The 105,444-nt window shown below is 47.7% G+C and overlaps 3 protein-coding genes across 4 annotated transcripts; 1 reads left to right on the top strand and 2 right to left on the bottom strand.

Moving 5' to 3' along the window:
• Positions 1 to 3,785: 3,785 nt before the first annotated feature.
• RP1L1 (RP1 like 1) lies at positions 3,786 to 50,156 on the bottom strand. Of its 2 annotated transcripts, none has more exons than XM_065587465.1 (4): positions 50,004 to 50,156; positions 34,578 to 35,232; positions 15,067 to 15,232; positions 3,786 to 12,755 (listed from the first exon to the last, which is right to left on the bottom strand). In XM_065587465.1, exons 2-4 carry the CDS (start codon positions 35,211 to 35,213, stop codon positions 6,919 to 6,921), a joined length of 6,639 nt encoding a protein of 2,212 aa, XP_065443537.1. In that variant the 5' UTR covers positions 35,214 to 35,232; positions 50,004 to 50,156; the 3' UTR covers positions 3,786 to 6,918. The 2 variants fall into 2 exon arrangements, with proteins under 2 accessions (XP_065443537.1, XP_065443536.1); XM_065587464.1 differs by having other exon boundaries at positions 15,055 to 15,232; positions 50,004 to 50,155.
• Positions 50,157 to 73,247: 23,091 nt separating this feature from the next.
• On the top strand, positions 73,248 to 102,952 carry C3H8orf74 (chromosome 3 C8orf74 homolog). Its single transcript, XM_065587288.1, has 5 exons — positions 73,248 to 73,295; positions 74,466 to 74,658; positions 74,936 to 75,024; positions 93,088 to 93,516; positions 102,457 to 102,952. Exons 1-5 carry the CDS (start codon positions 73,248 to 73,250, stop codon positions 102,676 to 102,678), a joined length of 981 nt encoding a protein of 326 aa, XP_065443360.1. The 3' UTR covers positions 102,679 to 102,952.
• On the bottom strand, positions 86,347 to 88,341 carry LOC135982143 (uncharacterized). The gene is made up of 2 exons (XM_065587466.1): positions 87,562 to 88,341; positions 86,347 to 86,965 (listed from the first exon to the last, which is right to left on the bottom strand). The coding sequence occupies exons 1-2, from the start codon at positions 88,097 to 88,099 to the stop codon at positions 86,463 to 86,465; spliced, it is 1,041 nt and encodes a 346-aa protein (XP_065443538.1). The 5' UTR covers positions 88,100 to 88,341; the 3' UTR covers positions 86,347 to 86,462.
• Positions 102,953 to 105,444: the final 2,492 nt, after the last annotated feature.

Consider the following 105,444-nt stretch of genomic DNA (forward strand, 5'->3'; position numbering starts at 1 on the left):
TAGGGATTTTCAGCTCCAGAAGCATGTAAGTGATTTAGGAGCATGACTCCCAATCGCTTCCGCTGAGACTTGTGCGCCCCTCTCAGATCCCTGAGCTCTGCTGTCCATTTCCCTGGTGAAAATCCAGCCTGACTCTGCTGGAGTGACTCCAGTTGTATGGCCATGCAACTGAGAGCAGGGTTTGACTTGCCCAGAGCACATCAGAAGGCTGTGAGACGCCAGAGACTTGAACACAAGTCTCCCATAGCCCCCAGGCGAACACCTCAGCCACCAGCTTGTCCTTCCAGTCAGACATAGCTAAAGAGGCAGCAAAGCTGTATCCTTGCTAACGGTTGTTGCTCAGTTGCACATGAGTATGGCCTTTGGAGCCACATAGTCAGTGAGCCGCCTACAGCAGGCCTGCCCCCCACCCAAAACATTTTGTGTGCGGCGTGTTGGGGAGACCCTGTGCAGCAGAGCTCCCCTGAGTCCTTGGGGCAGAAACCCCAGCTCCGACCCATCCCTCTGTTTTCTGCAGCCGCACTGCACCACTGTAGGTGGGCGTCCGGGACAGAACCTGCAGACGATGGGCAAGAATTGGTCCTTTGCATTTTAAACAGGGATTTAAAAAAAAAACACACAACCAAAATAAATTGAGTTCCACTTCAATGTAATGGTTGCTTTAAAAAAAAGCCCTCTCTCAAAGAGTAGAGTTGAATTCCTGCTGCCTCCTTTTCTTCAATGAAAGCTTCCTATCATCAGCCTGGTAGTGGCTTTGCAACAGGCCACAGCCTGCAATTAGAATGGGGCAGGTTGCACTTAGGAACCGGTTTCTGAAGGACTGCGGCAGCTAATACGTTGCAAGAGCCCTTTATGCAAGAATCAAGCGCCTGGAATTAGAAAGATCAGTCCGAGCACTTCCTGGCTGGGCTACAGCAATCCCTGACATTGCATTAAGGTTCAGTGGGTAGGCGGTTAAAATTAGAGACGGCTGGAGGCTGACAAAGGTCAATCTTGAATAAATGATTCAAGCGAACATATAAAGGCAGGACAGCTGCTAGTGTAAATCAATGCAGTGCCATTGAAGTCAGTGGACAGATACCGATTTCCACTAGCTGAGGGTCTGGCCCATAAGTCCCGGAACACTATTTGCTTGTTTAGAGGGCTGGCCTAACAATGGACTGATGGATTCACGCATCATTAATTTGAATACAAATTCCACCTACCCTCTTCCCAATGAAGCACTCCACCAGGTCTAGTTAAACCACTGAACTGGCAGCTTTGTGGCTGATCCCCACCTCTGCCCCCAAACAACGTCTGTTGTAATGAGGCCTATAATAAACCCGATGCTGTTCACTGGGGCTCTGCTGAGAGCGCCACTGGAAAAGCATCTGTGGAATTTCAGATCGAGTCTTTTTGTCTGTCTTTGATTACAGTAACCAGAGCAGATCGTATTCCTCACCACCAGCTCCACCTCTGCCAAAGATCACTTTGTCTCAAGATCCATGTTTGATGCAGGTGACTGGAAGCAACTGAGGCATTGCCAGATGATGGGTCAGTAGGTGAACTACTTGGAGTAGGGAGGAATTTTGAAGGGGCACCAGGAGCGAAGAACCTCCCCCTGGAGTGCATGACACTGCAGTTGCATCTCGCCATCACTAAAATGTTAGGTTGAGCAGCTGTGCTTTGCATTGCATCTTAAAGGTCACCAAATATGGGCCTTTTGAAACCATGAAGACCTGGCACCTGCAGATAAACGTAGACGCTCCCAGCTGATTGATGTAGTATAGGGGACAGGGAATCTCAGAGACAGTCTGTTGTTAGATTAACCCAGTTAGAGCTACAGAGAGTTCTTTAACTACAAGAATGAAGCACTGGTTGCACAGCAATGACTTCAGTATCCTTGCCTTGGACTCTTGCCCTCAGCTAGAGCCGGGCCTACTTGACTCAGCTAACCACAATGCCCGATGAACACTTTGACTGCTCACCTGTGCTAAGTACAGTGAAAACCTGATCCTTGTCTGTGACAGCAGTATGGCCCCATCTCCTCTCCACCTCCCTCTGAGCATTACTGCTCCTGTCTATGGCACTTATAAGTAGAGCCCTGTGTCTGTTTGCAAATGCAAAATAAAATGAAAAACTCACCCACCACCATGGATCCTATGGTTCCTGTCCCACAGGGCTGGGCCCAACTCCCTGCCCTGGGCATTGCAACCTGTACACAGGGGTCACAGCACTGCTTGGGTTTGGAGGCCCCCACCACCTCCATCCTGCCCGGGGACACTGCAGGTCCAATTTTGACTAAATGGCATCCACGCACTCAAATTCATGACCAGGGGGCAGCCAGGGCAAACCTAAGCTGTGACCCCATGTGCCAGGTTGCAACATCCGGCGCAGGGAGTTGGAACAGAAACTACGTCTGCAACCTGCCCCAGGGCCTTCCACCACCTCTCCCCCCGGGCAAGACCCAACCCCCTCCAGAGGGAAGGACCCAACTCCCCTAGGGCCTCCCTTCTCCCCCTTGGCGACCCGATCTCTCTCCCAGCTGGGCCTGCCATCCCCATCCTCCCCAATCCCAGGGCAGGATGTGACCTTGCTTCCCCCAACACCTCCTCCCCCACCCCCAGTCTGGCTAAAATGGATAAAATAAAATAACACACAATCCCTGAAAAATAAAACAAAACTGTATACAAGATAAAGACGGCCACCAGGCACTACTTATAAGCTCACATCACTGGAGTAGCTAAGTACCTCACAGCCTTGCATGGATTTATTGTCAGAAACCTTCATAATTTATCATTATACAGATGTGGAAGTGAGACACCCCCAAGCCCAAGCTCGTACGGGAATTCTATGACAGAACAGGGACTCCTACTCAGGTGGGCCACGTCCCAAATGACGGCCCCAGCCATGGGACCATCCTTCCTCCCAGCTATCAGGGATGCCCCTTGGCAGGAGTGATACGGCCTTGTCAGAGGCACTGAGTGGCAGACGCAGTGAGCTCACTGCCATTGGTGTCACTGTTGGGAAAAGCAGCAGTATTGTACTTTTGGGGAGTGACACTGAAGGAAATATCATCTCCAGGTACCTGGTATACAGTGTGCCCTGGAGAGCTGGGTAGTGTGGGGATACCTCTGGGCAACAAGGAAGGTGTGTTATCCCATTACCTGCACCTCCCTAACCTCAGGGTAGTTAGAGGGCTTTACAACATCTGCCATCAAGCCATTTTGTGTACAGCCAGTGCAGTGATACTCAGGCCTCAGTGGTGCAGGAGCCAAATTAGCGACCAACATTACCCAAAAGAGTGGTTAATTCAATACCATGTGCTGCAAAGAACCGCAGGAGACACATTAAAGAGCCACTTGTGGCTCCCGAGCCTCAGTCTGAGTCTCACTGATCCAGTGACTATTTAACTCAAGAAAAGTTTAAGAAGTTGTGCAGCGTGCAGAACCATAAGACTATAAGAACGGCCATACTGGGTCAGATCAATGGTCCATCTAGCCCTGTATCTTGTCTCCCAATAGTGGCCAATGCCAAGTGCTTCAGAGGGAATGACCAGAACAGGTAATCATCCAGTGATTCATCCCATCACCCATTCCCAGCTTCTGCAGAATCCCATTGGCTAACTCTGAGGTCCTGTAATAACAACGGGACCCTCCCTTCCTGCAAGGCAGCTGGGATTGTAAAGGACCAAAGCTGCACAGAGCACGGTGTGAGAAAGGAACCACCGGGCAAGTGAAATCGTGAGACTGGTTTGCACCGGGCGCACATCTGGAGAAGACTCTGAGAGTTAGAAAGCAGTTTTGTTTTATTTCAGTGGTTTGCAATCTTGTTTTCCATCACACGCTTCATCACCTTTCATTTAACCTATCACTACATAGTCTTTAAAAACAACAACCCAAACAACGTTCAAAGACAATTTGTCCTGCTTGCAAAGAAAACCACCCAACTATATACAGCCAGACACATTTTATACAACTGTGGAAATGCCATATTGTTCATAATCCCTCAGCCTCAACTCCCTACTGAAAGAGAGCAGCTATAATCCCCCCTGGGCTGCTGACACGCGTTATCTTCCCAGCCAGCAAAAATGTGAGGGCTTTTTGTCTGCCATTAGCATGCGTCCCTGTGGCAAAAGGAGAGGGCAGTTGCAAGATTTGACAGGCAAGTGATTCATATCAGCCAAAGGGAAACGTAAACTTTTGTAGCAGAGCAGGGGTGAGAAACATAATCACAATGTATCCTTTTTCAGTGGTACACTCCATTCACAAAAACTCCGGGCTCTTGAGGGAGAGAAGACAGGAGTGGGAATCAGTGAAAAAGATATAGTTCAACAACATAAGTCTCTGGGTCCAATCCTGGAACACTTACTCATGGAAATAGCCCCACTGAAGTTGACAGAGTTGTTTGTGTGATTTGGACATAACAGGATTGCGCTCTTACATGGGTGGATGTGCACGCTTTAGGCATTACGATGATACACAGAAGGGGTAGAATTCAAATATTCGCACAGGTTTTCTGTTTCATAGGAACGCGGTTGACTTCAGTGTAAATACAAGTTAAAAATCATTTTGTCACCCCATGTCCCCCTGCCAATGTTTGTGGTTTTACGGTTACATTTTTAAAAATACACCTCTAATAGGATGTTCTCCCAGCTGTCTCTAATGTAGGATGTTCTCCCAGTTGTGTCTAATGTAGGATGTTCTCCTGATGTCTGCTTTTGTCTACTTAGTTGCAAGGGATTAATTCACAATCATAAAATTGGTGTGTCATAGGACACCACCGTAGTAATAAAAATGACCGATGAGATGTGCTGTTTGTCTCTGAACCAGAAAGCAAGTACCAGAGTGCTTGCTGGCTCCAGCTGTGCAAGGCACTTAAACACATGCCTAACTTTAAGCATGTGAGTAGTTAATGGGACTAGTCATGTGCTTGAAGTTAAGCACATGCTTAAGTGCCTTGCTGGATCAAGATCATTGGCAGCAGACTGAAGGATCTGGAAAGGGGAAGTAGGAGCTCTGGAAGGAATAGCTAAACATTGCTCATGTCTGTCTGTTTGTGCTTCTTTAACCTGCTTGTAGAAGTGAGAGTGTACAGGCTAAGCCTTCTCTATTTGTCTTAAATTCTCTTGCTCAGCCTGAGACTTGAAACTCTGGGTCCGAGCCAGCAAACATGCCTGTGAATGACTGATGTGATAGTCCCACTTACTACAAAGAGATGACCTTGGTGAATAAAGTTAGTGCGGTGTTCTTCAGCTCTCAGCAGAAATGGGGACCGTGCAGTCTTGGACTCTGGAAGATCCATACATTGGATTTCATCACCTTTGCAGTCACAACATAGTTCCAACATTCCGGTGTTTTCTGCTGGTGACATGTAACCACAAACTTGACTTCAGACTGTGTGGCAGTGAATCAATATTCATGTAGGGTGCAAGTCACCTCTGTGCAGAGGCCCAGCATGACGTATATGCACCACTTCATTCATACTTGGGCCCTCTAAATAGGGCTTAAGTGGGACTTCTGTCATGCACAGACCCTTGCACAGGAGTGTAATTTACCCCTATAGACCAAGGCACATATTCACTTGAGATGTAAGAACTGAGACCATCTGGTGTAACACTGGGTTCTTATAAAATGCAAGTATGTTTTTGGGACAGGGAGGGTCAGGTTATCTGATTTTTCTACATTTTAAGCCCAGATTCAGCAAAGCATTTACGCACAAGCTCAGCTTTAAGCATGTGCTGAAGTCAATTAATTGTATCTGATTTAGAAAATAATCTTGAAAGTGATGCTTTGAGGCCTTATTTGAATGTGGTTTGCAGATAGCTGCACAAAATTGCCCACACACATTTTAGCCATTTTGTTTAAGGCATTTTCACACTTTACCAATTTTTCTTTTTTCTGTGAATTTTGGTAAAATGGCTTTGCGTATCCCAAAGACGTGTAAAAAATTATATTTTCATATGCTTCTGAGGCAGTGTCACCTCCTCTTGGAAATGGTTCTGTTTCTATTCAGAAAAGAAGTATGAAATTTAGCTATGTTTTCCCCCAAACAGGACCTTGGGTCAAGCTTGTTTTGAAAAGTTCCAGCTTCTGTTGTGCCTATTTCATACTCCTCTAGTTGGTACTTTTAGTGGCACTGGGCAAATCTCCTACACTTTAAAGTTGAATTTGGTCAGTTATACTGGGGAAATAAATTATAGGACAAATACTGAGAGGTACTAAGCAATTGCAACTGCTTTTGATTTCAGAAGCACGGTGCCTCTTAGAATATTGTATGAGGGACCTTAGATCAGGGTAAAATGCTTAAATACGAGGACAATGAGCGCAGTAGAAATAGATGGCCGGGTAGAGCTTGGCTCTACTAAACTGATCCTGCAAGGCATTGAGTGCTTCATTGAAAGGTCAATGGGAACTAAGCTCACTCCACATCTCACAGCATCATGCCCTATACTGGAGAACATCTTAGTAGGGATAAGGAATGGACATTTATGCAGGCTCTCAGCAGACTTTGGCAAATGATCCAGATGGTGTCAGGGTTCCACAGTTTATGAGTATTTGCAAAAGGATTATGTGCAATACATCAAGGCATCCTGAAGTCAGTCACGATGAAGCCCACCTGAGACACAGATTACGCAGGAAGAAAATAACAGGGCAAGCTAAAGAGTTGGAATAAGAGGGAAAACACACACATGACAGCAGCTCCCCAAACCCACGTTTCTCTTAAACCTCCTCAGTCTACTGAACACGTTGATCAGCCCTCTAGCAATGAGAGTGAGCCAGCTCGATTTTACACATTTCACGTACAGGATTCCAACAGAAGGTTACATGTTTAACTCAGTTAATAGACATGCCCGTTAGGGTGATCTGACTCATTGGTAATACTGGAATACGTAACGAAAATATATATTAAAAAAAGCCCAGTCTTTGATTAGCAGCTCTAAAAGTCCAAGTCGTCTTGGTCAATCTCATCGCCATTTTCTGCCTTCTTTTTAGTCTCCTGGCCATTATTGGAGTTTTCATTGTTTTGGGGGTCAGCGTCATCAGCACCATTCTTCTCACCATCTACAGGACTGGTGCAGGAGGATGGTCTGTCCTCCTCCTCCTCATCGTCCTCCTCGCTGTCAGGATACATCTTTGCAGGCTTGCTGCCTCCATCGCTGTTAGCCTCCCTGTCAGGGTCCTCGTTCAGATTCCCATCATCTCTGCACTCTCCTTCGCTTCCATCCTCCGACCCTTTCTGGGATTGCTGCGAACAGTTTCCCATGGAAGAGTTACAGGAGAAGGCGGCTGCTTTGGTCAGTGTCTCTGGCTCTTTGCTGCAGTCTCGGTCTCCTGTCGCATCAGAGGCCACCTCAGGAACCTCGCTGTGCCTTGCATCTCTGTCTTCATCGTTATCTTGCTTAGGTTCGTCACCGGCTGCTTCTGCTGCCTCATCACCGTTCTGTGCACACTCAGTATCTCCTTCACTTTCATTTTCCGCCTCGGCTGCTGGCGCTTCTGAACATGCCTCGCATTCCACCTCTGGGCTTGCTTCTTCCACAGCCTCATCCCCAGCATCGGCCTGGGGCTCTCGTTCATCTTCTTCGTTTCTGCCTGTGGCTGCTTCTTCTGAGTCCTCAACAGCATCAGAGACTTCAGCATTCTCTTCACATTCAGATGCATTCTCTTCGTTATCGTCCCCATCGACCTCGCCCGCGGCCTCCTCCACTCCGCCCTCAGCCTCCTCTTCAGCTTTGGGCTCTTCCTCACTTTCCTGATCTTCATTTTGTGTTTCTTCTTCTTCTTTCTCCTCCTCTTCCACTTCGCCATTCCCCTCTTCCTGTTTCACTTCCTCTTCCTCATTCCCCTCTTTCACTTCCTCTTCTGCATTCCCCTCTTCCTCATCCCTCTCTTCCTGTTTCACTTCCTCTTCCTCATCCCCCTCATCTTCCTCCTTTGTTTCCTCCTCCACTACTTCTTCCTCCTCCTTCTCTGCTTCTTCTTCCTCCTCCTCCATCACTACCTCACAGTTTTGATTTTCTGAAATTTCATCTCCCTCAGCAGGAGCTGCTGTTTCATCTTCATTCACTTCCTGTTCTCCTTGCTCATCGGTTTCATGTTGTTCTGGCTCTTTCTCGTCATCCGCATCCGGTTCCTGCTCAGGGTGGTCAGGTTCATATTCACCGTCCTCCTCATTAGGGTTGGTCTCCTCTTCTGCCTCTTGCATGTGCTCACTGGGAATCACCTCTCTGTCCTGAACTGCTTCTGAGGCACGGTCCACCATCTTGTTTTCAGTTCCATTTCCCCTCAGGATTTGCTTTAAGTCAAATGCCTTCATGACTGGGGCATTGGCTGCCACCATCGGGTTTCTTATAGGCTTAGACGCCATTTTCTTCCTTATGCAGGTATCACAGGGGCAGTATTCTTCTTCACTTGGTTGTTCACTAACATCATCGGCAAGAGCTGAACTGAAACCAAAATCCTCCTCGTCAATGTCAAATGATAAGTCTGTCGTCCCCGGTTGCTTACTCTGGGTCATATTCCGGTCATTAAAGAGAGACCTATTACGCATGGTCTGCAGCCGTTGTCTTCTCTGCTCTGTCTGGATTGTTGACTCACGCCTGAGTGTTTCATCTGGAGGCCTTGGAGTCCTCTGCCCTGCTCTGCTTTTGATCTTCCTTAGCTCCTTTTCTATGCTCTTTTGTATTCTTTTACTCACTTCGTCCTTCAGCTCCGATATCATTTTATCCAGCAGTTCATTGTTCTCTAAGTTCCACCTGATCTTGAACTCGTTCATGGCACTGATATAGTGAGTCATGAACTCCTTCTCGATTTTCTTTAGCAGCCTCAGCACCCAGACTGGGTTGGGGTCAACTGATTTTTGCTGGGCGATGGAGTATGTTTTCACACTGGTTTCTGGGATTTCCTTGACATTGGCTTCCTGATCACGGGGAGAACCCTCCCCTACCTCCTCTTCCAAATTGGATTCAGCTTCTTTCTCACCATCAGCATCATCAGCATTTGCATCAATTGCAGCAGTGTTGCTTGGTTGCTCAGTTGCCTCATCAGTATTCGCTTCTGGAGGGATTTCATCTCCAGCTTCAGCGTCCGCTTCTCCCTCATTTTCATCTAATTTGCTGTTTTCTTCCACTTCATTTTCGCCCCCTTCGCCATTTTCACAGTTACTACCCTGATCATCTTCATTGGGGTCTGCTTCAGCTCTCTCCTCTGGAGAGTCCGCTCCGGTAGACGCTGCTTCTGCTTCCTCTTTGGACTTTGAGCAGGATGTTGAAGGCCGAGAACACTCTTCTCCTTCTTTACCCTGTTCCTCGGTCTCACTCAGTTTAGGTTCATTCTCTAAACTTGCCCCCTGTTCAGCTGATTTGGACTTAACTTTCTTCTGGGGCAATAAGGTGCAATCTCTGGCACTGGCCACACTTCCCTCTCCTGAGTCACCAGAACCGCTACTGACATCAACCCCGGAAGATGACATTGGAGTGAAGTCTTTGTATGTTGAGTTCTGGTCTTTAAAGCCTGAGCTCATCTTTGTCTGGTCACTTCCTGGTTGGCCTGAACTCGGACCGCCTTTTTCCACTGTGCATCCAAACCACAGGGCCTGAAAAATGTTCAGCAGTTCTGTATATCTAGGCTTATTCAAGCATTTTGGCTTATCCGATGGACCTAATGGCTCTTCGTCAAGGAGCTGTAGACTGGCAAGACAAGTGATCAGAATATTGGCAGAGTTACTGAGCTTCCTCCCCATGGTGGGGGACACTTCAGGCAAACTGTTTGAGCGGTCAAATTTTGCTTCTTGTTTTGAACTGAGCAACGCCTTCATTATCTGCACCGAAGTCTGGATAGTGCTTGGCAAGTCCTTTTTGTTATTATTTTGGCTTGAGGTCTCAATGGAATGGCTGCATTCTGCTTGATTGGTTTCAGCTCCTTCTGACGTCACCCCAGAAGTCTTCTCCTCTTTGGGGCATTCTTCTGCCCCCTCATTAACAGCATTGGCTTCAGCTGCCTCTTTTTTCATTTCCTCCTCTACACCATTTTCACCTTCCCCTGCATCCTCTTTCTCAGCGGTTTCCTCTTCTGAGATTTCTTGATTATTTGCACAGTTTGATATTTCGGTGGTTGTCTCTGCACATTCCTCCTCCCCATCATCCTCCATTTCATATTTCATAAGCAATGTCTCTTGAGGAATTTTGCTTAGCCACTCCTGGACAACTTCTTCTGGAGATGTATTTGGCAGGGCAGAAGGTGCTAAATCACGATCATCTTCCTCTGGTGCACTGGCCTCAATTAATTTATCTTTCATTTTCTCTTTGCAAGAACCACCATCCTTTTTTTGCTTGTCATCTGAGTTATTTTCTGCTGCTTTCATTGTATTAGTTTCCGCTGATTTAGACCCCGAAGAAGTTGGTCTGGAAGAGTCGACTACTTCTTTCTGCTCTTTGTCCTCAGTCAGCATTGACTCAGTGCATGCACTGGTGCTGGAGGAATTCTTAAATACAGCCGATCGTATTTTTTTGCTGCTTGGCTTTCCTTTTGGTGGGGCTGGGCAGTGCAAACTGTACATCGAGGCAACCTCTGATCCCGATGCTCTGCTAGAATTTTCCACCTCAGCATGAAGATTCTTCATTTTTTTCCTCCTGGGTTTGGATGATCGTGTCACACTGGATTGTGAACAGCCATCATTGCTTGTTTTGATCACCTCTGTCTCGGCACATTGGCCCTGGAAGTCTGAGTAAGAAGAGACTCTTGAACTTGGGGGATATCCATTCCCAGCCTCAGTGGTCTGATCGTATTTTGAGCATAAAGACTCTGACATGCTTCCATGTCTTGAGCTTGAGGTCTCGGAACTAACTTTGGCATTTCCCTCTCCATCATTTCTATTAGAATTTGACAAACTTGAGGAAGGGGATGACATCTTACCCCTCTCTTCGGATTGGCTTCCCTGTCTGGTGCCTTTTGAAGACTTACTGTAGCACTTAGAGGTGCTGCTTGTGCTTTGGTCCTCGTTATTAATAGGAGGCGCAGCTGCTTCATTCATAGATGATGTGCTTGAAGGAAGAGAGTCTGAATGAGACGCGTGGTTTCCGAGAGAATTTTTGTTGATTTCACAAGAACTTTTGGAGTAGTTAGATGCCTTGCTGTTTGATCTTGAAACTTCTGCATGGAGAGAATTTTTCTTCTTTTTCTTAGAAGTTGATCCAAGTGATGACATGGACATTTCAGAACGTGCATCCAGATGAATCTTACTGTGCTTGCTTCTCTTTGATGTTCTGGAAGAACAGGAGGCATTGCACACAAGTATTTCATCACTGTCACTCCTCCTGCTATTCCCATCACAAGCTTTGGAATGGGAAGATTCTTCGGTAGAACCTCTTTCACATTCGCTGAAGTCATCTTTGAGCGATTCACTGGGCATCATTTGTGCTGATACTGAACCGACTTCATTGTCTTCTTGTTTTGCTTCCTTCTCTTCAGCATCTTCCTTAGGGCAGGACTCACTGGAAAAGGAAGAGATCACTGGATCATTGTCAGAATGTTTGTCCTGGTCGCTCTTTGCTCTTGGCACACTGTACTTGCTAGAGCTGCTGTAGACACTATGGGCAGAACTTGAGCACGCAGCAAGATCTTCTTCTTCTGCCTTTTTCAAACTGCAGGGTGACATGGTCCTTGCCATACTACTACTTTCCTCACACATACTCTTCTTACTTTGTCTGGAGTGCAGAGATGACCTGGACAAGCTACTTCCAACCCGGCTGCCTTCAATTTCATCCGTTTCCTCCTTTGAACACTTCACTGAAGAAACTTCCATGCAGTTTTCATCCTCGTTCTGTGAATCGGTCTTACTGACCTCGGCTTCCTCAACAGCTTCTTCAGTATCCAGGTTGTTTTCACAACTTGAATGTGAGACTGGCCCTAATGATGATGCTTGTCGGCTACTGCTAGTGTTCATTCGGGTGTATTCCTGTGACTCTTCTCCATTGGAGGCAGCTGTAGACAAAGCGCTTCGATAGTTACACTTTTTAATGTTACAGTACTCCACCCTGTTTTCTATAGTCTCTGAATAGCATGAAGACTCCTGCACAACATGCTCAGAATATTCTTCACTGGATGTGGTGTGGATGCTTTCCACGGAGGTCATCTTTTTGCGGACTACCCTCCTATGGGAAGACGTGCTGGAGCATGAAGACCGTGTGTGCCAAGTTTTTCTTATATCAGGCTCCTCTTTCTGGGAAGTATGCATGGGATTCTTCCAGATGTCATAGTCCTGGTGCTGCTTGCCACAGCTGTGGCAATTAGTTTCCTCAGATTCTGACTCATCGAATTTTGAGATGTAGGAATCAGCATCGCAGGGATATAATGAATCTTCCGCCTCTGAGCTGACTTCTAGGTTCATTTTCTGCATGGGGTCCACTCCATTGTCTTCCTCTACCCCTGACTCTTCACAGGGCGTCTTACTCATCAAATTGGACTTCTTGATCTGTGTGGACCACTGAAGAGTCTCGTCGTTCAGTAAACGAAAGCGGACTTTCATCTCGACAGACAGGCTGCCATCCTTGTTCACGTGCACTCGTTTTTCAATGTCATCGTTGACTAAGGAGTGGACCAGGTCTCCAGCTTTTCCATGTGGACAGTTGTTTGGGAAAGGAGCACCGTTCTCCGGTGATGCGTTGAGACCATTTACGTAGGACTTTTCTGACGATAAGGAAAATCTCATTGACCTGTTGCTTGAAGCCGATCTTGGGTGGATGACGCTTTTTTTGGCTTTCAGTCCAAAGTTCACTGGAATTGAGAAAAAGAAAACAAAACAAAGAGGGAATAATGAGAATTCATGGAAAGGTAACATGAAACATCCAGGGCCAAATCCTCAGCTGGGGTAAATAGACATAGCTCCATTGAAGTCAGTGATGCTATGCCAATTTATACCTGGACATAGTTAACAGAAGTGCCACAAACTGTAACTACAGAATGAATAGCTCATACTGAAAGCTTCTATTCTTTAGCTTTCCTTTTTAAGTCTAGTTTAAATTACAAATGTTTTGGTAATGCCTTTTATTCTATCCCACGGTGCAGAAAAGAGCATGCCCAACAATGATTTCCCCCCATTTTGTTTAATTGCAAATATGCATTTCCCTAAATATGTTTTCTTTCTTATTAAGCCTAAGGGTACCTGCACTGAGGAACTGCCCAAGCCTTTAGACGAATGTCTGGGTACCTGACAATTATTCTGTATTGTTTGCTGATCCACCTGAATGCTGACAAATGTACGTAGGGCAGAGCACACATTGGTGGGTGCACCATATGGGTACATTACTTTGAATAATAATAATGCTTATCAGGATTAATGGGGCCAAAGTGAAGATGTGTACATTGGTGTTAATTGCATATCGGCATGAAAGTACAAGTGGGCGTAAGAGGTCTGATCAAGTGCTGAATACATACAAAAGACACAGAAAAGGAAACACACCTAAGAACACAGGCACCGGCTTCCTCTTTTCCCTGGGGGTGCTCAACCGCCCCTCAGCCCCAGGCCCTGCCCCCACTTCACCCCTTCCCCCAAGGCCCTACCCTACCTCTTTCCGCCCCTTCCCTGCCTCTTCCTGCCACGTTCTTCCCCTCCCCCAAACACGCCTCATTCCCGCTAATCCCCTTCCCCTCAGAGCCTCCTGCACGTCACGGAACAGCTGATTGTGGGAGGCACTGGGAGGGAGGAGGAGGAGGAGTTGATCGGTGGGGCCACCGGTAGGCAGGAGGCACTGGGGGTGGGAGAGCTGGCTGCCAGTGGGTATTAAGCACCCACAGATTTTTTTCCTTGGGTGCTCCAGGCCTGTAGACCCACAGAGTCGGTGCCTATGCCCAAGAAGAAGTGTATATCTCTCACTCAATCAATTCCCTGCCATTTCAGGGACCTCAGTATTGGTGCACATTGGTCCCACCCATTTTCTGTCTGTGACACACAATAGTTTAGTCTCCTGAGAGCTGTAATACTTTGATCTAATTCTGGTTGTCGGGCTTGGTGTGGGGGTGGCTGGGTGGAGCTTAGTGGCCTGTGATACACAGGAGGTCAGACTAGAAGATCTGATGGTTGCTTCTGGTCTTGAATTCTATGATTTGGTGACACAAAGTAGTTCCCACCCAACCTTACATAAGCACTTTAATTGACACCTTCTTTCAGTCCCTTGTTTAGGTCTCATTTCCAAAGTGCTCTGCTGATATTAGCTAACTATGTCTACACTGCCCTGCAGGGAGGACTATGGGGTTGTAAACAGTAGTGCGCACTAAAGTGCTGCACTGTAACTCCCCATGTGGATGCTGCAGATATGAATTAAAAGGTTCCTAGTTCACATTAACATAATCCTGTTTGAAGAGAACTACGTTAATGCGAACTAGGAACCTTTTAGTTTGCACCTGCAGGATCCACACGGGAGAGTTACAGTGTAGCACTTAGGTGCGCACTGCTATTCTCACCCCCGGAGTCCGAACTGCACAGCAGGGTAGACAAGCCCTAAGCCTCAAAAAGGTGATATAAAGCCTGTCAAGTATCATTCCCCCATTTCACAGATAGGGAAACGGGAGTCAGAGAGGTTGAACCCAAAGCTAGCATAAGCAAGCGCCTCAAATTAGACACCTAATGAAATGGCCTGATTTTCAGCCACAGCTCCCAGTGAAGTCAAATGGGAAAATATTGACAAGTAACAGAAGGACTTGGGGGCAGGGGATACATAGGGAAACACAAGGGCTTTGGGGAGACAGAGGCAGGAAAAGAGGAAGTTCAAGAAGGGAAGGGAGGAGACAGAGATGCAGGGGAGGGGAAGTTAGGCAGAGTGGGGGCATGTGGAAAGGAAACAGAGGAAGAGGTGCAGGGGCAAATTCAAAAGGAAGAAGCCAGAGAGAACAAGGGGAAAGTGGAAATATTTAAGAGTGGTTAAATTATGCAAAGAAAGTGATGTGCATGCATTGAATGTGCACATTAGATCATTACAACATGTGCATATAATCTCCAGAATTCTAGTTGTCCAGAGGGACAGGTATGGAATGGCTGACAGCCCTGGAGCGAGCTGTCTGGGACAACGCAGCTCACCGTCTTTCTTACTTCCGTTGTTTTCACTGATGTTGTTGCCACTGGATTGGGAAGCCAGGCCAGGGAGCTTCTCGGCAGAGCGCTTCCGCGAATTCTCAATGACTAGTGGTTTAAACGGCTCCCGGCCTACGCACACCAGCACGCTTGGGCAGTGGAGCAGAGCCTGCATGCTGTCGATCTGGAGGGAAGAAAACATCTGCTGAGTCACAACACGCTTGTGGGCCAGAACAATTGTCAAATATGTAACTGGTTATAAAGAGGATGGTGATCAATTATTCTCCGTGTCCACCAAGCAGGTAAATAGTATAATGGCTAACGAGGGTCAGGCTGGAGACTCTTGCCTACATGCTCGGGGTTTTACTGATCGCCATATTTGGGGTCGGGAAGGAATTTTCCTCTAGGGTAGATTGGCAGAGGCCCTGGAGGTTTTTCGCCTTCCTCCACAGCATGGGGCAGGGATCGCTAGCAGGAGGGTTCTCTGCCAATTGAAGTCACTAAGCCACAGGATTTGGGGACTTCAACAGCAGAGTCAAGGGAAAGGGTAGGGACGGCTTTGTGGCCTGCAACATGCAGGGGGTCAGACCAGATGATCATAATGGTCCCTTCTGACCTTAAAGTCTATGAGTCTATGAGTCTATGAGACAGGAAGGAATCCGCTCAGTTTACAGCAAGGGAGATTCAGGTTAGATACACCTCTACCCTGATATAACGCGACCCGATATAACACGAATTCGGATATAACGCGGTTAAGCAGTGCTCCGGGGGGGTAGGGGCTGCGCTGCGCACTCCAGCTGATCAAAGCAAGTTCGATATAACGCGGTTTCACCTAGAACGCGGTAAGATTTTTTGGCTCCCGAGGACAGCGTTATATCGGGGTAGAGCTGTATTAGGAAAAACTTTCTGACTACAAAGCTAGTTCAGTGGTGAGACAGGTTACCCAGGGAGGCTGTGGAATCCCTGTCACTGGACGTATTTAAGACCAGCTTAGACAAACAACTGTCCGGGATGGTTCTAGGTTTACTTGATCCTGACCTTTTGAGAACCCATCCAGCCCTATGTTTCTATGATTCTGTCAGCTTTGTTTCATCTTCCAGACCCAGAACCAGGTAGGACATAATGGAACCCACTTATACTAACATCACTTGTAATGATAGGACTTCTAGCAGGGGTGAGTAAGAGCCTCCAATCATTTCAGGGCACTCCAACGGACTTTCTTCTGAGCACATACCCAGTGTGATAAATGGGGGTGGGGTAGCTCTCTTTTATGAACACCCAGACAGCCAGTTAGGTATAAAATCCCTCTTAGTAGCTGTTCTCTACTTGCTTTACCTGTAAAAAGTTAAAAAGTTTTAGCCTTTCCATTGGCTCTTTTGGTCAGATGAACATAAGAACGGCCCCACTGGGTCAGACCAAAGGTCCATCTAGCCCAGTATCCTGTCTTCCGACAGTGGCCAATGCCAGGTGCCCCAGAGGGAATGAACAGAACAAGTAATCATCAAATGATCCATCCCCTGTCGCTCATTCCCAGCTTCTGGCAAACAGAGGCTAGGGACACCATTCCTGCCCATCCTGGCTAATAGCCATTGATGGACCTATCCTCCATGAATTTATCTAGTTATTTTTTGAACCCGGTTATGGTCTTGGCCTTCACAACATCTTCTGGCAAGGAGTTCCAAAGGTTGACTGTGCGTTGTGTGAAGAAATACTTCCTTTTATTTGTTTTAACCCTGCTGCCTATTAATTTCATTTGGTGACCCCTAGTTCTTGTGTTATGAGAAGTAGTAAACAACACTTCCTTATCTACTTTCTCTACACCAGTCATGATTTTATAGACCTCAATCATATCTCCCCTTAGCGGTCTCTTTTCCAAGCTGAAAAGTCCCAGTCTTATTAATCTCTCCTTAGACAGAAGCCATTCCATACCCCTAATCATTTTTGTTGCCCTTTTCTGAACCTTTTCCAATTCCAATACATCTTTTTTGAGACAGGGCAACCACATCTGCACACAGTATTCAAGATGTGGGCATACCATGGATTTATATAGAGGCAATATGATATTTTCTGTCCTATTATCTAGCCCTTTCTTAATTATTCCCAGCATTCTGTTCGCTTTTTTGACTGCACATTGAGTGGATGTTTTTAGAGAACTATCCACAATGACTCCAAGATCTCTTTCTTGAGTGGTAACAGCTAATTTAGACCCCACCATTTTATATGTATAGTTGGGATTATGCTTTCCACTGTGCATTACTTTGCATTTATCAACATTACATTTCATCTTCCATTTTCTTGTCCAGTCACCCAGTTTGGAGAGATCCTTTTGTAGCTCTTCGCAGACTGCCTGGGTCTTAACTATCTTTAGTAATTTTGTATCATCTGCAATATTTGCCACCTCACTGTTTACCCCTTTTTTCAAATCATTTATGAATATGTTGAATAGGACTGGTTCCAGAACAGATCCTTGGGAGATGCCACTATTTACCTCTTTCCATTCTGAAAACTGGCCATTTATACCTAGGGAGGTCCTGGAAGCTTCTTCCCTGGAGGTTTTCAAAAGGAGGCTAGATAGCCATCTGTCTGGGATGGTTAGACACAACAAATCCTGCATCCTGGCAGGGGGTTAGACTAGATGATGCTTGTGGTCCCGTCTAACCTTAGGATTCTATGATCTCTGACAGGTGTTTGCCAACCTGCTCTTAAAAACTTCCAATGACGGGGATTCCACAGCCTCCCTCAAAAGCCTAGCCAGCTATTCCCAGGTTTGTAGTTGTACATTCGATTTTTCCTTCGTTAGTGGAAGTACTTTGCACTTGTCTTTATTGAATTGAATCAGAGCAATTCTCCAATTTGTCAAGGTCATTTTGAATTCTAATCCTGTCCCCCAGAGTGCTTGCAACCCCTCCAAGCTTTGGGTCATCTTCAATTTTTATAAGCCTATAAGTCATAAGCATACTCTCCACTTCATCTCCACTTTTAAGCATACACTCCACTCCAAGTCATTAATGAAAATACTAAATAGTACCAGACCATGGACTAACACTTACGGGACCCCCACTAGATATGCCTCCCAGTTTGACAAAGAACCATTGATAACTACTCTTTGAATATGGCCTTTCAACCACTTGTGCACCCTCAACCACATTTCCCTAGTTTGCTTATGAGAATGTCTCATGGGACTGTGTCAAAAGACTTACTAAAATCAAGATACATCACATCTACAGATTCCCTGCTATCCACTAGGCCAGTAACCCTGTCAAAGAAGGAAATTAGGTTGATCTGGCATGATTTGTTCTTGATAAATGCATACTGGCTATACCCGATAACCCTATTATCCTCTAGGGGCTTACAAATCGATAATTATTTAATAATTTGTTCCAGGATCTTTCCAGGTATCAAAGTTAGGCTGACTGGTTTAGAATTCCCTGGGTCCACTTTGTTCCCCCTTTTAAAGATAGATACTATGTTAGCCCTTTTCCAGCCCTCTGGGACCTCACACTTCCTCCATGGGCTCTCAAAGATAATCACTAACAGCTCCAAGATTGCTTCAGCTAGTTCCTCAAGTACCCTAGGATGAATTTCATCAGGCCCTGCTAGCTTGGATACACCTAACTAAAGTAAATATTTGTTAACCTGTTCCCTCCCTCCCCCTTTTGGCTTGATCTAGTCCATGATCTAGTCTGATCTTCTGCATAGAATCATAGAATATCAGGGTTGGAAGGGACCTCAGGAGGTCATCTAGTCCAACCCCCTGCTCAAAGCAGGACCAATTCCCAACTAAATCAATATTTATGCATATTACAGGCCAGAGAATTTCACCCAGTGAATCCTGCATTGTGGTGTATTGAAAACTGCATAACAATTATACACTACCACTTTAAATTTGCCTGGTCCTGCTTCCTGTAGGGAAGTTGTGTGATCTGGCGGGTCTTCAGCAGTCAGTCTGCAAAGAGCCAGCCTGGAGAAAAGTGGGGTGAGTTGGTAAACAGCCGGCATTCTCTGTATGTGTGGGTTTGGTTCTTGTGAGTTAAGGTTCTAGATTTTGAGAAATAAAGCTCTCTTACATTGCAACCATCCGGAATGAGTATTTTGTGTTTTTGTCTTGCTTTTCTGTCTCTATGCCATGAATACAACATGCATCAAGCCAATAACTTCTGGTTAAGCCAGAGTATATCTTTCAGAAAGAGATTCCATCTTGATTTAAAGATTTCAAGTGATGGAGATGACATAGTGCTACAAAAATCCCAAGTCCAGGCTGCATTACGTTTCCCACTGATTGAGCTGTGCCAGCAGTAACTGACAGCTTTCCTAGGGCCACGTTCTGCCACCCTTGCTCACTGTTGGGGGCACCCTACTCTGCAAATAGCCCCAGTGAAATCAGTGGGGTAAAGGGTGGAAGAATGTGGCCCCTATTGGAGGAGTAGCCTGCGTGCAGGGCTTGATGGAACAGAGGCCGGTGTACCAATTCAGTCTGCTGCTGCTCACTGACAAATCCTGAATCCTTGTTCAGATCCGGATTCTGCGCCCCATACTCATGGGACTGCTTGCATGAGTAAATGCTACTCAGTGAGCAAGGGCTGTAGAACCAGGGCCTGAGGTAAAATGCTCAGTGAGTTCCAAGGGGATACTGCCTGGAATAAGGGCTGCTAGTGCCAAGTGGCCAACATCTCTTATGACCCTGCTGTGTTGGCAGTGCGGTCAGGAATCTGTGCAGCCCAGCTGGGATTTCATGTGTTCACCAGGCAGCTGCAGGTCCTCTGGCCAGGAGCTGAAGCTTGAAGAAAACCACCAGCTATCTCAAGACTTGTGATGAGAATTGGCAACACTGAGGATCTGGCAGCATAGAGCAAGGTTTTAGGATTTGGCTCAGTGTGAATTTTGCCTAAGTGAAGACTGGTACATCCGACCCCCTTGACATCAGTGTCCTCAGTTTGTGACATCACATTGCAGTTTTATGGAAATCATGAGGCAGTATCCTGGGGGGGTTGTATGGATAAATACATTAAAGATTGTGAGGGGCTCAAGCACTGGGGTGAGGGGCCATATAAGTACCAGATAGACAGATTAGACAGACATATAGAGGAATGAATGGATGGATGGATGAATAGATAGACAGACAGAGGCCAAATCCTGCAGTCTTTCTGAGTTCTGCCTTAGTAAAGCCTGTAGAATCGAGCCCTTAGTGGAGAATAAGCAATACAAGTTGATGATCTACTAATTATTATTACCATATTATTTATCGTATGTAGTGCTGTAGCACCTAGAGGCCCCAGCCCCACTGTACCAGGTGTTCTACAAACATGTAACAGAGAGACAGAGAGAGAGAGAGAGAGAGAATCTGGCCTATAAAGTTTACAATCTAAGCAACACTTTAGTACTTAGCCAAACAAGAAAGATCTTGCTTATGTGCAATTTTCTTTAATTAAGAGAAAATACAAGAAGGAACCAACCCAGAAAGATCAATCTATCTATCTGTCTCCCTAGCAGGTTTGTATTTCTGTCTTTCTGGGCTATCAATAATGATGAAGGTACTTTTGTGCATAATTTTAAAAAGTCCTAGCCATTTTTAATGCACAGTTTTCAAAAAGGAGCAATTTTTAGGAGGGGGCAACATTTAATAAAAAAATTCAGTTTAAAAAAATGTTCTGGTTTTTCATAGCCTACTGCTTTTTTTCCCCCCTCTTCCCTCTCCCCACATTTCTCCATTTTGCCACTGGGAAGGAAAAAGAGGGGAAAAGAAAACAAAATATAAAACCAAAACCAACCCCCCTCATACACATTTTTTTTTTCAGATTTCACTAGCAACAACCAAATCAGAAAATTTGGAAAATTATTTTTTGTGGTAATTTTCATTTAAAAAAAAAAAAAAAAAAGGCCATTTTGGGGGATGAAAAATATTTTTATTCAGAATTTTTCTCTCAGCTGTAAGTATATATTTATCTAAGCATTTATACCACATGTATCACTGTGGCATATTGAATGCAGGAAATATATGGAGCTATCTTTGCTATTGGTGAAAATATGCATCGTTTTAGAAATCAATGGAGCTAAACCAATTTATATTAGGTGAGGACCTGGCTCATGCCGCATAATCAGAATTCTTTCTTAAAGAATATGCTTATGGCCACTTGGTTATTTAAAATAAAATGTCTATAACATAGCATAGGAAGCATTAGCAGCTTTTTAGCTTTGTATTTATATATAAGCACCATCTCTTTTAATTGATCACTAGTAATAGTTAGGAATTCAACTAGAACTAGGGTGACCAGATGAGATGAAGAAAATATCAGGACACCGGGGGGCGGGGGGGGAGGGAGGAGGGGGCGTATGCCGAGTGCTGCCGGCTGGCTGAGCAAAAAAAAAAAAAAAAGAGTGGGACAAACAGCTCAAAATCGGGACGATCCTGATTTTATTGGGACGTCTGGTCACCCTACCTAGAACCCTGATGTTCCTTTAATCATTGCATGTATTTGTAGAGACAGCTGCTGCACATGAAAGGCTTTTCAAAAGTCATTTTGATCACATCCTTTGTATTGTCCCAAACTCTCCCACTCCATCTGTAGAACACAGATCTATAGGACTAAACCAACAACTCAGCTCAATCAGCCGCAGCAAAACATTTCACCCAGTTCTCTGCAAATAACCCATCCTGTTAATGACGGGGCATACTCAGGAAAACAGGGGACACCATTCCCGAGGACAATCAATATGGCCTCTTTCACCAGTACTAAATTATCTTCAAAATAGAGGTCCTGATCCTGCACTCAGCACCTTCTAACACTCAGCATGTTGCAGAATGAAACCCATACATTGCTTCTTAGGGTTTCCTTTTTGTTTCATGGAGATGAAAACTTAAAATGGCAGGTCCACTCTGGCAACCCTCACTAATGCAAGTGTCCACTGAGTGCACTAAACTCCCCGGGTGAAATCCTGACTCCACTGACGTCAGTGAACTCCCACTGACAACCCCACTGTCTGTAACTAAAACGCCCACATTAAAATTATGGGCCTGATTCTGTAATCTTTAGTCACATAAGCAGTCCCATTGACGTGATATGATACATCAATCACTGAGCAGTCAGGCGATAGACCCTCCAAATATGCTCTTGTGAGATGACATCTACCATATAGTTTTCATAGGCAAACTTTAGGGGGAAAACATTGGGATTGATTAAGGTGCTTGAAGGACTGGTTATGGGGAAAGACTTTTATAAAAAACAAAACTAAATTGGCTAAAAGGAGGCAGGGTAACTATAAACATTTCTGAAGGATGAAAACACCAAAGAAAGAAAGGAATGGTTCAGGGTGATACAACTAGGACTGATGGAATGAAATTAAGGAAGGGTACCGTTAGGCTGAATATCAGGAGGCAAATAGTGAGATGGGGGAAAACAGTCTCCCACATGCCATGGAGAAAGCTCGAATCCTAGAAACATTTAAACCTAGGTTTCACAAAGAACTGAAAAATTGTCTATAGACCACAGTCCTACTCAACTGCCACGACATGGACTAAGTAATATTTTCATCAGCAGATCTCAAAGTGCTTTACAAAGGGTCAGTATCTTTATCCCCACTTTACAGAAGGGGAAACTGAGGCACGGGGAGCTGAAGTGACTTATCCAAGGTCACCCAGCAGGCAAGTGGCAGAGATTGGAATAGAACCAAGAGCTTCTGAATCTCAGTGCAGCACTTTGTCCATTAGGCACACTGACTAGATGAATTTATACTGCAAAATGTTTCCATTTGACATTTTATGATTATACAATATTAGTTATCACCCGCAGCTGTATAATATCAGATATAACACAACATTGGTATGAGATAGCCCAGAAACGTAACGGACCAGGCTGAGCCTGGAACCCTTACTCACGCGAGTAGTTTCACTGAGTGGGCACCATTACAGCAAAATTGAAATCTTCTCTTCATGCCACTTCAAAGCTTTTATGCAGCCAGTGAAACCCTGGGACTTTTAGGGCCTACAGCAGATGTTGACATTATTTCATTGGATTGTCACTTTGTTGTAAGAGGGGCTGTTATTTTCCTGGAGTCATCAGCTATTGTAAAGAGTGCTTTATGCTTCATCAACGCCTGATCTGCTCATCCCATGTCCATTCCAAAGAGAAGAAAGGGATTTCAAGGCCGTTACTTTGCCCTCTATCCTACCCATCCTACATGAAAGCCATTCTTTTTCAGAAGATGCTATATACAAAATGAAATGATTGGTATTTATTGGTCAGCACAGCATTCCCCACCCTGAGGTTTTCTTCTTTAACCACCTGTGAGACACTGTGATCGTTTCTGGATCCGAGCATGAAAGGAAACTGCCTCGACCGCCAAACTTATTGCCTTGAGCAGCCACCACAGACAAGCTTTCCAAAGTGTGGTTCTCCATCCCATGTTACCACAGAAAAAAGTTAAGACCTCCCTCTCCCATCTAGCTATGAAGAAAGAGAGATTCACGGTGACCTCTTAAAACCCGTTTGTGACCCCTCCCCCTCAAGTGGAGAACCCATGCACCTTCACGCACACACAAACTGAAAGCTTAACTGTGACAGACCTCAGAACCTTCTGCCTCTAGTTCTTTGGTTCTCTATTCCCATATGCTGTACAGGAGACCCCGTGGGTAACATACTGCAGGAGTTTCCAAGCAGAATTGCCAGGACTGGCGTCTAACCTTGGACCAACAGGAGGCAGGAGTACCATTTAGGTGACCATCTCACCTCCCGTGGAGACGATTACCTGTCACACTAGACCACGTGTCTAGCAGCTGCAAAAGCATCTTGCAAGATTGCACTTCCATAGAGCCTTCCTTTCCCAGATCTCCGAGAGGCTTTACAAATCCGAACGAGTCCCCTTATTATTCCCCTCTGATTGGTTAAGCAACTTGCCGAGAGTCACAACGTGAGTCAGTGGCCCAATCAGGAGTGGAATCCAGACCGGCTGACTCTCCAATCCCAGTCCTAGCTGGTGAGCACTAAACTCTGCTAATCCCAGGTGCATGGGCAATTGGGAGTGTGGGAGGGAAATGAACAGCTTGGGAGGAAAGTGATGGCGAAAACCTTCGAATTTTTCTTGGCTGAAGCCATAATTCTGAGACCCTAATGAATTCACTGGCAGGAGTGTTTCCAGCACGAACAGCTTGAATTTCAAAGAGTAAATGCAGGAAGCAATACTTACAGGGAGCAGTTCGCAGAGTAACCTATAGGCTGAAATATGTTCACATAAAAAAAAAAAAACCCACATCAAACAACACTGAGCAATGAAGCAAGGTGTGGAAATCTCAATCTAGGTCATGATCCGAATCCCCCTGAAATCAGTGAAAAGATTCCCATTGATTTCAAAAGGCTTTGGATTAGACTTATAGAGAAGGATGGCCTTCTGGGTAAGGCTCTGGACTGAGACTCATAGATCTAGTTTCAGTTATTGACTGTCAGACTCTCTCTGTGACCAAAGGCAATTCACTTGGCTCCCCAGCAGCAAAACGAGGATAACAACACTTCCTTTCCCCCACTCTATACCTGCCATGTTGACTTAGACTGAGACGTGGACTGTCTCTTACTATGTGTCTGTACAGCGCCTAGCACTATGGGGCCCTGATCTCAGCTAGGGCCTCTACATGTTACTAGAATAGAATTAATAATATATTGGCCATCAGTTAGTGAGCGGAGGACAAAACCTAACCAATTTGAAGAGTGGAGTCCAATGGGCACAGAGATGCAGCTGGGTTCAGAGGGATGATGCAGAAGGTGTATTCAGAAGCCACCAGAAAACAAAATTATGTCTATTTCGGCCGAAGTGTACAACGTAAGTAACATTCGTTGCTTTTCACCTGCTTGGCAACAGCCAGCTAAAGAGTTTTGGAAGAGAGGGCTAAATTTAGAAGTGATGCAAAAATGGGTCCTACTTACATGCAGAGAGATGAAAGGATGGGGTTGTAGCAGGGAATGCAGCCAACGGGGCGGATGAGACGGTGAAATAAGAAGATAAGGTACGTTTCTGGACCTTGCCTTCTCTAACATAACCACATAGCCGTGTGTACATTTTAAGAAACAAAAGCCCTACTAAAAATACCTCACTCCACTGCCTACACGATTTCCCCCCTGCGGGGAGGTTAAGAGGCAGAATAAACCACACAGGCCAGATGTTAGTCTTCTTGCTTTGTAAGCCTACACGAACAGAACAGGGGGCGGCTTTATCCTACACGCCTATTACTCTCATTTAATATTTATATTGTGGTAGCCAACCAGGTTGAGCCCTGTCATTCTCAGTGCTGCGCAGACATAGAGAAAAGGACAGTTCCTACCCCAATTAACTTACAAGCTTACAAGACCAGGCACGTGACAAACAAGTGACTGGATGAGAGGGGGCAACGAAAACCAATTGGATATGTGCTCCTGATTGGCTCGGAAATGCAGAGATCTTAACTCCCCTATCTAGGCTGTTTGCTGCTTTTCCGGCTATAACCCCACCCTCCTGTCCCTTGTGTAAATTACACCTACTCACCCCTCTGAATTTGGCCCCAAAGATTGTTTAGGGTGATGCCCCTTTCAAAGACTCCAGAAGGAACATTGCAGCCCTAGGGTTCTGTGACTGTTGAGAAACAATGCCTGGGACACAGGAGAAGCTGAGCTTCTGAGCAGGACAGAAGGACCTAAAGAAGGAAAGCGCTGGCGAGAGGAATATAGGAAAAGCAGGTCAGTTCTTGAGAAATAGGTGAACAGGAGAAAGTGAGGGATAAGGAGGGAAGCAAAGGGTGAAAGTGTGGTTCTACTCTGAGGAGAGTATTAGAATGTCATCATAAAGCTCCATGTTTCTTGTCTCTCAAGGGGACCATCCATTTCCCACTGAAAACAATGGGAGTTGGATTGGGCCCTTAGTGACGCCAGATCAAGTCTGCTCCCTTTAAAAGTACCGTTCTTTCTACCTGCCAGCCCTACAAGCTCCCCCTGGAATCATGAATCCACAAGAGAAATGGTTGGAAGTTTTATTAAAAAATGAGGAGATTTTTGACAGTAAAGAAAGACTGTTATTGTGAAAAAAGTTCTCCATTTTCCAACCAACTGTTAATCACCAAGAGTAAAGATTCTGCAGTTGAATTCAGGGCCCAAGTCGGCTCAGCATCTCTTACCTTGGGATAAATCAGGAGCATTTCCAACCCTGAGCATTCAAAAATTACGAATCAGCCACCCCCCCACCCCTAAAAAAAAAAAAATCATGAGAGTGGCTTAAAAAAAAAATCACATGCATTTTCAAATACATTTTAGTTCTTTTTATTTGCCTTCTGAGCCTTTAAGTGGCACTTGGTTCATGTTTTCAGGCTTTTCTCTGCTACCATGATGGCTACAAATGCCGTTAAAAAAAAGGAAGCTGAGATTCTCACAATCATCAGACTCTAAGAACTGGGACTTAAAGAAAGACACCAAGAGTGACATCCTGTCTCCACTGAAGTAAATGGGAGTTTTGCCTTTGACTTCAGTGAGGGCAGGATTTCACCCCAACCACTGCAAGATTTGCAATAAAATCCGAAGAGTTGTCAGCAATACAGGAGCTGAAGTCAGCTGAGTTATACTGGTGTAAAAAGGTGCAAGTCAGAGGAGAATCACACCCTACCTCTAACTAAACTGCAGCAAAATCCCATGGTATCAGATCTGTGTGTGTGTGTGTGTGTGTGTATATATTTTTCCCCACTAGTGAGTGAATATGTGACAAAAAAACAAAATGTTCTCTTTTCATAAAAATGAAAGGTTGTTTTCAACACTTGGAAAGCTCTTATGTCTCTATTAAAAAAAAAAAACACGCAGCTTTGTCTGCCAAAATACCCTCAAACAAATCCAGTACAATATCCCTGCAGAAATGGAGAATTTCTTCTTACTGTAAATTCACAGTTTTTCCATCAGGGGGTAGAATTTTGCCATTCTTGCATCATTAAAAAAAATAAATAAAAAGCACCATGTTTGCCAGTCAAAAGTTATTTTAAAACTGGATTAAATTAATAAATATTCAGGAAAAATATTATTTTGCCACATGAATTTTCACACGGCAAAACCTGGTGATTTCCCTTGGTCCAATAGGATTGCTTGCGAACTATTGAGTTGTGAGAATTGGCTGGCCTGAGAAGGAGTCCTGCTCATTGGGCAGATTCTCAGCTGGCATAAATTGTCATAGCTGCTTTGATTTCAATTGATGACAATTAAGAGCAGCTGAGGAACTGCATGTTAAGTCAGAAAGTAGGAAGGGCCAGATCCACAAAGGTATTTAGGCTCCTAACGGCCACTGCAATCAATGGAAGTTTGTGGATCTGGGCCTAGTAGTCCAGTTTGTGTCACTTAAACTACAGCTTGAAGAGACCCTGGGCAAAATGCTCACAGGGAATCCCAAAAAACCCTGTTTGGATTCATGAGAGATTTGTCATGAAATTGGATAAAATCCAGTGTGAATGTGCTGATTTGTTTTGAGATTATGACCCAGATGCACAACGGGTGTAAAATGGCATAGCTCACTGCATGTCAATAAGGCAGTGCCAGTTTACACCAGCTGAGGATCTGGCCCAATTGGGAATCATTCAGACCCAATTGGTCAGTGTGAAACAAAGTGGGTTGGGGAGGCTGCAAACCCACTCCGAATGAAACCAAATTGAACACTGGCACAAGGACTGAAATCCAATACCTTTAGCATAGCTCTGATATTTTCATTATTATTAATAATTGTATTTGGGTAGCCTCTAGGAGCCCAGTCATGGATCAGTGCCCCATTGTACCAGGCATGGTAAGAACAGACAACAAATGACAGCCCCTGGGTCAAAGAGTTTATAATCTAGGGAATTCTTTACACTCCTGATGTAAGGGCCACAGGCTGAGTTGTATGATAGCCCCAGTGAAATGAGTAGGATTACTCATATAGTAAGGCACTACTCAATGTAAGTAACCATAGCAAAATCTGGTCCGTAGGAATTTATAAGGTGCCTTTCACTTTGGTATCTAAGATCTTCTTCTGTCAAGCCTTTCATCCAATGAGCTCTGCTAGCTTTACAAACATTCGAGAATTAATCCTCATGGCATCTCTGCAAGACAGGTAGGAAGTATTATGCCCATTTTACAGCTAGATAAATGGAGGCACAGTGGCCCCATAAAAAGGTGTTCTAGCTGAACAGCGAGAGGTGACAAAACCAGGGCATCTGCTTTGTGGGTTTATCTCAATCTAGCAGCTAAGAACGGATTGTGACTCTTAGAGCCTTTTTTAATGGGAAGACTGTGAAATTTACCCAGCAAGTACGCTAAGCAGGTCTTAAAGATTCGACCAGCAGTGCAAGTGATGGACCAATTATTTCTCCGGCTTTCCTTGCAGAAGAGAAGCGGGGAGCAGGGAGGGATGAGAGAAGAACTTGATGTAACCCTTGCAGGAGAACATTTGCCAGAGCAAAGCTGAACGTTAAATAGAAAGATTCTGAACTTGGCCGCACGAGTTTTAAAAATCTACATTCAGTTCCAATTCCGATGGATTTTAAGGCCCAAGGGGGCTATTATGGTCATCTAGCCGAGTCTCCAGCCTAGCACAGGCCATATGGGACGTCACCCAGGGATTCCTGCATCCAGCGCAGTAAGTTGTGGTTGAACTTGAGTGTCTCTTGTAGAAAGACACCCAGCCTTGATTTACAGACTCCAAACGCTGGAGACTTTTCCGTGTCCCTTGGTAAATTGTTCCAAGGTAACTGGTTCTTGGTATCGGTTATTACTCTTGCTTGAGGAGCTGATAAGTAATAGGGGAGCTTGATTGGCCATAAGCTACTTGAATTCTTCACCAGAGCAGGTAACGAGCTCATAGAATACAATTCTACAAGGATATTAGATTCCAAGGAAGAGGTTTTTGATTACAACACAAGCTTTAGAATCAGTAGATTTGAGGTCAGAGCCACAGCGGCTTTGCACTCCTGCTGTGGCACAAAGCAGCCCTAAAGCCAGCTGAGCTGGCCCCTGGAGGATTGCCCCTGCTTAGAGCAATCCTCCGTTGCTGTTCAGCTGCTCCTACGCCACCCTCCAGATCCGCTGTGCATAGGCTGTGGTTGAGAACAAGGGGATGTGGCTGGGGGGCGGGGGAGTCTTCTATATTTCAGTGGACTCTGGCTGCCAGAACAGTGCCTGTGGGCGCACTACCCATATCATGCATGTATCTGCACTGGAGATCTAAGCAGGTAGAGAGTCTTCTGTGGGTAGATTAAAAGGGGAGAGGGGAGAGAAATGATCCGGGCCAATGAGATCTCTTACAATGTAGAATAGCCTCCCACAGAGATGAAAGCCTCTTAGCTTGAGTCATTTAGACCCACTGGACAGGGAGGGAGATGACGACCTATTACTTCTTTTCCCACCTCTAATTTCCGTGACTCCGTTCTGTAGCAGCCTACAGAGTTCTTTTTAAATCCAGACCTGAAGTCCCCAGTGAGAGCGAGGAGAGATCCGGATTATAACAAAGAATCCCCACCGCCTAAGCTCAGGCATCTCCAGCCCAAGAGTCAGCATGACCTGTTCTAGGGTAGCCAACCTGTAAATGCCAAACAAACCGATGCCGGATGTCAATTCATTGCACACACAGGCACAAAGAGAAGTTTCTTTGGCGATCCATTTATCCAGCGAGTAGCTTTCCCACCGGATGCAGGAAAGAGGTGTTGGTCCAGATCACCGGCTGGTGCAAAACAGAGCAGTGCCGTTGCTGTCAGAAGAGCTCTATACCCCCTGAGAACCTGGTTGCTGTTTTAAAGCTACAAAGAAACAAATCCACCTCCCTGCCCCAAAAGCCATCTCCGGTTAAATCAGTTCATTGAACTGACTTGTGATTTGGAAACTGACAAAATAGAACCAAATCACTGTTAGTGTCAGGAGGTGAAATCCAGGCTTCAGTGGGGATAAACTTCCACCTGTGGCTTTCCCCCCCCTCCCACCATTGTCCAATCTGATTGCTGCACAGATTACATGTCTGCTCCTGACTCCAATGGACAGAGGGGTGCAGGGTCTTGTGATCACCTTTGCTCTCACGCTGGTGTAAAATCAGGAGTAACTCTACTGGAATCATTCTTACCTTGGTGTAAAAATCAGGTGCGCTGATTCCATTGGGGTTGCTCCTGAGTAATACTGGTATAAGTGAGATCAGAATCAGGAAAAAGAACAGGAGTACTTGTGGCACCTTAGAGACGCCTGTTCTTTTTGCGGATACAGACGAACACGGCTGCTACTCTAAAGCCTATCAGAATCAGGATCTCCCAGCTAAAATTTCCATTGACTGCAATGGGCTTTGCATCATTATGCTTCATTATTTCTAGTACGGGAGGACCCACGGACCCACAAAAGCGACCAGGGACTCATTGTACTAGACACTGTACAAACAACACAAAGACAGTCCCTGGCCCAGACAGCTCAGGAAGGAGCATATTTGATGATATGCAACAGGTGAGTAAACAAACAAAGGGCGGTGGGGGTGGGTAGGAATGGAAGACAAGAGAACAGTAAAAGCAAGTGCGGCTGTAAAAGTGGTTTCAGAGTGGTAGCCGTGTTAGTCTGTATCCGCAAAAAGAACGAGGAGTCCTTGTGGCACCTTAGAGACTAACAAATTTATTTGGGCATAAGCTTTCGTGAGCTAGAACCCACTTCATTGGCTGCATGCAGTGGAAAATACAGTAGGAAGAAATTATATATATATATATACACACACACACACACAGAACATGAAAAAACGGGGGTTGCCATACCAACTGTAATGAGATTAGTCAATTAAGGTGGGCTATTATCAGCAGGAGAAAAAAAACTTTTGTAGCGATAATCAGGATGGCCCATTTCCAACAGTTGACAAGAAGGTGTGAGTAACAGTAGGGGAAAAATCATCATGGGAAATAATTTTTACTTTGTGTAACGACCCATCCACTCCCAGTCTTTATTCAAGCTTAATTTAATGGTGTCCAGTTTGCAAATTAATTCCAGTTCTGCAGTTTCTCATTGGAGTCTGTTTTTGAAGTTTTCGTTGTTGACGAATTGCCACTTTAAAGGTCTGTAATTGAGTGACCAGGGAGACTGAAGTGTTCGACTGGTTTTTGAATGTTATAATTCTTGATGTCTGATTTGTGTCCATTTATTCTTTTGCGTAGAGACTGTAGACACAGTAGGCAGTTATCATCACAAATGGATCAGGCCCTTTAGCCAATTCTACCTGTCTTATACTGCTGTCCCTCGCCACAAGGTCTGAGCGCCTTCCATGTAAAAGAAATAGCAATGTCTACGTCCTTAGTGGACTTCATGGAATCTCTGGCACTTCTCCCTCTTTGGGGTGAAAACTCAGGGCAAAGCTGAGTCAATACAAGTGAAGAGAAAACAAGGGTTATTAAAACAAACCAGCCTAGAGCAAGAGTTTTTCAAGAAAAGATCATTGGTAGGCAAAATTCAACCGAGCAGAATTCAGTCCAAAAGGTGAATTCCTCAGACTAGTTATGAATAAATTCAAACAGGAGGTGTTAATGCAAACTTGTGCAACTTTAATAATAGTAGTAATTTCCAGCAATCACTATAATAAATAATAATAATTAGGACCAGCTTCTGATCCCAGTTACACCAGTGTAAATCCCAAGTAACGGATCACACTGGTGTAACGGAGATCAGAAGCCGGCTGTAACTTAGCTCTGTCTCCAGACGGATAACACTGCCCCTCCTACCTCTGCCCCCATTTCTACGACTGTTCAAGCTCTGAGACTGCATTGGGGCACTTTGCCTCCTGGCTGCCTCAGAAAGAGGACCCCAGTGAGCATAGGAAAGCCATTGCTGGCTTGCTCATGGTGTCGACAGTTGCACTTTGCCATCAGCATGTGCAGGACTGGTGATGAAATAGCAAGGTAGAAAAAGGCTAATGTCAGAAACAGCCTCGCCAGATGGTGTCACCACGCTGGAAATGGATGCACAATATAAAAGCCCATTGCCACTTGGAAACCTGTCCTAGAAAGGAACCAGATTCTGCCTTCAGACAGACATGCACTACTCTTATTGCAACTCATGAGAGTAACCCGCAGCCATCCGCAGAGGGAACATAGTCCAGATTTCTGTGTGCTCTCTTAACTTTCCAACCTTTCTGGTCTTTGTCATACCAATAAAGCAAACAAAACTGAATCAGAGACAGAAGATTCAGTGAAAACTTCTGGGCCAAATTCTGCTGTAACATATCATCCTGATCCAATTATCAAGCGAGTGACAGTGAAGCCCTAGGAAAGACCTGTAGAGAGGGGGTAAGCTTATCCCACTGTGAGCCTGAGCCCGTATCATTGAAATCTATCGGATGTTTGCCATGGGCTTCAAGGCAAAATCAGTCCCTTTCTTTGTAAGCAGGTGCTGCAGCTGGAGCCACCTAAAATCCAGCTGCTGTCGCTGCAGGGAGCTGTGCAAACATCTTCACTTTCAGTTCCCACCCCGCCCCATTCAGCTCCATTGTGAGGTTCAGCACAAAACTCCAAGCACACGTCAGTTGAAACCAAGAGCTAGTTATCAGAGGAGGAGCCGTGTTAGTCTGGATCTGTAAAAAGCAACCAGGAGTCCTGTGGCACCTTAAAGGCTAACAGATGTATTGGAGCATAAGCTTTCGTGGGTGAATGCCCACTTCGTCAGACGCAAGAGCTACTTGTGACCCTAAAACACAGACTGGCCCAGGCTGATCCACGAACCTTGGTGAATCTTCCATCAGGGCGGCAGCTTAGAGTTTGCCATGAAACGGGTTGAGTTTTGTATGGTTTCTGATTTCACTGTGCACAGTCCTACCCACGGCTCATGCTCTGTGTGTCTGGGATCCCACAAGTATCAGAGGGGTAGCCGTGTTAGTCTGAATCTGTAAAAAGCAACAGAGGGTCCTGTGGCACCTTTAAGACTAACAGAAGTATTGGGAGCATAAGCTTTCGTGGGTAAGAACCTCACTTCTTCAGATGCAACTTCTTCTTGCATCTGAAGAAGTGAGGTTCTTACCCACGAAAGTTTATGCTCCCAATACTTCTGTTAGTCTTAAAGGTGCCACAGGACCCTCTGGGATCCCACACTGGCTCATGAGCTGCCCAGTGGAAGATGACTCCATCCATAACACCTGAATGATCTCGTTTCTGTGAGATTGTCAGGTTCTTAAAGATATTGCAACGCAACTGTTCATGCCGATACTGATGGGAGTCTGAAATGTTACTTGGATTTGCCTGGTGACTGAGTGTCAATCCTCTAGACGGCAGGAGAACTAGGCTTGGTTTTCAGCCTGCTGTTCTCAGACTCCCTACATCAGCAGGGCTGGGAGGTCTATAGCAGAAGGAAGTTTGCCTTCTGAGGGGATAAATTCTTCATGTGTGACAGCAGCAGCTTGTCCAGCTGATATTAGGAATCTGCACCCATGAACTCGAAGGGAAGTTCCATTTAGCCCTTCTGCTTGACTGACATGTGGGGGCTTGCAAAGGGGGAAGGGAGTTCGAGCCAAAAATTGGGGAGAAGGGAAAAAAATAAGAGGATCGTCAGGGCAGCTGAGGAATCATTCTGAGGAGGAAAAAAGGAAGGAGTTGGACATGTCTGGTCATGTAAAGAGTCCTAGAGATCACCTGTGATAGGCCCTTTTATCATGTCCCCAGCACAGATCTCTCTCTCCTCCTCCCTCTACCTTACAGTTTTCTGTTACTCCCATCACCATATTATCTAAAGCCCACTTTGTTCAGCTGAAGTCCCAATCATTCCCTTGGCACACGCTTAAGGTCAGGATGCTGGGTGGGCGTACAAGGATGGGAAGACACAAGAAGCTTCCCCTCCCCTGTCCCTAATACAGTAACCAGGCACGGTCATAGTCCCTGCCCACCCCCACGCCATGGCCCTGCCTTGACGCTGCACTGGCCAGCAGAGCTGTCCATATGCACAACAGGAAGCATGCTGCACTCTATAGTAGGTGGTGTCGGGAAACTGCTCCCATTGCACTCTGGGGAGCTTGGGGAACCACGGGACCTCCCTGAATCACAGTGCCTCCACCAGCCTGTCTGGATGTACAGAACAATTGGCTTAAATACAAGTCATTCCTGGGAAAGGGAACTTGAAGCTCTCCAACAGCTGAAGGCAGGCCCCCGATTTCAGTGGAGGATTAATTTGGTCCAGGGCGCCCGCTGAAGGACCCCTTGTTTTTGTAGTCAGAGATTGCACTGGTGCTGCTGACCCCGGAACAAATACTTTCCCCAGTGCAAAGCCCAAAACAATGGAGTTTACACAGGTGAGCTGCTCCGAGTTGGACTGTCTGGAATCCTTCCCCCATGCCAGGTGCTTTGTGGGACAGGCCACATCCCTCCAGGCCTACCTCAACCTCATCCCCACAAAACCCCTTCTACGTGGAGGCTGATTGAGATCCATGACCAACAGGGGGTCCTGACCATCTCCCAGGCAGCAGAACTGGCTTTGCTGTGTTCTGTGCCTTTGCTCAGGCCAGAGGATTTGCCTTATAGGGCATAAAGGGGACCGAGGAATAAATAGCCAGCACCATGTATCACACAGACTCACCTTCTTCCCATCAACTGTGTAGAGCTTCTTCACTGTGAACTGCAAGAGCTCGGAAATCTCATCCAGGAGAGCTTTGAAGCTCCGAGCGTTCCTGTGATTCAGGATAATCGAGCGCCGGACACCAATGTCCCCGTTTTTAACCAGAGTGATTTTCTTGAGTATTTTGGGGCCTTGCTGGGAGAAAGGCCTGGAATGGTCTTCATGCCTGCCCTCCTGGCCTCCTCTCCTCAGGGCACTCGCCGGGCGGCCATTCCACTGAGGGCCTACCCTCCGGCCCGTGCCGATGCTAAAGGGCTTGACGTATTTCTTGTCAGAGCAGAGGTAGCACCCTCCGTCCTCCAGCTGGTCCAGCGCGCTGATGCAGTGTATCCCTCGTGGAGTGGTGATGGTCCTCACCCCGAACGGCAGAGGGACCCTGTGGGAGAGGTCATCCATAAGGGCATTGAAGCTCTTGAAGCTGCGTGGGTTAATGGCCATCTTGACTCCCCCGAACTGAGGGTCTCCACTCTTGAAGAAGGTTATTTTCTTGGTCGGAGGAACCCGTGTGATGGAATTTGTCCGAGCCACGACAGGAAGGGGCTGCTCATAGTTGTAGGGGCTGGAGGTGGTCAGGTAATCTGCAGGTGCCTGAGTCATTCCCCACGCTTAAAGGTACCTGCAACAAAAGCACAAACACAGCACAGTTTGGACTGTGTCACACAGAACTGACGGCTGACAAGTCACAGGCCCAAATTTTGCTCTCTGGTGCACATGGGAAACCATACTTACCGTATGGGTGTAAGTGATAGCAGAATTTGGCCCCTGGTATCATACCATTGAAAATTAACTGGCTCAAATAAATATGAGGGTAGGTAGCTGCAAATGTAACTACAAGCCTTTAATAACTGGCGGACAAATTCTGTTCACAATTACACTAGAGCAACTGCACTGAAGACACCGGGAGTGGAGTCTGGTGCCAAACCCAAGCATTCAAAAATTATGCGTCAGCCCCCCCGCCCAGAATCATGAGACTGGTTTACATTTTATTCGCTTTTTGGTTTTTGACCCTTTCCCATTCATGTTTTCAGTCTTTTCTCCACAACTGAGGGAGCTAAAAATTTACTTTTCTTTTTTTTAAAAAAGGAAGCTGAGATTCTCATATGATCCCATGACTCCATGAGCTGGGGCTTTAAAAAATGCCAAATATAGTGAGACTTGCAATAGAAGCATTATAGCAGGCAACTCTGTACAGTGGTGAAGCTAGAATGTGGCTTTTAAAATATAGGTGTCATCAGAAAAGGATGTCCAACTTGTATAGGAGCTTCTGGGTGCTCACCTATTTAGATGCCTAGATGTGGAGTAAGGAGCCTAACTTCAGGTGCCTAACATTGAGAATCTAGGCCCCCATTTTTACTGCTGTCAGTGTTGTCGAGGCATAGACCTAGAGGAGAGCAAGCTGGGTTCTTATTCTCTCTCGTGCTTCTTACATTAAATTGTCAGCTACTTACTGTTTGCAGACTTACCAAAAAAGTTCAAGTCTCACATGGAGTTACCTCTGCCATTAGAAAAACTATCCTTTTTGACTTATGAATTGAAAAGATTTATCTCAGTGTCATTTATACCTGCTCACATACTGTGGTGATGAATGTGAGATGAATGCCTAGACAAACACACAGACAGGAAATCCAACAATGTCATTTGAGTAAGAGCTTAAACCACAAAAGCCCCTTCAATTAAACAGGAATCAAGACTCCAAAAATAATACTTTGTCAGCCTAATAATCTCCATATTACTGTTCATACATGTGCAACAAAGCACTAAAACTACATGCAAAATCTATGAAGTCTTTAAGTATGATTGGATGAGTGGAGGCACTGCAAATTACCGGAGATAATGTGAAAGTGATCAGCAAAGATTATTGGCCTAAAAAAAGAGACGCTGATTGCTGCCAGTAAGGCATGGTGTCCAGGACTAGCACCCATTTTATCTTCCACATTACATTCTCAGTAGACGGGAACTCTGTCTGAATTACTCTTAAAAAAACAGAACTGCTTTTACTTGCCATAAATTCCCTAGGAAGGTGATAAATGTCTCTCTAAATACATGTCTACTTCAGTTCATACACATGAGCATACAGTTATTTGTAGTGTTTCATGGCTACTTCTAATTTCAAGAAAATAATGATTCAACTCAAAATTATTTAGCAGGACCCCAACTCTGCTACCAGTAAAGCCAACGGGGATTTTGTCATTGCCTTCAATGGGTGTAACATTTGGGCCTCAATAAATAATGTGATTTGCTCCATTTTACATCTTTTGGGATCCCAAGTGTTTGTTTCTTTTTACGGTTATGCTGTAATTAAATATCTGCAGACTGATAGTACAGCAGATCTACCGTTTCTGTACATGATGGTTTGACCTAGAATGAGCAAAAAATGAACTTTGGCACCATTTGAAAGATTATTATTTTGATACATTTTTTAATCAGCTCCTTGATGCTCTTTCACATGGACTCGGATTGTAAGGAGCTCCAGATTTTTCACATATGCATCAACTCTCCTTGCTAGAGAAGGACAGGTAATTTTTCTTTTCTTTTCATTTCTTGTTCAATGAAGATCTATCCACCACACTATCCCTTCAGAAAGCTGTCCCATTCCTATGTATTTCAATGGCATTCAAAAGTATGTCCCTCTCCGTCTGCTCATAAATCCCTTCTCATAGCTTTCAGATATTGGCAGGCATACTTTGCAAACAACCTTGTAACCCAGAGCTTCCCAGACTGAGATCTGTGGGCCACCCGTAGACCACAAAGAACTTGTAGGTGGTTCATGGAAATTTGTTTGGTTAGATATGGTTGGCTCGCCTTGTTTCTAGCTGCTAAATCACATTAAATAAGAGCTAAAATTACATGAGAGACTTTCCTTATATTACTTTTCCATGTAAGCAATTGTACAAGGATATTAGGTGATTGCAAATGGAATGAGAAATGGTCCATACAGTGGCAAATAGGACAATAGATGGTCCACTCAACTGCAGGTGGTACATGAGAAAGTCAGTCTGTGGAGAAATGGTCCACAAAACCCAGGGAAGTCTCAGTTTGGTTTAAATTTTAACTAGGTCCCAAAGGGAGAATGGTGGAAACATTTGTTTCAAGGTCCAGGGTTAGACTGGGGTTGTATCAAACGTTTGGGCTAGACAACATAATGGCAATTAATGGTCAGTTACAAAACCTTGTAGAAAAATAACACAAAGCTCCCTCAATGCATGTGTCTGTACTTACACCGAATTGCCGTACGGTTCTTGACCAAGACGACTTTTCCTTAACAAAACACCCAAGAGATTTTTTTAAAACCCCCGACACCTGAACCACTGGTCAACACAGTGAAAAGCAATAGCAGGTATAGGCTATCAATCAAACTGTCCTCAAAATGACTGACCACAGCTCTGAGGGTTAATCAGGACTGCGTTGCTAAGGATAGAAAGCAAAGCTACCTAATCTCTTAGAGAAGGTTCTCAAATCCAACGGGGCTTTAGACACACATTGTCTGATTCTTCTTTCATGCACACCCAGTTACGCAGGAGTGCATCCTATTGATTTCAACGGAGTTACCCTTGATTTACACTAGAGTAAAAGAGAGCAGAATTAGGCTAGAAGCAGCAATGCTTTCCTATTGCATAAAACACGTGGCGCTCAATCTAACTTTCCTGAGTCATATAACAGTAGGCATACTTAATGATTGAGAGCCAAGTTCGTCCCTGTTGTAACCCCTGTGCTATGTGTTATGGACAGGTGAACCGGCCCCCAAATGCTAGACTGGCACGAGTGTTTTTTATATGGTACTGTATATAAACTAGATGTATTTTTCCATTAGACTCTTTTCTTTGAACCTTTCCCCCACCCCACAAATCACCTGATTTTGGATGCATTGTTAGTTTCTCATCCTCATCTCTGATCTTCCCCCCCCCCCCCCCACGGTTTATCCTCAGTCTCATATGGACCCACTAATGTTAGAATCAAACTTTCAGCCCCACAATGTGCAAGCAGGTTTGAAATTGGGTCCCTGTTAATAAGCATAAAAGCTTCTGCAAACATCTCTCTCTCTCTCTCTGGTTCTTCTCTTCACTGTCCTCCTCTCCCCTCTCTCTGGTACCTGCACTGTTGTTCGACAATTACGTTTTTCAGTGGAATCACCTTAGTAATAAGACTGGAGTTTGAAGGTCTGAATTCAAGCGAGTTTTGCAAAACCCTAGAACAACTAACAATCCCCCCAGAACCTCCACTGCTGCAAGGTGCATCCCCCCATCCCTACACTGTGCCCCAGCTTCCCTCTTCCCAATCTGCCATCCCCCACTCTGTGCCTTTTCCCAATAGGAGGGTGGTGAAGCACTGGAATGGGTAGCCTAGGGAGGTGGTGGAATCTCCTTCCTTAGGAGTTTTTAAGGTCGGGCTTGACAAAGCCCTGGCTGGGATGATTTAGTTGGGATTGGTCCTGCTTTGAGCAGGGGGTTGGACTAGATAACTCCTGAGGTCCCTTCCAACCCTGATATTCTATGAACCCCCTGGGGCAGGCAGAGCCTCCCAAGGATTGTAGGGTATATTCTCTCTTCTTATACACCCTACCAGTTCTGAGAATCATTCCATCCGCAATAGGGAGGCGCTGGGGTGCCACGACCACCATGTGTTACAGTAACTATGACCGTCTCACTGGTACCGGTGCTCTCCTGTCTATTTGTGGGATCTAGCTGTTGTCTCTCATCATGCACACTGGCTCTGATCCTGCAATCAGCTGCATGGAGGTGGATGCTATTCCTACATGCAGTCAGTTGTAAAACCAGGGCATTAGACTGGGGCAGGGACTTTTTTGTAGCATGTGTACACAACATCTAGCACACCAAGGTCCCAATCTCAGACTGGTGCCTACGGGCGCTACTACAATACAAAGAAAATAGTAAGAACCATACATCATGCACTGACCATACATCACTGCATGTTCTCTAGTATACCTGCTCATGCCTTTAAACTGTAAACTCGCCAGGGCACTGACCGTTGTTTGTCTTGCACAGCTCACCCAGCAGGGAGAGCAGTCTATCTTCGGCACTGATGTGGCGCCCACCCCCAATCACCATAGCATCTGAGCATCTCCCAATCTTTCAGGTATTTACACTGACACCACTGCTGGGAAATAGAGTAGAGCTAGAATCCCCGGTTTACAGATGGGGAACTAAACCACAGAGAGACCAAAGTTCTGTAAGAAGTCTGTGGCAGTTCCAGGACTTTAATTTGGATCTCCCAAGTGCCAGGTTAGTGTCCTAACCACTGGACTATCCTGCTTTACTGTCCTTAATGCTGTATTGCACTCCTGTGGGACTAGCTGCCCCGTTCATGTTCCAGTTGCAAAAGTAGAACTCTCTCCAGGGGAAGTCTTGTGCTTCTAAGCACTGTCATGTCTTGCTCTACCTCCAGCTGTTCCTAGCCCCTCCTCTTCCTCTGCAGCCTCCTTCTTCTCCAAGGATCTCACCAATTTTTTTCAAAATTAAAGTTGACACTCTCTGGGCAGATGCTCTCTCTTTTCTGTCCTTGCCTCCACTATGTAAGTTCCACTCTCTGCTCCTTCCCCCCCCCCCCCCCCCCCCGACTGAATCCAATGTGTCCCTGCTTTGGTAGCACCTCCTCTGTTGATGCTCCACAAGGAGGAATAGAATCCAGCTCCAATATCCAGTAGTTGCATTGGCCCTACCAGGTTACAGGAGTAAAAACCCCTTTTATTGTGACTAAAGTAAGTAGATGTCTCTGAAGCCACACAGGGAGCAGAGCTGTTGAATTTATTAACAGATTTTAAATCCAGAAGGGACTGTTATGAGCATGTAGTCTGTCCTCCTGCATAACACAGGTCATAGAACCTCACTCAGCAATTTCTGCATAAAGCCTGTAACTTCGGTTTGAGCTATATCGCTTCTCGGCCTTTGGCTGAGGGGTGAAAACATTATCTAATATCCTATCGAAAGGCATCCAGTCATGATTTAGACACTTTAAGCAAGCGAGAATCCATCACATCCCTAGGTAAGGTGTTCCAAGTACTAATTACCTTCACGGGTAAACGTTGTGCCTTATTTCCTGTTTGACTTTGTCTAGCTTCAGCTTCCAAACTTTGGATCTTGTTATACCTTTTTCTGTTAAAGAGTCATCTACGATCAGATCTCTCTTTTCCATGTAGGTACTTGGAGGTGCCATTGTTACATAGTGTCATAAAACTGTGATTCTATCAACCTTTTAAACAAAGCTGATTGACTAATCCAGTTATATTTCTGCAAAAAAAATTGATCAAAGTGATTTCATTTGAAAATTTTCATGGAAGATTTGGGAGGGTTTTTTTTTGACAAAAAAGTTGGAAATGAACTTTTTTTGTTTTACTTTGATTTAAAATTGTTGTTTTGCTTTGGCTTTTGAAAGCCAAACCAAAACGAAATGTAGAATTTGAAATGATACCAAATTAAAATATCTATTTCATTTTATTCCACTTTTTTTCCATTGAAAAATTGCCAAAATTGAACTGTGTATGTGAAATGTTTACATAGTGACAAAACTGGATTTTTGGGTGAAAAAAAGTCACTTGAAAATTTTTGACCAGCTCTACTTTGTAACTACATTTGATTTATTACAATTTACAAGTGTTGGATTATAATTTTTCCTTAATAACAAGGACAAATGTGTCATCTTTTTCTACCCTGGCATATAAACAGGAAGATCACACTATTTTCCAGTCTATTCATTATTTAATATTATTTGACAAACTTTGTTTGAATACTCTCTCGAAATAGTTAACATTTCTTGTCTAAGATGGGTTTGTAGTGATTTGTCAGATAAGTCACATGGTATAGATTGCGTTCTCTGACTGGGTGAATATACAAGCACATCTGGCACCAGTGTCAGGCATGTGAAGTTAAAATTCTCTGAAGACTTGGAATCAAATAGGAATATTGTAATGGACACAGACAGACATCTTGGTCATCAACTGACCACACAGATGCACTGGGGATACATCTCAAGACCTTCAGCTTTGAAAACATTCTACCACTTGAGCTAAACAAGAGTCTGTAAATTAACAATGAAAGTAATTAACCTTTGGAACATTTTACCAAGGGTCGTGGTGGTTTCTCCATCACTGACCATTTTAAAATCAAGATTGGATGTTTTTCTAACAACTCTGCTCTAGGAATTATTTGGGGAAATTCTCTGGCCTTGGTTGTACAGGAGGTCAGACTAGATGACCACAATGGTCCCTTCTGGCCTTGGAATCTAGGACTATAAATTAGATAGCACTCGAAGCAGGGTTTATATAGTTTCCATGTATCCCCTGTAGCAGATTGAGCACTCACTGCTGCGGCGCCTCCTGCTGGTTGCCTTGGGAATTAGCTCTTTTCCAACACTTGGAGCACCCCCTGCTGGCCAGGGTCTCGCCTGCCGCAGGCCCCGTGTCCCTCCTGGACCCCGGTGCCCTTTACCTTGGGGTCCTCCCAGGGGATCCCCAATCCCCTATACCCACCTTGCCTCAGTGGCTACTGCTAGATGTCATCTAGCCCCCGCTCCCTGGGGCAGACTGCCGTCTGTAATGGCCCCTCATCACTGGCAAGGGGGTTAGACCTGCTGCCTCTGCCTGTTCCTGGGCTGCACCTCTACAGCCCCAGTACCTGCTTAGGCCTTAACAAGGCCTCAGCCTGGGGAGTTGCCAGGCTGGAGCTCCCAAGCTCCTCTTGCCTTTCCCCATCACTGCTCTGCTTCAGGTACCCTGTGCTCGAAGCAGCTGGGTCCTTCCCACTCCAAGGCTGGAATGGGACTGACTTCTGCCTTCTGGCCCTGCAGCTCTTTTATACGGCCCAGCCGAGCCCTGATTGACTGCCTCCCAGCCTTTTCCTCCCCAGCCTCAGCCCTCTCCCAGGGTGGCCTTTAACCCCCTCAGGGCCAGAGCCGGGTGACCACCCTGCTACACACCCATAGAAAGTAACAGCTCCCCCCCCCCCCCCCCCCACATAACAATACACCACGGCCTATTAAATTCAAAGATCAACTATCTCCCTCTCTGGTAATGGGACCTAAGAGGAAGGAATTATCTCATCATTAGACCTTCCCCACCCCTACAGCACTAGGGCCCACTGGGAAGGCAACACATGCTTTGGTTATGCCCCACCCCACATCCTGTCCTTACAGCTGAAGCAAGCTCTGGTTTACATCCTAGACTAGGTCACACGCACAAATAGACATGGAGTTTGCTCATTCATCGTCCCCTGCGGACATTCCTATCTACCCATCCACCCAGATTCTTATATTGGTACCCGCCACCATTGTATATGTGGGTTTTCTCATTGTAAAAAAACACACAGCACAACAGGCAATCTCTACCTGGCAGAATTTAAGGGCTTAAGGGGTAGTGAGATATCTTAGCGGTGTTGTGTGAGAGAAGCTTACACAATGCCTGCCTGCACTATGCCTAGTTCAGACCAGTCTTGTGGCTAAGATCTAGTGTGGTATCAGTTTAATATATGTCCCTTATTGGGAAACTAAATCCTCCCCTTTTGGGACAGATTCTGTGATCAAATTGGACTTTTGCATTGCTAACCACTATCGTCCTGTTAGTTCCTCACGTTATTGATCACTGAATTAATTCCCCCAACAGTTACAGATTCATTTATAAAAGTCAGATCTGTCCTAGATGACAAGACTTTATTCTTTCAGAAAACCATACTACGTTTTCTTTATATTTGCTTCTCAGATATTTCGGATTTTATCCATTCATTTAAAACAAATTAATCTTCAAGCATTTTCGTCCAGATTTTCCTCCCAGCTACAAGTTCTCAAAGAATTCTCTTGCACGTGAACACAAAAGCTATAAAGCCAGACCCTCAGCGCACGTAAATCAGCAGAGCCCAGCAGCTGTAAAGCCCGGGAAGACCTGGCCATAGGCTGCAAATCTCCTCCCTCCAGCTGTATTATCTAACTCCTCAGCAATAAATCTGAGGGCATAATCCCGCGGAACATAAACCCACCCGCCTGAAATGACAAAAGAGCTAAAAATTGGTTATTTTTCAAAGCTTACTGTTTTTAAAACACTGGATCTGTCAAAAGTGGCACTGGGGTAGTTGTATGACCTGTTGATCAACTTAAACCATAACCTGGAACCTTGTTTTAAAATAAACACAGCACGCCGCAGAGGAGCCATGATTTTTACTAACTCGAGCCCTGATCCTGAAATCGGATCTATGCGGGTGAAGCCCTGTGCCCATGTTGAGTTCCATTGATGTCACTGGTGTTCCAGGTGCAAACATTCATCCACGCACGTCTGGTTACAGGATTGGCGCCTCAGAGCGGGTCAGCTCATTTTGCCTAAATCTGAACCCACGAAGATATCCTGGGTTCTAGACGTTGATTCAGACTCCATAGCTGTGGGGTTTACTTGCTGCTTAGCAGAGACTGTGATGAGAGGAAAAGAGGTGTGTGTGGGGGGGGAGAGAAATATAATAAAAATACATTATATATTGTAAATACAGCATCCACTATGCCAGGGAAGCATGTGTGTGTTGTGGGGAACAGGGGTTCGTTTACCCCAGTACAGACCACAGGCTCCAATTTAGATGGAAAAAACACAGTGTTGACCCTTGATAATAAATCATGGGCTTAAATTATAATGTAGGGTAAAGGCTGTTGTGTACTGCTAACCAGTTACTGTGCACCACCCAAGAGGTGACTGCATTTCGGCAATATATGAAGCGTCCCTTATCATACAGTTGTTTGTAATGGGCTCAGACAGCCACATTTAAATCTGGCTTTTGAACTCCCAACGTTCAGGAGTGTTTAGATTCAGTTTTGGTGCAGACCCATCTCTAGTAGTTTGGAAATAAATCAGCGTGTACATTTTATGAAGTCCTTTGGAAGCCTTGAGTGAAAAGCACGATTGACTTTGGGCCACAGCTGCACTAACAATGCTGCCATTAAAGGAAGCAGCAGCATTGTTAGTGCTGGACCTTTGTCCAGTGCTGCAATTATCCATGTATCAGAGGGGTAGCCGTGTTAGTCTGAATCTGTAAAAAGCAACAGAGGGTCCTGTGGCACCTTTGAGACTAACAGAAGTACTGGGAGCATAAGCTTTCGTGGGTCAGAACCTCACTTCTTCAGATCTGAAGAAGTGAGGTTCTGACCCACGAAAGCTTATGCTCCCAGTACTTCTGTTAGTCTCAAAGGTGTCACAGGACCCTCTGTTGCAATTATCCATGAATATTTTGCAAGTTGACAGTTCTATACAGCCACATTCCCATCCCTTCTTATTCACTTTTCTGTGAATATTTGTGTCAGGTGGGTATGGGAGATACTGTATATAAAATATTCCTATATATTGGCAAGGACACTATAGAGCATGGCAGGGACTGTGCTATTCCCTAAACCCCAGGCCAGAGACCTGGTACTAATCACATGAGACAAACAAGGGCATGTGAATGTGACCGCATCACTAGGACAATACAGAAACCCTGGCTCAGGTGAAAAGATTTAAAAGATCCTAACTAGATTCCCTAGGCTTGCTACCTCCGGGATCATGCTCTCCTTCTAAGATGTGCTTATTAGCCTCTCTTGGAGAGAATCAAAGCTTCACTGAGCCGTTCAGTTGAAAAATTCAGAGCAAACATTGTTTCATCAGAATTTGCCTACTCAGCAAAATCGGAATGTTTCACAGAGACGGGGCAATTTCACAAAAATATAACCAGAAACCTGCCAGCCAGGCAGGTTTCCATCAGAACCCTGCCTGGTTTCCTGCCAACTCACCCACTTGGCACCCCAGTAGCCCACCTGGCAGACTGCAGGGGGGGCCCAGACTTCAAAGGTCCTTTGCTCCTGGGCAGCAAGTCCAGTGGACTGCCCCAGGACCGGAGTCCCAGGGCTTCTAGAGTCTGGTGCTCCAGGGCCTTGAGGCCCCATTGCCTTTCACAGAGAATATTGAACCCGAATATTGAAATCCTCTGGGACATGGAATCACCTTTCTCCGAACAGCTCTGCTGGTCCGAACTCCTCCTGTCTGTAAAGGCCAGGTCACCCAATGAGGGAGTTGAACAATAGTGTGCATCTTAGCTGACCAATCCCACAGCTGGGCAAGTGAGTGCAGAACCTAGACCAAACAATGTGGACAGTGTGCTAACAACCCTCATCAGGCCAAAGGAGTTTGCACAAAGTATTCAGCCAACAGCTCCTATCCCCAGGGCCGGCTCCAGGCACCAGCCTGACAAGCAGGTGCTTGGGGCGGCCGCTCCGGCGAGGGGCGGCACGTCCAGGTATTCGGCGGCAATTCGGCGGACGGTCCCTCACTCCTGCTGGGAGCAAAGAACTTCCCCCCGAATTGCCACCGCAGATCACGATCGTGGCTTTTTTTTTTTTTTTTTGGCTGCTTGGGGCGGCCAAAACCCTGGAGCCGGCCCTGCCTATCCCATTAGCATTAATAGGAGCCTCACGGTTCAATCTGCCCTGGGCAACCACATCCTCCTCCTCTCTGACCTCCCTGCCTCTCACTTCTTCCATCTCGGCAACACATGGCAGCTACAACAACCTTCCCCTCCCAGCCCGCTGGCCACATGGAGTCTCTGGCTCCCTATTTCTCTCCACACCCAGGAAAAAGTGCTTGGCCTCACTACAAAAGGCCCTAAGCTGTGCCGGCCTCTCACCTCTAATCGCCTCTCACTCATCAGCTCCACTATTCTCCTCCCACACATTCCTCAGTCCCATTCCCCTCTGTGTGCCCCATTCATCCTCCATCTCTCTCCCCAGATTCTTCCCTCTGGCTTTCCACAGCTGCCCTCACCCTGTCCGAGAACTTATCAGGTTCACTCGCTGTGTAATATAACTCATGTTACTTGTATGTGTTTTAACCCCTCTCTCTCCTCCCCAACCTCTGGACTCCTTCACCTCTTACCATCATGGTCCTGGGTTTGTCTAACTCAGATTGGGCATGCTCCCACCACAGCGCCTAGTGGCAGAGGAACACCAGCAGTTCCTGCTCCCCCTTCCTTACTGGCTCTCGACAGCCACATTGATCCTCCTTCAACCTGCACGGGTTCTTGATGCCTTTTCCCCCTGGCTTCCCCTGACACTTTCCTCATTTCCCCTCTGCCTGACCCCCAATACCTTCATCACTCACCATCCCCTCTCTGCCTGACCCCAAGTCCCTCACCGCTGACCACTCCCTCTGTCAAATCCCTCACCCCTTCTCCACTAGACCCTGATTCCCTCACCTCTAGCCACCCCCTTTCCATCTGACCCCGATTCCCTCGCCACTGACCGCCCCCTCTCTGCCCAACCCCAATTCCCTTGCAGCTAACTGCCCCCTCTCTGCCTTAACTCCACACTCGCTTCCCCTGGATACTTTCCTCCCCTACTCTCTTTCTGTGTTCCCTCCCTCCCCCAGTAGCCTCCCATCTCCCTGGTTCACTGTTTTTTTAATATGGAGATATACCTATCTCATAGAGCTGGAAGGGACCTTGAAAGGTCAGAGTCCAGTCCCCTGCCTTCACAGCAGGACCAGGTACTGTCCCTGACAGATTTTTTGCCCCAGATCCCTAACTGGCCCCCTCAAGGATTGAACTCACAACCCTGGGTTTAGCAAGCCAATACTCAAACCACTGAGATATCCTTTTGCTCCAGAAGGCAACGCACACCACAGAATTTGATGTGCAGCCCAGTACTCAGGCAAGGCCGACTTCCCAGTCCCTCCTCAAATGACCCCTGAAACTGCACCGTTTGCTGCACTTCCTCTCTAGTGCCCTAGGGCCAGAGCAGGAAAAGAAACTCCTGAAACTCACTACACACAGAGCTCATTCCCTGTTGCTGTAAAGGAGGGTATCTGGCATAGCCATAGCCCTGGGAGGTTACTTGTCACACAGTCACAAATGCTTCTTAGCAATGCTTAGATAAGAGACAGGAGCTGGGGTATTACATGCTTTAGTCTGACCTGGCTAAGCAGTTCACATGTTTAACTGAGATAAAGTACAGACAGGTCCACACTGGGAAAACAGAACATTAACAGTAGTGTGGCTGGGCTCACACTCCCTCAGAACACCCCCTTGTGTCAGTGTGGGGTGTTGCTGCCATCTTCAGCTCCAGCCACCACTTGCTGGCTGCCAGCCTCCGGCCCCAAGTGTTCCAGGGCTCAGCTCACCTGAGTTCAGACCCCTTCTGGGGTATCATAAACAAGTCCAAACAAAAGTCCAGCTAAAACTGCATAGTTCTTCTGCCCTCTTGGGCTAACTGAAGTCTTCTTCTCCACTTGCAAACCCTATCTCCAGGCTTCTCGTGCAGGAGCCTACACTGCCTCCATTGTCACTGGCTGTGTACTCTAATCCTGGCCAGAGAGACCTGTCTCCTCTATCATTTCCCCCTCAACTAAGCACCTTCAATCTACTTATTACGGCTTAGCCCTACCCCCTGTGGCCAGGAGCCAATTAACTACTCACCTCCTCAGGTGCAAAGCATGACAAAGAACCAGGAGTCACCCAATGAAATTAATGGGCAGCAGGTTTAAAACAAACAGAAGGCAGTACTTCTTCACAAGACGCACAGCCAACCTATGGAACTCCTTGCCAGAGGATGTTGAGAAGACCAAAACTATAATGGAATTCAAAAAGGAATTAGATAAATTCATGGAGGATAGGTCCATCAGTGCCTATTAGGCAAGATGGTTAGGGATGTAACCATATCCTCTGGGTGTCTCTAACTGAGAGAAGTTGGAACTGGACAACAGGGAATGGATTACCTGATAATTGCCGTCTTCTGGTCATTCCCTCTGAAGCATCTGGCACTGGCCATTCCTGGAAGACAGGCTACTGGGCTAGATGGACCATTGGTCTGACCCAGTATGGCCATTCTTATGTTCTTACATCTAATGGGGTTTATCCCCTAGTTTTGTAGGTGATGGGGGTTAAGCCACATGACCATAGGCACTGACTTCCTCTCTACCCATGGGTGCTTGACCCCCCACCTCTGCCCCAGGCCCAGCCCCCACTCCCCCCCTTCCCCCAAACCTCCACCCTACCTCTTTCCGTCTTTGATCCGCCCCCAGCCCTACTTCATTCCTATTCCCCAAGGCCGCACCCCTGCCCTACCTCTTCACCGCCTCTTTCTGCCCCCACCCCTGAGCGCACTCCATCCCTGCTCCTCCCCCTCTCTCCCAGCACCTCCTGTATGCCATGGAACAGCTGATCCGTGGCGGGCTGGAGGCACTGGGAGGAGTTGATCGGTGGGGCTGCTGGCAGGCAGGAGGCACTGGGGGTAGGGAGGAAGCTGGCTGCTGCTGGGTGCTACCCACCTGTGGGTGTTCCAGGTGCAAGTCCTGGAGCACCCGCAGAGTCAGCGCCTATGCACATGAGGAAATTTAGGCAATTTTAAAAGTCTCTAGCAGGCAAGATCTGTGTGAAAGGTACAGATTTGACCTCTGGGCTTGGGGCAGTGTTTTAAAGGGAATACTCATGGACCAGCTGTTGGAAGATGAGCCTGGACCAAGCCACTGGAAATAAACAACCTGAACTACGACCATGTTTGGACCCAAATCTGAATCTAAGCTTTGCAGCTCAGGACTCTCTCTACTATCCCACAGTTTATTTTTCAAAGCCCTTTGTTCGTGGCCTTTTGGACTGTTTTGAATCCCCATGACAGCATTCCTATCCAAGACTTTTGAATTAATTTTTCAAGCCAGATTTCCTAAGACAGTCAAAATGCTTTAAAAAAATTTACATCTTTTGAGCTCCCCTCATTTGCTGATCTTTTAATTCAATAAACCAAAGAAGTGAGCAAGTTTGTCTGGAAAGATTTATTGCTTATTAAAGCTTTGCTGCTTAATGCTCATAATTCCATTACCCTATAGCTGTTCAGTGAATATTTTCTCTTAATATTTGTTCCATTATTTTACGAAGTATAGTATGTAGACTGAAATGATAGTCATTGCCATGCTCTCCTTTTGTTTTCTGAGAATTGGTGTGGTGTCCACTGATCACTCTGGGACCTGGGTGCTTGACAGAGATCCTCTGTACCCAGTGATGCAATTCCAACTGCCTCTGCGTAACAGCACATAGGCTTTTGCAGTGATCCTCCCCCGGACTTAAAGGTACAGTTCCCAGTGCCACATCTTCCTTTCCCAGCCATAAATTAACACACACATAACACATCTTCCAAAAACACATGGTCAACTTATAGCCAACCTACTAAGCTTATTAGCAGTGTTCAATTAATCCCTGAGGTGCCCTTTGCTGTCGCTTGGATTTGCAGGTTTCCCTTGAAATAGGAGTACTACTGTTAGGGGATTGCAAGTCCATTTGTTCTGGCAGTGTTGTGTCCTGGGGCTTGGTTGTCTTGACCTGTTGCAGTTGTTGCCTAACTGAGACCTTCTCAAGCCAAATGACAGTGTAAGGGTGTGGGACTCACCCCTGCAGCGCCTCCTGCTGCTGGTGTCCTGGGAATTAGCTCTTTTTCCAGCCTTGGAGAGCCCTCTGCAGGCCGGTGTCCTGCTTTACCTAGCCCCCTAGACCCTCCTCTGGCACACCACGGTGCTGACCCCTGGTAGTACACCCCTCAGTCTCAGGGTCTCCCCTCCCCAGGGAACCCCCAACCCCCTATCCACACCTCACCTCAGTCATAGGCTACTGCCAGTCACCAACTAGCCCCTGCGCCCTGGGGCAGACTGCAGTATAAGCCACTCATCATAGGCAAGGTTGGGTTTGGACCTGCTACCTCTGCCTAGCCTTGGGCTGTCCCCTGCAACCCAGTACCTGTTTGGCCTTATACTAGGCCACAGCCTGCGGGTTTCCAGGCCAGAACTCCCCAGCTCCCTTGACCTTCCCCCAGCCCTGCTCCACTCTAGGTACCTTCTTTAGCTCCCCAGCAGCCAGACCTGTCTCCCTCCACAACTGGAGGAGACTGTCTTAGTGCCTGGCTTCACTGGCCTTTATAGGGCCAGCTGAGTCTGTTTGGGGTGTGGCCACAGCTGAGGCTGCCTCCCACTCAGCCCAGCCTAAGGCTCCCAGCCCCAGCCCTCTCCAAGGGCTGGCTTTTAACCCTTTCAGGCCGGGAGCGGGTGACCACCCCACTACAGGCAGATTCAGTGCCCCTTATCTCCCTCCCTTCTGGAAGTCGGAGAAGGGGTTCCCGTATTCTTCCTCAGCATGTATTTGTCTGGGATGACCACCTAGTAAACTGTGGGGCAAACTCACATGACATCAGCGCTCTTTGCCACCACTGATTTCCGTCATAGGTGCATGCTGCATCATGGTCATGAAGTGGTGGCATCTCCTGGGACTCCCAAGTCATATTGCTTTTTTGTTTAGCTATATTTATCTTTATGCATTTGCACATCCCCAGTTCCTCTGACATCAGCTCCCACCATTACAGGTATACTAGTTCTCAGTTTTCTGTTAAACAGAATGTCTGCAGGTGACAAACCATATTGTATTGGTGCCAACCTGTAATTTAGCAGTAGTAAATCTGGATCAGAGTCTGACTCTGCAACCTTTTACAGAACAGTAGTGCTTTATTATTTTAACATCATTTCCCACCCACCTGCAGGACTGGGGATAATGGGGACTAGTGGTTACATGTCTAAACCAAAGCTTCATTGCAAACTGCTTGAACTCATGTCCACTAAATTGCGGCTTATTGTCAAACATTGCTATGTCAGATATACCAGGTATAGCAAAAATAGACTTGTCATGCACAATCACCTGTTTAGCTGTAGTATCTGCAAGTAAAGCTATCTCAGGGAAGTGAGAATAATAGTCTAGAATTAGTACATTTTTTTCCAGTCACTGTAAACATTTTCATCTAGTAATAGACAGCTATAATTGTTAGGGTTCTTTTTGTTCCTATTATACTTTAAAAACTGCTATTAGCCTTAACTCTGCTGGCCATAGATTTCTCCCCATGTCCCTTTGCTTCCCTGATCAGTTTTCTACAATTCCTTGCTTCTGATTCATATTCATTACTATCAACATCCCCTTTATTCCATTTGTTTTATATATATATATAATTTTTTATAGCTGCCTTTACTTCCTCCACTCTAAACCAGGTCTTTTTTTAACCAGTGTGGCCTTCTTGCTCAATTGTGGCTTTCTGGGCATCTAATAAAGTGTTCTTAAATAATTCCCAAATATCATTCATATATTTCTGCTGAACTTCTTCCTCACCACTGATTTGGATCATACTTGTTTTCTGGTTTGTCAAATCTGCCCTGTTAAAGTACCAAGTATATATATATTACTGGTTTGAATATTGTTCTGTTTGCACATTATAAATGTGATCAAGTCATGAGCACTTGTACCTAATCTACCATTGATCTGTTCCTCTTTATTTGTCAAGATAAGGTCTAATATAGAATTCCCCTGTGTTGTTAGTTAGGGAATTGTCATCTATAATATTTAGAAATTCCAAGGATGATTTAATTCTAGCAGCATGAGACACCCAGCATATGTCACTCAAACTGAAGTCCCCCGTGATCACAGCTTTTTTTCCTACACACTATAGATACGTGTGTATGGCAGTGGTCATCCTGTTCCCTAGTGTGATTTTGTGCTCTATTGCAGACACCAACTAATACCTCATCTTATGCTTTATCTATTAGGTCATTGATCCATACACATTCCAGATCATTTTCTTCCAGTTATTGGTGACTCTGAAACAGGTAATGCCATTTTTGACAGAGTGCTACTCCCCCTCCCGTTTGGCTAGTCGATCCTTCCTAAACAAGTTATAACCATTGATGTTAACATTCCAATTGTGTGAACCATCCCACCAGGTTTCAGTAATACCACCTAGAGCAAATTTATGCTCATGAACGAGCAATTCCAATTCCTCTTGTTTGTTACCCCGGATTCCTAGCATTGGTGTATAGGCAATTCAAGAATTTTTTCTCTTCATATCCTTTGGTTCTTTGATTAATTTTATTCTGAACACCTTGATTCTGTGCTGAATGCTCATATCTTCCCTCTTTTTACCTTCCCTTTTTGTTATTAGTTATTACCCTCCTGACTACTCTAACCAGCCTGTCCCCAAGGAGATTAGTTGTCCTTCTACAGAAGCCATTGAAACTATACAGTCCCCTCTCTCAATAGAGGGTGGACCTGTGTTCCACAAGACCCAAACCCTCTACTCTACATCACTTACCTAGCCAGTGGTTCACTTCCAGAATCTTCTGTCTTCCTTCATTCACAGGACAGGAAGGATCTCAGAGAAGATTGCTTGGACATCTCCCCCCACAAACTCTTCCCTCTCCCACTGTCGATAATCAGCCCACCCTCCTTGTATTCAACCCAAGTTCATTATCTTGGTGTCATATTTATCTCCTTTCTGTCCTCCTCCCCGAACCCCCGCATGTGGGTCGTTGCTCCTCCTGGTTCCTCCACCCTAATCTTTCCAAGATCTATTCCTTCCTCTTTCTATCTGTTATTGATAAAATCCTGATGAGTGCTGGGGTATCTTGCCTCAGCTACTGCAAACTCTTCTCTGGTCGCCCCCAGTTTCCACAATACTCCCCTCACTCCTATTAAAAATGCTGACGCTAAAATCATATCCCATGCCTGCCACCACCTCAGCGGCATCCCTCTTCCTTGAGTCTGATCTCTTTCCATGTCATGTTCACATAGGGTTACCATATTTAAAAATTAAAAAAAGAGGGCACTCCATGGGGCCCTGGCCCCGCCCCTTCCCCACCCCCGGCCCCGCCCCAACTCCGCCTCCTCCCCTGAGCGCCCCGCATTCCCCCTCCTCCCTCCCAGCCACGCGAAACAGCTGCCCGAGCGCTACCCACTTCACGGTTTGCCGGGCAGCCCCCAGACCTCCAGACCCTGTGCCCCCGGCCGGGCACTTCCCCTCCCGGGCTCCGGCTGCGCTGGGGAAGCGCCCGGCCAGGGGCGCAGGGTCTGGAGGTCTGGGGGCTGCCCGGCAAACCATGAAGCCGGTAGCGCTCGGGCAGCTCAGCTCTTCAGCTACACAAAGCCGAGATGTCTGGGGGGAGCAGCAGCAGCCGCCGCCGCCGCGGGGGAATCCGCCTGCAGCTCGCAGCCTGCCGGAGCCACTCTGAGGTAAGCAGGGGACTAGTATTTTCCCGGACATGTTCGGCTTTTTGGCAATTCCCCCCGGACGGGGATTTGAAGACCAAAAAGCCGGACATGTCCGGGAAAATCCGGACGTATGGTACCCCTAGTTCACATCCAGGGCCGTGTACAGCTCTGTCCAGGCTTCCACCTCATCTCTAGTTGCTCCTTGCTTCCCTGCACGTGTTCTGTGCTTGGCCAGCTCTCTTTCAGGTACACCAGCTGATTCCACACCTCCTCTCACGTGCCTGAATCGTTAATGGAAGGTGCTCAGATACCAGGGTGGTGGGTAACGTTGTAAAAACTTAAGTAGATAGATCAGGGGTGGCCAACGTGAGCCTGAGAAGGAGCCAGAATTTACCAATGTACATTGCCAAAGAGCCACAGGAATACGGCAGCAGCCCCCCATCAGCTCCCCACCCCTGCTCCCAGCACCTCCCCCTCCCTCCCCACACCTCCTATCAGCTGTTTCGTGGCATGCAGGAGACTCTGGGGGGAGAGGGAGGAGTGAGGGCACTGCAGGCTCAGGAGAGGGGGCGGGAAGGGGTGGAGTGGGGGCAGGGCCTATGGCAGAGCCAAGGGTTGAGCAGTGAGCACCCCCTGGCCCATTGGAAAATTGGCACCTGTAGCTCCAGCCCCGGAGTCGGTGCCTATATAAGGAGCCGCATATTAACTTCTGAAGAGCTGCATGTGGCTCCGGAGCCACAGGTTGGTCACCCCTGAGATAGATAATCCTCCATAACCCAGTGCACCACGCATCCGCTCTGTGCCGTAAACCTGTCCTCAAAGCCCACTTCTTCCAAAAAACATGCATAGAAGCCAGCATGAAGCTTGCCTAACACTGAGCTCATCTCAGGGATCTTCCTCAGCCCAATCCCCAGCGTATCCCCGATCCTGACCTGAATTCAGATTTGACCACTGCCCTCTTTTTCCTATAGCCACTTCAAAGGCAGATGGGCAAAAAAAATTGAGATTAGTTATTAAGAGGCTTTGGGTACATTTGAGAAGGCTTAAAATAATAGACTGTCTATGAGTCTAGGAAGTAAACACACAAGCTTGCAGTGATTAATGCAGCTGGAAGAATACAGCAAAAATATTGAGGAACGTTTGTTCAAGTTTTTTAATGAATTGGCTTCGAGCCACATTTGCACACGGTTTGTGTTCACTTTGCATGAACGGTCATTTTTACCAGCATGAATCGTTGCAGAATGTGAATGTCAAAATTGCTCAGGTGCTCGTACAAAGCAAATCAGAATTCACTTTCCACAGGATTTCACGCCAAAATCCTCACGGTACGATTATGTTCGTGCTATCAGGAAGCAGGAACACTATCATGGGACGTCTGTGACCTATCACAACTAACCAGCACAGCATGATCTTTAGATTTCAAATCTAGCCACGGAGTAAATGAAATTTGCAAATGTTTTCAATCACGTCATTTCAAATAACAAATGCAAGACAATTGTGATGTGTTAGCGAAGGGGCCATGAAGAGGGGAAAAAAGGCAAATTCACCAACTCAGTTATTTGTTACCAAGTATTGATTCAGCTCTACCAGCGGCTATCTGTTATAGTCATGATATTTTGCAATTTTGAAGGGCAACTGTGGTCCAAAAGGTGACTGTAAAATTAGATATTAATTTTTTCAAAAGCTCTAGATCAATTTTTTCTCAATTTATACACCAGGAGATTCTTTTTCTTGCTGCCCAAGCCCTATCACTCAGCCTGGGATCTGACAAGCCATGATCTTTCTGCCACTTACATTATCACCCCGGTGGAGATTCTGCTGTTGGAAGTTAGCTGACAATTTGTTTGCTGATGCGTAAGTCATGTAGTACCGCTGTTGAACAAGAAGATGCCCTTTTATATTGTTAGCATTATTATTTACTTATTTGTATGACAGTGCTGCTTAGGGGTTCCCACTGAGATTGGGGGCCCATTGAGCGAGGTGCTGCATTTGCCATAGTGAGTGACAGTCCCGACCCCAAACAGGAGGGTGAAGTGATTTGTCCAAGGCCACACAGCAAGGCAGTGGCAGGACTGGTAACAGAGCTCCTGTCTCCCAGGTCCCAACCCAGTGTCCTCTGCACTTGGCAATATGGCCTCTCAAAAAATGGTCAATTTTCTACATACACGCATGGTTTCCAGTGTGTTTTTTTCTGAACCCTCCTCCCCCGACTATTTTGCACAGAGTTATTTGCTATGCTCCATGTGTACACTTAGGCCACCTCTCCTGCAAAGCACTGAAGTATGCATGTAGCTTTGCTCACGGGTAGCAATGGAAATGTTCATGTGAGTAAACTGATGCATGTGCTTAGGTGCTTTGCAAGATCAAGGCCTTAGAATATTGCATACAATGTAGGATATCTGCAAGCCAGAAAGACTTTGAGAGACATATTGGAGATTAAGATGTTGTACGTATGAGAAAGATTAAAAGAACTAAATAGACATTACTTGGCCAACCAGTGTGTAAGAGAAACTAAAATAGTCTGCACGTATTAAAAAGTGTCAATGGTGCCTTGAGGGAAAAAGATGGAAGACGCAGCACTTGGCACATTTAAAATTAGACTGGATAGAAAACTGCTAAATGTACAATAGGGAACAATCATGTATTGGCGAGTGAAGGGAAATTAAGGCCATTTAGACTGGAATAATCCACCAAATGAAGTGGAGGAAACCCCTTCCTTTGGGTCATATAAAATTAAACTGGATGCAAGAGTGACGAATAGACTGGGTGCAAGAGCAGAGGGAACGCTTTTGCATTAACAGGAGAATGGAGTCAATGGACCACCTTTTCGAAAATAAACACCTAAATTGCACCTGCATAAATGAACATTTGTGCACTCAGAACAGAACTGCTAATTTACACGTGCAGTTTTCCGCATTTTCCATATGCGTGTGGGCAATGGGTGTGTGAACACAAATGCTACTAATGATGGTATTTATAAAGTGCACCCACTTGGCTCTTCACAACAGAACAATAACATAATTAAAAAACAATAAAGGGATATTCACATCCACAGATACAATGGATCAAAGGGCGGCCCAGTACGACAAGGAAAAACAGGAGGTGGAGGAAGGAGCATATCATGACTTTTTCTTTGCCCTGAAAAGCGCCTAATGCATTTTGGGCACTATCTAAAGAATGATGATGATGATGATAAATGCTAATAGTAAATAAGTACAGGAGAACCTCAGAGTTACGAACACCTCGGGAATGGAGGTTGTTCATAACTCTGAAATGTTCATCATGGTCCCTTCTGGCTTTACATTCTGTTATTCTCTGAGTCTATGTTCCGTCCAGATAATTAATCCATTTTCCGTGATAAGTCAGCCAGGTGCAGGGATGAATTAATGACCTGTGGCTTGGACAGGCCAAAAATCTACAGACTTGCTTCCAGTTAGAAGCAGTGATGGGAGTTGAGGGTTGCGACTGAAAAAGGTTCTGTCCCACAGAGACCCCTTCCAAGCAGAAGGCCCGGTTCAGCCTCTGTAGGCAATGTAAGGGGTGCTGGTGAAAAAGGCACATGCCCCATGGGCCATCAGAGACCGATTTCACAGCAGGGATCCCAAGATCAGCCAATCTAATCAAGGTGGGGCATGCTATTAAAAACAGATAGGACCAGTTGGGAGCACTGGGCGCCCCCTTCAGTGCATGGGAGCGCATATCAGCTTATCTGGTTGATCTGCTCTTAATCTGCCTCTGTCCCTGAATATCACGTGGGATTTCAACCAGCCGTGACAGGTTAGATCAGGAAAGTTCAATCCGGTGGTAGGTGAACAGGAAAACTCTTTGCATCTGAAATGCCTCACCTGGGGCCTGGCCCAAAGCACATGGATTTCAATGGAAAGACGCCCCCTGATTTCAATGGGCTTTGGATCAAAGCTCTTAAAATCTGCCAACTAGGACAGTGATTCTCAAACTTTTGTACCGATGACCCCTTTCACACAGCAAACCTCTGATTGCGACCCCCCCTTATAAATTAAAAACACCTTTTTATATATTTAACACCATTATGAATGCTGGAGGTAAAGCGGGGTTTGGGGCGGAGGCTGACAGCTCGCGACCCCCCATGTAATAACCTTGCGGCCCCCTGAGGGGTCCCGACCCCCAGTTTGAGAACCCCTGAACTAGAAGACCCTAAATAGTTCAAAAGACACTCATCAGTAATACTTGTGGCCCACTCTATCATCCGTCTCAAGTGTCCTCCCCTCAGAGACACGGCCCTCATTTTAAAAGCAAGTTCAGGTTTGCCCCATGCGACCCCAGCATCACCTCGCTTTTATTACTGTAAACGATGGGCGTCCAAAGGGAGGACAATCAAGCTACTGAAAAACACAATTGAGACTGACATTGATCTTGCATCCATTCCAGCTTCCTGCATTGTTACCTTTCGAATGTGTCTCCCCTTTTGGCTTCATTTCCCACAGACAGCCTTACATTTGGGCCTCCACCGTTGGAGAGGCATATCCCTTAAGAGTAAATACATATATTCCTCGACTTACCCCGCTGCGAGCAATCCAAGACCATCGCTTTGCTCAGGCCAATAATCCAGAGCCGTGCCTGTCTCTCCTGAGCCCTGGCATAGAAAATCCAAGGTCAAGATAAAGATCCTTCCCTCTTCTTGTTGCTCTTCTTGTGAGCTAACGATGAAGCACTTTCCATCAAGTGTTGGCTGTCCAGAGAGCAGGGAAAGGGCCCTGACATTGGTTCCTAAATCTTTACATCTCTTCCCTTGTGCAGCCTTCTCATCTCACCCCGGGAACCGCTTCTCCGCAGACGCAGAATAAGTGGGCTACTGTCACCTGAGTGGCCACTGTGAATTGGATTAGGATGAGCACAAAGAGGCTTAGGGCTGGGCACCATCTGCAGCAAAGATAATGAGGTTGTGAAGACTGTTTGTCTTGCTGTTCACATGGATACGTTTTACCGGGGCTGCGGAAATGTTGCGCTGAAGGCCTGGAAAGAATGCATTTACCTGGTCTTCACCGCCATGGTACCCTGCAAAGAGATGCAGACTGTGAGCCGTATTCTCCCTGGGTTGTGGATGCACAGATCTCATTCACCTCAGCCAGCGCCATGAGCCTGAATCCAGAGGCAGAGTTGGCTCCTTCCTATTAAATGCCTGGTGGCACAGGCTTCCTTTGGCTAGATGAAAATAAGCCATATGTTTTATGCTGTGCTAGGCAGGAAGTCAGACTAGGTCAGGGGTTCTCAAACTTCATTGCACCACAACCCCCTTCTGACAACAAAAATTACTACATGACCCCAGGAAGGGGGGATGAAGCCTGAGCCCCCCCCCCCCCCCGAGCCCTGCGGCCCCGGGTGAGGGGGCCGGGGCCAGAGCAAAAACTTGAGCCCCACTGACCCTGGCAGGGGGCCAAAGCTGAAGCCCAAGGGCTTCAGCTCCAGGCAGGGGGGCCTGTAACCTGAGCCCTGCCATCTAGGGCAGAAGCCCTCAAGCTTCAGCTTTGGGCCCGAGCAGTGGAGCTCAGGCTTCGGCTTCAGCCCTGGGCCCCAGCAAGTCTTAAGCCAGCCCTGGTGACCCCATTAAAATGGGGCCGTGACCCACTTTGGGATCCGAACCCACAATTTGAGAATCCCTGGACTTGGTGATCATAATGGTCCCCTTTTGGCCTGAAAAGTCTATGAATATATATCAACCATGATTCAAGAACAATCCTTTAACCTTGTCTAGTCCAGCCCACCTGAGAGGCATATCCCTTAAGAGTAAAAATACATATATTCCTCGACTTACCCCGCTGCGAGCAATCCAAGACCATCGCTTTGCTCAGGCCAATAATCCAGAGCCGTGCCTGTCTCTCCTGAGCCCTGGCATAGAAAATCCAAGGTCAAGATAAAGATCCTTCCCTCTTCTTGTTGCTCCTTTTGTGAGCTAACGATGAAGCACTTTCCATCAAGTGTTGGCTGTCCAGAGAGCAGGGAAAGGGCCCTGACATTGGTTCCTAAATCTTTACATCTCTTCATCAAAGCATTTTATAACCCTTGATGAATTAACCCTCAGAACTCCCGGGGAGGCAGGTGGGTCTCGTTATTCCTAATTTACTGATGACAAAAGCAGGGGCATAGAAAGGCTAAATGACTTGCTCACTGGCAAATCAACAGCAGGGCCAGAAACGCAACCCAGATCTGCTGAGTCCTAGTTTTGTGATTTTACCACTAGACAGTGCTTGCTCTCTGAAAGACCCCAATGTATTTTCTTGAATAAAGATGGTTTTCTTCATTCCTGATCCCAACATGTTGTTCACTAGTGCTGTTAAATAGCTGCTGCATTCTACCCCAGAGGTGGCTACATTTCAGTGGTGGGTGAAATGTATCCCTTCCTGTGTAACCCCACAGTCAACCTGTGGAACTCCTTGCCAGAGGATGTTGTGAAGGCCAAGACCATAACAGGGTTCAAAAAAGAACTAGATAAATTCATGGAGGATAGGTCCATCAATGGCTATTAGCCAGGATGGGCAGGGATGGTGTCCCTAGCCTCTGTTTGCCAGAAGCTGGGAATGAGTGACAGGGGATGGATCACTTGATGATTACCTGTTCTGTTCATTCCCTCTGGGGCACCTGGCATTGGCCACTGTCGGAAGACACGATACTGGGCTAGATGGACCTTTGGTCTGACCCAGTAGGGCCATTCTTATGTTCTTATATTATAATTAATGAACAAATAATAAAACAGTGAAACCTGCATTGAAGGCCATGTCTAACAGGCAGTTCCCTGTTTTAGATTACCACTTTAAAGGATATCCAAGCTTTTAGTGCAATGTTGTTTGATCTTTGTTTGATGCGGTTAACTCATGTGATTAACTCGAAAAAATGAATCGCGATTAAAAAAATGAATCGCGATTAATCGCAGTTTTAATTGCACTGTTAAACAATAGAATGCGAATTGAAATTTATTAAATATTTTGGATGTTTTTCTACATTTTCATATATATTGTATTCTGTGTTGTAATTGAAATCAAAGTGTATATTACTTTTTATTACAAATATTTGCAAATGATAAACGAAATAAATGATTTTTTCATTTCACTCATACAAGTACTGTAGTGCAATCTCTTTGTCGTGAAAGTGCAACTTACAGATTTTTTTTGTTATATAATTGCACTCAAAACAAAACAATGTAAAACTTCAGAGCCTACAAGTCCACTCAGTCCTACTTCTCGTTCAGCCAATCGCTCAGAGAAACAAGTTTGGTTACATTTACAGGAGATAATGCTGCCCGCTTCTTATTTACAATGTCACCAGAAAGTGAGAACAGGCATTTGCATGGCACTTTTGTAGCCGGCATTGCAAGGTCTTTACGTGTCAGATATGCTAAACATTCGTATGCCCTTTCATGCTTCAGCCACCATTCCAGAGGACAGGCTTCCATGCAGATGAAGCTCGTTAAAAAAACAATGCGTTCATTTAATTTGTGACTGAATTCCTTGGGGGAGAATTGTATGTCCCCTGCTCTGTATTACCTGCATTCTGCCATATATTTCATGTTATAGCAGTCTCGGATGATGACCCAGGACATGTTCGTTTTAAGAACACTTTCACTGCAGATTTCACAAAACACAAAGAAGGTACCAATGTGAGATTGCTAAAGATAGCTACAGCACTCAATCCAAGGTTTAAGAATCTGAAGTGCCTTCCAAAATCTGAGAGGAACGAGGTATGGAGCATGCTTTTATAAGTCTTAAAGGAGCAACACTCCGATGTGGAAACTACAGAATCCGAACCACCAAAAAAGAAAATCAACCTTCTGCTAATGGCATCTGAGTCAGATAATGAAAATGAACATGTGTTGGTCTGCCTGCTTTGGATCGTTATCGAGCAGACCCATCATCAGCATGGACACATGTCCCCTGAAATGGTGGTTGAAGCATGAAGGGACATATGAATCTTTAGCGCATCTGGCACGTAAATGTCTTGCGACGCCAGCTACAACAGTGTCATGAGAATACCTGTTCTCACTTTCAGGTGATTTAAACAAGAAGTGGGCAGCATTATCTCCTGCAAATATAAAAAGAAACTCGTTTGTCTGAGCAATTGGCTGACCAAGAAGTAGGACTGAGTGGACTTGCAGGCTCTAAAATTTTACATTGGTTTATTGTTGAATGCAGTTTCTTTTGTACATAAGTCTACATTTGTAAGTTCAACTTTCATGATAAAGAGATTGCACTACAGTACTTGTAAGAGGTGAATTGAAATATACTATTTCTTTTAAAAAAAACAACAAGGAGTCTGGTGGCACCTTAAAGACTAACAGATTTACTCACGAAAGCTTATGCCCAAATAAATCTGTTAGTCTTTAAGGTGCCACCAGACTCCTTGTTGTTTTTGTAGATACAGACTAACACGGCTACACCCTGATACTTGACACTATTTCTTTTGTTTTTTACAGTGCAAATACTTGTAATCAAAAATAAATATAAAGTGAGCACTGTACACTTTGTATTCAGTGTTGTAATTGAAATCAATGTATTTGAAAATGTAGGAAACATCCACAAATATTTAAATAAATGGTATTTTATTATTGTTTGAGAGTGCGATTAATCGCGATTAATTTTTTTAATCGCTTGACAGCCCTAATCTTTAGTTAAAGATCATCTTCCTTTGACTAAATAATGGATATGTGTAGATTTTAAAGGTGCATTTATTTATGCAACATCTTATTTCAGAGGGATGCAGAAATATCCCGTGTACAGAAGACACTAGTGCTGTATTACATGTGGATTAAGAATTCTCATACTAGACTATTAGTCCATCTAGTCCTGAATCCTGCTCAGTGCTTCAGAGGAAGGTATTAAATGCACACACTGCATTTAATTATGCAATCAGACATTTACAGGCTAGGAGCATTGTCTAGTGGTTACAGCGGGGGGATGGAGTTTGGAGATTAGGTTTCTATTTCTAGCTCTGGTATTGACTCAGCATGTGACGTCACACTAGTCACCGTACCTCCGATTCCCCATGCATAAAATGTATGTAACAACTTTTTAAAGCACTTTGATATGCTTGAGTGAAAGCTGCTAGGCACATACAATCATTATTATTCGTAATGCACCAGAGTCTAGGTCCACCGTTATGGACCAGGACCTCATTGTGCTGGGTGCTGTACAAATGCAGAACAAAAAGACAGTCCTTGCTGCAAGGAGCTTACAATCCAATTGCAATGTATAATACCATAATACGGGCAAATGCCTTCTTGCCCTCCAGCCCTGCTGCAGATCAGTTTATGCCCTTCAATTCTTAAAGACCGAGTCGATTCTAAGTTACAGTAGTGACTACTGTGACTGCATTGACTTCAGTGGAGTTACCCTAGATTTACAGTGCTGTAACAGAGAGCAGGATCAGTTCCTTAATTATTTTCCTAGCTAGAGTAACTGCAGATGTTACTATTTTCAGATGTGTCCTATTAAAAAGTACTCGCTAAAGGCCCAGTTCTCTCACCCTCACTCACACTGAGCAATCCTTTGCTCCAAGTGAAATTGTAGCCTATGCGAGTAGTCCCATTGGTTTTATTGGGGCTACTCATGGAGTAAGGTTCTACTCAATGTGCATAACTATATCAGTCCAAAGTGATTTGTCTAAATAATAGACTTAGAGATTTAGGTTAGATATTAGGAAAAACTTTCTAACTCTAAGGGCAGTTAAACTCTGGAATAAGCTTCCAAGGGAGGTTGTGGAATCCCGGTCATTGGAGGTTTGTAAGAACAGGTTGGACAAACGCCTGCCAGGGATGGTCTAGGTTTACTTAATCCTGCCTGAGTGCAGGGGGCTGGACTTGACAACCTCTTGAGGTCCCTTATAGCCCTACATTTCTGTGATACCCTGAAGCACAGGACCATGAGGATAATTGCATGAAAAGAGGTTTTCCTTTTATGTGTTGCCTTTTCATTGTTCTTGTTTGATGGCCTGGGATACACAAGAACATCTCAATGGCCTTTTCCATCCCTAGTTATTTTGTCTACCTCTGTTTTATTTCCTCTTGCTCTTCTCCTGGCCAAACTGAATTGCCCTATATTATAGGGAATCTCTCTCTCCCCAGCCTCCCTCACCCCTCTGCACTCCATGGAAGCTGAAGCAGGTGTACAATGATATTCAGGATAATGGCATGTGTAATCGTAGGCAGGTGCTGTTTTAAGTCTCTTGAGGGATTGCTTGCTGATCAGCATGAGAAAGGAAGGGAATCCCTCAAGTTTTAGCCTGTATGAAGCGAGGGCTGTGTGAGTTAAAGCTGTACAAAACCAGCTTTACCTGTTGCAGCGGGTGGATCTTTTTTGGATTGGCGTTTTTTCCAAAAGGAGATTACGCGCCAAGTTGCTTGGAGTGGGGATTTCCAGTCCTTTCCTCCAGCCTTCTTCTGAGACCTTTAAATAGTTCAACTATTACTATTATTAACGGCACTTTGCTGTTCTCTGTAGCCCATCTACCTGGAGATCTCAAAGCACTTCAAGGTATTAACGGAAGTTGACACACGACACCCCGGTGCAATAAGGAGGTATCATTATCCCCATTTTACAGATATGGAAAGAGAGGCTCAACATTCCACCATTTGCAAAGCCAGGTACAGAACCCACAAATCCAGACTCACGGTCCCCGTCTCTAACTGCTAGACAACACACCGTTCCTTAGTTCAAAGTAATCATTCTATTGACTATAAGTGCTCTATAAGAGCTAAGGGCCAGATTTTCTGAGGCACAAAGGGCAATTAGAGATCTAGCTCCCATAATCTCCCCCTAAGGATTATTGATTTTCAACTTTTTCTAACCCATTTTTATTTTAAAACCGAAACTGCCCAGCTTGACAGATCGAACAATGATGAGGAGATCAGAGTGCAAGGCTCATGTGAGCTTGGGCAAGTCCCTTATGCCTCAGTTTAGCGAAGCCCTAAAGCACATGCTTAACTTTTGACACCGGCTTCAATCCCATTCAGCTCATGCTTTGCTGAAGTGGGAGCTTCGCCTCTCTGTACCTCAGTTCCCCCTCCGTGAAATGGGGATAATAGCACTGCCTCACAGGATAAATCTGTGAATAGTTGGGAAGGTCTGAGATACTACAGCGACGGGGCCTGGTATTACAGATAGAGGTAGATGAATCTATCTTGACTTTGTTTCCTGGAGGAAGGTCTTACGTTAAGGTGACCTACAAGCCTGTAAATTGTAAAATAAATAATTGATTATAATAAAAAAGGAACGCTTAAAAACTGTGCCATGAATGGGAAAATCAAACATGGAAACCATAGAAATGTAGGGCTGGAAGGAACCTCAAGAGGTCATCTAATCTATTCCTCCACGCTGAGGCAGGACCAAGTAAACCCAGACCATCCCTGACAGGTGTTCATCTAACCTGTTCTTAAACCTTCAGTGATGGAGATTCCACAGCATCCCTAAGTAACCTGGTCTAGCGCTTAACTAGCCTTCAGTTAGAAATATTTTCCTACTATCTAACCTCAATCTTCCTTGCTGCAGACTAAGATGATTCTTGCTCTCAGTGGACATGGAAAACAATTGATTGCTGTCCTCTTTATAACAATCTTTTACATATTTGAAACCTGCTTTCATGTTCCCCCTCAGCCTTCTCTTCTCTTGATTACACAGGCCCGGTTCTTTCAAGCTTTCCCCATTGGTCATGTTTTCTAAATCTCGTCTCATTTTCATATTTCATTACTTACTCAGGGCTCCATTGGCTGTCCCAGTGCTACCGTGGAGTTTGCCAGCATCCCTGATGATACAGAATGATGATTCTGGGATGACTTCAGCAAATGTGGAACTGGGTCAAAGACTTCATGGAATCTGGAAAGAATTCATTTAGGCTGGGACCCGGAGTAGTGGGCGGGCCTAGGTTTCTCATTTAGGCTAATGTGCTGCTTGCTCCCCACAGCCCACATAGAAAGGTGTTCACCATGTATCTTTGTGGTTAGCTCAGTTTTCATTTGCCAAAGCAGTGTCCAGAACTGAGCCAATAGCTTTTTTGGACTCCACAGGTCTAAGGTAACATTATGAGAATTTGTGAGGGGGTATACCAGACCTGCTGAAGCCCCCTGCTGGAGACCTCATGGTCCTGCCATACCCTGCCCCAAAAAGGGCAGTGGAGAGGGTCCTCCAAGCTGCCTAGAGTGGCTGTGTGGGACACAGCCAATCAGGGCCCAGCAGCCTCTATAAGAAGAGCTGCAGGGCCAGAGGGAGTTCAGTTCCTTGCTGGAGTTGTAGGAGTGTGGATGGTGTGTGGCTGGCTGATGGAGCTACAGAGCCCTGGACAGGGCAGTGCTACCAGAAGCCGGGGAAAGTGAGAAGGCGCCTGAGCTGGTTGCTGGGACTCCATTAGGACAAGGGTGAAGACGGCGCGGGGCCATGGGGAAGTGGCCCAGGGAATTAGAAGAGCTGTGTGACATCGTTAAAGGGACACAGCAGATGGCTGCCATCTACAGGGTCCCTGGGCTGGGACCTGGAGTAGTGGGCGGGCCTTGGTTTCTTCCCCCCCCCCCCCATTAGCTACTTCAGGGAAAGTAGCCTGGACATTGAGGCACCCCAAAGGGGAAACTGAACTATGGTGGCCCAGCTGGAGAACTGTGGCCAGGAAGCCCCAAGAAGGCAAAGACGTTGTCTCCAGGGAGGGAGCTCTGGGGCGCTGCGCTATCCTGGACTAGGGACAAACTGAGAGAGAGTGTGCAGGTGCTCACACTCAGCCAAGGGGGCGCTCACGAGAGGCGAGTGCACCTCATTACAGAAATGTAAAATTTTGATCTCACATGACATTTTAGGTAGGCTATATCTCAAGAACCTCTTGCTCAAATGACTCCAAACCTGGACCACGAACCTGACCCTGGACCTCCATGAGACATAGCAATTTTCAAGACAATCTGCATAAATCTGCAGATTCTAGAGCAATTAGAAAAAGGCATTGTTAAACAGTAAGCTAGTCCCAATCTTAATTATAGTAGAGTTCCCATTCTGCTACAGTATCGGTTTGAAACTGACATTTGAATCATTTCCCAAATCTTTTTCCTTCATCGCATGTACACACAACCTGGTTTGTTATTGTAGGGTTACTCAGAAGCGCTTTTTGCTTTGTTTTGTTTTTATGAATGTTGAAGCACCTGAAAGCGTGACCATGGAGTGGAATTCTGCCCTGAGTTGCAGTCGTATAACTGAAATAAACAGGCCAAACTCTTCTCTGAGGCCTGGTCTACACTGGGGGGGGGATCGATCTAAGATACGCAACTTCAGCTATGAGAATAGCGTAGCTGAAGTCGACATATCGTAGATCGACTTAGAATCACTTACTTCGCGTTCTCGTGGCGCGGGATCGATGGCCACCGCTCCCCCGTCGACTCCACTTCCACCTTTCACCATGGTGGAGTTCCGGAGTCGACGGCAGAGCAATCGGAGATCGATTTATCACGTCTACACTAGACGCAATAAATCGATCCCCGATAGATCGATCACTACCTGCCAGTCTGGTGGGTAGTGTAGACGTACCCTCAGACACACCAATCTGGAGTAACTCAGGTGACTTCACGGGACTTTCATGGCGTTGCTCTGGATTTACATGGGTGTAAGTGAGAGGAGAGTTTGGCCCTCTGACTTCAAGGCAATTGTCAGGGTGTAATTCCGGTCAGAGCTGGAACCGTGGACAGAATGCAGGTGAAGTGATTACAGGGTGACCAGATAGTAACTGTGAAAAAAAGGGACGGGGGTAGGGGGGTCATATGCGCCTATATAAGAAAAAGTCCCAAAAAACAGGACTGTCCCTTTAATAACGGGATATCTGGTCACCTTATTAGAAGGGCATGGCCAGGGCTGGCATTAGGGAAAATGGCACCCTGGGCAAACCCACTGTAACTTCAGCCCCTCCCCCATCTGGGAGCCGGCCCAACCCGCCTGCCCCTTCTGCCGAGCCAGGACATAGCGTAAGCCATGGCGCCCCCCTGATCACAGTGCCCTCGGAGGTCGCCCATGTTGCCCAGCTGTAAGGCCAGTCCTGAATGACTGATGGAATTTAGCACATGCTCCTGCTGTTTATCACAGGGATCTCACCCCTGCATCACTGAGAGCCTATACGATAGCCTTTTAAAAAACAGCTAACTGGCCTGGCACAGTCAGGCCCATGGGCAACAGATTTGTCTTGTCTCAGCCAACAGCCACTGAAGCAGACGCAACCAGAGTTAATGGAAGGGGCTCTAACCACAAGACTCAGATCGAGGTCTGAATTTCAAACCACCCAGAGCTTGGCGGGGTTTGAATAGTGGCAGGGGTGTGGGGGAGGTGTGTCTTGCTTGGGCTGTTATAGAGATAAGAGCCCTCCGTGAAATGGGGAGCCAGATTTTGAAACACCTTCCCCACCCAAAGTTTTGCCTGGGTCTCTCTCTGATGATGAGCAGAGGGTAGTTCGTTTACCACAGGTGAGAATCTGACCGGAACCCTTTCATGAACAGCAGCTCCCCAGGTGAGCCCACCGGCGAACTGCAGCCTGGCTGAGCTGTGCTGAGCTTATCTGATCTCTGCTGGAAGCTGCCCTCTTGCATATCTTGACAGGTTCATCTCAGCAGTTCAACACCCAGAGCCAGAGCGTGGCTGCAAATGCACAGCGCGTTATCGCTGCACAGCTTGAAAAAAACCTGCTACCCTACTGTCTACAGGGTGGGGCTAGCATCAGCTTCGGAGATTAGAATCTGGCCCTTTATTGGTAGGCCGCTAATGCACAGCCACCCTGAAGGCCTCATTCTCCTGCCTCCAACCTTCGCAGCCGGTTTGTCTTCAGCGGCGTGAGGCTGACAGGTTTCAAAATCAGGCACCAGGTCACCTTACTCATACTCATGTGCCGTCTCCCCTCTCAGAACAGAACGCAGGAGCCGGGGCCAGGTGGAGCGAGACAGAACACCACTTGCACATTTGCCTCTGCAGCTCTGGGTTCCAGCCACAAAAACTGTGGGCCGAGGGGGAGCATGGAGCAGAAATGTCCTTCCCTGGTAATAGCTTCCCCTGGCACCTGGCTGAAAGGCTGCTCTACAGACCCTGTGAGACAAGAATCACAGAGGTTGGGTGCAGGGTAGAACATGAGGGCCAGGGACACGTGTGCGGCGTGTGTGTGTGTGGGGGTGTATACCCCCCCACCCCTACCCCTGGCTCAGCAATGGGAACTATGTCTGCACTCCCACCTAGATTATGCCTGGAACCAGGGGGCTCTGGAAACAGACATTGCCAGTTCTTGTGACCACACAATAACGCCGCTTTGGTGGCAGTGTGAACCAGCTCAGCCATTGTCATGTGGATTCTGCAGAGCAGGGAGGCTTTGTGGGAAAGTGAATGCAGTCCTAACTGTGAGAGAATACACAGGTTGCTGGGAGGCTACCCCTGGCTTTGATCCATTCTCCTGTACACAGTCACACACAGAGCATGCACAGAACGGGGAAGAATTGTGTGCAGAAGGCCCCTGCATTCTGAAGAACCATCCACCTGTCCCTGAGTTAGGAGCTCAGGATCTGGCCCCAGCCACAACAGCATATGGTGAGATATGCAACACAAGTCACTCTTCAAGCAGCAAAACAGCCTTCTCCTATGGCAAAGTGCTTGCAGACGGCATCATCCCTGTGGCTGGGGTTATTGTTGAATCTGACGTCAGAGTCACTGCTATTCCCAGGCTGTCTGAAAGCCCTGTCAGGTGCTTTGAATGCATTAACATATGCCTCTGCTGCCGGGTTTTGAATTTCCCCCTCATGATCCCTAATAAGAGATTCATAGATTCCAAGGCCGGAATGAACCATTGTGATCATCTAGTCCAGGGGTAGGCAACCTATGGCACACGTGCCGAAGGCGGCACGCGAGCTGATTTTCAGTGGCACTCGCACTGCCTGGGTCCTGGCCACCAGTCCGGGGGGTTCTGCATTTTAATTTAATTTTAAAAGAAGCTTCTTAAACATTTTAAAAACCTTATTTACTTTACATACAACAATAGTTTAGTTAGATATTATAGACTTATAGAAAGAGACCTTCTAAAAACGTTAAAATGTATTACTGGGCCACGAAACCTTAAATTAGAGTGAATAAATGAAGACTCGGCACACCACTTCTGAAAGGTTGCCGACCCCTGATCTAGTCTGACCTCCAGTCTAACGCAGGCCAGAGAACTTCCCCACAATAAGGCCTAGAGCAGCTCTTTTAGAAAAACACCCAATCATGATTTAAAAACTGCATGTGATGAAGAATCTGCCACAACCCGGGGAAAATTGTCCCAATGGTTAATTACTCTCACTGTTAAACATTCACAACTTCTTTCTAGTCTAACTTCACCGTCCAGTGACTGCATCATGCGAGACTGAAGAGCCCATTATGAGATGTTATTTTTTGCCATGTAGATAATTAGGGAGTTGTGATGAAGAACCCCTTAACCTTCTCTTTGTTAAGATGGAGCGCCTTGAGTCTATCACTGCAAGGCAGGTTTTCTAATCCTTTTGTACATTTTGTGCTTCTTCTCTGAACTCTCTCCAATTTATCAACATCCTTCTTCAATTGTGGGCGCCAGAACAGGACACGGGATTCCACCAGGGCCAAATACAGAGGGAAAATAACCTCTAGTTCTACTCAAGATCCCACCGTTTATGCCTCCCAGGATCACAATAGCTCTTTTGGCCACAGCGTGACACTGGGAGCTCAAGTTCAGCTGCTTCCCAAGATAGAGTCCCCCCGTCGTGTAAGTACAGCCCACGTTCTTTGTTCCCAGGTGTGCACATTTCCGTTTAGCTGCATTCAATGGCTAGTGTTTGCTGCGCTCCAGCTCACCTCCGCTGAAATCCTGATTAGCCAGAAGACCTAGGGCCTGAACAATGAAAGCACCAGGCATGTTTTACACATACACGGACACTCATGGCGGCAAATGCCCGGCATGCGGAGAAGTTAACACATACAGCGTACCCCCGAGCACCCAGCTAGCAATGAGGACAGTGATTTTATTCAGCTAATAGGGAGTTTGGAGAACTGCCAGGGCAGGAATGGTAGTGCAGGGAGCCCTCTCCATTATTGCAGGGGCAAGGTGCCGGGGAAGGGTATGGTGCAGGCGGGGCAGAGCAGAGACCCCAACCAGGAGCCCTCTGCAGCTCGGCTGTCACAGCCCCACTCCCTCCCTCCTGTGATAGCGGGGATGCAGAGGGCTCTCTCTGCTGCCCACGGCCGGTGACAGCCTATTCCTGCAGGTGCAGTAGGGTGGCCTCCCCCACAGCCAGGCGGTCTCTGCTCTATTATCCCAACCTCTGCATTATCCCAATGCATTCCTTGTCTCACACAGCTTCCAGCTGCCAACGTTCCCTCAGACCTGTCTTGCTGCTTTGCTTATCAGATGGGAACGAAAAGCAAGCTGCAACTCCACTTGGTTCAGACTCTGCTGTGTAGCCTCTCGACTGCAGATTCTCACTCTAACCTCAGTTCTTCTGCGGGGGGTGAGTTGGGCTGCAGTTCAGGAATGGTACCAATGTTATTCTTCCCCAGACTAAAACACGTGGCTCTGCCTCTAGACATTGGTCACCACTGCAGCTGCTGAGTTGCATTGTTCTGATTTTCTTATCTACCCTTATCACAGACAGAAACCCTCAGTGTGCCAGTTTATCTCCCTTGTATAGAAGCCTCACACCCTTCCCTGCACTAGTTTTCTACGCATAGTCTAGTGATTCCTGGTCTTCTTGCCTCAGCCGAATCTTCGAAATACATTTAGATTGTAATAATGTGAGTGCCCTCAGAGATGTGGGGCTGTTCAGTGGTGCTGGAACGAGGGGTGCTGGGGGTGCTTCCGCATCCTCTGGCTTGAAGTAGTAATCACAAACACATGGGGTCCATCTTCAGCACCCCCACTATAAAAACTGTTCCAGCCCCCTGGGGCAGTTGAGATTCTGCCCCTGGGAACAACACTGCTGGGCTACGTCAGCATTACATTGCCATCGAGGAAATGTTGGACAAACATAGGAAGAGGGTCTACAAAAATCCTTAGTGGGGCTCTGCTCTGTAAAGTGACCATCACATGCTTACTAAGAGAATCGTCTTCCTGGGTGTTTTACAGTCCAGGATCTGAGTAAGGACAAAGTTACTAATTTGTCCCGTTGGCTCTGCAGAACCGATAATGCTATGGGGGAGTGAACTACATTTTATCATAGTCCGGCTTCTGCATCAACAACATTAACAGCATGCTGCGGGACAAGGAAGGATTTGGATAATGCGGCTGGTAAGATAATAGAGTTTCCAAAAATCAGGAGTATACTGTGTATGACCCAGTGCCACATGTTTTCAACCCCCTGATGCAGAGATACACAGTGGAGTGTGTGTGTATGAGTGGGAGAGAGAGAGACAGGATAATTCCCTCATGCTTCAGGCCATAAACCAGCCACAGACTCTTTGGTTGAGAGAGACAGTGGTTAGCAATCCCTGAGTTGCTCTCACAAATATTTGCATGCACTATTTTTGGAGAGGAGTCGGTGCAGATCTGATGGCAGAATGTGGTTCACCGGGAGGCGTTTGTGTGCATGCATGGCTGGTTGCGTATGCCATGTCAGAGGTCAGGAAGGTGGTTAGCCCTTCAGGGATGCTTTACCTGGAACACCAGGCCCAGTTCTCAATAGGAGAAAGATGTAGGGGAAAAAACGGGAGGCAGTTAAGTGAAAGAGCAACAGACATGGCAAAGAGGCTGGAAGGGCCGAGTGATGAAGAAAGGGCCTGATCCAGAGTCCACTGAAATCAGTCTTTCCATAGACTTGGGATCAGGCCCTAAAAGAGCTAAGTGCTAGATTGTGCGATTTGTCCCCATCCCTATGTGCAGGATGGCGCAGAGCCTCTCTGCTCACGGGAAAACGCTGGCACATTGTGCCCTCCTGGAGCGCCCGTGTGTGTGTGCTCCCCGCCCCAGGAGCCAATGCAGAGGGCTGGCAGGGCTATGGCCTCATGTCCCCATTGCCACGACCCTTTGGGCAATTTTCTTGATGGCGGGAGGAGGCACTAAGCAGCCCCTGCTCCTAAGGGCTGCTATTGCAATCAGCCCCGTTAGTGGTCCAGGCAGAGAGGGCAGGCTTCTTGCACCCCAGCCTCTGCACGAGGACTGATCACAATCTGGCCATGAATCTATGTTCTGGCTACACAGTAATGGGGTGGGGTGGGCAGGGCCGGCTTTAGGAACTGTGGGAGCGCACAGCTGCGATGAAGCAGAGGTATTGGTCACAGCTGCAAAATTCAAATGGGTGTTGTAACAACGAGGGCTGGAATGAAACAAAGGGAAGGACAATTTAGGCAGAAAGGGGCCCGCTGCTGCCCACACTAAAGTCAATCCATTTTTCTAGTGACCTCAGTGGCTGCATCCAATACCTGGAACAGCTGCCTGGCAGCGAGATCTATTAGACTGTGTAATGGGGCGGGGGTAGCCGCTCCATTGGTTGGGACATTTAACAGCAAACTTGACCCAACTCTAGGGAATCTGCTGTAGGGGAGAGTCCTGCCCGGGCTTGGATTGGCTCCTGGAACATTACCACCCAATGGAACTTTGCCGCCTTTGTGATTGTATAAGACAAGCCGCGCCCCCTTAGTAACGGGTTCTGATAAGGATGGCGGCCTTATCAGCAGAGGGGGTAAGGAGAGTCTGTCAGCTTCAGGTAAGGATAGCCGCCATTCATTCAGGTGTGTCAAAGCAGCCCGGAAATACTGAGAGGTCAGAGCCATTAGGTCAAATCCTACTTTAGGCAATACTGGTGGAAATTCCAAAGAACCTCATTGACACTAGTGGGAGCTACTCCAGATTTACCTCTCTGAGCTCAGAAGCTGGGTCTTTAACGCCACAGCACAGCCGGGGCTTGGCGGAGTTAGCTCTGAACCTCAGCACGGCACCCAGCAGGTGTCTCGGTGATGCTGACAGTCCTTTTCCTCCGCTTCTTTCTGGCCCCCAGACCTGCTCTCTTTCTCTTCTTTTCACCTTCAGATCAGATGAGGGTTTATACCCCCTCCCACTGCAATATTGAGTGAGGGGAACAAAGGTTAGACCCCGGAACGCCACACCGTTACAAGGCCCACACCTCCTTCTAAGCATCTGGGAATTAGAAGTGTTGCTGAAATGCCCTATATCAGCACTGGGAAGTTTATGGCTGGCCATTGTACACCTGGCCTCAAACCAAAGGGCAGTTTATGGCAGGTAGAGCAGAGACGACAGAAGAGGAAGTACGCGGATCCTGCCCTTCGCTCCCACTGGGCACTCAGCACAAAGACACTGGACTGCAGCCTGTTGCTGGATGGCTGCAGTGATGAGGCAAATCTCTCCTGCTGCAGGACCAACCCTATAAGGGTCAGGAAGGAACTTTGCCGCTTCCATGATTGCACCTTTAGACATATTCCTGAGCAAGGAGTGGGGTGGAAGCTGCACCAACCCAGGAATCGCCTTGAGGCACAATTCCCTCCCCACGCCAGGGAGAAAGTACCTCACAGTGACTTGAAAGAGTGCTTGTACCAGGCCGGCTACTCCGACCTACTACGGGGGGATGCGGGTTGGAGCCAAGGCTCTACCCAATTTCCCACCCAGCCACACCTATCCACAGAGCAGAGGCTGTGAGCTGCACCAGTCCGCGACCTGAAACCCAGCTAGGCCAAGCAAGGGTCGGAGGGGACATGGGGGTGGGTGGCTGTGACTCCCCCACTTGGTCCAGTAAAGCCCCCAGTCACTTTCTGAGAGCTGCTTGCTCCCCTCTGATGTGGGATATCAGACATGAGAGACCAAGCAAGTGCCTGCATCCCCCGCCACTCCCATGCCACTTGCGTTTATGTCTCTGTGCCAGAGGGAAGAAGGGCGCCAGTGCCTGCGAGAGCTCCTGCGATGGGAGGAGTTTGATGACGTGAGGGATCTGAGGCGTAGCATAGAGCTCGACAGTCTTTACAGCAGCATTGTGTTCGCCATGGAGAAAGGGCTGTCCTGGCCTGCAGTCGTGGAAGCGGGAAAGCTTGCAGAAGAGCTGCTGAACGAAACCAAAGGTGCGTCCTAGCGATGGGAACCGCCTCCAGCATCCTGCTTCTCCTGTCTGTCTCTCCCCGGTGTAAATCAGAAGCATGGAAGGCAGTGCTGTTACCCTGGGGTGAAACTGGTGCAAGGAGAATCAAGCCCTAAATGTTTCGGGGGAGGGGGTTAATATTTGGTGGGTCAGTTGTCCCCATGCAGCCCCCTCGTGACGAGACTTGAACACAGGGTTCCAGGAGGGGGTTCCACTGAACTCGCATTTCTTGAGCTTTGCACAGAGATGCTTTTGCATAGAGATGGTTTTGGCAGAGTCTCTCCACGACAAAGTGCACATGATCACTGTGGCGGTGCTGACTTTTGGAGAAAACGAGGCTGTCGTCCAGGTAAATGATAACAAATTAGTCCAACATGTCCCTAAAGATGTTATTTATGAAATGCTGCAAGGTCACCAGGGCATTGCACAACCCAAACAGCATGACCAAATATTCAAAGTGACCACAGCTGGTATGGAACGTGATCTTCCATTCCTCTCCTTCTCAGATCCTCCCCAGGTTATAAGCTCCATGGAGGTCCAAATTTGTGAAGACCTTGACAGAAAGGAGTCTTTTGAGTAGGTCATTAATAAATGCTAAGGGGTACTGGTTCGGATTATAATCTTGTTCAGAGTTTGGTAGTCCACACAAGGCCAGAGGAAGCCTTCTTTCTTTGCCGTGCAGAAGCTCAAGTCCCCGGCTTGAGATGTGGAGGGGTGAATGAACCCTGCAGGTTTTCCTTGAGATACCTACTGGGTGCCTGTAGTTCCGATTCAGAGAGGGAGTAAATCACCCGAAGGGAACCTCTGCCTCCAGCTGGAGGCCAGCATGGCAGTGCCAGGGTGGTAGGGTGTCTGCTTTCTTTTTGTCAAACATGTTGGCAGAGTGATGATATTTAACAGGATTCCCTAGAGCTGTTGGGGGGGAAGCGGGGGTCATGGGGCTTGCCAGGGTCACTTTTGGATCCCCTCTTTGCCGCTCTGAATTCTCTGGATTCAAGTAAGCTGCAAAGGGCTGGTGGTCCCTTGTCAGCTCTTGGGAAACAGGATTGCTGCCTGATTGCCACTGGATGCATGGATCAAGGGCAATGAGCCAGGGGATGACAATGACAACTGATGAATTTGGTGCACAAATTAGTGCAAACTGGAGGATTTCAAAGGGTAGTTACCTCTAAGGGCGCTGTCTTGTGGGTGACCAGTTCTGGCAGAAGGAGTGACCCATCCATGGACTCTGCTAACTCAGGAGGGTCCTTGCACTGGGTGGGGATCTTGTGTGCTACTGCTTGGCTGAACTCCAGATCCATGAAGTTGCCTGAGGCACCCAAGTCCACCAGCGATTCTAGGTTGGCATCAGGCGTCACAGGGTGCCGGAGAGGGAGTTGGAGATGTGTTGGATGCTGATTGGCCATCACCAGGGTACTGGCAGACAAGTGTTGGTGTGGACCGTTGGGGAGAGGAGACCAGCAGGACTGGGGCTTGACATTTCCTGATGAGGGCACAGATCGGATCTTGGCATGGAAACTCAGTGCAAAGTCTCCTGGTTCCCCACAATATAGACACAGGCCTGATGCCTGGTGTCAATATTTCTCTATGTGGGGGAGGCAGGGCCAAACCTGATCAACTTGCATGGGTTTGGGCGATGGAGAAGGGACTGATATGGAGGGGGGCCAGACCGGCAGGAGCCAGAAGGCCCATCTTTTTTCTTGGCAGCGTTCAGTCAGGCTATTGTCAATCTTGATGTTTAGCTCAGCGAAGATATCCAGGCCAGACGGGGATTCCACCCAGGCCCGTTCATCTTTAAGATCATTGTTCAGGCGGAGCCAGAAATGATAACACTGGGCAGCCTCGTTCCACTCAGTGTCTGCTACCGAGCGTTGGAACGCCGCTGCATATTTAGCAGCTGGCCGGCCTCCCTGCCGCAAGGCCTGAAGTACGGCTTTGGCTGGACGCTTGCAACTCCGGTCTTCACTTCCACAGCTCAAACAAAGTCCTCAAATTGTCCCCGAAGCCGGCTTGATTTTCCCAGGAGTGGAAACACCTCCGTCAGGGCCACCCCCATAAGCAGGCTGATAATCAGTACTGCTTTGGCTTGGTCAGTGGGGCATGCCTGCGGGCGGAGCAGAAAGAGGAGCCGACCCTGATTTAGGAACCGCCAACATCTGTTGCAATCACTATTGAACTTGTCAGGCACAGGGAGCAGGGGTCCGCACTTGCAGGGTGGCACCCTGAGCCTGCAAGGTCTGTAGGGGTCCCACTCGCTCCATCAGAGAGCTACTGGCCTTTGTGTTAGCTCTAGTTCCCTTATTATTTGTGTTTTCTTTTGGGGCTGCTCACACTGTCAGAGACCAGGATGTGGGCAGTCGCGCCAAGTGGTTGGAGCAGGAATTGGTAGCCAGGAATAGGAACCGAGGGTCAAGCCAGGATCAAAGGCCAGATGCCAGAGCCAAGGGGGAGAGCTGAAGCCAGGAATGGGAGCTGAAGGTCAGTCAGGTTATCTGGAGCAAGGTAGGAGCAGGGCTGGGCCCAAGGCAGGTGCTATCACAGCCATGGGCGAATGCTTTGAGCAGCCTCCGAACTGCTGCTGCTGGGCTTAAGAGCTGCTCTGCTGACTCCTCCCACCAGTCAGGCAGTGTGGCCAAGGCTGGAACGAGGCCAGGAACAAGCAGACGCAGGGCCTACTGCAGCCGTGGGCGAATGCTTTGTGCAGCCAGTGCCCTGCTGATCTAAAGAGCAGGTCTACTGAGCCCCCTCAGCCAATCGGGGGTTTGGCCAATCAAGCAGCTCAGGTGGGGCCCAGCTGAACTCATTAGGCTGCCTCTGATTAACAAGCGAGCTGCGGGTCCTTACTCCCGCCACACAGGCGCAAACCACGCGTGTAAATATCGCCTGACTATTTTTCTTCCCACACAAGCGTCTAGATTTGGCACTGGCCCCCTCTGGTGGCCTTTGGCAAATCACCTAACTTCCCTGTCTCCGAGTCCCCCTCTGGAAAACGGGGATATTGACCGAATAAGAGGAGTGAAGATTAATCAGATAATGGTTCCATTCGGTCCCATCATTTACACGGGTGTAACCCCACTGGGGTCCCCTCCGGGATCACCAGCATTGCACTGGTGTAACTGAGGGGAGAATTTACCCCAGTGCCAGGTTAGGGCCTGATGCATCATCCACCAAAGACAATGAGTCTTTACAACGGGCCTCAGCTTGGACCTCTAGAACCTGATCCTATAAGGCACCCTGAACCGCCATTGACGTCAGTGAGCTCCAAGGGCATTCAGCTCTTCGCAGGATCAAGCCCCGTTGTCACCTGTCAATCCCGTCCATTGCTTGCCTTGCTTTTAACATGCAAATGCATGTGTTTCAGGCATAGCTTTCAGCTGAACTACTTTGCCCTGGAAGGTGCACGGTGCCTCTTGCTACATGCACTATTTTGGTGACCTTAACATCATCCTCCGCAGGTTTGTGTCTTTTTTTTTTTTGCCCCCACTTTGCTGCCAAGAAACAAATTAGAGCTAATACTGTCCTTGTTTGCTTATGAGATAATACATTCAGTTCACACCATTTAGGCGTGTCGTTGTGTTTATTTAGCACAAGATTTAAGCAGAGATGGACTCGGGCCAAAAAGTTTGGATCCGGATCTCATTTGAACTTTCTCAAATCCTTTCTTTATATCTGGGGTTTCAGGATTGAATTCCACCCCCTTTAGTTCTAGGGCTTGTCCTACACTCGTCCACGCAAAGGATGAGTGATCTCCCCCCCTACACACACACTTCTCACTCTAGAGGCTGTACAGGGCCAGATTCTCCTCACACGACTGATTTTATACCAGTCTTAGTCTCCTGACTTCAGCCGAGTTGCTTCTGATTCACATCAGCATACGTGAGAGGGGGAATCAGATCTAGAATAAGTTGAGAGGTGCAGGTGTCAGATCCCTTCCTCCTTCATGCCCCTTTGATGAAGAGCAGCAGATGAAGGAAGGAACGGCTGGTAACAGGGGCACCAGAAGGGGAGACAGGGGGCTATGCCCCCCCCCACTTTTTACCAGCTGTAAACGAGTGACGGGGGGAGGGGGCGGAGAGGAGTGAGTGGGGGGCGGGATCTTGGGGGGGGGGGAGGCGGCACCGGGACAGGCCCTTGGGGGAAGGGGCGGCGCAGAGGCGGGGCCTTGACTGGAAGTGCAACACAGGGGTTGGGCCACAGTTCAGGCATCAATGCCCCCCACACACACACTTTTAGGGAGCTTCCAGTGCTCCTGGGCGGTAAAGCCACAGTGACATAGTTAGACAGGCCGTCATTACGCAACAGTCAGACAAAGGGACAGTTTTCCTACCTTCCATTCTGGGAAGCACAGGGGTAAGGGTCTGGGGAGGGGGCATCTAACCATCCTGGTGCACCTGGGTGTTTCACCTCACATCCCAGTCAGTTATAGTCCCTCTCTTCTCCGTGCAAGGTGATCAGAGCCACCCACGTGCCTTGGGATGAAAGAGAGAACAGAGCTCCCTTGGGGATGCCTGGATAGGATACAAACCTACCAGTTACAAAGCGTGGCCCTTGCGTTCCCTGCTTCACAACGCTGGGCATTAGAATGTTTACGCTTTTAATGCACTCACTAAATAACTGCCCGTTTGTATGACTGACCGTAAAGCCGATGCCTCTGGGTGTATGGCATTTAGGGCCTACGTGGTGCTGAGTACCACCTCCAAGGAGCTGAGCAGCCTTCTCCGCCAATGAGCAAATGGGAGCTGAGGGTGCGCTGCACGTCCCTCTATCTGGCCTGTGACGGGTGAGTCGGTGAGGATGGGGACCATCAGAGATTGCTAGCTGTTTACTTATGAGCTAATCACGCTGGTGCACATAGTTTGAGGTGGGTCGTGTTTGCGTAATGCTGGTTTTGAAGGCCTCACTGTTGTCATAGTAGCCAACTTGTTTGCACTACATGTTTATTCTGCACATTCGCTCCTGGCTTGAAGAAAGTTCTGCAGGCCACTCGGGTTTGGGCTTTGGGGGTAGCCCAGTGTGAATGACAGCCTAGCAAAACCATGTCACATAGAAAGTGAAATTCACCTCGTGCCAGGGACCAGTTCCAGGCCTATGCACTCCTTGCAACTCACATATGCCGAGAGCTTAAGTGGGACTTAAGAACTGCATAGGCCAGTTCTGATTCCTCTGTGTATGGGTGAATTTTATTATTTGTATTACTGTAGCACCTACGAGTCCCCATTACGGACCAGGACCCCATTGTGCTAGGGGCTGTACAAAGACGGTCCCTGCCTCAAGGAGTTTCCAGTCTGAGTAATTCACTCAGAATTGGCTGCCTTTCAATGGTGTCCTAGTTATTGCCACACAACACCCGCGATCGTAATATCGATTCTCAATCGAGCCTTATGAGGCAGATTCTATTTGGGACATCCACGGCTTCTTAGCAATTAGATTAAGTTTAATTAAAACATCACAAACAAATTAAATTTTCCTTTGCAGGGTGGGGAAGAGCCATGGGGCATTATAATAAAGTAGCAACCCATTCTCAGTTTTCCCTGCCAATTCACAGGGGAAGGAACTGTGCTGCGTAGTTTATAATCAGCCCTGCTGAATAATGGATAGGGAGCTAATGATAGATTGAAATCTTGCGAAAGAGCCAGTGTGCACCAGGAGTTAATCTCCAGAACTAAATCTTTGTGGAAAAAACAAACAAAAACTCATTTCAGGATGAGGAGCCCAAACTTTGACACTGATGGAAAATGCTGCTTTTATAAACTAAGACTGCGGTAGAAATATTGTTAAGACCATTTCCATCAGTATGTTAGCTGAGAAAGCTTAACTATGTTATTTGTTATTTAGACAGTGGCAATATTGTGCTCTGTGCGTTACAGACAGCAAGAAGATTCCGCACTGCCTTGCTCCTTTGTGAGGTCACCAATGCCTGTGCAACATGGGTGTAAAATGCTGGTGCGAGTGGAGAATTCTGATATGGGAGCGTTGCCTCGTTTGCACAGGTGTAAACGACTGCTCAAGGTGCAAGGCAGTGGAGAAGCAGGCCCAAGGTCCTCTGCCCTGATCTAAATAGCCGGCTTGCAGGCCAAGGATGGTGCATGGAAAAGCAAAGTGTCCCAGCAGTGACGTTTCACGTCTGTTTGGTTAGTTGCGTATGTTTTGTTCCTGTTTTCATTTGTCTTTTTAACTCTTCTTTCAAGGGGGATTCAGGATTATGGGCTACCTGGAAGAAGGGTTGGGGGGATTTGAAGGTGGAGGTGTGGGGGATGAAGGAGAAAGTAGGGGTATGGTGAACAGGATCAGAGGCAGAGGGGGTCTCTTGGACTCGGGCATGCAGATGGGAGTGGGAGAAGGGTTGGTTCCTCATGCAGCCTTAGGCAGAGTGGAGTGGTTAAAGGGTAGTGAAAAGAGACAAGAGCAGAGAGGTAGGGAGGTGTTATGTTGTGCATGGCCATAAGGCAAGGACTAGGGACCCACTCCAAAGCCCACAAAAGTCAATGGGAGTCTTTCCTTCACGGGACTTTGGACCATGCCTTTGGAGTGGAAGGTTGGGGAGGTAACAGAGAGATCTGAAGAGGGAGGGGATGTGCTTGGCAAGGGGCAAGACTGTGGGAACAGCATACAAGATGGATTGGGGGAATCCCCCGAAAAGGATGTTGATACATTTGAGAGGGTTCAGAGAAGAGCCACAAAAATGATTAAAGGATTAGCAAACTGCCGTATAGTGATAGGTTCAAAGAAGTCAATCTATTTAGTGTAACAAAGAGAAGCCAAAGGGTTGGCTTGATTACCGTCAATCAGTACATAGCTGGGGAACAAATATTTGATAATATGTTCTTCGGTCTAGCTGAGAAAGGTATAACACAATCCAATGTTTGGAAGCCGGAGCTAGACAAATTCAGACGGGAAATAAGGCGTCCATTCTTAACAGTCAGAGTAATTAACCATTGGAACAACTTACCAAAGGTGGTGGTGGTGGATTCTCCATCCCTGGCCATTTTTAAATCAAGATCGGATGTTTTTTTAACTACCGGTATATACTTTGGGAATCACTCTGGTGCAGTTCTCTGGCCTGTGTTAGACAGGAGGTCAGATTGGATGATCACAATGGTCCCTTTCTGGCCTGGGAATTGATGAATCTTTGAAAAGGGGAGAGCTGGGGTGGCGAGAGAGGAGGCAGTCTTGGTAGCTAGGTGAAAGGGAATGTCTGCTGCCTTCTTTTGCAATCCCAGCCAAATCCCCATCAACCTCTGAAATGAAAAATGCAAAGGCTTATTTGTTTTCCTTTATATACAAAGATTAGGGCTGTGCACACAAAGCCCGGGAGAGAAGGTTTGCAGGAGAGGGAAGGGCAGAGACACCATCCTACACCAGGACACAGTCTGCAAAGCAAGGCTAGGCTTCCTCAGGGCAGCATCCTGGCCACCTGGCACCTTGTAAGTGTCACTTTGCTGCCACTTCACAGTGACCATCTCTCCCCTACACCCCCCTGCCCCAGTATGTGCCTGAACCAGAGCCCACTGAAGTCAGTGGAAAGAGCTCAGAACTTCTAAGGATCCTCCACCCTTCCCAGTTTCTCATGTGGCTGCAGCTCGCTCCCCTGCAGCTCTCCAGGAGAGCCCAACACTTCCTGTAGCTCTCCACTCACCCTGCAGCTCCCGTTCTGCCCCCTGGCCCTCTGTGCATTGCATGGCTCCCTCTCTCCTTCAGATCACACCTCCTCCACAGGCAGTGGTTGCTCCCTGTACAAGGATGTATTGCTCCAGGTGGATATGGCTAGAACTAGGGCCCAGACGCACAAGGGGACTTCGGCATTGCAGCACTGACCACCATGGCACCTTGCTAATCACAGGAACAACAGTGCAATCCACAAAGCCTGAGTTAAGCACCTAGGCTCCCGGTATAATGAATGGCCAGAGAGAGGTGCCTTAGAATGCAATCCACAAAAGGTCCACCTCTGTCAAGGTGGCTAGACAGAGAGTCACCTTGTTAGCCAATGGGAGATGCCAACAACAGAGGTGTACACATAGCTACTCCCCTCTCACCGAGATAGGTGCCTAAGTCCCGGCTGCAGGGAAGTGCCTATCTCTGTTTGCAATCCATGAACCTTTCTAGTAGTTATAGTCTCTTAGCTGTACCTGGATGGAGTGACTCACACTCCCTCTCTAAACTCCCTGACAAAACTCCCTTGTTTTCTAGCTCAGGGTATGTCTACACTACGAAATTAGTTCGAATTTATAGAAGCCGGTTTTATTGAAATCGGTTGTATACAGCCGATTGTGTGTGTCCACACATAAAATGCTCTAGGTGCTCTAGTCGGCGGACCGCGTCCACAGTACAAGGCTAGCGTCGACTTCCGGAGCATTGCACTATGGGTAGCTATCCCACAGCTATCCCACAGTTCCCGCAGTCTCCGCCGCCCCTTGGAATTCTGGGTTGAGATCCCAATGCCCGGATGATGCAAAACAGTGTCGTGGGCGGTTCTGGGTACATGTCGTCAGGCCCCTCCCTCCCCCGTCACAGCAACGGCAGACAATAGATTCGCGCCTTTTTACCTGGGTTACCTGGGTTACCTGTGCAGACAACATGGAGCCTGCTCAGCTCAGCTGAGCTCACCGTCACCATATGTCCTCTGGGTGCCGGCAGACGTGGGACTGCATTGCTACACAGCAGCAGCTGCTAACTGCCTTTTGGCGGTAGACGGTGCAGTAGACTGGTAGCCTTCATCGGCGATCTGGGTGCTGGCAGCCATGGGGCTTGCCTTTTGGCAGAAGATGGTGTATTACGACTGTTAGCCATCCTATTACAAGTCGGGTCATCGCACATTAGCAGAGTCTTCCCCGAGCACCCGATCGTGCAATAGGCCTGAAGACCATCGTCATACACTAACTGCCAAGCGCCCAGTATTTGCTGCCAAGCACCCAGAAAGATGCCGAGGGCTATCAGTCACGCTGCACCGTCGTCTTAAGATGTAAAAAATAGATTTGCTCTGTATTCATTTGCTTCCCCCTCCCTCCATCAAATCAACGGCCTGCTAAACCCAGGGTTTTCAGTTTAATCTTTGGGGGGACCATTCTGTGTGACAGTTGTTTGTGTCTCTCCCTGATGCACAGCCACCGTTCTTGATTTTAATTCCCTGTGCCTGTACGCCATGTCGTCACTCAGCCCGCCCTCCCTCCTTCCCCTAGTCCGTCAGATACTACGTTTGCGCCACAGCTCAGAGAGCCGAGAAGCGGTTCGCGCCTTTTCTTTGAATTCTGGGTTGAGATCCCAATGCCCGGATGATGCAAAACAGTGTCGCGGGCGGTTCTGGGTACATGTCGTCAGGCCCCTCCCCCCTCGTCACAGCAACAGCAGACAATAGATTCGCGCCTTTTTACCTGGGTTACCTGTGCAGACAACATACCACAGCAAGCATGGAGCCCGCTCAGCTCAGCTGAGCTCACCGTCACCATATGTCCTCTGGGTGCCGGCAGACGTGGGACTGCATTGCTACACAGCAGCAGCTGCTAACTGCCTTTTGGCGGTAGATGGTGTAGCATGAGTGATAGCCGTGGGGCTGGAAGCTGTAGGGCTGCATTGCACCAGCCCCTTGCCAGGCGATGGTATATTATGACTGGTACCCATCGTCGTCGTACTGGAGTGGCTGTCAATCATGGCCACCTGGGCAGACATGCTACTGTTTCGATGATGATGGCTACCAGTCGTAATATACTATTTTCTGCCAATTGCCCAGTATTGTCTGCTAAGCACCCAGAAGAGGCCGAGGGCGATGCTGGGTGCTGGCGGACATGGGGCTGGCAGACGTGGGGCTGCATTGCTACACAGCAACAGCCCCTTGCCTTTTGGTAGAAGATGGTATATTACGATTGGTAACCGTCATCATCGTACTGGAGAGGCTATCACTCATGCTGCACCGTCGGCTGCCAGCTTAAGATGTAAAAAATAGATTTGTTCTGTATTCATTTGCTTCTCCTTCCTCCGTGAAATCAATGGCCTGCTAAGCCCAGGGTTTCCAGTTTAATCTTTGGGGGGACCATTCTGTGTGACAGTTGTTTGTGTTTCTCCCTGATGCACAGCCACCTATCTTGATTTTAATTCCCTGTTCCTGTACCTGTACGCCATGTCGTCACTCGGCCCTCCCTCCCTCCCGCCCTCCCTCCTTCTCCTGGTCCATCAGATACTACTTTCGCGCCTTTTTTCTGACCAGGCGCCATAGCTAGCACTGGGATCATGGAGCCCGCTCAGATCACCGCGGCAATTATGAGCACTATGAACACCACGCGCATTGTCCTGGAGTATATGCAGAGCCAGGACATGCCAAGGCGAAACCCGGACCAGCCGAGGAGGCGATTGCAGCGCGGCGACGAGAGTGATGAGGAAATTGACATGGACATAGACCTCTCACAAGGCACAGGCCCCAGCAATGTGGAAATCATGGTGTCACTGGGGCAGGTTCATGCCGTGGAACGCCGATTCTGGGCCCGGGAAACAAGCACAGACTGGTGGGACCGCATCGTGCTGCAGGTACGGGACGATTCCCAGTGGCTGCGAAACTTTCGCATGCGTAAGGGCATTTTCATGGAACTTTGTGACTTGCTTTCCCCTGCCCTGAAACGCCAGGATACCAAGATGAGAGCAGCCCTCACAGTTGAGAAGCGAGTGGCGATAGCCCTGTGGAAGCTTGCAACGCCAGACAGCTACCGGTCAGTCGGGAATCAATTTGGAGTGGGCAAATCTACGGTGGGGGCTGCTGTGATCCAATTTGCCAGGGCAATGAAAGACCTGGTGATAGCAAGGGTAGTGACTCTGGGCAACGTGCAGTCAATAGTGGATGGTTTTGCTGAAATGGGATTCCCAAACTGTGGCGGGGCCATAGACGGAACCCATATCCCTATCTTGTCACCGGAGCACCAAGCCACCGACTACGTAAACCGCAAGGGGTACTTTTCAATGATGCTGCAAGCCCTGGTGGATCACAAGGGACGTTTCACCAACATCAACGTGGGATGGCCGGGAAAGGTACATGATGCTCGCGTCTTCAGGCACTCTGCTCTGTTTCGAAAGCTGGAGGAAGGGTCTTTCTTCCCGGACCAGAAAGTGACCATTGGGGATGTTGAAATGCCTATCGTGATCCTTGGGGACCCAGCCTACCCCTTAATGCCATGGCTCATGAAGCCGTACACAGGCAGCCTGGACAGGAGTCAGGACCTGTTCAACTACAGGCTGAGCAAGTGCCGAATGGTGGTGGAATGTGCATTTGGACGTTTAAAAGCACGCTGGCGCAGCTTACTGACTCGCTCAGACCTCAGCGAAAAGAATATCCCCATTGTTATTGCTGCTTGCTGTGCGCTCCACAATATCTGTGAGAGTAAGGGGGAGACCTTTATGGCGGGGTGGGAGGTTGAGGCAACTCGCCTGGCCGCTGATTACGCGCAGCCAGACACCAGGGCGGTTAGAGGAGCACAGCAGGGCGCGGTGCGCATCAGAGAAGCTTTGAAAACGAGTTTTGTGACTGGCCAGGCTACTGTGTGAAACTTCTGTTTGTTTCTCCTTGATGAACCCTCCAACCCCCCTCCCGACCCAGTTCACTCTACTTCCCTGTAAACCAACCACCCCACCCCACCCCACCCTCCCCTCCCCAATTCGAGCACCGCTTGCAGAGGCAATAAAGTCATTGTTTTTTCACATTCATGCATTCTTTATTAGTTCCTCACAGAAGTAGGGGGATAATTGCCAAGGTAGCCTGGGATGGGTGGGGGAGGAGGGATGGAAAAGGACACACTGCATTTTAAAACTTTAACTCTTATTGAAGGCCAGCCTTCTGATGCTTGGGCGATCATCTGGGGTGGAGTGACTGGGTGGACGGAGGCCCCCCCACCGTGTTCTTGGGCGTCTGGGTGAGGAGGCTATGGAACTTGGGGAGGAGGGCTGTTGGTTACACAGGGGCTGTAGCGGCAGTTTCTGCTCCTGCTGCCTTTCCTGCAACTCAACCATACGCTCGAGCATATCAGTTTGATGCTCCAGCAGACGGAGCATTGCCTCTTGCCGTCTGTCTGCAAGCTGACGCCACCTATCGTCTTCAGCGCGCCACTTGCTCTGTTCATCCCGCGATTCAGCCCGCCACCTCTCCTCTCGTTCATATTGGGCTTTTTTCATCTCCGACATTGACTGCCTCCACGCATTCTGCTGTGCTCTATCAGCGTGGGAGGACATCTGCAGCTCCGTGAACATATCGTCCCTCGTCCTACGTTTTCTCTTTCTAATGTTCACGAGCCTCTGCGAAGGAGAAACATTTGCAGCTGGTGGAGGAGAAGGGAGAGGTGGTTAAAAAAGACACATTTTGGAGAACAATGGGTACACTCTTTCATTACAAGGTCGCATATTTCGGCTTGCAGGCAGCCATGGTAGGCCACAGTGTTTTGGCTTTTTTAACCTTCTTAACATGCGGGAAAGGTTGCAAACAGCAGCGCATTTCCCATATCAAGGATGAATTGGGTTGTCCATTTAAAATGGGGTTTCAATGTAAAAGGAGGGGCTGCGGTTTCCCGGTTAACATGCGGCACAAACACAAGTAAACCACGCCCCCCCACACACACACACGATTCTCTGGGATGATCACTTCACCCCTCCCCCCACCGCGTGGTTAACAGCGGGGAACATTTCTGTTCAGAAGAGCAGGAACGGGCACCTCTGAATGTCCCCTTAATAAAATCACCCCATTTCAACCAGGAGAGCTTTCTGGAGATGTCCCTGGAGGATTTCCGCTCCATCCCCATACACGTTAACAGACTTTTGCAGTAGATGTACTGGCCGCGATTGCCAGGGCAAATTAATCATTAAACACGCTTGCTTTTTTTTTTGTAATGTTTACAAATATTTACAAAGTTATACTCACCAGAGGTCTCCTGTGTGCCCTGAGGGTCTTGGGTGAGTTCGGGGGTTACTGGTTCCAGGTCCAGGGTCACAAACATATCCTGGCTGTTGGGGAAACCAGTTTCTCCGCTTCCTTGCTGCTGTGAGCTACCTACAGTACCTCCATCCTCATCTTCCTCATTCCCCGAACCGTCTTCCCTGTGTGTTTCTCCAGTGAGAGAGTCATAGCACACGGTTGGGGTAGTGGTGGCTGCACCCCCTAGGATCGCATGCAGCTCCGCGTAGTAGCGGCAAGTTTGCGGCTCTGCCCCGGACCTTCCGTTTGCTTCTCTGGCTTTGTGGTAAGCTTGCCGTAGCTCCTTAATTTTCACGCGGCACTGCTGTGTGTCCCTGTTATGGCCTCGGTCCTTCATGGCCTTGGAGATCTTTTCTAATACTTTTCCATTTCTTTTACTGCTACGGAGTTCAGCTATCACTGCTTCATCTCCCCATATGGCGAGCAGATCTCGTACCTCCCGTTCGGTCCATGCTGGAGCTCTTTTGCGATCCTGGGACTCCATCACGGTTACCTGTGCTGATGAGCTCTGCGTGGTCACCTGTGCTCTCCACGCTGGGCAAACAGGAAATGAAATTCAAACATTCGCGGGTCTTTTCCTGTCTACCTGGTCAGTGCATCTGAGTTGAGAGTGCTGTCCAGAGCGGTCACAATGAAGCACTGTGGGATAGCTCCCGGAGGCCAATAACGTCAAATTCCGTCCACACTACCCCAATTCCGACCCGCAAAGGCCGGTTTTATCGCTAATCCCCTCGTCGCTAAACCCACAGCCCTAACATACAGCCGAATTTGGCTCCTCATAGACAGACATGCTGTGCTCCATCCCCTATGCCCGTAGGGAGCTGCCACCCTTGCATATCCCAGCTGGAATGGCCCAGATCCTCTATGGCGAGGTGCTGATACTCCACAACTTGCTGGTATCCCCAGATCCTGAGCAGTCCAAGTGAGAGAACTTTAGTAGTGGCAGGACCGTGCGGGCAGATATGGGGGGAGGGATGATTGGGAGGGTCAATGCTGACTCCAGTTCTCTTTCCAGTCCAGCTCTCCTTTTCCGGTAGCATCTTGGTGCTATTAATCACTGGCCCCAAATATAGACTTCCCTTCAGTAAAACTTTGGCCTCTCCACTCCTGCTGTTTTCCTGAAGGTCTTGATCCAGAAACGATGTGATCAGAGTCTATTCTCAGTTACACCAGTGTAACTCCAGAGTAACTCCACTAGCTACTCCGGATTTACAGTGGTGTAACTGAGCCCCCTATGGGCTTGGGGTTGTGAAATAACCCTGAAACCACTGTTTAACTGAAGCTGGTGGACCTAATTTGGAACTCATTCATATCACAGGCCTGATTTACATGTTATTTCAGCGTCAGGGATACAGAGATTGTAAGCTCTCTGGGGCAGGAATTATCTCTTTGTTCTATGTTTGTACAGCCCCTTGCGCAGTGGGGTTCTGGCCTATGACTGTGGTCCTAGACTCTGCTGCAATACAAATAATAATAATTATCATAATAATGGTCACTCTGAGAGGAAGGATCATCTTGTGGTGAAAACGCTGGCCAGGGGCTTCAAAGATCTGGGTTCAATTTCCTGGCCCTGTCACAGGCTCCGTGTGTGATGCACAACGCTCCAACAGACCCTGATTCTCATTTAGACTGGGAGCACTTAACACAGGGGCGGGCAAACATTTTGGCCTGAGGGCTGTCTCGGGTTTCAGAAATTGTATGGAGGGCTGGTTAGGGGAGGGAGTCGTGGCCCATCCCCCACCCCCTATCTGCCCCCCCCCCAGGACTCCCATCCAACCCCCCCATTCCCTGATTGCCCCCCCAGGACCCCTGCCCCCCCCGCTCCCTGTCCCCTGACCACCCCTGAAACCCCTGCCCCTGACTGCCCCCTGCCGCCCCATCCAACCCCTCCTCTCATTCCTCACTGCCCCCCCATGCCCCATCCAACCTCCCCTTCCTCCTGTCCCCTGACCGCCCCCCAAACCTCCACCCTGACTGCCCCCCACTGCCCCATCTAACCCCTCCTCTCATTTCTGACCCCATTCAACCCCCCTGTTCCCCGACCCCTATCCACACCCCCACCCTTGACCACTTTCCCGAACTCCCCTGCCCTCTATCCAACCCCCCATCCCCGCTCCCTGCCCCCCTTACAGCGCTGCCTGGAGCACTGGTGGCTGGCCTTCACCACCGCGCAGCACAGAGCACTGGGTCAGGCCGGGCTCTGCAGCTGCGCTGCCCCAGGAGCTCGCACCCCGCTGCCCAGAGCATTGCGCCGGCGGCGCGATGAGCTGAGGCTGTGGGGGAGGGGGAACAGCAGGGGAGGGGCCGGGGGCTAGCCTCCCAGGCCAGGAGCTCAGGGGCCGGCCAGGAGGGTCCCACGGGCCAGATGTGGCCCACGGGCCGTAGTTTGCCCACCTCTGACTTAACACCACTTTGGTAGCGTAAAGTGGTTTTTAAGTCACGTTACCAGCTGCCTGCCAGAACTGGGTAAAGGGGTCTTAGTGCAAATGAGAACGAGGCTCTCTGTGCCTGCGTAACATGGGAATAATAACAATGCTTCCTTTCTCTCACCTGTCGCCTGTCTTGTCTATTGAAATTCTGAGTGCTTCCTGGCACTGATTCGGGATCTGCCTACAAGCAGGACAGTGACACGACTACGACGCAGCGATGCCATAGTCGCTGTGGTAAACCCACCTCCACTAGGGGCAGTAGGTAGGTCAATGGAAGGATTCTATTCTGGGCTTAGGTTGGTTTGTCTACCCTGCTTTTATGTCAGCATAATTTATGTCGCTCAGGGGAGTGAATAAATCACCCCTCTGTGACGTAAGTTACACCAACATAAGCGCCGGTGTGAACAGTGCTGTGTCGGCGGGAGAGCGTCTCCGGCCGCATAGCTATTGCTGCTCGCAGGGGCTGTAGTCGTGAAGCCAATGGGACAACTCCCTGCCGTCGGCTTAGAGCGGCTACGTTAGAGAGCTTATAACGGCACAGTGGGTGCTGCTGTAAACTCGCTTGTGTAGCCGTAGCCTCAGGGATGTGATTTTTTACCCCCCTTGAGCGACATAGCTCGGTCAAGCTACGTTTTAGGTGTAGCCCAGGTCTCAGCGTGCATGCAGTGTCCAATGTTACCACTGGACTCTCTACTTGCTACTGTAATATTAATACACATTTTGCCCACTCCCTGCTTGCTATGGAGTGAAATCTATGAAAAGGGCTTCTGAATTTGATGTGTTCTTCATTATTTGGCTTCTCCCTTGACGTATATAAACACTATAACAAATGATCTAGGTCTATACACTCCCGTTAGGGCCATTTTATCAAGAGGGCCAATTTTGCACATGGCCCCATTCGTGGGCGCAAAACCTGCATTAGCATGAGGCATCTGGGCAGTCAAAGCCCTTACTGGTATCATCACCACTGCAGTTCAAACCTTTGTGAAGGAATAACACGCAGTCACTCCTCATTCTAAGTGCTGGGACAATGGTGTATTTGATCTCCCTATCAGCCAGTTCAGCATAGACTCACGTCAGTTTCCTGAAGCATTTGGCTACAGTCTTGCCACCCATTGCCTGAGTCAGCTGGCGAGGCTGGGAATCTCATGAGCCAGATCTCTTCACCCCAATGACTTTACTTCCCAGGGCTCCACCTACTTTTACTCCAGATGGTGTCATTCATAGATTCATAGATTCATAGATTCTAGGACTGGAAGGGACCTCGAGAGGTCATCGAGTCCAGTCCCCTGCCCGCATGGCAGGACCAAATACTGTCTAGACCATCCCTGATAGACATTTAGCTAACCTACTCTTAAATATCTCCAGAGATGGAGATTCCACAACCTCCCTAGGCAATTCACTCTCAGACTTGTCATTGTTGACTTTGAGGAAGTGTAATCCACACACCTCCTGGGTGCGGTGCTCTGTCCCATCTAGTGGCGCTGAGACCACTTAAAGAGAGCTAACAGGCAGCTGGCTTTTAGCTCATGCGGTAGAGGCTCATGCCATAAGCACCGACTTCCCCGCTTTCTCCTGGGTGCTCACCCCCTCCCTCTGCCCCCGGCCCCGCCCCCCACTCCACCCCTTTCATGCCACCCCACTCCTGCCCCAGCCCTATTCCAACCCCTTCCCAAAGTCCCCGCCCTGGCCCCGCCTCTTCCCCACCTCCTCCCCTGAGCGCACCACATTTCCGCTGCTCCCCCTCCCTCCCAGCACGCTGCCAAACACCTATGGAAAACTGGGCACTTGTCAACCCTAAAGGGCACCCGGATACAGAAGCCAAAAACCGGACTGTCTGGATAGAATCTGGATGGGTGGCAACCCTACCGCTTGCAGGAAAGCAAGTAGACCCTCTGGCCCAGTCCTACTCCCCAAAAAAGGGAGTTTTGCCTTTGATTTTGGTGTGAGCAGGCTCAGGTTCTAAATGGTCTAAGAGGAACTAAAAAGTCTTCAAAGAGATTGTCACTTCCAAAGCATTGTGACAAGTAAACACAGAAATAGATCCCTCCAGAAAAGTCTGAAGTCATCTGATATAATGATAGCAGTCTGGCATGAACATTAGGCCTATACAGTTAGGCCACTGATGTGCAGAGACCACTGTGTACGATGCTGACCAATATTGTCTCATAATTTCCTTTTTCTCCCTCCTGGCTCTCTATTTCCAGCTGTTCTCTCTTGTCTTATACTTTGATTGTAAACTCTCTAGGGCAGGGATTGTCTTTTTGTTCTGCATTTGTACAGCGCCTGGCACAATAGAGCCCTGGTCCCTGGCTGGGCTCCTAGGCGCTGTGGTAACACATATAATAAATAACAACAGCAGCACTCAATGTGACCTCAAAGGCAATTCAACAAGAGGTGTGAGTGTGCACTGCAGAATCAGTAGGTGCAGAACCAGCCCTTGATCTGTTACAACTCTACCCTGATATAACGCGACCCGATATCCACGAATTCGGATCTAACGCGGTAAAGCAGTGCTCCGGGGGGGGCGGGGCTGCACACTCCGGGGGATCAAAGCAACTTTCACCTATAATGCAATAAGATTTTTTGGCTCCCGAGGACAGCGTTACATCGAGGTAGAGGTGTATATGTGTCTGTCACAAAAATTCCCCTTCCCTCATGTAGCTGATTCAAGGGCATAGCAACACCATCACAGTGTAAAATACTGGAGTGGGGTTATCCCAATAGGATCATTGTCTGCCAAAAACATTTGTCAAACCGTTTCATTTGTTGTAAGCTTCCGGGCTGAGTTGCAGCCCTTCTTGTATAACTCAGCATCATCCTTCAACCCGAGCTGTTGTGTCCTGTAAAATGCAGCCCCATGGGTCTAACAACAGCCCTGAAGAAACAGCGGCTTCCCATCTTTCCCCCGTGACAAGGTCAGTGTGGGATAATATCAATTTATTTCCCCCCGAACCAAATATTGGTTGGCGCCAATCACCTCATCCTTTAAACAGCAAAATGCCATTCTGATTGCTACCAGAACCTTGTAGGGGTTATTTAGGAAACATTTTCTTTTCGTTTCTTTCCAGGTTTACCCGTTTCTCAGGCCATCCGTGTCCTAAAGGATAAACTCGTGGCGTGTGAACCAAAGCTGAATCCATTCAAACCGTGTGTCTTGGGTGAATACTTCTATCACACGCTCATCAGGCACTACCAGCTCTACCAGTTTGTGCTGTGTCGGGAGAGAGACGTCGAACAGACGTCTGCCCACCTACAAATCTGTGTGCCACCACAGCCTCTGCCGCTGATGGCAGGTATCGATGCAGAAGTCTGGCACTATCAGCAGCAGCTGGCTGCCCTCTCAGCCGCTGAGGTCCAAAAACGTACCAACATGCTGCTCCTCCGAGAGACGCTCCACCTGGAGAGGGAGCATATGTTGCAAAGAGCCTATGATGATCTGAAATCGCGAGCAGAGATCCTAGACAGACAGGTAACACTGTAGTAGCTGTAGAGAAACGGGCACTTCATACTGAAAGGGATGCAGTGTGCTCCACAGGCGAGGATACAAGTCAGGAGACCTGGATTCAGCTTCTGGGTCTGGCACTGATTCACTTTGTGACCTTGGGCATGTCACTTCACCTTCTGTGGCCTCAATTGTCACCAGCCCCTGGGACAATGTTCCCCAGAGATATGCCTGGGGTGGCCAGGAATCCGTGGCACATGCATGGAGGTTCTTCCTATTTATGATGATCCTTAGGTATTTTGACATGATTTGGGAAGTTTTATTCTAGCATTTTGCAAGTGACAGAGATGGGCACAAACCAACACCCCATCTCCAAACTCTCCTGAGCCTGGGGGTTTCACAATCCAGACTTCTAATTTGGGGGAGTTCGGATTTGGCAGGTGGATTCAATGGATCCGTTATAAAGGATGCTTAGTGGAAGGCATCCAGATGCCACACTGACGGGCAACCTTATAAAACCCTGCATAGATGTTACCCCCTTCATGCTTCATTGCACGATGCCCCTTGGCAGTCTCTCCTCGTGTTCCTGTAAACTTCTTTCTGTTCCTATCACAAGCATGTTACTGGATCTTAACAAAGAATAGTAACCGTTCCCCCTGGCCTGGAGGTGAGGTAAGAGCTGGAATCCCAAAGGGTTACAGAGCGAATGGTTTGGGACTATGGCATGTAGCGTATTCCTGTTGGGCCTTGATACACCTACTCTCTGCCCACATTGCATGCCTTTTCCCTGCTACCTGACGCGTAGCAGGAGCTGTTGGGATTGAGCAAGAGTTGAGTAATGCAGTATGGGAAGTGGAGTTACCTCTGCTCCTCTGGGTAGTTGACTCCTGCACAAGAGGTGCTGGGCATGTGACTTGCTCCTGCAAAGTAACCCTGCCTATCCCAGTACAAGGTCAGTTTTCACCTAGGGTATGTTTAAACTGCAATGCAAGCCCAGGGTTAGTGGGACTTGAGTCAGTGGACCATGGGTTAGCGAAATCAGGGCTTGAGTGTCTCCACTGATTGTCAACTCTAGGTTAAGAATTTTCTAACTCACACTTGAACCCAGGACTCTGATGTCCACACTGCAGCATGCAGCCCTGAGTCAAACCACCCGTATCCCAGACTCCCTAGCATCCTCCCAAAACATAGCCACTCTAGCTCTTTGACCGTAGTACAATGTAGGAAAAGTTAGCAGTCCACCCTGCACGTTACAGGAAGTTTGAACAGCCCACCAACACATCCTGCCAAGCAGGCATTTTGGTCTGTGTGCTCCCATCAACCAGACCCGGCAACGTGAAGAAGTCATCTCGCTTGCACTTTCATTCCTGGTTCAGGAAACAGGCAGGGCTTCCATGAGATGCTGGTGGGCATTTTGGCAGAGTTTTCACAGATTGATATTTTCTTTTTAACTCTTACCATTGGGGCACACCATGCTGTTGATTCAGAGATTTTCTTGATTATGCTAATCCTTTCCATTCTCTTAGACTCCCTTTCCATTGTATGAAGTAATGGGATAGGAATCCTCAGAGGTATATGTACACTATATGGTTCCCCATTGTCTCTTAAGGTTATTAGCACTGGACCTCCTCTCAAAAGTCCAAATATCACCAAATATTAAAACCCTGTCCTCAAGCTTGTGCAGCCAGCCCGAGCCTTTCCTCTTGTCATAAGGCCCTGTCCAGAACTGTGACCATCAGTTCAACACAGAAACGCTTCCTCTTGGAACGGTCCATGAAGGTACATTGCCCCAGGCTTTTGCTGCAGTGAGGGCGAGCTGTGGAGATACAACAGCCTGTAGAGGTCGAGGGGCCTAGAATAGGACAAGGCATAGCAGGTTATGGTCTCAAATAGCTCAACGCAGGAGCACAGAAAAAATCCTTGGGGAATTTCAAGGGCATAAAATGTTACTTTTCCAAACTGAACTTCAATATATTGTGAGAGAGATGCTGCCGACCACAGAAGCACCCTGGACGCAGCCAGGTTAATCACAGTGAAGAAGTGCAGAGACAATAGTGAATTAAAAAATATAATCTGTTGGTTTTTAAAAAAAAAAAAATCAGAACAATTTGGGTTTTGGGAGGTGCCATCAGAAGCTATGCTGCTATGCCTTCCACATTTTGGAGGCCATAACAGTTCTCGTGGTGCCCGATTGACAAAGGGAGATGTTATTCCAAGTTGCGGTGGGAAACCAGCAGCGTATGCAACTAAAGTATTCAAATCTGTAGTGACTGACCAGCACATCTGTGAGTGGAGTGGGCTGGTAAGCTACTGAGGTGGCCTTGGATAATACACCCTTGCCTGAAATTGACTACCTATCCGGAGTTCCTGCTATAGGAAAAGTTTGCTGCTTTCAGCACCGCTGATTGGGTCAGAATTCATGGGGGGAATCAACAGGACGTTGTGTTAGCTTCCATATGGCTTAGCCTGTTATGACTACATGGAAACACACAGAGCTCCACAGTCCCCACCCTCCCTTCCCTGGCACACATCTGGACAAAATTTCACACCCCAGACATATTTGGAACAAATGATTTTGTCACCTATGAACTACTTTTAACTGAAATCAACTGGACTTGTAAATGAGATCCATTTTCACCCACAGTTCACTGTTTCCAGGCAGTTCGTTACACCGTTGAGTGGTTACAGAGGAGTGTACTTACAGGCATGGAAACATACGGTTATTATTTTTAAGAAACAGGAATGCCCGAGCAATCATCCGGAGCTTTCATACTCCTGGTAGGGTCCCGCTTGGCAAGCAGATCTGAGGCGAGGCTCCTGACTAACTGCGGTCCAAACGTCACAAGACCCCAATGATGGATCAGGTGCCTATAGAGGACCTTTTACTCATCTGTGGCTGTGAAGGCAGATGAGGGCTGCGGCAGAAGGGAGGACCCTGGTGAGCTTGAATCTCCTTGCCGCTGGGTCAGGGTTTTCTTCCTGTCAAGTCTCGTATGGTCACCACCTGCGCACCAGTTTCCCCACATTAAAAGATGGACGAGTGGCAGTAAAGACAGGAGCAGTGATCTCTGGGAGTCTTTAGTCACAAATCTGCACGCCGCCGGCAGCTGTGTGACAGTCATCTTGTGCTTGGGTGAGACAGAAGTGCAGGCCTTTTTAGGATCCCCTCTGCTCACCCCAAATGGGGAGGGGGCTAGAAAAGGTGCCCCAGACACAGGCCGTCTCACACTCTTCCGACTGGATGGACGTATCCAGTGGGATCACTCAACTCCACAGCCGAAACAAGAGATCTAAGACAATGAATTTCACCACCTGGAATGGCCGCACCTTATGGACTCTTAGCACAGTGAATGCCCAGAAAGAAGAACTGCCATAATTGCGAGAGAACTGGCAAGACTCAACGCTGACATTGCAGCCCTTAGTGAGACCCGCCAAGCCAATGAGGGCCAATTAAAAGAGGATGGAGGTGGCTACACCTTCTTTTGGAAAGGAAAGCCACCTGAAGAGAAACGCATTCATGGGATTGGCTTTGCCATCAAAAATAAGATCGCCAGTCTGCTTTTGGAGCTTCCCGTGGGGATCCACAGGCGTCTCATGACTCTTCGGCTCAAGCTCAGCGACAACCAATATGCCACGATCATCAGTGCACACGCTCCAACACGCGATGATGAAGAAGACAATAAGGAGCAGTTTTATAGCACTCTTGATGCATTCTCACAGCCACACCTAAGCCAGAACAAACTCATTCTCCTGGGAGATTTTAATGCCAGAGTCAGACAGGACTTCCAACTCTGGAGAGGCACAATGGGCAAAGAAGGGGTGGGAAATGTAAACCCCAATGGTATTCTCCTCCTCAGAAAATGCGTGGAGCATGACCTGCTCATCACAAATACCCTCTTCAGGCAGAGTAACAAATTTAAGACCACCTAGAAACATCCTCAGTCCAAACACTGGCACCTCCTTGACTATGTTATAATCAGAGCCCGAGATTATGCTAATGTCCATATAACGTGAGCCATGAGAGGTACAGATCACTGCTGGACAGACCAACGATTAGTAAGAGCAATCATGTATCTGCAGCTCGCTCCACCACACGGCAAACACCCAAAGACTAAGTGAAAGTGGTACAATGTCAAAGCACTTCAAGACCAAGCCAGCTGTGAGATGTTCCAGCAACATCTGTCTGAGAAACTCTCTAACCTGCCTGACAATATCATTGACATTCAAGAGCACTGGGATCAACTTAAAAATACCATTCACAATGCATGTGCTGAAATTATAGGTTCTTTCACTCAAGACATGGGGGGCTGCATCTACGTTGCAAAGCAAAAGAGCTTGAACCCTGGATCCTGGCTTGACTCAGGCTTGGAACCCTCAACCCTCACAGGGTCCTGGGTCCAAACCGGAGTCTGAGAGATGCGTGTGTAGATAGAAGGGGGATTGGGCTCAAGTCTGGGTCTGAACCTGGGCTTACACCGCTGTGTAGACATATCCCTAGCCAATGACAAAGAAAAAAGTTAGGAAGGGTGTTCCTTGTCTAAGAGCCCAATCCAACTCCCAGTGAAGTCTGCAGACTCTCCTTGACTTAGTGAACCTGAGCTTCTCCTCCCTTTTCCTTGGTGGAAACTTTAAGAGGGTTACTGAAAACTGAAGCAGGGCAGAGTATGGGGTTGCAAAGAGAACACCAGCGTCCTGGGGTAAGCAGAAGTGCAGGACCAGTCACAGAACACATGTGATTCCAATACAGCTGGTTGAAAAATGGCGAGCGTTTTCTGTAGGACATTTTTTTTTCAGTGACAAACTGAAGCCAAAAAGGGAAACATTTTTAGTTTTTGAAAAACATTTATTGGCTAAAAATTTTTTACCAAAAACTGAAAATTCTTGCTGAACATGTTTTAGGTTTTGATTTCTGGCTTTCACTGAAACACAGGACATTTCGACCAAAATTAAACATTTCATTAAAAGCAAAACACCATTTTTCACTGCAAAGTTTTTTGACCAGCTATAGTGCTCATTATCACTGCCTCGGGAAAGCTTTATTCATTAATTCTTATTAATTATTATTGTGACACATCTAGGAGCCCCACTGTTCTAGCACTGTGCAAACACGGTCCCTGCCCCAAAGAGCTAACAATGGGAATAAATCCAAGGGGCCCCTTCACATCACGCCCAGTCCCCCAATGACCTTTTGAAAATATACGTGTAATCTCCCCCCATCTTCTTTCCAACCTTCTCTCCTCCGCTCCGGAGCCAAAGTTCACCACCAAACTACCATTCCAGTTCACCTTCTGCACACGTTCACGTTGATCCCCCTCTGATACTTGGATTTTGAGCACCCTCACTTTCATACACTCGTAGCTATATTGGAGCTTGGGAGTTCCTCAACCCGGGTTGCTACTTCATTGTGTCCAGAAAAGAAGCATAGGAGGCTCCCACTCTGGAGTGATAGAAGACCTGCTGAACCAACTAGTGCCTTCAGTTACCCCTTATGCCATTCCACTAGAGTTAATGGGCATCTACCCTGGGAAACTGCGAAATGGACCCAGGGCAGAATTTGGCTGGTGATCCATAACCAAGTCTCGTTTCAGTTGTAGGTGAGCATTTTTCACCCTGGCACAAAGCACGCTTTGGGATGATTCTCATGAAATGCTCATCATTCGCTCAGCTCAGAGCAACTAAAGGCATATTTTTAAACAGCGGCGCTAAGGAGTGTGTACTCTGCCCTCCTGTTCCTTTCAGGTTTATACCATCACTGCAGTGTCGCATAATGCTGTACAAAACCTCACACCAAAAAAGAACTCGATAAATTCATGGAGTACAGGTCCATCAATGGCTATTAGCCAGAATGGGCAGGAATGGTGTCCCTAGCCTCTGTTTGCCAGAAGCTGGGAATGGGTGACAGGGGATGGATCACTTGATGATTACCTGTTCCGTTCATTCCTTCTGGGGCACCTGGCATTAGCCACTGTCGGAAGACAAGATACTAGGCTAGATGGACCTTTGGTCTGACCCAGTGTGGCTGTTCTTATGTTCTTATATTCCCTGCTCCAAAAAGAGAGACATTGAGAAGCCAGGACTCATGGAAGACCCAGAGCATGGTATCAGGGACTTTCTCCCACCTTTCTTATTGTTAGTACTGTTATGAGCTGAGTGAAACCTTGTTATGGGCTGAGTTAATACCTCATGGAGGTTTGTAGGTGTGAGCTCACCTTTCAGTTAACATCACTGTAAATATAAGCCCCACCTATGGCAAAAGGTGTATGCCAACTCACCCAGGAGCTTTTAGCTGAGTATTGTTTTGGGTAGTGTGTGTGTGTTAGGGTGACCAGACAGCACGTGTGAAAAATTGGGACGGGGGTGGGGGTAATAGGCGCCTATATAAAACAAAGCCCCAAATATCGGGACTGTGCCTATAAAATTGGGACATCTGGTCACGCTAGTGTGTGTGTGTGGAGAGAGAGATCACACAGAGAATGAGGCAGGCAAGAACACACAGAGAGAGAGAGAGAGCCTGAAGGAGCAGCTGAAAGTGTCTGGCTGACTTTGGAAGAAACCTTTTGGGCTTGAGGGTCGGGGTGCAGGGTGAAAAGCTTGGTGCTATGAGCAAAAGAAGCTGTTTCCTTTTATTTGATTCATTCTGTGTTCAGAGCCACAGGACTCTTTGCATTCTTTGTAGATCAACAAAACTGCCTCAAAGAAACACCTGATGATCATCAATTTCTACTCCCAACTGGAACACCCCTTGCACCCCAAACTTTGTCCAGCAACTTGGGTCCAAAAGGGGCAGCCATGCTATTGACCCACTCGTTATAATTTTGTGGCATCCACAGCATATTAGGCATTTCATACAAAAAGCACAGGTCCCTGTCCCGGAGATCTTAAGCTCCACAAGCCGCCTTCCCCCTTGCTGACTAAGACATTACTGCAACTTTCAGCAGGAGTGCTCACAGAGTAAGGTACTAATGTGAGTGAGGGTTTGAGAACACAGCCCCAAAGGATGGATGTGACAGACCAGCGAGGGTACAACATGCGCGATGACGGGACGTGGCAAAGAAGGACGTGAGTTATGGATGTGATGACACAGTTACTCAGCTGACCACACCATGAATGTCTTGGCAGGAGAAATGAGGCTTTAATAAGGATGGGAATAATCACACCTCGCTCTTGTATAGCGCTTTTCCTCAGTGGTGGTTAGAGAACTTTACAAAGGAGGGCAGGGTCGTTATCCCCAGTTTACAGATGGGGAAAGTGAATGAGACCTGCATCTGAGGTGATGGAATTTGGGTTTGTTTTACTTCCAGTGACTTTGTAATCTCAGCATGGAGTGGTACATCTCACGGGTCTATGTCAGGCTGCTCTCAGCTCCCTACCTCAGTGACCTGTGTATTAATGGAAGGGAGAAAAGCCTTGGACCAAAGTCTGTGAGCCGTACCCTGTGGGAGTTTTGCTTGAGTAAAGGCTGCAGGATTTGCCTCCTTGTATTTAAACAAGCAGATCCCCTTCTCCTGCATTAACGAGAACCCCTCACTACACTAAATTCATTTGGGAAAAGCTACAAGAAAAGTACATTTCACCACTGATGCTGCTTGTTCGCGCTTTACTGAGCTTGGACAGTGAATCTGGAGAGGTCAGAGTCAACCCCCCTGTTCTCCTGCCCTCACACAATGCCGCTGTGTTAGGATGGCCCAAACCCTTTTTTTTAACCACGCTTAACTGGTGGGAACTAAACTACTTGACAGTGACACTTTAATAGGGGCGACAGTCCTGAGGCTTTGTCCACAACTTTAATTCTTGATCCCACCCTGTATTCATCACATTCAAGTCTTTTGGTGCAAGAGCATGCAGCTCCCATGCAAGCACTGAACTCCTAATGACGTCAATGGGAGTCTTGGGTGTGCAAAAAAATGCAGACTCAGGCTCTTTGTGGCTAGGGTATGTATTGGGCTGCCACTTCCAGTCTCATTCCATAACCAGCTGTGAAGAGTTTGTAACACTTCGGGAAAAAAGTACATTAACCTGCCAGAGCTTGCAGTACAGGTTCTCAGCCCAGGAGCAAATCGTTTTGGAAATTTAATTAAACTCTAATGAGGCACTTTTATTATGGGGCCATCTGTCTCGTGGAATTAACGTACAGTAATGTGCGGGTGGCTAATTGCTCTGTTGGCACGTTCAAGTCAAGCAGAGACGATCCTCCCAAATCACCTTTTGAACTCCCGCAAACAGCAGAGAAGAGCAGCCAGGAAGGTCTAACTGGTTCTTTAAGCACGGCAGGCTCCTTATGTGGGTCAGTCCCAGTATAGGACTGGAAACTCCCTCCAAGTTTCCTTCATGGCTCTCAGTGGGGTGGGGGTCTTGCTCCTCCTCTTTGCGGAATCAGCTGGGGTGAGGGGGAGTTGGCCCATAGATCAGGTTAGATCTCAGGAGATCTGGTGGTGGCCTGGGCCATCTGCATGGAGGCCTCTGTTATACTGACTGTAAATGCAACACTCTGTGCTTCTATGCTGTCTCACAGCCCCTCCCCAACCTTCTTGGCAGCGTGGCTTCGATGAAGCAGTATGCCCATGTATTCGCCCTCCCCTCCCTGGTGTTTCAGAGTGTAGAGGGGAACCTGCCTTCAGAGTCATCCGTGACTCATGCAGAGAATTTCTGCAGTGGTAAGTGGAGGGTGCTGCTCTGGAGAATGGCCACCTCCCAGGCGTGCCCAGGCCCGCACCTTCTCCAGCAGCAGATCCCAAGCCTCACCGAGCTGCCTAGAAGGACCTTCCACCAGGCTGGGGAGAAAGGTAATGCCGCTACACAGGAGGCACCTCACCACCTTTTCTTCCCCCCTCCTTCCACTTCCTTCATTCACTGCCAGCTTGGCCTAGGATCAGTTCAAAGGGAATGGCCCCTTTGTAATGTAATACAGGTAGTAAAAAGAGAGACGCAATTAACCACATCCCTCCTCTTCTTCCACTTGCTCTTCAGATTTTGGAGACCCTAGTGAAAGAAGTGATCGGGACCCAGATCCAAGCTCTCCATGAGATCCTGCAGACTGAGATCCAAACCACCTTCGAGATCTTGGAGCTGAGACTCCAGAAGAGGGCCTTGAGCCTGAACCCTCCTGTCCCCTACCCCCCACCTCCTCCTCTTGAAGAACGAACAAAGAAATCAACCAAAGCTCAAGAGCAGAAAAAGAAGAAGAAGTGAGGAGATGCGGGTTGGTGTAGCACTTGGCAGAAATCCCTGACTGACCTGTAATAATCATGGATTGTGCTTTTCAGTCCTGAAGACCATATAACCTGCCCTGGGGTTTAAACGCTCCATCCATAGCTTGATGCTGGGCTGTTTGTTCACCTTGCCCTGGCTGGAATGGGTATTAATATGGAAGATGGAAGTGTTGCTAGCATAGCTTTGGGCGCTACGACTTTATTGTCCTCTTAACAGCTTCCTGATGCAATGCTGGCCCTCTGAATTTGGCAATAAAGACCAAGAGACCCATCTAACAAATGTATGGCCTGACTCTCCTCGACCCGTCTTATTCTGCTGATGGGAATCGGGCAATCTGGGATCATCAAGTGCCCCTGGTTGGGCCTGGCTGGGTGACTTTGCACGAGTCACTCACTATTGCTACGCCTCACTTTACCCATTTGTAAAAGAGGGCTGATAAGGATAATAATAATACCACTCCCTAGGGTGACGTGAGGCCTAGTGCAATACCTCTGAGACCCTCACACGAAAGGTGAACAAAGTATTAGTATTCCTCACTCCCATCAATCGGTTTAATCTCTAGAAGCCTCAGGGCTGTTAAAATCTGCCCTCTAGAGGTTCATGATGGGTCCTTGTCCATGATTCAGTATCGCCAACTCCAGCGATTCTGGGTGTTTTTGTCCATCTCATGAAACCTGATGAAAGGCCCCGCTGTACGAATATTCCCATATTCAAAATGGCCACTGTCCCCAATTACTGTCAATGGGACTACAGCCAGCAAATGGGCACTGTTTCCCTACGGCCTATCTGCACATGCAGGCAGTCCTTAACAGCGCTGGCTGCCACCTCCCACTGTTTTCAGTGGGAGTGAAGCCAGGCCCAGAGAAGATGGCTGCCACACTATGGTTCAGGGGCCTGGACAGGACACAGTAGAGACTCTGTGAAAGTGGGATGGAAGAGTGAGGGGGAGCAGGAGGCAGATTTAGAGGCTGCAGGGGGATGTGGGGAGTAGGTGAGAGGCTGAGAGGGCAGGGAGATGTGGGGGGTAGGTGAGAGGCTGAGAGGGCAGGGGGATGTGGGGGGTAGGTGAGAGGCTGAGGGCGCAGGGGAATGTGGGGGGAAGGAGGGAGGCTGAGGGCCAAGAGATGTGGGGGCAGGAGGGAGGCTGAGGGGTACAGGGAAATGTGGGGGCAGGAGGGAGGCTGAGGGATGTAGGGGAATGTGGGAGGGAAGGAGGGAGGCTGAGGCACCTACAGGGGGATGGGGGCAGGAGGGAGGCTGAGAGGTGCAGGGAAATGTGGGGGCAGGAGGGAGGCTGAGGGATGTAGGGGAATGTGGGGGCAGGAGGGAGGCTGAGGGATGCAGGGGAATGTGGAGGCAGGAGGGAGGCTGAGGGGGTGCAGAGGACAGTGATGGGGGTAGGAGAAGAGGAGCCTGGGGGTTGTGGTGGGGAAGGAGAATCTCCTCCAAGCAGCCAGGGGAAAGCAGCATTGACAACTCTCCTGAACTAATCGCAAGTCACAGGATTTTGGCACCTCCCCAAGAATTAGCAGCTAGGTTGGTGGAAGAATTCTTCTGGCGACCTAGTGCTGTCTACATGGGGACCTGGGTTGGTTTAACTAGGCCACTCGGGTGGGGTGTGAAGTTTTCACACCCCTGACCGAGGTACTTAAACTGACCTGATTTTCTAGTGCAAACCAGGCCTGCCTTTGCAGCCTGAAGCCATCACAGAGACTTTGGCAGAGGACTAGAGGGGAGTCAACACGTCAAAAGACAGATTCAAAAACATGGTTTGACTTTTTAAGAAAAATCTTGTGATTTTAGGGTCAATCGCATGATGTTAGAGGGGCTGACTCGTGATTTTTGAGCTCACGTGGTTGGCAATACTTATGACTGGGACCCGTAGGTGCTACAGCCATACAAAGAATAGAGTAATGGCATGAGGTGGAGCACAGAACTCAGCCAGGGGGACATGTGGACTAAGGTAGCTGTGAGACACCTTTGTGCCCCCCTGAGCCTGGGCTGCTGGAGAGGCCTCTGATGTGACTTAGAAACCTCTGGGGGCCTGTCTATATTACAGCAGCCACCCTGGACTGAAGCATTGCCCAGAATCTGCATAGCGATGCATGCTGCAGCCCCAGCACATCCCCAGGCCACATCCCGGCCTGCCCCCTACTCCTGCCCTTGGAAGGCAGTACCCAGGAAACAGCCTTATAGCTGTTTTTCACATGCCTGTGAGTATGTATCTACACTGCAATAAAAGACCCACAGTGGCTGGCCTGGGTTAGCTGACTCAGTCGTGTGGGCCTCGATCTGCAGGGCTATAAAACTGCAGTGCAGATTTCAGGCTCGGGCTGAGGGCCAGGCTCTGAGACCCCTTGCGAGGGGAGAGGGGCTCAGAGTCCTGGCTCCATTTTACAGATGGGGAGGTAAGTCACAGAGGGTATGTCTACGCTGCAGCTGGGAGTGAGCCTCTCAGCCTGGCTGGACAGACTCACGCTAGCTCCGTTCAAGTTTTGGCTGAAACATGCCAAAAAATTCAGACTGTGGCAGGGAAATTTCAGGCCAAATGGTTAAAGTTTGGCAAAATTATCAGCAATTGAAAATAGGGTCTTATAATGGAAAACGTCATGTAACCTTAATAATAGGTGGGGCCATAGGCACTGACTCCGTGCATGCTCCGGGGCTGGAGGACCCACGGGAAAAAAATAGTGGGCACTCGGCACCCACTGGCGGGCCTTGCAGAGCAGCTCCTCCCCCTCCCCC

Source organism: Chrysemys picta, chromosome 3 (genome assembly GCF_011386835.1).
Source record: "Chrysemys picta bellii isolate R12L10 chromosome 3, ASM1138683v2, whole genome shotgun sequence".
Taxonomy (NCBI): Eukaryota; Metazoa; Chordata; order Testudines; family Emydidae; genus Chrysemys; species Chrysemys picta.

What these genes read in the sequence shown, in the direction of transcription:
- LOC135982143 (XM_065587466.1), bottom strand. Translation starts at nt 88,099, where the DNA reads ATGGAGTCCCAGGATCGCAAAAGAGCTCCAGCATGGACCGAACGGGAG. An exon ending in GGGCACACAGGAGACCTCTG is followed by an intron (nt 86,966 to 87,561) that starts GTGAGTATAACT and finishes CTCCTCCACCAG; the next exon opens with CTGCAAATGTTTCTCCTTCG.
- RP1L1 (XM_065587464.1), bottom strand. Translation starts at nt 35,213, where the DNA reads ATGACTCAGGCACCTGCAGATTACCTGACCACCTCCAGCCCCTACAAC. An exon ending in ACACAGTTGATGGGAAGAAG is followed by an intron (nt 15,233 to 34,577) that starts GTGAGTCTGTGT and finishes TCTTCCCTCCAG; the next exon opens with ATCGACAGCATGCAGGCTCT. An exon ending in CAACGGAAGTAAGAAAGACG is followed by an intron (nt 12,756 to 15,054) that starts GTGAGCTGCGTT and finishes TCTCAATTCCAG; the next exon opens with TGAACTTTGGACTGAAAGCC.
- C3H8orf74 (XM_065587288.1), top strand. Translation starts at nt 73,248, where the DNA reads ATGGCGGCCTTATCAGCAGAGGGGGTAAGGAGAGTCTGTCAGCTTCAG. An exon ending in GCTGCTGAACGAAACCAAAG is followed by an intron (nt 74,659 to 74,935) that starts GTGCGTCCTAGC and finishes GCTTTTGCATAG; the next exon opens with AGATGGTTTTGGCAGAGTCT. An exon ending in CAGAGATCCTAGACAGACAG is followed by an intron (nt 93,517 to 102,456) that starts GTAACACTGTAG and finishes CTTGCTCTTCAG; the next exon opens with ATTTTGGAGACCCTAGTGAA.